The sequence below is a fragment of the Engystomops pustulosus genome, chromosome 10 (assembly GCF_040894005.1).
Source record: "Engystomops pustulosus chromosome 10, aEngPut4.maternal, whole genome shotgun sequence".
NCBI classification, from domain to species: Eukaryota; Metazoa; Chordata; class Amphibia; order Anura; family Leptodactylidae; genus Engystomops; species Engystomops pustulosus.
In genome coordinates, this window is record NC_092420.1 from 48,491,377 (window position 1) to 48,635,555 (window position 144,179).

A 144,179-nucleotide genomic window follows, 5' to 3' on the forward strand; every position below is an offset into this window, starting at 1 on the left:
TCGTCCTCTACCCCTAGCCCTCGGGTTAAACATTTTCAAAATTAAAGTGTAAACTTAAAATTTTTTTTTTTTTTTTTTTTTTTAAACAAAACGATGCTATCCTATTGCTATGGCTAGTTTCTAACCTACACTGACAGCACACAACTGGATTTTGTGCTGTGCCTGATGACTTTGAGTTATAAAAAGAAATAAACGTAAACAAAAATAAATCAGCAGACTGTGCATAATTCAAATCAAACCCCTAATAAATTGTCCCACTTCGGTGTTTGAGGTGGATATGTGTCACTAAGAGCTAAACACAACGGTCGCAAGTCTCCCAGCAAATTACTCACAATATGGTACTAGCTGCACTACTAGTGGCAGCAAGCCCAGCCACAAGCAAACCAAAAAAAAAGTAAAATATAACGCTATTGTAGCCCTATGAAGGGCTGTTGGGTTCTTGTAGAATCACTCCTGCCTAACACTATTCTAATAGTACACCCTAACGCTTTCCCTGACCAGCAGCAGCTCTCTCCCTAGCGGCATCCAGACAGAGAATGATCCGAGCAGCGCGGGCAGGGGCTAGTCTATTCCAGGGTCACCTGATCTGGCCAGCCAACCACTGCTATCGACCGTGTAAGGGTACCACGTCATGCTGGGTGGAGTGCAGAGTCTCCTGGCTTGTGATTGGCTCTGTTTCTGGCCGCCAAAAATCACAACGGCGGGAGATGCCATTTTCTCGAGCTGGCGAAATACTGTTCGCTCATCTCTTATTCTTACCTGTACGCCCTCCAGCAATGGCTCCTGTGGACCACCGTGCATTTCCCAACCCCCGAAGGTGCGTGCGCGCCAGCTCTGTGAATTTAAAGGGCCAGTGCGCTGCTAGTTGGCGGCTGTTCGCTGCTCTGATAGATTGCCTGCCTCTTTCAGTGACCCCTGCTGGATCTTTGTGCCCTGTTGCCCAAGAGAAAGCATTAAATTGAGATTATTGTGATCTATTCCTTGTGAACCTTCCTTCGCTTCTTGACCTCAATTCTCTGCCTCCTGTCTTGAGCTTCTGCCTGACTACGACTCTGATTCTGCCTGCCGTTTCTGTACCTCCCCTTGGCCAATAATGGAGCAAGTCGCACCTGTGGAGCAACCTGGTGGTTTTCTGCTCCAGCAAGTGAATACCAGGTGCCACTTAAACTCCGCTCCCAGGTGTCGGCTTACATCATGACTTGCGGTGGTTCAGTGGGTCCCCCACCTCCAAACCTGACAAAAGTCTTAGGCTCTCCTAACTGTATAGAGACTGCACCATCTGCACAGCATCTCAAACAAAAGCAAAAGTGCTCTGTTGTCCCAAGTGCATAGGGAGCCCTGTGCTGTGGACACCTGCAGACTAAACAATAAGGACATCCCAAAATCCGGACTGTCTGATTGAATTGTGGCCCACCCTCTCTTCCCTACCTCAGCAACACAGGCCCATAGAAGGTTTTATTACAAACCCTAATGCAGGGACATCTGCAAAAATCTGCAATACAAATCCTGGTTGCTTTTGTAATGTGTAGATGTGAAGCACCTTGGGCAAATATATACCCCATGTACCACTTCTCCGTCACAATATCTACTAGCAGTTCATACATATACATATTCAACTCTGTCACAATATCTATTAGCAGTTCATACATATACATATTCAACTCTTTTAAGATACTGTTACATATGACATATATCCCTTTGTGTAGATCAGTGCTGGTTTAGAGGGAGGGGGCGGGTAGTAACAAGTCCCTGGGCCCCCACCAGTGAGCCTTCTGCCTGCCTCGACTCCTGCTTTATGATCAGCATAATTGGTGTCCTATGAACACCAATACTGCTGAGTGCTATGAAGTAGTAAAAAGTATAAACTCAATGCACAATCCTTAACTCTGGTCTCCAGCGCGCACGTGAAGGGGTGAAGCTTTGTAGCTGAGTGGGTGGAGCTTTGGTGTTCAGGTTTTGGGCCCTCCATCATGCATTCCAAGGACTGGACAAGATCTGAAAATAGAAGCAGTCAGTGCCCTCAGATGAGAGAAGCAAGGTTGTGATGGGATAAAGATACATGTCTCGGATGGAAGACACAGGTGTATGTTCTTGGGCAGTGTGATTTAAGAAGGAGGTTCTGCAGAAGCTGAGGTGTATACTATATTTCTGCAGCAGCTGAGATGTGTATTACAAGGTTCTTCAGCTGAAGTCTATATTATAGATAGATTTGAAAGGCATGACCGGTTCCTGGTGAAGGTAAGCGCGAGTCCCGCAACACTTTTTTTTTTAAATGCGGCGGTTTTTCCGAATCCGTCGAGTTTTCGCTCGGCCACGCCCCCCGATTTCTGTTGCGTGCATGCCAGCGCCGATGCGCCACAATCCGATCGCGTGAGCCAAAATCCCGCCGCAATACAGGGAAAATCGGCACAAATCTGAAATATTCGGGTAACACGTCGGGAAAATGCGAATCGGGCCCTTAGTAAATGACCCCAAATGAACTCTGAACGGGGAAGCAACACATTCATGATTTCACAGAATAGCCGCATACTGAATAATAGACGTAATATTTTGTGAACTACAGTGACCGGATAAGTAAATGTGCCCCAATGTGTATATTATAATGTTCTGCAGCAGTTAAGGCGTTCTACATCAGCTGAGATGTGAATATAGAGGTACTGCAGCAGCTGAGGTGTTTATATAAAGGTTCTGCGACGGCTGAGGTGTGTAAGTGAAGCCTTGATGAAGGTGGTTCACACCGAAACGTCGCCACTGTTTCAATAAACCTCACCCTTTGGAATTTTGTACTTTTGGAGCGCTGCCTACACTTATTTAAAGAAATATTTTGGGATACAGGTTTTTGATCATCTCAAAAGATCAGCTCAACGTCTGCAAAGAGTTTGTATGTTCTCTCCATGTCTGCATGGGTTTCCTCCGGGTCCTCCGGTTTCCTCTCACACCCCAAAACATACTGGTTAGATACTGATTAGATTGTGAGCCCCATGAGGACTGATCTGCCAAGCTCTGTGTAGTGCTGCATAATCTGTGTGCGATATATAAATAAAGCAATTATTATTATTATTCCTTTTTATCATATACCTGAGATAAAAATAATAGTAGATCACAAACCGATAATGAATTTTTATGAAGGCCAGTCAGTTTGGCCAATCCTCAAACTGAGTTTACGACGCAAACTCAACTGTTTCAGATGAATATGTTTGGTTATTGAGACACTGACCATGTGGTAGGCTCATTTTTTGCACATAACAATCCTTGGCACCCTGCTGGGTAACTATGCTGTACTTTAATCATGCGTGATTATCCCATTTGGATGGAGAGACTGCTTGCATTACATACAAGTATGATGCTCGGAGTTCCTTCCCTGGGGCAATGTATGGTCTGTGAGATGCAGGGGATGCTTCTTGCTGTTTTTAGCTCTAAAATTCATTATGGGAGGAAGTGGAGGGAGTTTGCACATATGCAACGTATACAGAACACTGTAATACATCAACCTGCCTGTGCCCATATTGGCATTTTAAGAGGCCTTTTCACCACCTCATGCATGTGGCTGCTACATAGATTCAGTTGTACTTTGAATTTCTTTCTAGCCCCCTGAATTGCTGAAATATCAGTGAATGTATGTGACCATTATAACCTTCTCCACTGTCAGAGAGAAGAGCTGGAACTGAGGTAGGGGCAATTGTTATGATAATAACACAGCACCTCCTCTGACAGTAGAGAGGATTATAATGGTCCGATATTGCTACTGATATCTCAGCAACAATGGGGACTCTCCTCCTTAGCTATCTTAGGGACCTAGCTATTTTTAGTTGAGGCTGGCTGTCAACTTATGTCACTTCTAAATCCAGCCATCATGATTCTCTTTTCGTTATCCGTAAGGTAGCTTAGAACTTCCATAGACATAGTACGGAGCTGCAGGTCACACGCTCCACAGGACTCCCTATTGCTTTCCAATCCATTTTTACAGTCATTTGTGTGAGCGTTTCTACAGATATTCTGTGCGTCCTTGTATTCTTTGGAACCTCCTTCTGCTAATGACCCTCAGAAATATCTCACATAATGCACAATGTAAGTGTGACTATGTTTGCACAGTATCTCAGTTCTGATATTATAGTTCTAATAAAGGTCTCTTTTTCTATGGGTCTCTTTTACTATGAGTTTTTATTGATAAGTGTTTTTTTAATACTGGCATTTTATTCTGTAGTTTTTCTATATAATATAACTTGTCAGCTGAATGATGAGTTGAAAATAAGGGTTAAACAGTCACAGGTGTTGTAACTCCACCTCTTCGCTTCCTTATCAGTTACTTCTTTCTGACTTACCTGTTGTCTACCTCATTTTCTCCTTCCTTTATCTATAGAGCAGTGATCCTGGTAAGTAAACTATATCCACACTTTTTTGCAGCAAAATATAGTATAGTTTATCCAAATTATGACCTATGATTGCTAAACAGACACGTAATTCAATAAAACTTAGTATATTGTCAAACAGTTTAAGAGGGTGTTAGGTTTGTCATTCTATTTTATCTATTCTATCATTGTATATTTTGAATTTACTTTTCTCCATTTATGTGTGTAGTGTACATTTGTAGTCAAAGCTAGGAATGATTATGACTTGGAGCAAATTTTTGTAGCATTGCTGCAATTATTGTGAATTATGTGCAGCCTTAAATTTTTGTTTAGAGGGAGAAAAGTCAAGTGGCAATGAGGTAGAGACAGATATATATTAAGTCATACACCACATGCTCATTTTACTGTTGCAGTACTGTTCCCTTGTGTTGTATGTAATGATAGAGATAATATAACCCACGGAATAAGCAATGTTCTAAATTGTGCCGTATTTTGTAGTTTACTTTCTATTCAAACAAATGGATACATACAAATTATATGTAAAACTATCATGCAGACACACAAAATGACTAAAACTCAATCACTAAACTAACAATACCCTTACTCATCCTCGAATTTTCTTCTCTATTTTAATTCTCGAGTGGATATTCATTAAAAAATCAGTCATGCACAAAAAAGAAGAGTAGTTTCTGCCTAAAATGTGTCACTTTTAGAAGCTGGAGGGGGGATATCACTTCAGATGTTTGGGTTATATAATATCTAGAACTATTCTAGGGGTGTCATATTAAAGATGAAAAGCTAACCTTATGTTTCTGCCACAGAACCAGACATGCAGGCAGGTAAATAGTTGGGAATGTGAGCCTTATCTCCAGTTCTTTCATTGAAGCATTTTTTCTAGTGTAGATGAATGGGGGAGTGTTAATATAATAGATGTAATTCTAGAGAGGACATTTCATACTCTACCTGCAGGGGTTAGTAGTTTAGATGGGAAAACCCATTATTTTCTGTCTTGTTCATAGGATTCATTCTCAACTAGATGGTGTGTCTCTGATCTTAACCAGTCTTTACGTTTATAAGCTATTTAAATATCAATTAAATGCAGTTTTGCACTAAGCCACATTTTAGAGGGAGACAAAAAAAGGAACCAGTAAGGTCACCTTGCACCACCAGGCACTGTTTTCTTGTGGAAGTAATGTTAGGTGGCACGTGCAGATTTCACCCAACAGCTTTATCAATCTCAGTGCACAGTTTTCTGGCAAATGACAGCACCTAAGTGACTGGCGGAAGGAAAGCCTACTTCGGGGGAGCACTGGGTTATGTTTAGCATGTTGCACTCTGTGCCAATTACTATTAAGTAAATATATGAGGTGTTGGCATCTGCTCTGTGTGAGACCTTAGCTTACACGGAGATTGCTTTTTAGTCAAAGCACACAGCCCAGCCTTCTTCTATTAATGGAATTCTCTTTGGACTTTGCCATCTTGGTTTTGAACCGAGCACTGCATCAGGCACACCGCTGTATTACCACCTTCTCCTTCATCTGATACCTCTATTTTCTCTGGTCCTGTCTCCTGCCCATTCCGGATAATGCTACTCCCTGATGAATTTCGGACTCTGATCGCCAGCTCAGCCTACTCACCTCAGACAAGCTTTTACAATATTTAATGGATTATATGAAAAATCACCTTCAACTAAAATATTAAAGCTGTGAAGCAACTAAATATAAATTTCAGCATTAAGGGCCAGACAATTTTCTCACAATTTACTCTAGTATACAGATATATGCCCTATGTGATATTTGGACTCTAAAATATATTTTTTAAAGAAATAATTAGTTTTTTGGTACTTTTTAATGTAATGTATATTTTTCTTGTGCATACATTAAAATGATTTTTTTTATCTTTGAATAATAGTTTTTACTGAGATGAAACAAAAACATCAAACATGTGTATGTTGATTTCTTTTTAAAATTATGCAAAATGAAACCATTTGTTATTAAAATGGCTTTATTTTTAATCCCTCTATGGGACATTGTGTTGTGATCTTTGTGACTGTTACTCAGGGAAGAATGGGCTCCTTGTATCTTATAAATGTAAAGAGTCCCATCGTAGGGCAACACGGTGGGTTAATAGTTAGCATTACAGCCTTGCCACGCTGTGGAACAGGGTTCATGTCCCAGGGAAAACATCTGCAAAAAGTTTGTATGTTCTCTCCATGTTTGCGTGGGTTTCTTCCAGGTCCTCAGGTTTCCTCCCACACTCCAAAACATACTGGTAGGTTGACTAGATTGTAAGCCCCCTCGGGACAGGGACTGATCTGGCAAGCTCTGTGTTTCACTGCGGAATCTGTTGGTGCTACATAAATAAAGGAACTATGTTATCTTCTGCACTATGATCAGTTCCTCTAAACAGGGCAAGGTGATTCATGAGTAATCACTGCACAATAAAGAGATTTTATTGGAAATCTGGGTTTGGCTCTAACTTTTAGACTGACTATCAGCTCTAAACTCCCGCTGGACAGATTGTTAGTTTGTAAGAGGAGTCAGACAGGAAGAGTTTACACAGTATAGGCAGAGATGAAGGTGGACACCAAGTAACAAAAACAAAAAATGAGTCTTCAAAGTTTCCAAAACACCCTAAAATATAAAAAAAGAAATGTTTAAAATCTATCCCCTATAGACATTTAAAAAATAGGAAGTAACAATTACAATTTAACTAGTATCTACAATTGTAATTCCCTAGGGAATAAATTATTATTACATGCCATAAAAGAAATCAGGATCTTCAAAATTAAACCGCATGGGTGTAGTAGCATTAGACTGGCCCCTCATTCCACTTAAAAGTTGCTACAACCTCTACCTACCTTATTTATGAAACTGCACATGAAAAATCTGTTTATTAACTTTTCTATTTAACTATAGTATCTCCTAAAGCCAGTGATGGCGAACCTTTTAGAGACCGAGTGCCCAAACTCCAAACCAAAGTCCATGTAATCATTGCAAAGTGCCAACACGTCTATTTAGCCTAAAATCACACCATACCACTCTATAAGGGACATATAATACTGCTACATGATGACCATTACCAGTACAACAAGATAAATACCACCATACTGATAATAAACAGACCACTAAAGAAAGTATAACATCACTAATTATATCACAAAGCAGGAGCAAATACAGTGAGGAACACTACCCCCATCCAGTGAGGATCACTACCCCCATCCAGTGAGGAACACTACCCCCATCCAGTGAGGAACACTACCCCCATCCAGTGAGGAACACTACCCCCATCCAGTGAAGAACACTACCCCCATCCAGTGAGGAACACTACCCCCATCCAGTGAGGAACACTACCCCCATCCAGTGAGGATCACTACCCCCATCCAGTGAGGATCACTACCCCCATCCACTGAGGATCACTACCCCCATCCACTGAGGAACACTACCCCCATCCACTGAGGAACACTACCCCCATCCAGTGAGGAACACTACCCCCATCCAGTGAGGGACACTACCCCCATCCAGTGAGGGACACTACCCCCATCCAGTGAGGGACACTACCCCCATCCAGTGAGGGACACTACCCCCATCCAGTGAGGGACACTACCCCCATCCAGTGAGGGACACTACCCCCATCCAGTGAGGGACACTACCCCCATCCAGTGAGGGACACTACCCCCATCCAGTGAGGGACACTACCCCCATCCAGTGAGGATCACTACCCCCATCCAGTGAGGATCACTACCCCCATCCAGTGAGGATCACTACCCCCATCCACTGAGGATCACTACCCCCATCCACTGAGGATCACTACCCCCATCCACTGAGGATCACTACCCCCATCCACTGAGGATCACTACCCCCATCCACTGAGGATCACTACCCCCATCCAGTGGCAATATGAAGGATTTTTGAATTCGGGAGGGGGTGTGTAGGGTAATGTGTATGTTGTGGGGTGGGTGCACTGAACAGCAAATCTACATGGAATCAGGGAGGTGAATTTACCATCAAATTACCACATGACACATGTCTGTGGCCACACACACATACGTATATACATATATATACTGCCCTTGGTCTGGAGCTCTGGGCACCTGTGCCATGCTGTCAGTGAGGGCAGTATAGCGCACCCCAGGGTCACTGGCAGCATAGCACAGTGACAGGAGAACTGGACCAGGGGCAGTATATCTGTGGCCACAGACATGTGTCATACAAGGCAGTTTGGGACACTAAACAATAAGCACCTACAGTTGTTCAGTGTCCCAAAGCTGCCAGCCTGCTGCCTGTGTAATACACACAGAGCAGCTCCTGCCCTCCTGCTGCACTTCTCTGTACTCACTGTGCGCTGATGCTGTAAGCTCCGGCAGTTCTCTCTCACTCTCCTCCTGTTCGAGCTGAAGGGGGAGGGGGAGGGAGTGGAGGGGCGGGCACTGGCCTGCTGCTGTGTCTCTAGGCAGCACTAATGAGCACAGAGCAGGTCAGATGCAGCCTTCAGTGAAAGAGATCAGCAGCTTTTCCTGCCTGCCGGGAGTTCTAATGATTTATATACAGACAGCAGGGGAGATGGTCGCGTGCCCACAGAGAGGGCTCGGCGTGCCCTCTCTGGCACGCGTGCCATAGGTTCGCCACCACTGTCCTAAAGCAATGAGGGTGACCCTTTTCGAGACCAATAAAAACTGAGACCCAATAGCTACTTATTTATCACTACGTGCCAACACAACTATTTGAGCAGTAACTTAGTGTCCCCTGCTTAGTGTCCTTAGTACCCCATGGTATCGGCATCCTGGGAAAACTGATATTGTTGAAAGACGGAGGGGAAATTCCGATTGTAACTTCTTTGTTATTTCCCAGACTCCTCCAGGGTCCCTCAGACTGGAAGAATTAGAGGGCCTGCAGCAGGAGCTCCATTAGTTTCAATGATAATCCAACCCTGTCTGCACCTCCACTCTCTGGACTGTAGTCCCAAGCAGCCCAAAATGTGCCACTTTCAAAAAGCGCTGAGCATGGCGCACCCTGAGCTGCCTGGGAATGCTGGAGGATCATTCATTTTCTGGCAACTCTGTGTAAGGACGACAGTCTACAAGCTGACAGGGTTCTGAGTGCCACCTTTGCCACACATGCCATAGTTTAGCCACCACAGTGTTAAGGCAATTACATTTTGTAATAAAAAGTTACTTAACTCCAATAAAACAATAAAAAAGATGCTTTATTCATCAGAAAACATTAAAACTTATTACTTAGAATGAATACTTATTTGTATTTAGCATGGTTGGCACATGGCACAGCAATTTTATTATCTACCATAAATAATTGAATTGTAACCTACTTATCATTAAAAATAAACGAAATATTATACAACAATGCATAAATATAAATATGCCCCATGGTTCATCTCTTCTAATCCAAAACATTTACATCTCCTCTCGCAATGATAACAAGTATGTCTGACCAGATCCGCAGCAATTAGTTTCTATGCATAATAATAGGGGTTTTTTGACAGTCTAAAAAGCCTCCGTTAAGCTCCGTTCACATAACTGCAATTGGCCGCCATAGAGGTGCATGGCGTCTGATCCGTGCGGCTATGCTGCCAAAGATAAGGTTGTCATATCCCTGCCTCTGTGTGCAGCGCAACACTCACTCCCTTTCTACTGGCCTTGCAGCTCATAGGTCACATGGACTTGTGAATAGATCCTCAATCTGTCAAGACAACAGGTTTCTGACAAATAAAAAAAATGTCAATTTAACAAAGCAACTTAAAGAAGTTGTCCAGTAAAGTAAAATTGAAGGTAAAGGGGCTCTACAGTCAGTGTCAAAAATATTTTATGGTTGCTATGGAGTAAACACCATCCCAAAAAATAACTATTTCTTGATTATCAGGTCACCTGGTCATGTGAATGTTGGTAAGATTTACTTCCCTGAATAAAGTAAATGAATTTCTCATAGTCCTGATGCTACTAGCACCTCACAGAATGCTCTGGTTACACTGCTCTACAGGGTCAGACCTTCTGATAGACTCCCTTTACAATGCTTTACTAAAGAATTGCTATAGTGGATTTTTATATTGGTAATACTGTATGTTTTGAAGTACTATGAATTAATAATATATCCAGTTTATTGAATTGTTATACACTGCAGGTTGAAAAACAGTGATGTTTTGGGTTGTGAATAGGGGCATAATTTCTGCCTGTGTGTGGGGCATAATTAAATTAAAGATAGGTTTGTCAGTTTTTGCTGAGTTCTTTATGTCCTATCTATTTAAATGTATTTGCATTGCAATTCAGGAACAGCTGTCATATCTAGTACAGATCTGGACTGTAACATTGTTTTTACTGGAACAACCCCATGGAAAATGGGTTTTCACAGTTCAAGGATAATCAATGAAGTGGAGTAGAATTATCTATTATTATAGATTATTTCTTAAACCACTTCCTAGTCATACCATGCAGGAGCTGAGCCCTCTCCATTCATGGTGGGTATTAGATGTATTATGCAGTATATTATTGCCAATATACTGCAATATTGTAGCATTGCAGAATTTTGTATCACAAATCAGACCACCTAGGTAAGTACCTTAAGGGATCATAAATAATAGTAAAAGAAATACTGTAAGAAACACATTGTAAACGCTATTGAATTACGCTTATAGCGTTTAAACAAACGTTATGTGTGAACTTTAGTTGTGGAATTGCTGTGCCAAATTTTTATTAAAAAAACATCAAATTTGGTTTGTTTAATATTCTGTACAAAAAGGGTTAGTAAAAGTTTATCAGTAGGATATATGAAAAACAAAATTGTGCTTCTAAAAAATACTTAGTCTATAAATCGATCCTGTCATTGCGATTTGAGGAACTAAACCACCCACCAGTACTTATGGACTGGTGGTTCAGCGTCTCAAAGCGCTCTGTGTGAATTTTAAAGGAAATTTACCACCAGGATGAAGAATTGTAGACCTAGCACTCTTACATACAGGTGTGTTCCCCCCTCTGGTGGAATCTGTTCTTCTTTTAGCTTTTTATGCCCCTTTTTTTTTTTTTTTTTACAAAAAAGGCTTTTTAAAATTGTGTAAAAGAGCCTGAAGGCCACTGGGTTTCATAGGTGTTAATGAAGCCTGGAGCCTCCTAAGCTAATTTGCTTTTTTTTTACATTTTTCTCCATGTACTGCTGTCATACAGGTTGATTTGGGGCCCCAAACCACAGGTCCCTTGTTATGGAGGGAAACAGCTGCCTTTATTTGTGGTATCTAATATTCAATGTGGTATTATGCAGGGAGTAGGAGCAGTTCTGGGTTGTCTGCTACTGCCTTAGGAGAAAATTGATGGCACTAGGATGCATCCAAGTTCTGTCAGTTTTTTCACGCTCCCATTGGGCATTTTTCTCGAAGGCTTCAGAATAGAGGAGGATATGCTGCGTTTTTCTCGGATCACAGTTAGTGAAAAAAATCTGAAAACGAGAACCGACTGAGTTCAGACCAAGTCAAAGCGATGATGAATTGAACTGCACTTGAATCAGCAAAATACTTGTGGGTAAGGGACTTAAAGGGGTATTCTCATCTGGGCACTCACATCCAGTTTCATTAATCTGCCATATGTAAACATTTCTTCAATTAAATGTTATTAAAAAAAATGTTCCTGTGTGAAGATAATTTCTCATAAATTTAGTAATTCTGTCCCTTAGAAACGAGATAGCTTCCTCGGATACGGCCACCTCTGATGGAGGGATTACACAAAGAAACAAAAGGTTTTTGTATATAAAATATCCGGGAGTTACTGCAGGTCCCGCAGCCGTCCTGTGGTAATGATTGCTGAATCCTGGTGGTCCGGCAGGACTCTATAGCGCATGTCTGGCCACCACTGCCAGAGTGTGACGTGGTTGTATCCGAGGAAGCTATCTGGTTTCTAAGGGACAACATGGCTACATTTATGAGAAATTATCTTCACACAGGAACATTTTTTTAATTAACATCCAATTGAGGAAATGTTTACATAAGGCAAATGAATTTAATTTAGTGGAAATGCCCAGATGGGAATACCCCTTTAAGGTGTACATTGAGCAGTATGGTATATAGACATTTTTATGACAGACCTACTAATACTATTGCCAAATTTTCACAGTTATAAAGTGATAACCTCTCAGTAAGACAATCTGTAAGACGATCAGTAAGACAACTAGGGGTGGACAGGAGAAGAGCCAAGTCAGAACATTGTCCTGGTGGCCTAGATTAGAGATCTCAAGTCCTAGTTAGCACACAAGTACTACCACTGAGACAATAATCAATGCAGTTATATACTGCATTAATATTTTACTGACACATGCTCAAATGATTAACTATCCTGTCTACTTAAGGATGGGCCGACATGCTCACCACTGGTGAATATCCTACAGGTATTAATGCTTCTGGAGAAATCCTGAACAGTAACTTACTGTCCGATATCATCACCTATACAGCTGATGTTAAAAAATGCATGATAAGCACAAAAATGTCAAAATGGCATCACAGTGGATAACAGATTTTGTGAAGCATTGCAACTCCAGTCCATTGACGTGAATATTGCTGAGCTTAAGTAACAGACATAACATAAAAACAGATAAGGGGTTGTTTTTGGAAGAAACGGGAATTCATGTTTTTCTGATCTCATAAATCAGAAATACCATAAGCATCATTAGCCAAGGAGCCTACCTCTTCTGGACTCTGGTAAGACCCACCCAAACTATGTGTTCACCACTGTAAAAACTTATGTTATCAGTAAACAGTCTTACTTGCTGGCGCCGGGTTTAACAATTTTGGCATCTGTAATGCTGACTTTTGGAAAATGAGCCTAGATTGGCTGACCATCAGTGACTCTTTTATGATCTGTGTTTGTGCCAAATGTTAATTGGTTATAATGTTTAACTTTTTTACTTTTGTAGTTTATGTGTTAACGTCGAGGCCCTTTTTTAATTTTTTTGCTTCCATTTTTTACTCCCCACCTTCAAAAATCCATAACTTGGGGGAAAAAAATTCCAAACGCAGTGAAATTGGTAAAAAAAACGCATTTGTGCCGTATTCTTGTGGGCTTGGATTTTACGGATTTCACTGTACTCCCCAAATGACATGTCTACTTTATTCTTTGGGTCGGTAAGATTACATGGGTACCAAATTTGTATAGGTTTTATAATGTTTTCATACATTTAAAAAAAATTAAAACCTCCTGTACAAAAACTTTGGGGGAATTTTGCCATCTTCTGGCGCCAATAACTTTTTTATACTTGGCTGCACGGAGCTGTGGGTGGTGTAGTTTTTGGCGGATTTTGATAACGTTTACAATGTTATCAGTTTTAGGACTGTGCAACCTTTTAATCACTTTTTATAGAATTTTTTATTTTCTTTGGGTGCGATTTTCTGTTACGGGGTTAAACACAGTGAAAAAACGGTTATTATATTTTGATAGATCTGGCACTTTTGGACGCGGAGATACCTAAGGTGTTTATGATTATTACTGTTTATTTATATTTATATCAGTTCTAGGAAAAGGAGGGTGATTTGAGCTTTTAGGTTTTTTTATTATATTTTTTTTAAACTTTTTTTTATTTTTACTACTTATCAGACTCCCTATGGTACTTTAACCCTAGGCTGTCTGTAAGATCCTACCATATACTGCCATACTACAGTATGGCAGTATATGGGGATTTTACTCCTCATACATTACAATGTGCTCATAGCAAATTGTAATGCATGGGTTAAGCCATGTCTTCGGGAGGCTACTATGACGACGGATCACCGTTCCATGATGATGTCACAGGGACGATCCTCAGACAGGGCATAGGTGCCGCCATCTTTTTGAAGCAATCAGCGGGAAAACGCCCACGATCAGTGCTGGCACTGTTACCGGCAAGCCTTTGCTGCAATATGTAGCAAAGACTACCCGGCTATGGAGAGGGCTCAGCCCGTGTATGACACTCTGATGAGGTTTTTTTGGGCTGTTCACCATAACATAAAATATATTTTCTTCTTTTTTTATTTTATGGGTCACCATAATTATGGCAATACCTAATTTATATAGATTTTATTTTACTGAAAAAAAAAATAATTTGGAGAAATCTTTTTTATTTTATCTTTTAAGATGCATTATAATTTTTTTTTTGTTGGCAAATCTGGTTGAGGGTTTATTTTTTGCAAGAAAAGTCTTATTTAGGGGCGCATAACATTGTTGATCAGTTTCTAGAGCATTTTCTGTAAAGGGTATTGATGAAAAATCAACTTTTTCTGAAAGTTTTTTTATGGCGTTCACCATGCGAATCCAATAATGATTATTTTTTATTTTTTAAATAGTTTTTCACTTTTTTAAACATTATTTTACTGTATATAAACTTGGACTTGAACCAGCAATGCTCTGATCGCTGGTTCAAATCTAAGACACTTCACTATAATACTAATGTATTGCAGCAAAGTGTAAACTGTTTGTGAACCCAGACACACACATGCCTGACTGCAGTAGTGTTTGGGAAGCCCTGTGGCAACTGGGATATACAGCTGACACCCACTGCTTCTGGTATCATCTCCACTTTCAATGCCAATGCCAGAAACCTGATTTAATGGTAAGTCTGTTTGTGGGAAGTACCTTCCCGTGCAGATGTACTATTACATCAGGGTTCAGGAAAGAATGAATGCAGAAACTAAGAAATGTTAAGATGTACTAAGGTATGATTCCAAAATAGCGCTGTGTAAATTTGAGTGTCTATTCTTTCTGTTAGAGACTTATTGGTTTGGCTATTACACTAATGTCAGGATCAGTGGTAGTGGATCCTCTGTACCACCGCGGACGATTACGTAAGCCAACATCTGGAGTCTAAGTGGTATTCGGTTTTTACCAGAGCCTGCCACAAAGCAGGTTGGACTTGTTGCTACGTGGTACCACCAGGTCGTTCCACAGTGAGACTTTGTCTGCGGTGGTGGCTAAGACGAAGTACAGAATCATAAGGCAAGGTCGGGGGCAGGCAGGTGGTCGAGACAGGCAGCCCAGGATCAGAGTCAGGGACGTAGCGGAAGGTCAGGACAGTCAGCACAGAAGCGAGGTCAGGAACGGAATCAGGATAATCGCACAGGGCTTTCTCTAAGACTATGAGGCACAAAGATCCGGCAGTGGACACAGAAAGATGCTGGAATATATCAGGACAGGCGGCTGGCCAGCGTCAAGTACCGGCAAACTGTCCCTTTAAATTTCACAGAGCCGGCACGCCCGCACAGGCATCGCGGAGCTTCTGGAGCCAGGAAAGGTAAGTTGCCGTGCAGGCTGGCTGGGGCACACAGCGGTACACAGCTGACAGTAACCCCCCCCTCCCCTCTTCAGCCCCCTGCTCTTTTTGGACTGGAGGAACCTGTGTAGAAGAGCATGATCCAGGATGTTGTCCTCAGGCTCCCAAACTCCTCTCCTATGGCCTGAACCCCTTCCAGTGAACAAAAAAAAAGGACCGCTTCCCTCCGACTGACTTCATACCCAGGACCTCTTTCACTTCATAGACATCGGTGGAATCCGCCTCAGGATCTTAAAGTGGTACTTGCCGGGAGAAGCGGCTCAGGATGACTGGTTTCAGAAGGGAGATGTGAAAGGAATTTGGGATGCACATGGTGGGAGGAAGGCAGAGCTTATAGGCCATGGGATTGATCGCTTCAGCACCTCAAATGGACCCAGATAGCTAGGACCAAGCTTGTAGCTGGGAACCTTCAGACGGACGTATCTACAAGACAGCCACACCTTATCTCTTGGAGAGAAGACTGGAGGAGGCCTGCATCTCTTATCAGCCTGGGTTTTGGTGCGGGCAGATGCCCGAAGTAGTGACTGCCGTATTTGCTCCCAGATGGACTTGAGGTCCTGAACCAATTCCTTCACAGCAGGAACATCAGAAGGCCCATACAGAGGAAGAGGTGGGCATGAATGTCGTCCAAAGACAATAAAGAAGGGAGCGGCACCTGCAGATTCGGAGTCCAGAGAATTATATGAGAATTCTACCCAAGGTAGGAGAGAAAACCAATTGTCCTGATGAGCAGAAATATAGTGCAGTAGATAGCAGACCAGAGTCTGGTTGACTCTTTCCATTAGTCTACGGATGATATGCAGAAGAGAAGTTCAGTTTAACTTGCAATTGACTGCAAAGAGACCACCAGAAATGGGAAACAATGTGCAGGGGAAGACAGGCAGGAAAAACAGGCTGGCAAGGCATGGCGCTTACAGCAGACCTGGCAGAGGAACAAAGTGGGACATCTTGGAGAAGTGATCGATTATCACCCAGATGACTGTGATCCGTAATAAAGGTGATGGGAGATCCGTAATAAAGTCCATGGCTATGTGAGTCCACAGGCTCAGCACCAACTGGAAAGTTGAAAGAGTCCAGCTCACCTCACGCCAGACAGGAGAATCCAATGAAGCACGGACTGCCCCACTGCAAGGGCTGCAACAGGTTAACAGACGTAGGAAAAAAGGATTCCGTGTCCAGCTTCATCCAAGATAATCCACACTTTTATTAGGGCATAATTGTTAAAATTCCAGAGTGTTACATGGCCAACATGTTTCAAGCGGGCAGACCGCTCTTAATCATGGCTTAAACAAACTGAATGATACAAACAAACTAAAAAGCATATGCTTAGACAGACACACCCCCAAACTGATGATGCCGTATGTGTCACTTCCTGGAATCCTCGAACATCGTCATTGGAGGAAGAAACAGACCGGAGTGTCAAGTTCGTAAACAAATGCATGTTAACATTAAAAAGAGAAAAGTGAATATGAAAAGACAACAATGTGGGATAACATGCAAATTCAAAAAGACATGCTGGAAGTAAGTTGACAATAGATAATATACATTTTAAGAGAGACACATGTCAGAATTGTTAGTTTCAAAAATTAGAAGTACATCGCAACATGCTAGAGATAAGTTAACAATAAGTTAACAATAAGTTAACAATAAGTTAACAATACATGAAATACATTTTAAAGAAGACACATGTCAGTATTGTTAGTTTCAAGAGTTAGGGATACATCGCAGGGCAAAAAAAAAAAAAGCATGAAAACCAATGAGTTTACAGTTTGCTGATAAATGCAGCGACAGAAGCAATCAAGTTGGCCCTAACATCTTGAAAGAAAAGAAGAAGGAGGGGGGGAAGTCTGGAAAAAAAAGGGAAAGAAATGCATAAGAACAATCAGTCGTTATTTTAAAATAAATGCTTCATGGACTGTCAGAAGAACAAAAGGGCATGGGGAGAAGAGGAAGATGCTAACGAATTTGGTAAGAGAGTATATGTTTTACACACACTTAAGCTGTATAGTGATAGAGGAGATAATTTTTCATATTGAGACCTAGTGGATGGCGAGAGTCCAACGTGAATATCCAATAGGCTTCGCGATCGTACAGTAGAGCATTGTGGTCACCCCCTCTCAGTGGTTTAGAAATTTTCTCTATTGCATATATCCGGAGACAATCAGTTCTAGCATTATGTACACGTAAAAAATGTTTAGAGGCTCCTGAAAGGTTTCTGTTGGATGGGTTCTTAATATCATTGAGGTGTTCAAGGAACCTGATTTTTAATTTACGTGAAGTTTGACCAACGTATATTAAATTGCACTCCAGACAATGAATAATGTAAATAACATGATTCGAGTTGCAATTAATATGGCCTTTTATGGAAAAATCCCTGGTACCTTCACTATTTTTAAATGTAGTTGTTTTAAGTACATATCCACACGTGATGCAGCGTGCGGCCCCGCATTTATAAAACCCAGAATGGGAGAGCCAGGTGTCTGTTCCACGTGCGGACAAATACATGGAAGGGGAAATGATATTTCCCAAGGTTAAACCTCGTTTGGGAACAATTTTACAACCATCCTTCAAAAGTTCTTCCAGTATGGGATCATTAGACAACACCAACTGGGTATCAGCAATGGCAGCCTCAGACCTGCTGGCTTAAAAGTCCAGAGGACATTACCAGATACTCAAAATGCCCGTCACGAGTATTAAAGGCTGTCTTCCACTCATCACCTTCACAGATGCGGATGAGGTTATATGACCCCCCACAGATCCAGCTTGGCGAAAACCTTGGCACCCCCAAGGCAATGAAAAAGTTCAGTGATGAGAGGCAAACGGTAGTGGTTTTTCACTGTGACTTGATTTAGACCGTGGTTATCGATTCATGGATGGAGGGAACCATCCTTTTTAGCCACAAAGAAGAATCCGGCACCAGCAGGGGAAAACGACTTGCGGATGAATCCCTTCTGCAAATTCTCCTTTCTGTGACATAAGAAGCAGAAAAACCTGCCAGCTGCTTCGTGGAATCCACAGAAGACATTACGGACAACAGATGGAGAGCCATGAGACAATGAGAATGGCACTCTGGTCGAGCACTGAAGTGTGTTGCTTCAACCACGGGAGGCCCAAAAGAACTGAGGATGTAGACCAGGGGAGCACATAAAATGATAGTCTCTCCTTGTGCAACGGCCCAATTTGCAGAGACAGGGGCTCAGTATGATTCTGGACTGATGCTGGCAGCATCAACAAAATTCCGTGCAGAGCCAGAGTCCAGAAAGAGACTTGAACCGGGTTGTCTGTTCCAAAACTGAGGAGAGCAGGGACATTCAGACAAGGAGAAGCTTTGCTCTCACCTAGGGAGGCTTCTCCCTAGTTGCGGGTGTTTCCCGGACGCTGTGGAAAGACTGGATAAGACATAATAAAGTTCTTCTGTCTTTGTCTGGCACGTTCTTGGGTAGACAGACAAGCTCTATCCACCTGCACTGGCTCCTCTGCAACAGGCACAGTAGACGGCTGAGGTGGTCTTTGGAAGACTGGAGCCAGGCGGGACAGAGGTTAGTTGCGGTTTTTCCAGATGTTGCCCCTCATAGCGCTCAGTAAACCGGATGTCCATCTGAGTGGCCAGAAAGATAAGATCACTGAGCTTAGATGGAAGGTCCCGTGCTGACAATCTGTTGAGTTTGTTGAGCCATGATGGTGGCAAGATTAGCCAGGTCAGGTAGAGGAAACCTTGGCAGGATCTAACTGTCAGGATCAGTGGTAGTGGATCCTCTGTACCAACGCTGTCAATGATGTAAGCCGACACCTGGGCCTGGAGTCTAAGTGGTACCCGGTTTTCACCAGAATTAAATAAATGTTTTATCCCCATAACCCGTGATACTTTTTCTCTCCAGAAAGGCATCCAGGCCTATCTTGAACACGTACATAGAGTCCACCATAACAACCACCTGCAGCAGAGAGTTCCATAGTCTCAGTGCTCTTACTGTAAAGAACCTTTGCCTGTGTTGATGGTAGAATCGCCCCTCCTCTAGGCGTAGAGGGGGCCCCCTTGTCCTGGTCTCATGCCTAGGTATAAAAAGATCTTTGGAGAGAAACTTGTACTGCCTGTGAAGGTATTTGTACATTGTAATGAGGTCTCCCCTCAGTCTTCTTTTTTCTAAACTGAATAATCCCAAATTTTGTAATCTGTCATTCTATTCTAGTCCCCCCATTCCCCTTATAATCTTGGCTGCTCTCCTCTGCAGTTCTACTATGTCTTTTTTATACACTTGTGCCCAAAACTGTACACAATATTCCATGTGTGGTCTGACCAGGGATTTATATAAGGGCAAAACTATGTCTTTAGGATGAGAATCTATTCCTTGATACAGCCCAAGATTTTTTTTTCTTTAGCAGCCGCCTGGCTCTGGTCACTAAAATTAAGTTTACCATCCACCAATACCCCCAAATCCTTTTCAGCTCCAGTTTTACCAAGTAATTGACTGTTAAAAACATAATTCTACTTTTTGTTTCCATGGCCCAAGTTCATAACTTTACATTTATCTACATTAAACCTCATCAACGATTTCTCTGCCCACTCCTCAAGCTTCCACAAATCCCTCTGTAATGCTAAACTATCGACCTCAGTATTTATTACTTTACACAGCTTAGTATCCTCTGCAAATATTGAAACTTGACTGTGTAAACCCACTACAAGGTCATTAATAAAAATATTAAAAAGAAGTGGCCCCAATACTGACCCCTGTGGCACTCCACTGGTAACATCAACCCAATCTGAGAATGTGCCATTAATGACGACCCTCTGTTTTCTATCGCTAAGCCAATTACTTACCCAAATACACAGATTTTCCCCTAGTCCCAGCAGTCTCATTTTATGTACCAACCTTTTATGCAGCACGGTGTCAAATGCCTTTGAAAAGTACAGATATACAACATCCACAGTATCCCCCTGATCCAGTCTGGAACTTATTTTTTCGTAGAAACCAGAATAGTCTGACAGGACCGATCTCTCATAAACCCATGCTGACGCTGGGTTATAAGGTTATGTACAGTGAGATACTCCAGGATAGCATCTCTAACAAACCCCTCAAATATTTTCTCCACCAGAGAAGTTAGACTCACAGGTCTGTAGTTTCCAGTATCACTTTTTGATCCTTTTTTGTATATTGGTACCACAACGGTCTGCCTATCACGGTACATAGTTCATGTACATCCCGGGGGTGTATGCCATCTTGCCCCGGTTATTTATCTATCTCAGTGGCTGTGAGACGGCACTGTACATCTTCCTGGGTTAAACTCTTATCAGGGGATTTTCCAGGGTAAAGACAGTCGAAAAGGCAAGATTCAGTAGATTGGCCCATTCCTACCACCAGGTCATTCGACAGGCATGACTAAGATGAAGTACAGAATTGTAAGGCAAGGTCGTGGTCGAGGACACGCAGGAGATCGAGACAGGCAGCACAGGATCAGAGTTGGGGACGCAGCGGAAAGTCAGGAAGGGCAGCACAGGAGCGAGATCAGGAACGGAATCGAGGTCACAAAGGGAAATTAGGATAATCTCACAGGGCATCAGGAACAAGGTTTCTATAAAGCTATGTGGCACAAACATACGACAGGGGACACAAGAAGGGGCTGGAACCTATCAGGGCAGGCAGCTGGCCAGCGCCAATTATCGGCGTGCTGGCCCTTTCAAGTCTACACAGCCGTCGGGTGCGTCAGAGCAAGGGCATTGCGGGGACCACTGCTGGAGACAGGAAAGGTGAGTTGCCATGCAGGCTGGCTGGGACACACGGATGTACACGGGTGTGCCTGTGACCCAGCTTATGGGTCACAGGGGCACCCGTGACAGTTAAGTCATTTCACAGGACTTCCTGAAAGCCAATCATTAACCTATTGGAAGTTGCCTTCTTAAAAGAACATGGTCTGTAGTTTCCAGGATCGTAGTTTCCCATTCTGCAAACTGATTGCAAACTGATTACATATTCCTTACCCAGAATTCTTAGCTTTGATTGCATGGGGTTAAATATGTTATCCCTACGGTATCTGGTACATTATATTTGTTTAAACAAAGGCAATGAAATATCTAGCTGTTAGAATATATAACCACACTTGTAAAATCTTATCTAGAGGACATGGATTCAGTCACCAGTGTGCACTATGTTTTCAGGAAGGTTTAAAGTCCACACTTTACAACATCCATTAACAGATAATAGGATCCCATGTGCTTTTTTGAGATACATCTGATGGTTATAAAACAGCATGTCCTGCACAGATTGTTTGTTCACAATTCAGTCTTCAGATGATGTATAAAGGACACCAAGATGGGACCTATTCTATTGCAGAAAGCCCTGCCCATGCTGACAGCATGTTCTGTAAGTGCAAAAAGGACAGAAAAAGAATTGTGCAATCTTTAATCCAAAAATATATGAATAAAACATACAGGGATAAAAACTCTCAAAAATGGTAAAACCAGTATACCACATAGATGATGGGGTAGGTACAACACAGCCCAAAAACCATATACTCTGTCTATAGAGAAATTCAATAGAGAAATTCAATAGAGAAATAATCCTATTTACAAACAATCCAATAATGCAAAATGCAATATAATACTGTATTGTTTGTTGGTATGTCTGCTTAATTCAGCATCAAAAGTCCCAGTATATCTTGGGTTTCTATGCACCTCTAATGTATATTGGAATGTAAAAATGCAAATCTGTTTACCTTTTCTCCCTGGAGACTTCCTGACTCCTTTCTCTGTCTCTCCGCCCTCTTGATAAACACCTGGTAGTTGTAACTAATTTGTCCTGGTGTATGAATAACAGACTACAGGCCATATCTGACTGCGGTCTTAGCCAATACAACTTTTCTAAGTACACAGAATGATTCCAGAATTGAACCAGAAGGAAACAAAGGGATATTATTTGTAAGAACATGCCTAACTCTTGTCTTTCAAAACGTTATCCAATAAGCAGGATAACCTCTTTCCCTTATCGCCTTCCCACTCAGAATCTTGTGTACTTGTGGTAGCACTTAGAAAAGATGCACGGTCAAGATGATGTCACTGTAGGTGGCTGCCTGAACATTGGCTCTGGCTTTTAAAGCCACCCCACCCTGCGACACCAACTTGTCCTCTCACCCAAACACTCCCCAATAAGTGGATTATCAGGAGCAGGATCGCATTGTATTATAAACAATTGTATGAATTCCCCAGGAGATGGGAAGTTCTCTTATTCCCACCTCCACCCCAACCCCACCTGGGGTTCTCCATACTCCTGGAAAAGCCCTTTAAATCACACAGTTTATAAAAAGTGTCACCATAGTTCAACAAGAACTATGAAACATGTTGCAGGAGAGCCTCAAGTCACATAAAAAAATTTCAAAAGTTGATTGTGAAATTGTATGAAACTTGTGACCTGCCATGTAAATTGAATAACAGGTTTTCCTGTTAATTGAATAATGTCTCGACACATTAACCCATGGGTCATAATTTGAACCTATAAAACTTATTGTTGCAATGGAACACTGTGATTTTTCTGTTGTATGAGGCTAATCCACATGCAAAAGAGTTGTAGATATCACGGCAGAAAATAAAGTTTAAAAACTGCTTAAAAAATAAGAAACAAAGAATGCCCGGTAAACATACCCTTATTTAAACATATCCACTGTAGAGCCCATTGAAGGTTAATCCTAGTATTATCCAAACAATGGTTCATCTTTTATCTGCAGATTTGCAGTATCAAGCATCAGGACTGCATTCTGCGGAGGGCTCCAGGGAAGTCCACCCCATGGCCTCCTCCACTTTGCTTCTAATGGAGCCCCCACCAACCATTGGTAGATTAAAGTGGGTGAATCTCCAACTGACATGTGTCTAGTCTGGCTCCCCAGCTCTTCTGCACCTGCTGTTAAAACAGTAGCTGAGGCAGAGTACTGGGAAGTAGCCCGGAGGCAGACCTGGATGCCCCCCATTATTATGTCAATGGCAGAGTGAGGGAACAGTAGAGGATGTCAGTAGTCAAATGTCTGACTACTGAAAGAGGAGAAGTTTGTGCCAGGGGAGTGGGAGAAGGTAACTAAAGTTTTTTTTTATTTTATGTATATATATTCTCTGTATATTCATTAAGGGGCCGTATACATTCATTATTCGGGCTGTATACATTAATTCTGGGTGGCTGTATATATTCATTATGAGGGGTTTGTATATATTTATTACAGTAGGATGTATACATTTTTTTTTACTGCAGGGCTGTATATATTTATTACTGGGGGCTGTATATATTTATTACAGGGAAAAAAATAGCAGTGAGTAGATTTCTTTTGTGCAGCCGCCAGCATAGTCTCGGCACTATTGAAGACGGCTTCAATAGTGCCGAGAATATGCTGCCGGTTGCACAAAAGAAATGTGTGTGATGTGCAGCTGCGATACTATGTGCACCTCTAGATATTCATATGCCTCTGATGACACAGTGCCCATGTAGTGGGGCTGTAGAAATGCGTCAGATGTAGGGTACATACCTATGTACCCCAAACACCTGACGCTTTTCTATAGCCCCACTACATGGGCACTGTGTCGTCAGAGGCATATGGATATCTAGAGAACATAGGATAACCATTTTCGGGGGGTGCCGATCGTTGCTATGGAAGTGCTGGGGTCCGATTTGGTCCCCAGCACTGCCTGCAAATACTACCGGTAAGATGGCGTCTCTGACATCATCTTACTGGCACAGTGCCAGCCTATGCAAGTGCATAGGCTGACACTGCTAATACCCTGCATTACATGATTATTGCAGGGTATTATCCTGAATAAGCAATCAAATGATTGCTTGTTCATGTCCCATAGTGGAAAAGGTGAAAAAGTAAAAACAAATGTTATTCAATAAAAAAAAAGTAATAAATCAATAAAAATGCTCATAAGCCCCATAACATATAAAGAGACATATAACCCAAAAAAAGCCTAAATAATAAACAAACCCCACATTTATAGCATCACCGCATCCGTAACAACCCGTAAAATTAAAGTAAATCATTATTGAACCCGTACGATGAACGCCGTTAAAAAAAAACTTGAAAACCCACCAAAAATTATGATTTTTACCTATTCAATCTTACAAAAAATGCAATATAAAGTGATCAAAAAAACATATGTACTCCACAATGATACTGGTGCAAAGCACAACATGTCCCGCAAAAAGCAAGCTATCAACCAGCTCCTTAGCCAAAAAAGTAAAAATGTTATGCCACTTGGAAGACGGCAATGCAAAAATGATAGATTTTTCCCCACATTACAGTTTTATTTGACAAATTTAGTAATATGTAAGAAAATATATTCAAGTCTGGTATCCCCGTAATCGTATCGACCCATAGAATAAAGATAACATGATTGTTAGGCAAAACATGAAAAAAAAGTAAAAAATCCAGTACAGAATTGATTCTTTTCTACTCCTGCCCTCAAAAACGAGTTCCTAAATTTTCAACAATAGGTGATACCCACCCCAAAATGGCAACACTGGAAAAAGCATCTCACCCCCCAAAAAAATTGCCGTCACATGGCCCCAATAACGAAAAAGCCCATAAAACAAGTAACGTCCACATGTGGGGGTCTCTGTACTCAGGAGAAATTGCAGAACAAATTGTATGGGGGTTTTCTATTTTTATCTTTTGGAAATGTGTTAATTTTAGGGCTAAATGAACGTATAACCAGCACAATTTGACCTTTCTAAATTTCACCTCCATTTTGATTCAATTACCATGAAGATCTCAAGTTGTTAACAATATTTCCTAAAAGCTGTTTCTGGTAGTTTGAAGGGTGCAGATTTCAAAATGGGGTGATTATATAGGGGGCTTTAATGCTAAATATGTAAAATTTCATTCAAAACAGTATTTATGCACAAAAGAGGAAATTCTGAAAATACGGAAAATCACTATTTGATTTGTAAGCCGCGCGACATCAAAATATATTATCTAGACATTTCAAAAATTATGAAAATGTAAAGTAGACATATGGGAAATGTTATTAAGCAATTTATTTAGGTGATAAATCTATCTAGCTTTCAAATTTCAAAAAAGTGCCATTTTTCAAAAAATTCATCAATTTTTCTTTTTTTGGAAAATAAACGCAAAACTTATCAGCCAACATTCATCACTAAAATGAAGCACAACATGTGGGGAAAAAACATCTCAGAATCGCTTTGATAAGTAAAAGTGTTCAAAAGTTATAACCATATAAAGCGACGCAAGTCAGAATCCAAAAAATGGGGCTGAGCCTTAAACTGTAAAAAGGTTGCGTCATTAAGAGGTTAATATTAGAGATGAGCGAGCACTAAAATGCTCGGGTACTCGTTATTCGAGACAAACTTTTCCCAATGCTCGAGTGCTCGTCTCGAATAACGAGCCCCATTGAAGTCAATGGGAGACTCGAGCATTTTTCAAGGGGACCAAGGGTCTACACAGGGAAGCTTGGCCAAACACCTGGGAACCTCAGAAAAGGATGGAAACACCACGGAAATGGACAGGAAACAGCAGGGGCAGCATGCATGGATGTCTCTGAGGCTGCTTAATCGCACCATTATGCCAAAATTATGGGCAACAACATGGCCATGACAGAGTGACCGAATGAGGCTAGATAGCATCCAAAACATCCAATAATTGACCCTGACACTATAAGGGACAGCATGCAGAGGCAGCGGCAGCAGTGGCAGGCTAGAGAGTGTCATGGCGACATACCCTAAATGGACTCAGGTTTCACCAAAGGAGGTGAAATGATTTCCTATGTGAACAAAAGGTTGACGGTATATTTAGTAGATAACACAGCATGGTGACGACATAGTGACCAAGTTCCATAACGTATCTGGTGAAACACCCAAAAAATGAGCCTGACACAGCTCTTTTGATAAGGAGACGACATGTGGAGGCAGCCATGGAGACGACTTCCATGATTAAGAGCGACAGTAAGGGGCATTCATATTGCGCTGCTATGATTGCAACTTCAGGTCTCCAGCATGACGGCGACAGATGGGCCGAGTTCCACTATGTATCTGGTGAAACACCTGAAAATGGGATGATGTGCTGCATATCCTCTCGTGCTCCAGCGTCTGGGGTATAGAGAGTTGAAATGAGACATTGGTGGACGCTGTGGAGGATCGTGGAGGCAAAATGGACAGGAAACAGCAGGGGCAGCATGCATGGATGCCTCTGAGGCTGCCTAATCTTGGGATGGAGCTGGCGGTCCACTGCCAGGCGAGCTTTCGCCAATCGAAGCCCCTGTCTCTAGGCTACTCCCCAAACAGCACTTCTAAGAACCTTTTGTATAAGATCAAGTGTAGTAGCGTTCTTATAAGTTTAGGATATGGTGGGTGAGGGGAATGTAAACAGATGCGCAAGAAGCGCTGAAATAATATCGGTAAATGATTAAAGTTTGCCAGTATATTTTGTGGATTACACAGCAGGGTGGCGACAAAGTTAACAAGTTTGATGTGGAAGCCATGAAAACAACCCAAAATTCTGCCTGACACAGCTCGTTTGATAAGGGGACCATGTATGGAGGCAGTGAACTAGTGGTAGATTAAAGGTGCTGCAGTTAAAACTATGTTAGTTGGATCTTGAGATGGAGCTGGCGCTCCGCTGCCAGGCGAGCTTTCGCCAATCCAAGCCCCTGTCTCTAGGCTACTCCCCAAACAGCACTTCTAAGAACCTTTTGTATAAGATCAAGAGTAGTAGCGTTCTTATAAGTTTGGGATATGGCGGGTGAGGGGAATGTAAACAGATGCGCAAGAAGCGCTGAAATAATATCGGTAAATGATTAAAGTTTGCCAGTATATTTTGTGGATTACACAGCAGGGTGGCGACAAAGTTAACAAGTTTGATGTGGAAGCCATGAAAACAACCCAAAATTCTGCCTGACACAGCTCGTTTGATAAGGGGACCATGTATGGAGGCAGTGAACTAGTGGTAGATTAAAGGTGCTGCAGTTAAAACTATGTTAGTTGGATCTTGAGATGGAGCTGGCGCTCCGCTGCCAGGCGAGCTTTCGCCAATCCAAGCCCCTGTCTCTAGGCTACTCCCCAAACAGCACTTCTAAGAACCTTTTGTATAAGATCAAGAGTAGTAGCGTTCTTATAAGTTTGGGATATGGCGGGTGAGGGGAATGTAAACAGATGCGCAAGAAGCGCTGAAATAATATCGGTAAATGATAAAAGTTTTCCAGTATATTTTGTGGATTACACAGCAGGGTGGCACCAAAGTTAACAAGTTTGATGTGGAAGCCATGAAAATAACCCAAAATTCTGCCTGACACAGCTCGTTTGATAAGGGGACCATGTATGGAGGCAGTGAACTAGTAGTAGATTAAAGGTGCTGCAGTTAAAACTATGTTAGTTGGATCTTGAGATGGAGCTGGCGCTCCGCTGCCAGGCGAGCTTTCGCCAATCCAAGCCCCTGTCTCTAGGCTACTCCCCAAACAGCACTTCTAAGAACCTTTTGTATAAGATCAAGTGTAGTAGCGTTCTTATAAGTTTGGGATATGGCGGGTGAGGGGAATGTAAACAGATGCGCAAGAAGCGCTGAAATAATATCGGTAAATGATAAAAGTTTGCCAGTATATTTTGTGGATTACACAGCAGGGTGGCGACAAAGTTAACAAGTTTGATGTGGAAGCCATGAAAACAACCCAAAATTCTGCCTGACACAGTTCGTTTGATAAGGAGACCATGTATGGAGGCAGCTATATGGACGACTTTTGGAGGCAGCTATGGCGATGACGTGTGGAGGTAGTAATGGAGACAACGTGTGGAGCCAGCTAAAAAGACGACATGTGGAGGCTGCTATGGAGACAATTTAATTTGGATAGTGCCTGTATGTGGCAGTCCAAAAAAGTTTTCAACCCAGAGGAGCAGGTAGGTGGTCCTCCAGAAAAATTAAATAAATTGAGTGCCTGTATGTGGCAGTCCAAAAAAGTTTTCAAACCAGAGGAGCAGGTAGGTGGTCCTCCAGAAAAATTAAATAGATTGAGTGCCTGTATGTGGCACTCCCAAAAATTGCTTAAAACAGAGGACCGGGTAGGTGGCCCTCCAGAAAAATTAAATACATAGAGTACTATAGCTAGAGCCAGTTGGCCCTGGCAAAAAATAGCCAGTTTCCAATGCTTTAGTGTACAAAGAGGAGGAGGAGGAGGACAATGAGGAGGAGGAGTGCATACATTATTCAGGTTGAGCTTCTTTCACCTGGTGGAGAATGAAAATCCGGAGAAATCCAGGCTTTATTTTTCTTGATAAGCGTCAGCCTGTCAGCGCTGTCAGTCGACAGGCGTGTACGCTTATCGTGATGATGGGAAATACTGGGTCAGCTTGTGCACCAGGGCCTGCTGGTATTCATGCATTCTCACACTCCTTTCCTCTCCAGGGATGAGAGTCGAAAGATTTTGCTTGTACCGTGGGTCCAGGAGAGTGAATACCCAGTAATCGGTGCTGGAATAAATTCTTTGAACGCGAGGGTCACGGGATAGGCAGCCTAGCATGAAATCTGCCATATGCGCCAGAGTCCCAACGCGCAAGAATTCACTCCCCTCACTGGCCTGACTGCCCATTTCCTCCTCCTCCAACTCCTCTTCTTCTGCCCATACACGCTGAACAGTGAAGGACTGAACAATGGTCCCCTCTTCTGTCTCGCCAACATTCTCCTCCTCTTCCTCCTCATCCTCCTCCACCTCCTCCGATATGCGCTGAGAAACAGACCTGAGGGTGTTTTGGCTATCAACAAGGGATTCTTCTTCCCCCGTCTCTTGTGACGAGCGCAAAGCTTCCGACTTCATGCTGACCGGAGAGTTTTTCAACAGGCCAAGCAGCGGGATGGTGAGGCTGATGATGGCGGCATCGCCACTGACTATCTGTGCTGACTCCTCAAAGTTACTCAGCACCTGACAGAAATCAGACATCCACGTCCACTCCTCATTGTAGACTTGAGGAAGCTGACTGACCTGACTACCAGTTATGGTGGAAGTTGACATCTGGCAGTCTACAGTCGCTCTGCACTGCTGGTAAACTCTGGATAACATGGTTAATGTTGAATTCCACCTCGTGGGCACGTCGCACAACAGTCGGTGAGCGGGCAGTTGGAGGCAGCGCTGCGCTGCCCTGAGAGTGGCAGCATCTGTGCTGGACTTCCTGAAATGCGCACAGATGCGGCGCACCTTCGTGAGCAAATCAGACAGATTGGGGTATGTCTTGAGGAAACGCTGAACTATGAGATTTAACACATGGGCCAGGCATGGCACATGTGTCAGTCTGCCGAGTTGCAGAGCCGCCACCAGGTTACGGCCGTTGTCACACACAACCATGCCTGGCTTCAGGTTCAGCGGTGCCAGCCACAGATCAGTCTGCGCCGTGATGCCCTGTAATGGCTCTTGGGCGGTGTGCCTTTTATCGCCTAGGCTCAGCAGTTTGAGCGCTGCCTGCTGTCGCTTAGCGACGGCACTGCTGCTGTGCCTAGAGCTACCGACTGATGGCGCCATGCCCACGGATCGTAATTCGGAGGAGGAGGTGGAGGAGGCATAGTAGGCCTTTGAGACCTGGACCGAGATAGGCCCCGCAATCCTCGGCGTCGGCAGTATATGAGCAGCCCCAGGGTCAGACTCGGTCCCAGCCTCCACCAAGTTAACCCAATGTGCCGTCAGCGATATATAGTGGCCCTGCCCAGCAGCACTCGTCCACGTGTCCGTGGTCAGGTGGACCTTGTCAGAAACGGCGTCGGTCAGGGCACGGATGATGTTCTCTGACACGTGCTTGTGCAGGGCTGGGACGGCACATCGGGAAAAGTAGTGGCGGCTGGGGACCGAATACCGAGGGGCGGCCGCCGCCACGAGGTTTTGAAAGGCCTCGGTCTCTACCACCCTATAGGGCAGCATCTCCAGGCTAAGCAACTTGGAAATGTGGACGTTGAGGGCTTGGGTGTGTGGGTGGGTTGCGCTATACTTCCTTTTGCTCTCCAGCGTCTGGGGTATGGAGAGCTGAACGCTGGTGGATGCTGTGGAGGATCGTGGAGGTGAAGATGGGGTTTTTGCACGGGAGGTGTTTGGGCCGTGGTCCTGGGCAGGGGGCTGACTAGCAGATGACACAGGGGAAGGAGCAGTGGTATGCCCGGCCGGAAGTGAACGGGCTTGGTGCCATTGAGTGGGGTGTTTAGCATTCATATGCCTGCGCATACTGGTGGTAGTTAAGCTAGTAGTGGTGGAACCCCTGCTGATCCTGGTTTGGCAAAGGTTGCACACCACAGTCCGTCGGTCATCCGGTGTTTCTTTAAAGAACCTCCAGACTTCTGAAAATCTAGCCCTCGCCACGGGAGCTTGACTACGGGCAACATTTGGCGCTGATGCACCAGCTCTGGCCCTGCCTCTCCGTCTGGCCCCACCACTGCCTCTTCCAACCTGTTCTGCTATAGGACTCGCCTCCGTCTCAGAAGCACTGTGTTCACCCGGCCTATCAACCCAGCTTGGGTCTGTCACCTCATCATCCTCCGATCCCTCAGTCTGCTCCCCCCTCGGACTTCCTGCCCTGACAACAACTTAACCACTGTCTGACAACCGTGTCTCCTCATCGTCCGACACCTCTTTACACACTTCTTCCACTACGTCAATAATGTCATCATCACCCACAGACTGCGACCGGTGGAAAACCTGGGCATGGGAGAATTGCTCAGCAGCAACCGGACAAGTGGTTTGTGACTGTGGGAAGGGTCCAGAAAACAGTTCCTCAGAGTATGCCGGTTCAAATGCCAAATTTTGCTGGGAGGGGCAGACTGGGGGGAAGGAGGCTGAGGTGGAGGAGCTGGAGGAGTGCTGATTTCGGTGACATGGGTGGACTGCGTGGACTGACTGGAGGACAAATGGCTAGAAGCATTGTCCGCAATCCACGACATCACCTCTTCGCACTGTTCTGGCCTCAACAGTGCTCTACCACGAGTCCCAGTAAATTGAGACATGATGAACCTAGGGAGTGTAGCTCTGCGTCGTTCCCCTGCTCCCTCATCAGCAGGTGTTTTGTGTTTTTTATTTATTTTTTTTAAACAAAACGATGCTATCCTATTGCTATGGCTAGTTTCTAACCTACACTGACAGCACACAACTGGATTTTGTGCTGTGCCTGATGACTTTGAGCTATAAAAAGAAATAAAGGTAAAAAAAAATAAATCAGCAGACTCTGCCTAATTCTAATCAAACCCCTAATAAATTGTCCCACTTCGGTGTTTGAGGTGGATATGCGTGTCACTAAGAGCTAAACACAACGGTCGCAAGTCTCCCAGCAAATTCCTCACAATATGGTACTAGCTGCACTACTAATGCCAGCAAGCCCAGCCACAAGCAAACAAAAGAAAGGAAAATATAACGCTATTGTAGGCCTAAGTAAGCCGTTGGGGTTCTCCTATGGCTATTTTCTAGCATACAGTGAAAGCACACTGCTTTGCAATATGACTTTGAGCTATAAAAAGAAATAAAGGTAAAAGAAAATAAATCAGCAGACTCTGCCTAATTCTAATCAAACCCCTAATAAATTGTCCCACTTCGGTGTTTGAGGTGGATATGCGTGTCACTAAGAGCTAAACACAACGGTCGCAAGTCTCCCAGCAAATTCCTCACAATATGGTACTAGCTGCACTACTAATGCCAGCAAGCCCAGCCACAAGCAAACAAAAGAAAGGAAAATATAACGTTATTGTAGCACTAAGAAGGGCTGTTGGGTTCTTGTAGAATTACTCCTGCCTAACACTATTCTAATAGAACAGCCTAACGCTTTCCCTGACCAGCAGCAGCTCTCTCCCTAGCGGCATCCAGACACAGAATGATCCAAGCAGCGCGGGCAGGGCCTAGTCTATTCCAGGGTCACCTGATCTGGCCAGCCAACCACTGCTATCGACGTGTAAGGGTACCACGTCATGCTGGGTGGAGTGCAGAGTCTCCTGGCTTGTGATTGGCTCTGTTTCTGGCCGCCAAAAAGCAAAACGGCGGGAGATGCCATTTTCTCGAGCTGGCGAAATACTCGTCCGAGCAACGAGCAGTTTCGAGTATGCTAATGCTCGAACGAGCATCAAGCTCGGCCGAGTATGTTCGCTCATCTCTAGTTAATATCTTTCCTCGGAAGAGTTCTATGATCCTCAACAGGACGAGAGCACAGCTTTTATTATATAGCTGCACTTTAGTCCAGTAGTGTATGAGGTGATAAAAGAGAGCGAGATTGTGGAGACATCTATACCCTGATCTTAGTATCCCATACACATACTGAAAGCCTGAATAAAATTGTAATATAGTGGCTGAAGAGAGGCCCTTATTTTATTATTTTATAATTAAATTGAGATTTTAAAGTGTTCTATTTTCAGGCAGATTTATCACATTTTTACCTGAACACAAACCATCTACCCAATTTTAGATTTTTTTAATTTTGATCCCTACACTTTAAAGCCACCGTTCACATTTTCTTACCAGCAATATGCACTGTATTGTGCAGGTCCAGTGCAGTGAATGGTGATTGAAGAATGATGCATTGCACTAGAGGACCAATTGAAAAGGATATAAAGCACAGAAACCCAATAATTAAATGTTATGGCATGTCTCATGTTCTACAGTCAACTTCCCCTTAAGAGCAGATCTGTCACTTGCATGTAATATAATACTATACATCATGGGAGCAGTTAGTATCATATACCGGTATTCCTATATGTAAATAAAGAATAGGTTACAAGAGAAAAGTGTCATATTCTATTCATACCATGTGAACAATAGCCCATTCAGTAAGGGAATACTGTAAGTATATATACAGAATGGTGAATAATTTATGCATGATTCATGCCTCAACTATTTAAAACTAGATACTGTACTGTGGATATGTCTGCCAGTTGTATTCTATTTAGGACAGGTCCATCAAAATTCCCTATGTTTAACATTTACATTGTAGTAATGGACAAATCTAAATTTAACAAAAAAGTGTTAGTACTTTCAGCTGCAATTACTAAGTTCTATCTGTTAAAGCAAGAGTTAACATGTAAAATGTTATTAACCAATGATGTCTTTTTTACCACTGTAAAGCAAGCTGGTTGGAGGGTGCTGCGTCCTGACCAAGGGAAACGTAGTATACTGGGGAGAATAGTATAGACCTCCTACCCCCTTCACCAATCTTGTTCAAACTAGTAAGTACACAATAGGTGAGAAAACAATTTAAAACTTAGCTTTTAATATAATCCAAAATCATAAAAAGTAGAAAATGGTGATAAAATGGTGATTAATGGTGATTACTAGATAGTAATCCTCACGGGGCTGTTCCAGTCAGCATAAAACACCTTGAAGTATTTGTATACTAGAGTACTTAATTCATGTCCAGATGGTTCTCAAACCTGAGTAGTTTGCTGTATGTCTATTCCGTTTTGACAAACAGCTGCTGAGAAGGTACTAGGCGTTCAGATTCTCCAAGTTGGATATTGATCAATAAAGAGAACCGAAATACCGACAGTAGAAGTGGAGAGGGAGACACCAACGGACGGTGAGAGGTAAGTATAATAAAGAGAGGTATTGAGACGTGCAGATGCAGGGGGAGGGGGGGGAAATGAACCTTGAGATGGTCTCAGAGGTCCCCCTATGGTCCTAAATGTCCCTAATGGAGAGACGAGAAGAGGATCTATGTGCACCCTTCATGGTCAGCAAAGTAAGCAGAGGAGTGTGCAGCATCTGCCTGTGCTGCACCAGCCAGTGTCATAATACCTGGAAGCAGAGGTGTCTCAGTCCAGCTGCCTGACACCCTGGGTAAGTTAGGAGACTAAGCCCCAGAGCAGAGGTCCACCAGCCCAGCCTGAAGTTACTACCAGGCTGCAAGCAATCCTTCCTGCAGACCGGCTATCTCCAACCAGATTTCCAGCCTGCTGATTCTGTTGTTGATGTTAAGGCCGTTGTCTTCTGTTTGAACTTGAATAAAGCACTGTAAGTTGATTTGCACAACGTGCCTCTGTGTTATCCCTGGATCAGCCTGCTTCACCATCATGGGCTCCTAATACTCCATCACCCAGGGATTCCCATATACATCCCATGGGTTTCCCCAGGGAGAAACCTCCTTTATCAGCCTCTCCCTCTACTTTTCTTGCACACATCACCTGCTGGAGACCTGCCAGGCTGTAGGCCTATCCTCTGGTCCCAATACCAAGTACCGTCCGTGACCAAAGCGTGCCCAAAACCGCATAAGCCAGCCACTCTTGTGTTCAGGGCCCTGGCTGTCCACAGCCAGAAAAGCTATGCCCCAGTGGGGGTTGTTGCATACGTATTTTACTCAATACCTTTGTTTGGAGTAGTGCAGTCTACTTTATTATTACATAATACCCCTAATAACAAATTATGTCATATTATAAAAAATAAATGCATGTACCCAAAATGTAAAAATATACATTATACATTATCCAAAACAAAATAAGCTCCCACACAGCTACAGTGATAGGGAAAATAAAACAATTATGGAAATCTATATAAAGAATCTAGAATATTACTCTCTTTTCAACATGGATGCCTTAACCCCTTAATGACCTGGCCATTTTTAGTTTTTTTCACTTCCATTTTTCACTCACCACCTTCAAAAATCTATAACTTTTTTATTTTTCCACATAAAAAGCTCTGTGATGGCTTATTTTCTGTGTAACAAATTGCACTTCATAGTGATGGTATTTAATATTCCATGCCATGTACTGGGAAGCAGAAAAAAAATTCCAAATGCAGTGAAAATTGTGAAAAACCGCATTTGTGCCATTTTCTTGTGGGCTTGGATTTTACAGCTTTCACTGTGCGACACAAATGACATGTCTACTTTATTCTTTTGGTTGGTACGATTACAGGGGATACCAAATTTGTATAGGTTTTATAATGTTTTCATACATTTACAAAAATGAAAACCTCCTGTAAAAATTTTTTTTTTTTATTTTGCGATCTTCTGGCACTGATAACTTTTTCATACTTTGGTGTACGGAGCTGTAGGTAGGGTCATTTTTTGTGACATTTGATGGCGTTTTCATTGCTATAATTTTTATGACTGTGTGACCTTTTGATCACTGTTTATTGATTTTTCAAAATGGCAGAAAAGTGCCATTTTCAAAATTTGGGCGCTATTTTCCATTACAGGAATAAACACAGTAAAAAACATTTTTATAGTTTGATAGATGGGGCATTTTCTGACACGGCGATACCTATTGTGTTTATGATTTTTACTGTTTATTAATATTTATATCAGTTCTAGGAAAGGGGGGTGATTTGAATTTTTAGGGTTTTTTATTATAATTTCTTTAAAACTTTTTTTATTTTTACTTTTACTATTTTTCAGACTCCCTAGGGTACTTTAACCCTAGGTTGTCTGATCGATCCTATCATATACTGCCATACTTTAGTATATGGGGATTTTCCTCCTCATGTGCAAATGGCACATTGTAATGAATGGGTTAAAAAAAAAACAGCCTCGTGTCTTCGGAAGACCCAAGGCTGTCATGGTGATGGATCGCCGTTCCCCGATGATGTCACCGTGAGCGACGATCCGGGACAAGACGGCACCGCCATCTTTTTGAAGCCGACGGCAGCATTGGTGGGAAAACACCCACTAGCACCGATCACGGGTGTTACCGGTAAGCCTTTACTGCAATATGCAGCAAAGACTTACTGGCTACGGTGCTCGTCTTGAAGGGGTACTTGAATACACGTTTAAAATTATGCTAATGAGTCTGAAGGGTTTCTCTAGCCCCTTGTGATCTGAGGGGCTCAACCTCCCCCATGTGTGATCAGCACTTATGAAGTGAGTAGTGCTCAATTCATGCTCATTACATAGGTGCTTAGGTAAAAGTTTGTAAAGCCAGATTACATCAGGGGTAGGGTTGTTCCTCAGGCTCATTAGCATATTTGTAAGTTGATTTTAAAAGCAAGGAGGCCATGGATGACAAATTTAAGAAGATTACAGTCACTGCTCCCTGGATCATGAGTAAATGCCCATGGTTTATCATGCTTGATATTTTGGTACACTAAGTGAGGTATTCCCCATGGTAGACACCTTTCTGTCTACTAAGCCCTACACTGACTTTAGCCAGTCTTTCCCCCTTAACTAACTAAAAACATTTGTCTTTAATGCCAATGATCTTCAAAGCCTGGAGTACCCCATCTGAACGTTATTACACGTCCCTGTAGCCTCTGAAGTCTCTTCTCTGTTCATCCTTATACACCACAGCCAGAAGTTACTGTGCATGCTTGGGCATAAGCTAAATACCCAGAAAGCTCTGTGGGGACGTGCCAGGAGGTAAAACTTCAGAGGCTACAGGGACATAGCATAGCCTTAGCCCCTAAACTCGGCTGGGTTAGCCCACAACTCAGTAGCCTATGAAGTTAATTTTGATAAAAGACAGTTTAAGTTTTTAGTTTCATAGTTTCATAGTTTCTACGGTTGAAAAAAGACACTTGTCCATCAAGTTCAACCAAGGAAGGGAAGGGATTGGATGAGGAAGGGATTTAGGGGAAACAATTCTATATAACATAACCATCAATGTTATTTAGGCGTAAAAAGGCATCTAGACCCTTCTTGAAGCTATCCGCTGTCCCTGCTGTGACCAGCGCCTGAGGCAGGCTATTCCACAGATTGACCGTTCTCATAGTAAAAAAGCCCTGTCGCCTCCGGTGATTAAACCTTGATTTCTCCAAACGGAGACAGTGCCCCCTCGTCTTTTGATTTGATCTAATCTGAAACAACTTACCACCATATTTTTTGTATGGACCATTCATATATTTAAATAAATTAATCATGTCCCCCTCGTAGTCGTCTCTTTTCCAGACTAAATAAATCTAGTTGTTTTAATCTTTCCTCATAACTGAGACCCTCCATACCCCTTATCATTTTTGTGGCTCTACGTTGAACCCTCTCCAGCTCCAGGGCATCCTTTTTATGGACCGGTGCCCAGAACTGGACAGCATATTCCAGGTGTGGCCGAACCAGTGCCTTGTATAGTGGTAATATTACATCCCTATCACGAGAGTCCATACCACTTTTGATACATGACAAGATCCTACTGGCTTTAGAGGCATCTGATTGACATTGCATGCTGTTATTCAATTTATGATCTACTAGTACCCCCAGGTCCTTCTCAACAAGGGACTCTCCCAGATTTACTCCCCCAAGGACATATTTTGCCTTTGGATTATTGGCCCCCAGGTGCATAACCTTACATTTATCCACATTAAACCTCATTTGCCAAGTGGATGACCAAACATTCAGTTTGTCCAAGTCACCCTGCAGCCTATGAACATCCTCCATAGACTGTATTACACTAAACAGTTTGGTGTCATCTGCAAAAATAGACACAGTGCTATTAATTCCTACCTCTAGTTAGAAGAAAAAATTTAGGTAAAGGCAGTATAGGGTTTAGTAGACAGAATGGTATCTACCATGAGGAATACCTCAGTGTATTCCGGATTGTAGGTTTCCTTTAAAGAGTTGAATGTTTATGCATTAAAAAAACTAAATATTTTGTGCTCACCAGAAAATGATATGCTCCTATTAAACGTGAAATAGAAAGCTTTTTACAACCTACAACACAAATATGAGATTTTTAATACTATGTAAGTGATACATTGTCACAACAAATGTGGAAGCTTATTGTTTGTTTTCTAATTTTTAGTTATTTATATGGTATTTAAAGATATATGTCAGCTGCCCATATAACCCATGTTGAGGCTATCTCATTTAAAATGGTTGTTATATTCACCGTGGGGTAGATTTATCGAATTTTCATGAAGGAACATTAAGGAATTGTAACTTAAACTAATGTTAAGGGTCTTCAACATAGGCCTATAAAACCAAATCCATGTGACAATAGAATTTAACACACTTCTATGTATTTGTGTGAAAGGAAACATGAGACTCTTGAGAAACTACATCCACACAGGGGATCCACATACAAGCTGTATGTCATGATTGGCCCTTGTAAGGGACAGAAATTCAGTGTGAGAGATACAAAGAGCATAGTAAGCAGAACCAATGGATAGAAAGATAGAGATACCTGGCAATGCAGCAGACAAGAAGCATTGCAGAGTCTAAAAAACTGGGCAGTGGAAAAGCAAAAAATATTGTGAACTCTTGTAAGACTGTTCTGATATTACTCCAATTATAAGCTTATAAAATGCAAAAAAGAAAGATGCATAGTTGCAAAAGTTCTGGCCACGAGACAAGGGGTCACACTACAGAGATCCACAGCGAAGGTGTCAAATCCAAGACTTGTGACTTACATCTGACAACCTTTTCAAAAAAGTCATAATTGTTCAGTATTTTTCTAATTGTACTGTATTGAACTTAATTATTTAACATGATAACTGGAGTCATTAGTATCTTAGATGTTTACTCTCTAAGCGTTGTTACGCTTCGATACGCTAAGATGTTACTCTTTTTGCAGTTAAACAGTCTCATCATCTGAGTCTATTTTCAGCAGTCATCAAAATAGTTCCAGATTGTTTAAAATAAGTACAAGATGCAAGGTGCAGTAGGTTTATGCTGTTCCTACCTTTTTTAACCCCTTAATGACCTGACCCTTTTTTGTTTTTGTGTTTTCAGTTTTATTGCTCCTCACCTTCAAAAATCTATAACATTCCTATTTTTCCATTTACAGAACTGTATGAGGATTTGTAACAATTTGCACTTCCTACTGTCATCATTCTATACTCCATGGCCATTTTATAATATTTTTCCCATATACTGTAATGTCAGCTTTTCTGCTTATCTCTAAGCGACTGCCTCTCTAAAACAGATTCAAGGTAGTCATGGCTGCTTTTTACATGCCCCCAGCAGCTTTGCCACAATCATTTAAATATTGCAATTTAAATGCAATATGCAACAAAAGCCCACTTTGCTTGGAGAGGACTTAACCTGTGAGCCCTCTCCATTCACCTGACCCGAGGCTGAGCTGTAGTACAGCACATGTTGGGAAGGAGTTAGAAGGCTAAAACAAACACCTACCTACTGGTGGTGTGGGAGTAGAGACAAATTCTGTAGACATTTGTGAATTAGTGATTTACACTGGTTTGTGGCAGCTGCTGCAACCTTCTGGATTCCCAAAAATCAATTGTAGAAGTTCTGTTAAAGATCTGTGTTCAGTGGCGTTCCACTTAGATGTAATTTAATGCTTACTCTGATCTTCTTTTATTCAAAGAACAAAATGACAATGGTTTTCAAGATCCGAATGATGTTTTTTTTTAAATGTATTAAACAAGAAAAACTCAAATATCACATGGTCATAAAGATTCAGACCTTTTGCTCAGTATTGAGTAAAAGCACCTTTTGAGCTAGTACAGCCATGAGTCTTCTTGGGAGTGATGCAACAAGTTTTTAAAAACCTGGATTTGGGGGTCCTCTGCTATTCCTCTTTGTGGATCCTCTCCAGTTCGCTCAGGTTGGATGGTGAATGTTGGTGGACAGCAATTTTCAAATCTCACCACAGATACTCAATTTGGATTAGATCGGGGCTCTGTTCGGGCCAATCAGAAATGGTCACAGAGTTGTTCTGAAGCCACTGCTTTGTTATTTTAGCCGTGTGCTTAGAGTCATTGCCTTGTTAACCTTCAGCCCATTCTAAGGTCCAGAGCACTCGGGAAGAGGTTTTCATCCAGGATATCTCTGCACATGGCTGCATTCATCTTTCCTTCAATTACAACCAGTTGTCCTATGCCCGCATCTGAAAAACACCCCATAGCATGAAACTGCCTCCACATCATTTCACTGTTGGGAATGTATTAGGCAGGTGATGAGCAGTGTCTGGTTTTCTCCACACATACTGCTTAGAATTAACACCAAATTTTTCAATCTTTTTCTCCTCAGATCAGAGAATCTTATTTTTCAGTGTATGGAAGTTCTTCATGTGTTTTCTGCAAGCTTCCATCGGCAGACTCCATAAAGCCCCGACTGGTGGAGGGCTGAAGTGATAGTTGAGGTTGTGGAAATTTCTCCCTACTGTATCTCTGGAGCTCAGCCACAGTGATGTTGAGGTTCTTCTTTACTTCTCTCACTGAGGCTCTTGTCCCACAATAGTTTAGTTTGGCTACACTGCCAGTTCCTCCCAAACTTCTTCTGTTTACGGATTATAGAGGCTCTTTGGAACTTTGAGTGCTGCAGAAATTCCTTTGTAATCTTGGCCAGATCTGTGCCTCTGAGCTCCTTGAGCAGTTCCTTAGATCTCATGATTCTGATGTGCTCTGAGCTGTGAGGTCTTAAACAGACATGTGTGTGCCTTTCCTAATGAAGTCCAATCAGTTTAATTAAACACAACAGTAAAGCCATCTCAAGGAGGATCAGAAAAAAATGAACAGCATGCACATTAAACATGAATGTCATAGCAGACGGTTTGAATACTTATGACCATGTGATATTTAAGTTTTTCTTGTTAAATAAATTAGAAAAAATATCTACATTTTTTTTTTTTTTTTCATCAAGATAGCATGCAAAGTATACATTAATGAGCAAAAAAGAGAATTTTTTTTTATCTTACCAACTGGCTGCAAAGAATCAAAGTATGACTATTTTAGATATTCCATGACCATTTAAAGAACTCTACTGTTAAAATGTAGAAGACCACATAAACTCATTGACAAAGTTGAAGACCACATACATAAAAATATATAGAGCAAGGGAAGAAGTCATGTGCTAATGTACACATTACATATGTACATATTTCATTCATATTACAGGTTTCACAGTCAATAACTGAAGAGTTCCAAACATTATGTGATATAACCATCATCATGTTAATGTTGAGTGCCAAACCACTTTTCCTTCAGGATAACTGAACTGTTTAGTTTGTAAATTAATTAGACTGCAGTGCTCTATCCTGTAATCTGATTAATTTACTAACTAACTAAACTATCCGTATTTCAGCCTGGGTAGTTTGCGCCATGTAATCTCCCAGAGTTTGTTTACAAAACTCTGGGCAGTGAGGATTGACACTTTGGGGCAGCTTTACTTACCCGGCCCATTCACGATCCAGCGGCGCATTCTCTGCGGTGGATTCGGGTCTTCCGGCGATTCACTAAGGCAGTTCCTCCAACGTCCACCAGATGTTGCTGCTGCGCTGAAGAGCATCAGAACGCACTGGAGTACACCGAGCCGGGCTGAGTGAAGGTAAGCGCGTGCCGAGCGACACTTTTTTTTTTAAATGCGCCGGTTTTTCTGAATCTGTTGGGTTTTCGTTCGGCCACGCCCCCACGATTTCCGTAGCGTGCATGCCGGCGCCAATGCGCCACAATCCGATCGCGTGCGCCAAAAACCCAGGGCAATATAGGGAAAATCAGCTCAAATATGATTTGACCCCCTTTGACTTTCAGCTTGATGTTTGAAAGTAATAGCATACTACAGTCAGGGTTACAAACAATCAGAGAGGAGAGTCTGCCTGGAATAGGCATCTCCTGTTTCAACGAAGAGATAAAACTGTTACTAAGGGGCACTTTACAACCTATTTCTTTACACACTAAGCAGAATTTCTTAATAAAGTATGTGAGAAAATTGTTCACAAGGCCCCACCAGAATAAAAATCTCAAATGGCAGTTACACTTTAAGGGCCCTGTTTTTGAGTTTCTGTTTTTTCACTTTCCACATTATAAAAGCCATATCCTTTCCACTTGAAGAGTCATATACTGTAATTGTACAAAAACATCAATTGCATCAAAACATTGCTTCCTTGTAAAAATAGACTCATTTATTCATGATTCTTGTCTTTTGGTAATGTGCAGTGTCATTCAAATTATAAAATTGTGCCTGTCATGAATAATTGTAATAGCGATTTACATATATACTACACCAGAACAAAGCTTAGTAAATAAATATAGCACCAGTATGGAGATCAATCACTACTCCAACCAATCATCATACACAAACACAGCACCAGGACCAATGTCCCAAATGAGTTTTTATATGCACAGAGCCTTCTAATTTACATGTTTACAGTACCCCCATAATGAATGAATACATGCAGCCCCCCTTTTAATTCATACTGGGTCCCCTGTAAATATAGATACTGTGCACCTCGCTCCCTCCGTGTGCCTGCGCAACAAGTCATGTGCTGGAAACAAAGGAAGTTGTAATGGGTATCTAGGCATGGATCTCTCCCCAACTTTGCATGCGTAATATGCATGCAAGCCTGCCAAAGCATGGAGCTCACAATATTATGCGCACCAGGACATAGTATAACATCCTGGTGCTGCAGGGGGGTGTTTGGAGAGAACGTACAGGCTGAGCTCTCTCCATACACAGCCGGTGTCAGCTGTATAATACAGCTGACACCTGCCTGTTACTGCCGTGATAGTGCTGGCACTGATCACGGCAGTTAACCTGTTAAGTGGCCCCGTAGAACCCGACCACTGCACCTTACATTGCTGCCCACAGACGCAGCCATCTAGGCCATTAGAGATCATAAGTAAAATTTCTATACACTGCAATACAATGCAATAGAGGGCAAGGCAGCACTCCAATAGAACTAAAGATGTTTTTTATCCACCCAGAGTGAAAGGTGCAACGTATCAGCCCCTCAATGGAGCTATTTTCAAGCATACAGGTGAGGGTTACAAGTGGAGTATATACACTCACCGGCCACTTTATTAGGTACACCTGTCCAACTGCTCGTTAACACTTAATTTCTAATCAGCCAATCACATGGCGGCAACTCGGAGTAAGTATGCGGAGAAGCCATCTTTGTTAAGGGAGAATTGCCCATAAATTAAATCTCGGTTAACCCTTACAATACTAAGGGCAGGATTCCACTAGTATTTGATATACACCCGGATTTCAATTTGTGTGGAATCATCCAAAATTCTCATTATTCTCAGCATTTGGCTATATGGCAGTATGGCATTAGTGGGGACTGTTATGTCATGTATTTTAACTAAAATATCAGAAGTGTCCCTGATGTATGAATGTGTGGTCATTACATGTTTGCATAGAATTTTATCTATCAATATAGCTGATGGAGATAGTTTGGCGTCTGTTCCGGAAACAATTGGACGCCCAGGGGGCGACTCCAGTCTTTTGTGGATTTTTGGTAGACAACATATGACTGGAGTGACAGGATTTTTTGGAACAAGAAAGTCATGTGTAGCTTTATCAATAATTTCATTGGCAAATGCATTATAAACCAAGATTCTGGACGCTTTAGTAACCAAGGTAGTGGCTTTTCAGTTAATTTTTTATGCACATTAGTATCATCAAGTTGACTCTTTACACATATAGCTTGATCGGTCCATGGCGACAACTGCCACGCCTTTATGGGCAGGTTTGATAATCAGGTTGTCGTCATAGATCAATTCATCCAGAGCCACAAGGGCTTCTTGGGATAGGTTATTATGTGTGTTCATCTGGCAAATTGAGTCCCATTTTTTTGGAAAAAGGTCTGTTTGTCTGTTATATGTCACCCAAAGGGACATGCCTACTTCCGAAAAAGGACACACCTCAAAATTCGATACCGACCCATCAAAATTTTATAACGACATTTGATAAAGGCAGTAATGCTATTAGAAGTCTACTACAAAAGAACTGGAAAATCCTTAGAAACGACCCCCATCTGAAAGAAATAATACCAAAAGCTCCATCCATCACCTACAGAAAAGCAAGAACACTAAAAAGCATCATTGCACCAAGCAAATTAAAATGTATAAGAAAACCTCAGAACACCTTAACCAAAACAATATCAAAAGGAGCCTATAAATGTAATCACAAGAAATACCTTTGCTGTCTATCAATAACAGACAAACAGACCTTTTTCCAATCAAATGTTACTAAAGAACAATTCAAAATTAAACACAGAATGACTTGCGATTCCAATTTCGTGATATATTTAATAAATTGTCACTGTGGTCTCCAATACGTGGGACGTACCACACAGTCCCTACGTATGAGACTAAACGGACATAGGTGTAAAATACAGTCCGGATTCCTACTCCAAAGCCTTTCAAGACACCTGACTATTACGCATAACAAGGACTTTAACTGCATCTCGATTATCCCCATTGAACATATCCCGGAGGACATTCCAGATAGGGTGGCCGCACTTAACAAAAAAGAATCATATTGGATCTTCAGACTTCGGACATTAACCCCTGAAGGGCTAAATGAAACTATTGAAACTTTTGAAAATTAAGGTCCATTGGAATCCAGGAACTCACTTTGGCAAGATCAAGACACAGCCTCACAAGATTCAGATACAATCAGATACAACCAGCCATTCATATAAGACCCATATCCACTTCACATTTAATTGCTACAATTATTATCAAAATTAAAATATTCACCGCGTGTCCATGCTGACCCTATAGGCTTTCGGTACGTGAACTCCTTCACCTCCAAACGGATAGATCCGTGCCCTTAGATCAACTGACGGAGGGATCCAGATGTGTGACTTCCTTCCTTTTTGGTCCACCATGGCTTCCGTAGATTAGATCTTTAGCGCAGCCAAACACGGGAACCCCTCGGTTGCCATGGTGACCGGACGCCTTGGAAACCACAACCTCAGGACAATACTGGAATTCCTAACATATTTATTCACACCAAAGTAACAACAAATCATTTCTGGCATACACAATATTCAAAACAGGCAAATACACTCATCTTTAACTAATTCTTATTATTATGTCCCCCGTGAGTAATATAGTTATATTCATTACACTATACTCAGCTTCATCCTATCCCCAATAACATAGACTTATATATATACCTGCATGTGAATAACTTCTTTTTAGCAATGTTTTATTTATTTATTTTTTAATGTAATTATTGGAACTCAGGGAGCAGACTGATAGACCGTGCTGCAGCCTGACAGGCAGCAGTAATGTCCTATCAAGTCGGTATACTGCTCTCACGCACTTCCCCTAGCCGGGAACGAGTCTCCCTAATCCTCTATATAACAGCATAAATGTTCTATACTATGTCATTTTATGTTTTTATTGTTTTGAACCTGACGAAGGCGCTAGTACAGCGCCGAAACGCGTAGTTCCTTTTACCAATAATAACAATAAAGAGCCTTCCAAGTGATGACGCGCCGTTGATGTGGATTCTTCAGCCTTGCCACTCACCTGTTTTAGCCGCGGGATAGAACATCGGACGCCTAATCCTTGTGGACCCACAGGCAGCGCATCACATCAATATACTACATGCTAGGCTACAAGGTAGCCGCAAGGTGAGCACCACATAACAGTCTTTTATACCACTGTTATTCTAATACTACACCTGAGTCGCGCACTTTGGTTCTCTCCCTCTTTTCTCTGATTCAGTGAATTGGTCCACCCACTGTATATGCATAAGTCGTAGCTCCAACCTTTTACCTCTGATCTGTCCTGGTCTTCATCTTGATGGCTCCTCACAGATGATGGTGGTTCTTCTTCATCAGTTACAGAACTTTGATAACTTCTCCAGCCGGGATGTATTTCTACAGAATTCGCCACAAGAATTCTTCAGCTCTGTGCAGCACATCCTGAAACTTTGCCTCTAAAAACACCACAGTCAATAACAGTATAATGTCACACAAATAAAATCTCCTAATTTATATATGGTGCCCACTAATTGTTATACAGCATCAATATCCTCTTAGTAATATGTTAACCCCCATTCATTAATATTTAGCAAAGCAGTACCCCCTTATTACATACCAGCAGCCATTATTTTCCCCTTCCTTATTATATACCTGGAGCCATTATCCCCCACACCCCCTTATTCCATACCAGTAGCCATTACCCCCACCCTCTTATTACATACCAGTAGCCCTAATCCCCAGCACCCCTTATTATATACCAGTAGCCATTATTCCTCCTCTTCCTTATTATATACCTGGAGCCATTATCCCCAACACCCCCTTGTAACATACCCGTTAGCCATTACCCCCCTCCTCTTATTACATGCCAGTAGCCATTACCCCCACCCGTATTACATACCAACCCACCAACCTCTTATTACATACTAGTAGCCACGATCCACCCCCTATGTGTAATAGAGCCAATTCAATATTTCAGCTTACTTTTATCTCTAAAACTCTAAACCCAACTCCTACCACCACATGTTGACCATGTCCCCAATTTCCTTGCAGCCCCGCCAACAGTGGTGATAAATGTCCTCTATAACCTTTTTAGGCATTGAATACCATCTCATTTATACAGAGGGAGCAGTGAACTGTCCAGTCAAATGCTTGGGCCAATTTCAAAATATAGATATTTGTGTTTAAATCCTGCTCCCATCATGTGAGGGCTTACTCTTCTTTTACACTTAAAGGGGTTTTCTCATAAACTGAATTCCGCCAAGGGAGAGCATGACAGATATTTCCTTTTTTCTAAATTCCTCAAGGTATATATAATTTGCCGAAACTGAAAAAATGTGTAATCGGGAAGCTCAAACTGCATCTTTATTTGCTAAAATGATTTGAGCTGCTGCCCTTCATACAGATCTGCTACTGAACGGACTCCCTTGTGCACCCAGTACTTTAATGTAGTACCTTTCATGAAGCCATGAATAAGGTCTTGTACCGAAACACGTAGGCTTGTAGCCTTGATGTCCTTTTTCTGTCCTGTGCTGTGCTGTACTTTTTTTTTTAAATGGATTAAATAAATTTTGCTACTTTTGTCTACTTGCCGACTCCTCGCATCCAGCTGGATAAAATTTTTCCTTCTTGATTAATGTTATATTGGGTATGATACACTCTGAAATGCTAATGACAGTTTTCCCCTGCTTATATTATCGCAGCCACCCATTTCTTAACTGACATAGCAGACCCCTTCAGTGTATCATTTATGCTTTACATTGCCGTTTTTGACACCGTAGCGTACCGTACCGTATACTAGCCGTATAAAAATATAGAGCGTGTCCTATTTTCTGCCGTATGTCAGTTCCGTATGCCCTAGAAGTCTATGGGGACGTATAAAATACAGGTTACATACGTGCTGCATACGGATGAAAAATGTCACGTATATACGGGCTCATACGGTAGTGTGAATGTAGCCTTAGAGTGTCAATCATATCCGCAAGCCTGAATATGGGGCACAGACATTCCCCCTTCCTTTATATAATAATAAAGGATTTTTTTTAGCAACTCCCGTTGCTAAATAGAGCACCCCAGGGAGGCAAATCATCTTACAAAATTGTATTCTCCCCACCAAGAGAGATCTGCATTAGAAGCATTTAAAATGTCTTCCTTCAAGGCCTTTTTATAGATATTTAAAGGAAACCTACCACTTAAAAGTGGTAGGTTTAGACACATATACATGGCACCAGCTCAGGGTGAGCTGGTGCCAGAGCATATTTTTGTTAGGGGAACAAAGCCCCTATCGCCGTTTTATAAGTTATATTAACTTATAACTCGGCGCACCGTACTTGGGCACGGCGCACCATGCGCGTGCCCGTGCGTGCGCCGGATTCTAAAGTGCTGGAGAGCCGGTGACGTCACCGAGCTCTCCGGCACACGCGCGCCTGCGCAACTTAGCACGGCCTGTTTTCCCGTGCTAAGTTGCGCAGGCGCGCGTGTGCCGGGGAGATCGGTGACGTCACCACCTCTCCAGCACGTTAGAATCCGGCGCACGCACGGGCACGCGCATGGTGCGCCCTGCCCAAGTGCGGTGCGCCGAGTTATAAGTTAATATAACTTATAAAACGGCGATAGGGGCTTTGTTCCCCTAACAAAAATATGATCTGGCACCAGCTCACCCTGAGCTGGTGCCATGTATATGTGTCTAAACCTACCACTTGTAAGTGGTAGGTTTACTTTAAACTTGTCTTAATCATTGTATCCAATGAAGGGAAAACCATAATTCCCTGATATATTATCCCTTTCTCTTCCCAGCTTATTCCTGTTGCCTTAGAATTAGCCATTCTTGTCTGTAAGGAAATATTAATCAGCAATGCCACAAACTTCAAGATGTTTAGTTTATAGTATGATTCCTGTGACTATCCCCTTAAAATTTCAATTGCTTTTTCCATTGGACCAAAGATTTCAAACTTATGCAATTCCACTCTCAGGTATCCCCAGTGCACCGTGTCAAATGATTTCTCTGTATCTAATGACAGTAATGCATTGGGGGCACCCCAATGCTGAGCAATATGAATAAGATGGATCTTACACCGTGTAGCATCTCTCGTGTAACGGCCAGCCACAAAACCCGTCAGATCCGCCGATATCAAGTCTGGCAAGATTTGCTCCATTTTTCCTGCCAAAAGTTTCACATATAGTTTCATGTCAGTATTAAGTAAATCAATAGGGTAAACATTCTCTGGGGATGTCAAAGGTGTACCCTTTTTTGATAGCTTCCAGATTTGATATGGAAACTGTGCCATGCAACTACCAGAAGTTGAAGAACTGAACAAAATTTGGATAATCTGTATTAGTTAAGCCACCTGCAAGTATCGTCAGAAAACGGGTTTGCCAAATATTCAGCCTGCTTCAAAGATAATTTAGAGAGAGATAGGGAGGATAAAACTTGATGGATCTCATTAACCTAAGGTTGGTAGGTTTCCTCAATGTCATTCAAGCTATATGCCTCCCCATTTTCCCTGGGGTCCCTAAGCTCTGTACTGTGTCCTTTTAATTTCATTTTTAGCTGAAATTTTTTTAACCTTCTTTGCAAGTATTGATTCTGCTCTACTTCCCATCATGCCGCATGCCAAGAGAGCATGCATGCACAAAGAGCTGCTTCGTTCACCAATAAATAATGTTCTTGAGTAACATATATGCCTAGTGAAAAAAAAATGCGTAGTGTCTCTCAGCAGCCTGCTAGTACCGTCATATGTCATGCTATTTTTCTTCATTCATTGTCTTGCCTTATTCACCTCTAACACCAGGGGAGCAATCTAATGTCCCTTCCGGCGGTGAATTTAAATCTCCACACATTGGGACACATTTACTTACCCGTCTGGAGGTGTTCACAGAAAGTGCATTCTCCGCCGATAATGCACTGTGCGGCGATTCACTAAGATCATGCGACAGAGTTCACTTTCTTCTTCCTGGTGCATTTCCCGGCTTGATCTTGCGACACAATTTGAAAGTTAAATCCTGCGCTCAGTCCGAATCAGTCGAACTGATTTCTGTTGCATGGAAGCCGGAGCAACTGCACCAAAATCCAGTCGCCTGCGACACAATCCCCTACAAAAGACCTGTCAAGTCCCGAAAATGTTGGAAAAAAGTGCGGCCGCGGACCCTTAGTAAATAAGGCCCATAATTGCTCTTCCATATGCTATTGAGAATAGCATTAAACAAATTTCCTGAAAAATATCTGGCCTCTATTTGGAGGATAAATTTCTGAAAATGTATAAGGTATCAAAATGATTTCACAACTTATCAACAAAAATCTTCATTCTGGCTCTTTTTTTACATTTATTTAAACATTATACACACCTCTGCTTTTTTTACTCTTGATGAAGCATGAATAACAGTGCCTTGCAAATGTATTGGGCCCCCTTGAATGTTTCTACCTTTTGCCACATTTCAGGCTTCAAAATATATAAAATTGTACATTTTTGGTGAAGAATCAACAAGTCGGACACAATTGTGAAGTGGAATGAAATTTATTGGATATTTGAACCTTTTGTAAAAAAAAAAAAACAACTAAAAAGTGGGGCATGCAATATTATTCACCCCCCATTAAGTTAATACTTTGTAGTGCCACCTTTTGCTGAGATTACAGCTGCAAGTCGCTTGGGATATGTCTGTCAGTTTTGCACATTGAGAAGCTAAAATTCTTGCCCATTCTTCCTTGGAAAACAGCTGAAGCTCAGTGAGGTTGGATGAAGAGCGTTTGTGAACAGCAGTTTTAAGTTCTTTCCACAGATTCTGGATTGGATTCAGGTCTCTTACACCCGGATATGTTTATTTGTGAACTATTCCATTGTAGATTCTGTTTTATATTTGGATCATTGTCTTATTGGAAGATAAATCTCCGTCACAGTCTAAGGTCTTTTGCACACCCAAACAGGTTTTCTTCGAGAATGGTCCTGTCTTTGTCTCAATCCATCTTTCCATTAATTTTAAACATCTTCCCTGGCCCTGCTGAAGAAAATCATGGCTGACAGTGGGATGGTGTGTTCAGGGTGATGAGCTGTGTTGCTTTTATGCCAAACATATTGTTTGTCATTGTTGCCCAAAAGTTCAATTTTGGTTTCATCTGACCAGAGCACCTTCTTCCACATGTTTGGTGTGCCTCCCAGGTAGCTCGTGGCAAACTTTAAACAAGACTTTTTATGTATGTTTTCTCCCATGCCAGCTGTAGATCTTTGCCGTTCATCAAGAGTGATTATGGGCTTCTTGGCTGCATCTCTGATCAGTCCTCTCCTTGTTTGAGATGAAAGTTTAGAGTAATGGCCGGGTCTTGGTAGATTTGCAGCGGTCTGATACTCCTTCCGTTTCTATATGATCGTGTACAGAGTGCTCCTTGGGATGTTTAAAGTTTGTGAAATCTTTTTGGATCCAAATTAGGCTTTAAACTTCTCCACAACAGTATCATGCACCTATCTGCTGTGTTCTTTGGTCTTCATGATGTTCTCTGTGCTTTAAACAGAACCCTGAGACTATCACAAAGCAGGTGTAGTTATACCGACACTTGAGTACACACAGGTGGATTATATTTATCATCATCAGTCATTTAGGACAACATTGGATCATTCGGAGACCCCTAATGAATTTCTGGAGTGAGTTTTCTGCACTGAAAGTAAAGAGGCCGAATAATATTGCACCTCCCAATTTTCAGTTTATGATTTTTTACAAAAATATCCAATAAATTTCATTCCACTTTACATCCTTATCCCACTTGTTGTTGATTCTTCAGCCAAAAAATTGCAATTTTATATCTTTATGTTTAAAGCCTGAAATGTGGCAAAAGGTCAAAAAGTTCAAGGGGGCTAAAAACTTTTTCCCCTTTCTTTTTACAAATAAAATTCCTCCAAACATCACAAGCATTATCACATCCAACAAGAAAAATAAATACACAAAACAATAATCCATTTGCATCCATCCTCTATTTCAAGATAGGGCACCTTCAAAAGCAGGTGCTCCCACCCCCAACTACCGAGCCAAGGTTTCAAATGTCCAGCGCAGGTCCCATTCGGGGATACTCCTCATGCCCCTGTTCCCCCTACTTATTTCTTAATCGGCATCCAATCCAGCAAACCTTTATTTGTTTTCCCTGTTGGAGATCTGGTTTTAGCTCCTTTAGTTAGCAAGCCCCATTTACAAGACCAGATTTCTCCCTCTGATACTTACCTACATACAAAGGGCATCTCTTCTTTATTAATTAATAGCGTTACAGGAAAACCCCACCTATGTGTTATATCTGTATCTCTAAGAATTTTTTTGGGGGTTGGATGATAGGCCTGCAAATACTTCAATATGGTCATAAGGAGAAGGGAATTTCATGTTTTTAAGTACATTGCATAAACATTTCCTTTGCTTTATAAAAAAATGTAATCTCAACTATGTCTCTCTGGGAGTATCGGATTGCAAATTATCTTGGGTGCAAATTATTATGCCTGAAGCGATCTTCCAGTCAGTCAGTCTCTCTTCCACTATCATTTGTGAGTCAATTAGTTCATTATTAGAATCCACTACTTCCGTAAGCTTACATTCTACCTGGTTTATCCGTACCCCTATTGACATAACGTCACTAAGCAATTTCCCCATCATCATACTATTCTTGATAACATATTAGCTTTAAACACATTCAGCAAGTCCTGCGTCATTTCCCTAGTTGGGAGGATTTGATCCATATCATGAACTCTCTCTGTACATGAATTTGCCAATACCAGAATTGCCTCTGCAGAATTAAGCAAACTTAGTTCTTTAGTTATGTTTGAGGGATGTGGCAAGGTTGCTATAATAAATGCGGTTGAGAGTTATTTTTTAGCTGTATCAACCCTCTAGGGCAGTGGTGGCGAACCCATGGCACGGGTGCCAGAGGCGGCACTCGGAACCCTCTCTGTGGGCACCCATACTATCACCCCAGCATGAAGTTCACCAGACAAGACTAAAAAGAATCTTCCTACAGAATCTACCTACAATGATAGACACATTTGCCCTTCTCCTTTCATCTGCGTTGGTGTCCTAAGGAGGCTGAACGTTTGAAAGTTGTCAAAGAACATGGAGAAATAAATTACTGCTTAAATTACTGTGCTGGCACATAAAAAAGTGGCTTTTGGTTGAAGTTTGGGCACTTAGGCTCTAAAAAGTTTGCCATCACTGCTCTAGGGTTTTCAAAATCCAATCCCTTGGCATCAGCATTCTCTTGCACCCATGCTACTGGATTTTTAATTTTTGTTGGCGATTTCTTCCTCTCAATAAAGACATTAAAAGACAGCAAGTACAATCCCGCATGCATAGCACATAAATAACAATTAAAAGTAATGCAGCCGACATGTTGTGAAGTTCACATCCATTTCTATTGAAATCAGCACAGATGATACAATCAAGGAATTTACTTCCGATGTTAGTAGATCAGCACAGTTAACACATTTGTGGAGTTTATATCCAATGTTAGCAAATCAGCAGAGTTTGCACAGTTGTGGAGTTTACACACCCAATGGTTGTACGCCAGCACAGTTCTAAATACTGGTTTATTCCTTCCTAAGCTGTCTTTATTGATTTCCACTACACCTTTTCTATCCTATTGATTTTGTTTTCAGATTTCAGTCACATTTCTTCTCTGTTTATATGCCCTGTCTGGATGTCAGAGACGTGGTCCAATCATCTTCTGGACTGAGGCTCTGACAAATCTCGTAAAAGGTTTGCATTCCTCCATGCTTGATTTGGAATTCCTTCATGATTGCCTGTTTTCTAACTATATATTTGCCTTTTGATTCCCTACTGCACTTGTCCTCTTTGTTCTGACTTGTATTTTGTCTACTACTCTTCAGTGTTTGTTTGGTCTGGTCCTGCATTTGTCTTTGTGTCTGCACTTTGTTTTCAGAGAACTTTGACCAGTTGTCAGTTTACCGCTTAGAGTAGTCTGAGAAATTAGGTAGGGACAGCTGGGAAGGGGGGTTTATTCTCTTTCTGTCCTTCTAGGGTATTGAGGTCATTTCCTTGCAGTATACAACAGGGGAATGAATTCTTGTAGTTACATCTGTTTTTTGTCTTCACATTCCCTAATAATTGCTGCAACTGTCGATTTAAGACAAATTTGTACACTGTGCAATTGAGATTTGTAAAGTGTAACTTTTCTAAAAGTCATAAACTAGTAAGCTTACCTTTGGTATAAGATTGAGTTAGAAGGTATACTTCTAATTAGCCCGTTTCTGTCACCATATCTAAAGAGTTACTTTAGATCTGTTACCATATCTAGGTCTAAGATTATTATTAAACTATAATTAATTATTATATTGTTGTGGAGCCCCTAATCTTCAAACAAGAACAGTAGCCTTTATCTGCCCTTAGTTATCTACTGTATATACTCAAGTATAAGCCGACTTGAGTATAAACCAACCAAAAACTGGAAAAAAAGCTATTGACTTGAGTATAAGCCGAGGGTGGGAAATGCATTGGTCACAGCCCCCCCCCCCCAGTATATACACTCACCGGCCACTTTATTAGGTACACCTGTCCAACTGCTCATTAACACTTAATTTCTAATCAGCCAATCACATGGCGGCAAATCAGTGCATTTAGGCATGTAGACATGGTCAAGACAATCTCCTGCAGCTCAAACCGAGCATCAGTATAGGGAAGAAAGCAGATTTGAGTGCCTTTGAACATGGCATGGTTGTTGGTGCCAGAAGGGGTGGTCTGAGTATTTTCAGAAACTGCTGATCTACTGGGATTTTCATGCACAACCATCTCTAGGGTTTACAGAGAATGGTCCAAAAAAGAAAAAACATCCAGTGAGCGGCAGTTCTGTGGGCGGAAATGCCTTGTTGATGCCAGAGGTCAGAGGAGAATGGGCAGACTGGTTCGAGCTGATAGAAAGGCAACAGTGACTCAAATCACCACCCGTTACAACCAAGGTAGGCAGAAGAGCATCTCTGAACGCACAGTATGTCCATCCGTTTATGACCACAAGGGCTACTTTCAGCAGGATAATGCGCCATGTCATAAAGCTGGAATCATCTCAGACTGGTTTCTTGAACATGACAATGAGTTCACTGTACTCAAATGGCCTCCACAGTCAACAGATCGCAATCCAATAGAGCATCTTTGGGATGTGGTGGAACGGGAGATTCGCATCATGGATGTGCAGCCGACAAATCTGCGGCAACTGTGTGATGCCATCATGTCAATATGGACCAAAATCTCTGAGGAATGCTTCCAGCACCTTGTTGAATCTATGCCACGAAGAATTGAGACAGTTTTGAAGGCAAAAGGGGGTCCAACCCGTTACTAGCATGGTGTACCTAATAAAGTGGCCGGTGAGTGTAGTTAGCAAGCCCCCAGTAGTTTATAGCCTGCCAGCCTCCTGTAGTTTACAGCCAGCAAGCCCCATATAGTATACAGCCAGCCCAGCCAACCCCCCTGTAGTATACAGCCAGCCCCCTGTAGTATACAGCCAGCCCACCCAGCCCCCTGTAGTATACAGCCAACCCACCCATCCCCCTGTAGTATACAGCCAGCCCACCCAGCCCCCTGTAGTATACAGCTAGGCAACCCCTGTAGTATACAGCCAGCCTGCCTCCTGTAGTATACAGCCCAGCCAACCCCCTGTAGCATACAGCCAGTCCATGCAGCCCCCTGTAGTATACATCCAGCCCAGCCAGCCCCATGTAGTATACATCCAGCCCAGCCAGCCCTCTGTAGTATACAGCCAGCCTGCCCCCTGATGTATACAGCCAGCCAAGCCAGCCCCCTGTAGTATAGAGCCAGCCCATCCAGCCCCCTGTAGTACACAGCCAATACAGCCAGCCCACCCAGCCCCCTGTAGTATACAGCCAGCCAGCACTTGAAAAAAAAAAAGCTTATATACTCCGGTGGCCCCCATGCTCAGTGCTGCTCCCCGATGTTGGCGCGGCTCCTCTTCTGTCTTCTCCGCAGCTCCTCTTCAGTCTTCTGTAACAGTCAGCAGAGACGCAGCCATGTGCTCTGCCGGCAGGTGCATACTATGGTGCGGCAGCTGCTGACTTCATAGTATGCGCCGGCTGATAACATGGCCACGTCTATGCCTGCTGTTACAGAGGACCGAAAACAGAAGAGGAGCTGTGCCAACATTGGGGAGCCGCGCTGAGCATCGGGACCGCCGGAGGGTGAGTATATAAGTTTATTTTTTTATTGACTCGTGTATAAGCCGAGGTGAGGTTTTTCAGCACATTTTTGGTAGAATATAGAAAATTGTATATTATACCAACATTCAATTTTAATTTCTGTTTGACTGATGTGAATTGTCCATCTCCTCCAAAATTTGTGACTTATGTGCAACTTATTTTTTGTGGGAGCTGGAGAACAATTATGATAAATATGATGTGCAAAAGACATCTAAAAATCTTCTGACACAATCTAAAAAAGTGGAGTATTTTAGGTAGGATACTTCATCACAGAATATTAAAATGGTATTTTGTTCATGTTTTTCAGATGGTGTATCTTTTGTAGGACCAGGAGTCAAGGATCTATTCCGTAAAAGTGCACAAAAATGGCTCTCTTTAAGTCACACTGGACCAAATTGACAATTAAACTTCTACTGTTCTTCTTTTTAGTTCTCCTAACACTGGTTGTGCTGCTTTTAAGCAATTCAATATGGGTTCCATTGAGCATAATAAGTCCAGTTACTCATATACAAAATGTAATTCAAAATTTCTCAATTATTGCTAAGGTAAATGACCTCTACAAGGAAAAATTGCAAAGTGAACCTAGAAATTTATTATTTACTACTATAAATGTTACTAAAGGATCTAACAGTATACAAACACCACCACTTCAGTATAGATATTTAATCAATGAACCTGATAAATGCAAAGAACATTCTCCATTTTTGGTTCTGCTTATAACTGTAGAAAGATGGCAACGAGAAGCTCGTCAAGCCATAAGGAATACATGGGGGAAAGAGGAACTTTTACCTGGAGTCAAGATACTTCGGTTATTTTTCCTAGGTAAAGATCCCAATCTAAATAATGATTCTGAACAGGCTATTTTGAGGGAAAGTCAAGAATTCCATGATATTATCCAACAAGATTACATGGACACATACAACAACCTTACTATTAAAGTACTGATGGGCTTGAATTGGATAACCACATACTGCCCCCATGCCTTGTATATAATGAAGACAGATAGTGACATGTTTGTTAACCCTGAATATTTGGTCAATGAGCTTCTGAAACCAAATCAGCCACCAAAGACAAATTATTTCACTGGATATTTAATGTTAAATGGTTCACCTATTCGCAACCTTGACAGTAAGTGGTATGTGTCACCAGAAGTATATCCTGAAGAAAAATATCCTCCATTTTGTTCCGGGACTGGATATGTTCTCTCAGGAGACCTGTCCCACAAAATAGTCAAGGTCTCTACAAGCATCAGATGGATACACCTTGAGGATGTGTTTATTGGATTATGTCTTTATAAAGTAGGAGTCCAACCCGTGGCTCCGCCAAAAAACTCTGATTTTAATAGCTGGAGAGTCATGTATTCAGATTGTGGTTACCACAGACTTGTTACATCACACGGAGTGAGTCCTGGGGAGATACTTCATTATTGGAATAGACTACAAAGCAATAAACATCGGTGCAGATGAATTCCCTCGTATAAACCATTTAAAAAACTACTAGAGGCTCATCTCAAACATGAGCATCATTCTACCATGATTCAATAAATATTCTTTTCTCTCATTATGACCATGATGCAACAGCAACATGCATTGGGATTCTCAGGGTTGTATGTTTCATTCAGCTTAATAACCAAGAATAATGTTTCATTTTACAACATGTTTTACCCCTTCCCCACAAAGCCCTTTCCTGTTTTTTTTTTTTTTTTTAACCCTAACTTTTTAAAAATGATTACCTTTTTAATTTTGAAAATTACAAAACTATATAAAAGCTTGCTTTTTATGTTGAACAAATTATACTTCTTACGGCATTTTTAAAGAAAATCTACCATTTGTTTTTGTGCATTATGAACCAAACATACCTTGATAATAAATAATAATAATAATAATTCTTTATTTATAAAGCGCCTACAAATTACGCAGCACTGCACAGAGCTTTCCAAATTGGCCCCTATTCCCATGGGGCTCACAATCTAAACAACCAAACACTATGTTTTGGAGTGTGGGAGGAAACTGGAGGAAACCCACATAAACATGGAGAGAACATACATACTCTTTGCAGATGTTGACCCTGGGACTTGAACCCAGGTCCCCAGCTCTGCAGGGCAGAAGTGCTACTCATTCAGCATTATATTGATAATGCTGTAGCTACACTGATGCGGGCAAATATCTTGTTTAATCTCCGAGCTAAGTGGTTTTGCTGAAAAAACAATTATAAAATTATGTTAATGAAGCTATTTTGCTCCTTTCCCTGGCTCGGCACTTTTCCTCTCACATTAGTTATATGCACTGCACCAGAGAATTATGTAATCACAGTATTTTCCCTGAGAGGCAGAAGTAATAAATCGCTGCACCATCGCCAAGCTGCTTTGTATGAGTGATCCAGCTCAGGTTGATTAGGCCTTTCTAGACTGTTCAAAAAACTCTGTGTAATGTGCTTATCATTGGCAGTATGAAGCAACTCAGCTTTCCCAAGGTCCTGAATGTTATAATTATTTTTTCAGCAAAAACAACCAGCACAGGGATTAAACAAGATATGTGTAGGCATCAGTGTAGCTACAACATTCTCAAGGTATGTTTGGTTCATAATGCATGAAATGAAATGGTAGATTTTCTTTAAATATTATTTGTTTTGGAAAGCTGAAAAAAATGGGGTGGAACTGTAAGTTTTTTTTTCCAGCATTCATCATATGGTAAAATAATATGAAACCTTTATTCTGCTGGTCAGGATAATTGAACAGGTTTTCTGACTTTTGGAAACACCTTGAGGGGAATATACTTTTTTAAATTTGTATACAAATGCAATCACCCCTCTTGAATACACCCATAAGTTTGGTGTAGCTCACCCCCTACACCAGTAACAAATGCGCTTTAAATGCTGGTGGCACACCACAACTTACTCTAAAATGCTCGATGACGTCATAGAGAGCAACAAACAGGAAAATCTGTGGTACAAGCGTGGGCTGTGTATATGGCATTTGAAGAGTAACACATGGGATAGATACTAGCACCGATCACGGGTGTTACAGGTGGGGGTGAGCATTTGGGGTTGATACCGGTTGATACCGCAACTTTCAGGCTAGGGTTTGGCCAAACTCAGCTGAACCCGAACTTGAACGGGTCCACTCATCCCTAGCCAATCAGTGGTTTCAGTGGTCACCGCTGATTTGATGGAGACAGGAGAGCTGTTTCTAGAACTGTAGAGGGGGTATTCATGTTTTAATTTATTTTGTTGTAAAGGAAGTCCCATCAGAGGTTTTTCCAAAAATCAAAACACCCCTAGAAAGCACCAAATGTTTATACTTTAAAAGTCTATATCCTTTTAAAAAATTGAAAAAAATATTCTTTGCATCACCATATTTTAGTGTAAATGTTATATTTTCATCTACAAAAGCTCTATAATGGTTCTTATTATGGGGCTAGTTCTAGTTTTTATTTATACAATTTTATGGAATGCATGACATTTTGATTACTTATTTATACTTTTTTTAGACAAAGTGACAAAACTTTTGATTTTTTTTCCTGTTTTGGTAAACACAGTGTGGTATAAATGTATTTATTATAATAGTATAGTCATTTTTGGCTGTAGCAATCCTTCATAGAGGCAGGGCTTAATAATCCATATCATTAAGGGGCTGACAAAGGCTTTTTACTTGTATTTTGGGGTTTATATTTATGATTGCCTAATTCCTTTTGGAACCTAACTTTTAGTGTACTGTGATGTATTGTTATATTAAAATATTTCAATATGTGCGTCTAGTTCCATGGAAGATAAAAAGATGCTTAAATGGGAGCATTGATGTTACACCTCTGGCCTGGACAACCTGTCCAGAAACAAGAATGTTAAAACAGGGGTAAACAAACCTCAAGCACTGTAATGCTGAGAATAATGGGAATGTGGCATACAGTACACTGTAGCCAGCACTGTAACCCCTGGTTTTGTAGCAACGAGGCATTAGATTGATGCAGCACTGGATGCATTCATATTCACATATAGGAGTCAAGGTATAGACAGAAGAGAGAGAATCACATAGAAAAAGTATGAAACACATGACACCTCATAATCCAATTCAAATGGGTGTAATTTTATCTCCCATTTTCTGTCTTTTTCTATAAAGACAGCTAGTATGTCTCTAACACTATACAGAGATTCATTTAATCCAAATACAACTCAGAAAAAAGTGATGGGTCTAACCAGAGATCATGGCCTCCTCTCTATGTGTCATATAGTTTATAAAGCATTTCTTTTCATATGTACGTTCCGACCATAATATGTACATCTGGAATGTGTGCCACTAGGACCTAGATGCTCCTACACCAGTGATTATGGAATTCTTGTGCACCCGGTGCCTCTATCATCCTGCTAAAATTTTTGCTGTACAATCACTGGTGGTCTGATCAGAAGAACCCTTTATATCTGGCACTTTCTCCTTATCCTATAAAAACAAACATGTCATTTGTGGGAAGCCCCCTTTATGTTGAAACTATTTGTTACATGATAAGAAGGCATTAATAATCAATATTGAATTAAAAGTATTCAGACTCACAGTTGACTTTCCTTTGGCTTACTTTAATTTTTTTTTAAAGTTAGAAGATAAGTAATATTACTCCATGCTCCCAACAACCTAAAGTCCTTTGAACTTGACATTTATTTATATTATTGACAAGTATGTATTGGGATGACTTAAGAATTTGTGCAATATTATTCAATTCTAATCCTCCAGATATAGTTATTTGTGTAATCCACTCAGTCACTTTTTGTAATCCAACAAGAATATAATTACATTTTAAAATATATGACTGCTTCTAACAATGTCCACGACTTACTATTTGATTTGAGTCACATCGGCTTCCACTTACATGGCGCCACTCGCCTGAGTTACACCATTGTTTGTCATAGACCAAGCAAAATATAATAGTGCACATTATAGGAATTTTAAAATTCATATAAATGAGGTCGATATACTGAAAGACCTTTTACAGTTTTTTCATTATTAAAGTAAATCTAACCACCAGAATGAAGGATTGTAAACCAAGCACATTGACATACTGGTGTGTGCCCCCTCTTGCAGGATCCACTCTTCTTTTAGCTTCTTAAGCCCTTGTGAAGCCCTTCTTAAGCCCGAATTATAAAAAAAAGGTTTTAATAATTATGCAAATGAGCATAAAAGCATATGTAGCCCAGAGCACCTCAGGCTTATTTGCATAGTTTTTAAAACCTTTTTTTCATAAAAAAATGGCTTATGAAGCTGTAGACATTCAACAAGTAACTTCAAGTATGAATATATTTATATTTTTGTAATTGACTTAAATTAGAGGAATGGGATATTGACATATTGGGGGATATTTACTTACAAGGTCAATCAAGTTCACTAAAAGTGTATTGTCCGTCTATAATGCTGCGTGCGGCAATTCACTAAGATCAAGCGCCAGAAAACATGTCGCTTCCCCGCACTGATCCCAGAGAGTTCATCATCGTATTTGTGGTGCACCTTTAACATAGTGCATACGACACAATTTGAAAGTTAAATACGGTGCTTGGTCACGCCCCCTAATTTGTGTTGCATGTGCAACATCCCTTAACAGGGCCTAGCCTTTTCTTGTGGACTTGGAAGCAGCCAGGGGCCAGAATACTGGAGTGCTTGACACCAGAGGGCTCACCAACAGCCTAGCAGGTCTCCAGCAGGTGGTGTGTGCAAGAAATAGGGAGGAAGAGGCTGATGCAATGGTTTCTCCCTGGGGCAACCCCTGAGTGTCTGTAGGATGAGTCCCTGTGTGATGGTTGGGGAAGCCGGTGGTGGTAAACAGGCTGGGCTGGTGCAGGTGGAACTGAGTCCAAGTGGTAGAAGCTGCAGTTCTGGGCTTGAGTCTCCAGACTCGCCCTATGTGCCTGGCAGTAGGCCTGAGGCACTAGTAGTTCCTGGGATTGATGGCTGTGGCAGCACTGAAGGTGTGCTGCACACTCTCACTGAAGAACAGACCAGACAGACCGTCTGCTAAGACTGAACCTTGTGCTCTCACAGAGGAGGGGTTTCTATACTCCTTCTGGTCAGGTGGTAGCATCTCTCTACATTCCAGCTGACATAACAGACAGGTCATTAGATGATTACATACACCAGTTCCCTGTTGCCTTTCCATGCAGTATCTACAGCTGCAATTACACAATACCCAGGTTCTAGAACCTTCCTAGTGGGTTCCTAACTCCCCCTACCAGCTCCTGAGCTGGAGAGGATGCTATTTGCATTTACTCCCATGCCTATGCTTTAGCAGGGGTGTTGCACATGAAAGCCAGAGCAGCTGTGCCACAAAAGGGTCGCATGTTCCACAATCACAGCGCAGACACTTCTTAAATACCTGTGCAAGCCGTTTTAGCCATGAATAACGTGCACAGTCGAAAAAAGTGCAGCAAGCTACCCTTATCATATGAGTAACAAAAGCTTTTATTGACAGAATGAGTTAATGCAGCAAGTCAATATTTCGAGTGTTGACCCTTCTTCTTCAGGACCTCTGCAATTTTCCAGGGAATGCTCTCAATCAACATCTGGACCAAATCCTGACTGATAGCAGTCCATTCTTGCACAATCAATGCTTGCATTTTGTGACAATTTGTTGGTTTTTGTTTGTCCACCTGTCTCTTGATGATTGACCACAAGTTCTCAATGGGATTAAGATCTGGGGAGTTTCCAGGCCATGGACCAAAATCTCTATGTTTTTTTCCCTGAGTCATTTAGTTATCATCTTTGCTTTATGGCAATGTCCTCCATCTTTCTGGAAAAGGCATTGTTATCACCAAACTGCTCTTGGGCGGTTGGGAGAAGAGAAAACATTGACTCTGCAGTAAATTCACAAAACTTTTCACCACTTTTTTTAATTTCCAAGATGTCATCTAGAATAAATGTGCTCAGATTGTGGCCATTTATGCAATTTGTCACATTTTGAAGAATGACAACATAAAATAACTAATGTGTACTAGCAGGCAGGTAAATAATTTGATATCCAACACATTAGTCACAATATCCTTTAGTACTCCATTGCAGGCTAAATAAACATAGAAGCAGTGTAGTGCCTATAGATCATAAACCTTCTCAAAATTATTCACAATTGTTTGGATGCAAGTAATTATTGAGCATAATGGCTTCTGATATAAAGAAATACTGACATCTTGTGGCCATAGCCTAAACTGAAATGACACATGCGAGGACACTTCCCATCACTCACGCAGACAGGCAGTGATGTCACAATCGGGCAGGACCAGGCTACAGAGTACAGATTGGGGACATGAACAAATGATCTAATGGCAGAGGCGCTCTGGTAATGTAGCGTCTGTGGCTGATTACCATATTTTTTGCTTAAATGTCCAGATTAATTTTAAAAAAGAGGTTTCCATACCCTAGTGAGGTTACAGCACTCTATAATCAGCTTCCAGCTTGCTTTACAATAAGGACACAGCATATCATTGGTTATAGACAATGGATATGTTAACTGTTGCCCTCCCAGGCAGTGATTCCAGCTGCAGTTACTAAGTTCCCAACTTTTGGAGACCTCATAGCAAAGTGATCAGTCTCGATAGGCAGCTCCTAACATGGAGAGAGCAGTATTCGCAATAGCTACCAACCCTATGTTTTGGCAGGGTTGTTGCACAAGTATGGTCAAGAGCTGCTTATCGTCCTCTAATGTCCAAGGCTTCTGCAGAAGGACATAGATACTCTCATTGCTCGGCCTGCATTCTCTGCCTCATGGAGGGAAAGGCAGAAGGAAGCCCTTCTATCATTGCTCTAACAATCAAAATTCACACAATACAACTGATTACCACTTTTGTGACCAAGGGTACCGCTTCCAACTATAATTTTAACAGGGAATATTTGGTGCTCTATTAAAGGGGAGATTTTCCTCTTTGACATGAAACCAAGTGTCACAGGCTATACACATGCTATCTAAACATGTTATGGGCAATGAGGACATAGATTGCAGCCATGAAGGGGTTGATTTGGGTATAAGAAGAATTTTGGCCATTTGCTAAGTGGCAAGGGGAAGCAGTACAGTATCTCAATTGCTACCTCTGAAACCCCTGTAGTATGATGTAGCTATACATCTTTATAGGTTGACAGTGATAATTCCCTGCAATATATCTTATGATTGCTTGCTCATGTCCCAAAGTTGCCAGAAGAACCCCGTTTCATTTACATAGCGTTTACATAGAGGTAACACATTAAATCATCACATTAATGTTCATATTTATGTAAATGAAATTTGAACATGTTGACATTTACCTAATAGCAATGTAAATGGGATGTTAACCCTCATTCACACGTTCCATCTGCATAGTATTGACATCACATTGATTTAACCCCTTCCTGCACCTTGACATAACTCTACATCATAGGACAGAGGTAGTTCCCGCATCTTGATTTAAAGTTACATCACGATGATCGGCCGGGCTTAGAAGCTGAGTCTTTGCGATCACTGCGGGATCTGGCAGTAGCTATAGCCGGGATCCCGAAGAACAGCAAGGATCACGACTATCGTGATCCTGCGTGTTTAACCCCATGTATAGTGACCGCGGCGTCTATAGTGCACTGCAGCAACGATCGCCACCATCCATGCAGGGCACGGAGGTTCCAATCGTTGCCATGACACAGGTCAGATGGAAGACCCCAGGGCTGCCAGCAGTAGAAGCCTGCCAGATCGTACATTCTGCTGCCTATGCAGAATGTATAGGCTGACTATGTAATATGCTGCAATATATTAGTATTGTAGAATATTACAATGAATTAAAAAATTAAATTAAAAAAAATTATTAATAAAAGAATAAAAGTCCCCTGAAGTCCCATCCGATATAATAATCAAATACAACATAAAAAAATTAAAATAACCAAAAAAAACCATATTGGGGCTAATTTACTAAGGGTCAGTGGATCGCACTTTCGTCGGATTTTGGACATTTTCGGGAAATATGCACCGCTGTGACAGCTGTCAAACACGCCAGCTTTCATGTGACATAAATTGGAGGGCGGGCCATGGACGATCCGACGGATTCGGACTGAGCGCGGGATTTAACTTTAAAATTGTGTCACAAGACATGCACTTACATACACTGGGAAGAAGAAGGTGAACTCCGGCGGACCTGATCGGGGAAGCGACACATGCAGGATCTCGGGCGCATGATCTTAGTGAATCGGGCACAATGCATTCCAGTCAGACATTCCGGTTTGGGGAACGCACCAGGGACTGGTAAGTAAATGTGCCTCATTGGGTATCATAACATCCCGTACAATAAAATAAAATTGTCACTGAACCCGTACGTCAAATACCTTAAAAATCGCTTCCTGAGTAAGCCACTGCAGGTGGCGGTATGCGTGGGGTTTCTGCCCCAGCTCCCCAACTTGGACAGACTACTTGGTGGATTAAAATGTTGTGCTTTCTTGAGCACCTGCACACTGTGAATGGTTTACTATTCCATGAATGCTGTGACAAAATATCCATAATTGTTTATCTACTGTTTCTATGGTCATTGTCCAGGTGGGGGAGCCGGGCTGCTGGTTCTGCACACACTATCACATGCTGTGCTTTCCCTAGAGATGTCATTTGGTGAGTTTTCTCCTTTTTAATTGATTTTATTTATCTTGTGAGTAGTCTTTTGGTATTGACATTGAATAAAGAGAGTAAAAGATATGTTTCTTTGTTTTTTGTTGAAAGTTGATTTTTTACACAATGAGGGGTGTAGTTTCATAAATGGCATAAATTACCTGGTTTTACTTCTATTTAGGCCTTTCAAAGCCACTTAAAGTCGAGCAGGTGCCTCTAAATAAGTGGCGATTTTCATTAAAATGATAAAATTGCACCCAAAATGCTGAACCTCCTAACAACCTAGAAAAGAGAGAGGATGCATAAAATCCATGTCAATATAAAGCAGATCTTGGGAATAGTTACTTGGGTGCTATGACTATCCGCCTAAATAGCAGAAAAATTAAGAACTTTTTTTAGACATTTTTGCCAAATTTCCATTTTTTTCATAACTAAACACAAAAGATATCATCAAAATGTTTCTATTAATTTGAAGTAGAATGTGTGCAGAGACAACAATCTCAAAATCCCCTCGATATGTTAAAGCGTTACAGATGTATAACCACCTATAACGACAGGGGTTAAAACACATTTACATAAACACAGTGGGGCAGATTTACTTACCTGGTCCATTCGCGATCCAGCGGCGCGTTCTCTGTGCTGGATTCGGGTCCGGCCGGGATTCATTAAGGTAGTTCCTCCGCCGTCCACCAGGTGGCGCTGCTGCGCTGAAAAGCAACGGAAAGCACTGGAGTTCACCGAGCCGGGCTGAGTGAAGGTAAGTGCAAGCTAAGCGTCAGATTTTTTTTTTAAAAATGCGGCAGTTTTTCCGAATCCATCGGGTTTTCATTCGGCCACGCTCCCCCGATTTCCATCGCGTGCATGCCAGCGCCGATGCGCCACAATCCGATCGCGTGCGCCAAAATCCTGGGGCAATTCAGGGGAAATCGGCGCAAATCGGAAATATTCGGGTAACACGTTGGGAAAACGCGAATCGGGCCCTTAGTAAATTACCCCCAATGTGAACTCAATGTTAAAGGGGTATTACCATTTAAGTAAATTTATCAATGTTTTCACCATAAAAAGTTATACAATTTTACCATGTACTTTCTGTATCAATTCCTTACGGTTTTCTAGATCTCTGTGTCCCACACAGGGGTGTGGGAGAGTTTCTTAGGGAAGAGGACCCTCAGGACCACCGCGGGGGTTGGTTTTAGAGCCGCAGTGGCAGCCAAGGTAATAGATACAGGAAACAGTCCAAGCCTGTGATGACAGCAGGAACCTCAGGATGGCAGGATGGCAGGATCTCAGGATGACCACCGGGATACAGGACCACCACAGCTATACAGGATCACCACAGGGATACAGGACCACCACAGGTATACAGGATCGCCACAGGAATACAGGACCGCCACAGGAATACAGGACCGCCACAGGGATACAGGACCGCCACAGGAATATACAGCAACAGGAAACACAGGTAATCCAGGAACACAGAGGGACACTGGAGTACAGACACATGGAGGGATCCTGGGAACGCTTTAACACAGTGGAATACTTGGAACCACAGGAGGGATTTCACTTCAGGGGAAATGGCTTTAAGATCCGGCAGGGAGTGAAGGGAGCCACCGGGTTATATGGGAATTGGGAAGTGACCAGCGCCAATCAGGGGAAGTAGGCATGCGGCCTAATCGGATCCACAGCAGAGCCAGGAGAGGTAAGACCGGGTCCGGGGATGGGGCAGACACTCCGACACAGGGAGGGCATGGGTGTGCTCGCGATTCGTGACATAGATTGTGGAGGCACCGATGACCGTACCCCCCCTTAGGGGCCTCCCTCCTCCTCTTCTTTGGTCCTCTACCAGAGCATCTGTGGAGATGAGCAGGTGCGACAAATGTCTTGCCGGAGGGTAACTACAAAGGAACTGGCACATTACCAGTGAAGTCCGAAAAGGTCAGGAGGTTGGCGGTGAAGAAGTGCAGCTTGGGTGGCATTCTGTTCCCCAACTCAGGATTTCACCAGTTTTCCAGTTGAGGAACGGAGCATGGAGTTGCAGCCATGGATGACCCAGAAGAAGAGATGAGGTGGAGCGTGGCAGGACGTAGAAAGAGAGTCTTTCTTTGTGATGCGCTCCAACCAGGAGAAGAACTGGCTTAGTGCCGTACTGGACCAGATCAGGCAAGATCTGTCCAGCGATGGAGGATATGGATAAAGGATCTTTCGAGAGGAACCACCGGAATGTGATGCCGAGAGACCAGAGCTGTATTCTCACCTAGGGATGTTTGTCCTAGAACTCCAAGGTGTTGGTGTCCCCTTGACGTGGAAGGACAGATAGGACACATTCCCACATGGATCGCGGGGGCCCCCATGACACTCTGCCTCTAAGCATTCTATAGAAAGATTCTATGTTTACTTTCAGGGACAGAAATCTGACCATGGTTACACTAGTGCACGGCTCATTATAACACACAACTCTGATTACTCTCTATGATAAGAGCTGTGCACCTGTGTGACCATGGTCAGATTTCTGTCCACTGGAAGTAAACATAGAAGCTTGCTATAGAATGACAGGAAGCAGAGATCTAGAAAACCCTGAGGAATTGATACAGGAGGTATATTGGTAAATCTCATAACTTTTTATTTATGGGAAACTATCTTCACTCAAGGAATTTGTTTTAATAAAATGTAATTGGAGAAGTACACTCACCGGCCACTTTATTAGGTACACCTGTCCAACTGCTCGTTAACACTTAATTTCTAATCAGCCAATCACATGGCGGCAACTCAGTGCATTTAGGCATGTTGACATGGTCAAGACAATCTCCTGCAGTATGGGGAAGAAAGGTGATTTGAGTGCCTTTGAACGTGGCATGGTTGTTGGTGCCACAAGGGCTGGTCTGAGTATTTCAGAAACTGCTGATCTACTGGGATTTTCACGCACAACCATCTCTAGGGTTTACAGAGAATGATCCGAAAAAGAAAAAACATCCAGTGAGCGTCAGTTCTGTGGGCGGAAATGCCTTGTTGATGCCAGAGGTCAGAGGAGAATGGGCAGACTGGTTCGAGCTGATAGAAAGGCAACAGTGACTCAAATCGCCACCCGTTACAACCAAGGTAGGCAGAAGAGCATCTCTGAACGCACAGTACGTCGAACTTTGAGGCAGATGGGCTACAGCAGCAGAAGACCACACCGGGTGCCACTCCTTTCAGCTAAGAACAGGAAACTGAGGCTACAATTTGCACAAGCTCATCGAAATTGGACAGTAGAAGATTGGAAAAACGTTGCCTGGTCTGATGAGTCTCGATTTCTGCTGCGACATTCGGATGGTAGGGTCAGAATTTGGCGTCAACAACATGAAAGCATGGATCCATCCTGCCTTGTATCAACGGTTCAGGCTGGTGGTAGTGGTGTCATAGTGTGGGGAAGATTTTCTTGGCACTCTTTGGGCCCCTTGGTACCAATTGAGCATCGTTGCAACGCCACAGCCTACCTGAGTATTGTTGCTGACCATGTCCATCCCTTTATGACCACAATGTTCCCAACATCTGATGGCTACTTTCAGCAGGATAATGCGCCATGTCATAAAGCTGGAATCATCTCAGACTGGTTTCTTGAACATGACAATGAGTTCACTGTACTCAAATGGCCTCCACAGTCACCAGATCTCAATCCAATAGAGCATCTTTGGGATGTGGTGGAACGGGAGATTCGCATCATGGATGTGCAGCCGACAAATCTGCGGCAACTGTGTGATGCCATCATGTCAATATGGACCAAAATCTCTGAGGAATGCTTCCAGCGCTTTGTTGAATCTATGCCACGAAGAATTGAGGCAGTTCTGAAGGCAAAAGGGGGTCCAACCCATTACTAGCATGGTGTACCTAATAAAGTGGCCGGTGAGTGTATATAGCAGATACATTAAATGTGAATGCTGAGAGAAGAATGGGGTTTTAAAAGAAGGTAGTTTTTGATGTCTAAACCAGAAGTGGAGTAAAAATAAGAGGAGAAGTACCATTTCTAAAAAAAATGTATGTACTCATGTATGGTACTAACATAAAATACAATGTCCTCAGCTGCCCTCAACCAGCTTCATACATAAAATATAAAGATGTTACATCTCTTGAAGACAACAAAGCAAAAATGAAACTATTTTCTCCACATTAGAATGTATTCTGTAAGTTTTGTAAAACGTAAGAAAAAAACCTAAATATGGTATCTTCGTAATCCTACTGACCCATAGAATAAAGAGAATGTGTTACTTAGGGTACAAAGTGAACACCAAGTTCACTTTGTACCCTGCTCAGGGTACACCTGCTCAGTTTTCAAGTGACATTAAAGTTACCTCATTATAGAAACTACCCCCTTAATGTATGAAGAACCAAATTTAATAAGTTTGTTGTCCCTTTAGGTGTTTTACATGGGTTAAAAGAAAATGGAGATGGGATTTACAATTTGTAATTTTTTGGACAATACATTCATTTTAAAAATTCACAATGGATTAAATGACAAAAAGCTCCACAAAATTAAATATCCTATGTCTCCCAAGTATGCTGATACCCCATATGTGGTAAACTGCTGTATGGGCACACGGCCGGGCATAGAAGGGAAGGAGAGCCATTCAGAGCAGATTTGCATTGTCATATTTTTCAGGCTATCAAAGGCTTATTTTTTTCTGCTATAAGAGACCATTTTCAGGTACATCATTTAGGGGGTATTAATAGCTTATTGATGAGATTTTATTAACTCTTTCTTTGTGGGCATAAAAAACCATTAATTCTGGTTTAGGGATTTTAGCTATTTTTTTGTTTGGCCATACCATAAAAATAATATGTATCTTTATTCTTTGGTTCACCACAATTACGGCGATACCCCATTTATATAGCTTTTCTATGGTTGACTTGTTTTGCAGAATACAAAACTCATTTATTGAGAAATCTGTTTGTTTTTGCAATGCCATGTTCTAAGAGGCATAACATTTTTTGTATACAGATCTTTATTTTTTTTTGTGCATTTTTTCATTTGGTATCATATTGGGGTAAATGTTCATTTTCGATCACTTTTTTATTCTTTTTGTTATGAGGTTGGATGTGAAAATATCATAATTCTTTTGTTTTTTAAAACTTTTTTCACCATGTTCACCATACAGATTCAATAACAATTTTATGTTATTGTACGATTTGTTTCGGACGTGGTAATACCTATAATTTAAAGTTTTGTGGTGAGTTTCACTTGTTGATCATGAAATTTGATTTGGGACATTAGTGGGTCTTTATTCATGTTTTTAATTTAGTTTTCTATTTGGACTTTTTAAAAACCTTTTTTTTTACAGTTTTATTCTGTACTTTGTGAGGGTGGGACATGAACAAGTGATCATTTGTTCACTTGTTTAGTGTAATATACTGCACTACTAATACTAATGTATTGCAGCATTCTGCATAGGCTGACAGGAGCACTGTTACATTTTGCTGACAGCACGTTCTAACAGGTATTTACTGTTGGCAGCCTTGGGGTCCTTCATGGGACCTCAGGGCTGCCATGGAAACTGTCGGCGCCTCCTTGCCCTGCCGACCTGCCGGGTGAGTAACTGCTATGATACATGGGCCGCCGCGGACATAGGGTTAAACTGCCAGGATAACAAGTATCGTGATCCCAACTATTAGTGCGGGAGCCAGGCTGTCACACAAAACTGAGCACTTGCAGCGATCGCACGTGTACGTTGGGCAATGGACCACATTTCCCAAAATACATGTACGACTTATTGGTTTAAGGGGTTCATACTGAAATTTCTTTGAAAATCTTAAAACAATAGCTTTTTGATTTGTAAGCTGTGTGATGTAAGAAAATATAAAAAAGTTTTAAAAATTATAAAAACATAAAGCAGATATATGGGAAATGCTAGTTTGTAACTATTCAGTAAAAACCCAATGAATGAATAAATGATCATACGTGTGCACTTTCTGTGGTTAAGGAAAGACCTTAAAGAGAACCCGTCATGCAAAATAACCCCCCTAAACTAAATATATTTTCATAAACTGCCATTAGAGAGCATTGCCTCTATCCCTTCATTGTCCCTCTATATGCCTGTAAACCTAAGCAATGAGGTCCTAAAGCTGTATGCAAATGACCTGTGAAATGTCCAATGAAGCATTAGCATATTCAAGCTGTCCACTCCATTCATGAGTGGGAGGCACAGCCACACCCCCAGTGCTTGACTGACAGCCTGTATAATGGTGTGAGGCTGTATAATGATGTGCTTCCTGGTGCTGGTGGCCACGCCCCCTGCAGCCTGTGTGTGCATGTGTGTGTGTTTAGGAGAGATACAGCAGCTTCAGGCAGCCATGTTATAGCAGAACATGTCAGATTCATGTGTAGCTGCTGTCTGTGTCTCTCACCTGTATATTAGGAGGATGCAGCACACACTAGCCATGCTTTACTATACATTACACACAGACATGAGCAGGGGGAGGAGAGGGGAGGGGTAACAGGGGTGACATCACTGCCTCTGACCATGTGACCAGCCTCATTTATATGATAAAGAATAGATGACTTTATAATGATTAATGTATGAAATAACTAGATAAAGGCTGGGATGGGATCCTTGTGAGCTGCTCCAACAGGAAGAGGTGACAGGACTAGTGACAGAGACCTGATGACAGGTGTCCTTTAAAAGGATTTTGTAAATTAAAGCTTCATGCTATATGCAAATCTACCTTTAACAGTCACAGGAGCAGGAAGCTGCTTCATCTAGTTGTGTACAAGATGGGGCTGCTATGATATTATTATTTCTTTAATTTCTTGGCATATAAGACATCAAAAAGCTGCAATTTCCAACACTTGCCATGTAAATTGCAACTCTTTGGCTCTTTTGTGCAACCACAAAAAACCACCAATGCCAGAAAAAGGTGAAATCTATGCCAGAACAGGACTCATCTTTATATATTTCAAATATTTAAAAAAAATTATTTTTATAATATTTGCATACAATGATGAGATAACAATTAAGATTAAAGGAATTTAAACCTTAAAAATTAAGAATGATAAACCAGGGACCCTTACTACTGTCATAGCCCCTGGAACTATAATTTCCCTATATTTGTTACCCAGTGCCTCCATCCTCTTAAACTTATGCTCATAAACTCTGGGGGGGGGGGGGGGAGTGGGGGGGGGACATTGCAAAAGTCACTTTATGCTGCAGTTTCACAGACTGTTAGACTGTCTCACTCCACCTCCACCCATTCTCCAGGACATATGGTTTGGTGCACTGAATAAAAGCTCCACAGGACGTACTTCTATGTTCTGGCGGTTTAATCATAGATCCTGGTAAAATTGCGTAACATGATACAAGCCTGGCCAAAAGTGAATCAAAGGGAGAATCAAAAACTTTCCATTTTCTACAAAGAATTCCAAAACTGCTGTCAACATATCAGAGGCTCTGGTAGGCCTGTAATTGAAGACGCCATTCTGGTTGTCTAAGCCTTGTAATGCATGCAGAGTGCAAACCTCATAATCTACCTGTACCAAAGGGGCAGGTAGTTCCTGACACATACTGCGTTTATGGATACATCTTTCTTGCATTTCAAAACACAACTAAATAGCTAAAAAGCAGCATAGACATTGCAGTTTTATGGTAATAAACATAGAGGCATCTTTCACAATACAAAAAATGATCCAAAAAACAATTTGCGAACGTGTTTAAGTCTTCTGTTACACCTGCATTTGTCAGGTTCTGCATCAACCTTTTCCCAACATTATAAAAACAGTATAACACAAATATAGCTCAAGAAAATAGGAACAAAAAGGTAAATCCGGCTCACCAGTCAGACGAGGACATCCAGCGCACGGTTGTGAAGAGATCCCCCATGGACGCGGGGCAGCAGCACAGAAATAGGAAGGAAACCAGCGCTTCAGACGTATGTAAGCATAAAAACTTCTCTTGATCCTTTATTGTTACCTCTTTAAAAGCATAGATAATGGCAGACCGCACAAACACAATGGCAACACAGGGCAAGTTCCTACGCGTTTCGCTCAGCAGAGCTTAATCATGGATGCAAACACAAGGAAAGTTACCCTCTATTTAAACTCCGCGCTCCCATCGAGGCCGGTGACGTCACGAGCACGTGACCACCATCACGTGACCAAAATTACGATCACGTGATCGGACACATGATCGGGACAGCCCCGAAACCGAAACGAAGAGGAGCGTGTAAGTTAAAAGCATATCAATGATAACTAAAAACAATCTGAAAAAATGGATTAGGGAGAGAACACCGGAATTACAGGTAAGTCTAAATTGGAGTTATATACACACAAATTGCGAAAGACATTATGTGGAAAATAATCGTCTTATGCAGAAAAAATGCCTATCTGTCACACTCAAGGGGGGGGGCACGGGAGAGCATACAGAGGGCTCCCCAAACTGGAATACATATCTGGTAAGGTAAATTGTACAAGGATGGTAGCGGTAAAGAAAGCTCCCCACAGTAATCAAACAGTAACGAAATCTCTCTGTGGAATACTAATACAAATGTGTTTATATGTATAGGGAATTCTAATAACATAAAATTAGATCCTGTCTAAGATTTAATCCTAAAGGTTGTGTGGTCTTTAACACAAACATCCAATAGGTTTCCCTATTCATCAATTTCTTTTTGTAGTCACCTCCCCTGGGTGGTTTAGTCACTTTTTCTATACCAACCCATTTAAACGAACAAGTGTCTCCCGAATGGATGTTCCGAAAGTGTCTGGATGCTGCGGAGATATTGGTGAGATTAGTGTTCTTGATGTCTGACAAATGTTTTCTAATTCTGACTTTGAGTGGATTGGTAGTGCATCCTACATACTGTTTGTTGCAGGAGACACATGTGATGAGATAAACCACGTAGGAGGTGTTGCAGTTGACAAAAGATCGAATATCATACGTTAGATTAGTGACACACGATGAGAACGTATCTGTTCACTGGATGAAACCACATGTTAGACAGCGTGTATGTCCACATTTGTGGTTCCCCATATGGTGTAACCAGGAATAATTATTCATGTTCCTATCCGTATCAGTAAACAGACTTGGTGACACCATGGACCCTATTGTTGGGGCCTTCTTGGAGATAAACCTAACTCCCTGTCTGAGGCACATCTTTAGGTCATCATCCTGTTCGAGGATAGGTAAGTATTTGTTAACTATTTTTTTAACTTGATGAAATTGGTTACTGTAGGTCGTAACAAAAGAAATAGGATTATCGTTTCTCCCCTGTGTATCATGTCGCTGTTTATCTTTCAGAAGGAATGATCTTTGTGTTTGGTCAATTTTACCTTTAGCCGAAGATAAAATCTTTGGCTTATATCCCCTCTTTCTGAGCCTCTGTTCCCAAACTGGAAGATGTAATTTAAAAATGTCATCTGTGGAGCTGTTTCTGCGAATGCGTGTTAATTCTCCAAAGGGAATATTATCCACCACATGCCTGGGATGGCATGACGTGGACAATAAAATTGTGTTTCCTGACACTTGTTTACGGAAAGGGGACACTACAACTATATTACCCTGTCCTCTAACAGTGACATCAAGAAAGTCTATGCTGTCACCCCCAAAATGGTGTGTGAATTTCAGATTCATATCATTTGAGTTTAAAAAGGACACAAAGTTATCAAACTCTAGGGGTGAACCTCTCCACGCCCACAACAGGTCGTCTATATAGCGGCCGTACCACCATATAGACGCCCTGTGTGGGTTGTCATCACCAAAAATGTAATTCTTCTCCCATTGGATCATGTAAATATTCGCAAGGGAGGGGGAAAATTTAGCTCCCATAGGAGCCCCCTCCACTTGCAAATAATATTTCAAATTGAACATAAAAAAGTTATTTTCTAGGAGAAATTTGGTTGTCATCAAAATATATTCCCGTAATTCTAATGAATAGGTACTAAATTCTTCCAGATGTTTAGCCAGGAATACTAGTGCTTTATGATGGGGAATAGATGAGTATAGCGCACACACATCGCAGGACGTCCAGCTGAGAGTGTCATCCCATTTCAGGGTCTCAATTTTTTGCAATAAGTGTTTCGTATCACGGAGGTAACTAGGTGTAACCCCAACCAAAGGTTGCAGATAGTGGTCAAGCCAGTCTCCCAGTCTCTCCCCAAGGCTCCCAATGCCCGCGACAATAGGTCGACAGGGCGGGGGAAAACCCCCTTTGTGAACCTTGGGGAGAGAGTGGAAAATCGGCATGACAGGGAATTGAACATTCAAAAAATCCTTCTGTTTCTCATTTAGAACCCCCAGGGCAACCCCTTTCTCCAAAAGCCTGGACAGACTGAGTTGGCAACTTTTTGTCGGATCTGAGGGGAGCTTACGGTAAGTAGTGGGGTCGTTCAACATTTCCTCATTTATTTTCTTGTAAAGAGACGCATTCATAAGGACAATCGAACCCCCCTTGTCCGCATTCTTTATAATCAGGTCTTTATTGTTTGGAAAAAAAAAAATTGCTGCATAACTTTTAATGTTGGAGATAAGGTAAACACAGAATTGCTGTTCTTCTCAAGTATGAATGGTGCCTTTAACAATTTAGAAAATAAAAACTGATTAAAACCAAAAAACAATTAGTCCAGTTACTAATGCTACATTTACTTTATTTTTTTTGTTGATATGTTTGACATTTAAATGTCTTTGACAAAACCAGATAATGGTACCGAACAAAGACCGCGGACAATCAAATAAGTGAAATTTGTGTATTAATAAATTTACAGACATTTAAGTTCATTTTAAGCCTATAGGAATGTTGGAGATGTCATGGGTGCCCCTGCGATCCGTGACATCTGTGCCCCTCTCTGTGGCGCTGCCCCGGCCCCTCTCCGGCCTTGCTCCCATCCGGCCTAGTCCCCGGGTGCGTCCCTGCTCCATAGGGCCAGCCAGATTTAAAGGGCCAGAGCACAGGTAATTGGTGCTGGCCACTTCCGGGTCTGCTATTTAATCCGGTGGCTCTCATCATTCCCCGGAACAGGAATGCAGGAACAGACTGGAACACGGGCATCTGTTGTGGATATTATATTAAAGAGGGCATATTAAAGAGGGAATATTTACGATTTGCAGCGAATTGCCCAAGGATTTTGGCGCACGCGATCGGATTCTGGCGCATCGGTGCCAGCTTTCACGCGACAGAAATGGGGGGGCGAAGCCGTCGGACAACCCAGCGGATTCGGAAAAACCGCGGAATTTTAAAAAAGAATTGTGTCGCAAGATCAGCACCTACATGCACCGGGAAGAAGAAGGTGAACTCCGGCAGACTTTGGGCGCACGACCTTAGTGAATCCGGGAGACCTGAATCTGAGTTCTGTGGGCAGAAATGCCTTGTTGATGCCAGAGGTCAGAGGAGAATGGGCAGACTGGTTCGAGCTGATAGAAAGGCAACAGTGACTCAAATCGCCACCCGTTACAACCGAGGTAGGCAGAACGCACAGTACGTCGAACTTTGAGGCAGATAGGCTACAGCAGCAGAAGACCACACCGGGTGCCACTCCTTTCAGCTAAGAACAGGAAACTGAGGCTACAATTTGCACAAGCTCATCGAAATTGGACAGTAGAAGATTGGAAAAACGTTGCCTGGTCTGATGAGTCTCGATTTCTGCTGCGTCATTCGGATGGTAGGGTCAGAATTTGGCGTCAACAATATGAAAGCATGGATCCATCCTGCCTTGTATCAACGGTTCAGGCTGGTGGTGGTGGTGTCATGGTGTGGGGAATATTTTCTTGGCACTCGTTGGGCCCCTTGGTACCAATTGAGCATCGTTGCAACGCCACGGCCTACCTGAGTATTGTTGCTGACCATGTCCATCCCTTTATGACCACAATGTACCCAACATCTGATGGCTACTTTCAGCAGGATAATGCGCCATGCCATAAAGCTGGAATAATCTCAGACTGGTTTCTTGAACATGACAATGAGTTCACTGTACTCAAATGGCCTCCACAGTCACCAGATCTCAATTCAATAGAGCATCTTTGGGATGTGGTGGAACGGGAGATTCGCATCATGGATGTGTATACGGGGGGCAGTGGCTGTATACGGGGGGCAGTGGCTGTATACGGGGGGCAGTGGCTGTATACTGGGGGATGTGGCTGTATACTGGGGGATGTGGCTGTATACTGGGGGATGTGGCTGTATACTGGGGGATGTGGCTGTATACGGGGGATGTGGCTGTATACGGGGGGCAGTGGCTGTATACGGGGGGCAGTGGCTGTATACGGGGGGCAGTGGCTGTATACGGGGGGCAGTGGCTGTATACTGGGGGCAGTGGCTGTATACTGGGGGCAGTGGCTGTATACTGGGGGCAAGGGCTGTATACTGGGGGCAAGGGCTGTATACTGGGGGCAGGGGCTGGCAAGCTTTATACTGGGGCTATGGGTTGGCAGGCTGTATACTGGAGCAGGGGCCGTATACTGGGGCTATGGGCTGGCATGCCGTATACTGGGGCTATGGGCTGGCAGGCCGTATACTGGGGGCATGGGCTGTATACTGGGGGCAGGGGCTGGCAAGCTGTATACTGGGGCTATGGGTTGGCAGGCCGTATACTGGGGCTATGGGCTGGCAGGCCGTATACTGGGGCTATGGGCTGGCAGGCCGTATACTGGGGCTATGGGCTGGCAGGCCGTATACTGGGGCTATGGGCTGGCAGGCCGTATACTGGGGCTATGGGCTGGCAGGCCGTATACTGGGGCTATGGGCTGGCAGGCCGTATACTGGGGCTATGGGCTGGCAGGCCGTATACTGGGGCTATGGGCTGGCAGGCCGTATACTGGGGCTATGGGCTATATTCTTGTACATAGGGAGCAGTATTCCAATATATTTTACTTAGGGGCAGTAGTATTATAGTAGTTACATTCTTGTTTATTGGAGAAGGTATTGTAGTATGTTTTTAGTGTACATATATGGCAGTATTAAGTTGTGTGCTCTTAAAATAGAAGTGTTATTCCTTTACAAGGAGGCAGTATGAGTCTCTTTCTCTGGGCTGTACATGTTGATTTAGACCATCTATAAACAGTTTGTATGGAGTTTAGTAACTCACATCACAAGGCCACACCTACTTGTTTTGACTCCGCCCACAGAATGGGGCCACTTTTACAGTTTTTTCCAGGGCCACTTTAAATTCCCAGTCCGCCCCTGGCAGGATGTGATGCCAGTGATACCAGTACAGTGGCTGTACGACTTTTTGCTGACTTTATATTTCCATTTTTATGAGTAGCAAAACACTACAATCCCTTTCTGAGAATTTGGATCTGAAGGTCTGGATTCGGGCTGGCATCCATAATTTGGAATGTATGAGGATGGATGGTAGGTTCCTATCTTTTAAGGAATTGAGGCAGAAATACAATCTGACGACCTCAGAATGGTTTACCTATCATAGGCTGAGCTCTATAACGCATTTGCTAAAGGAATTTTTAGTGGAGCGGGCATGTTCTAGGCCTAGTTTGCTGTCATTTTTAGATTCGGTCAGAGGTATGGGGGGGACCTCAGCAGCATATAGAGATATAATAACCTGTTATAGTAGGGGTAAACAGCCATATATGCTGAAATGGGAGGAAGAGTTAAGTCTGACCTTATCATCTGAGCAATGGCTTAAGGCAATCTCGGACTCAAATAGAAATCTGCTCTGTACAAATTATATAACTAATCTGTTTAAATTGCGCACCCGATGGTACTTGACTCCCCAAAAATTAGCCAGAATTATCTGCAATAGGACCACCCCCCCATCTCCGGCTCTTGCCCTTTTAGATATTTATACCAGTACCTTCCCCGAAAAAGAAAAATGGTTAATTAGTAGGCTATGCGCAGTAGGGAGATTGGTAATTGCGCAACAGTGGAAATCTTTAAATTCTATCAAACTAGATATAATAAGGGAAAATATGAATGAGTGCTATAACTATGAGAGTTCTATGTGGGAGCAAGGTCTAATTAACAATAAGAATTTTAAACAAAACTGGAATGGCTGGCTGAAGCTGATATCTGAACAGTAGTAGCATAAGGCCTACTCAGGGCATCTTTTGTTTGACTGATAAATACCCCACCGAGGGACGCATGGGAGAGTATGATGTAGTTACGCTATGTTTATTCTGTTCCCTTCTCCCGGTCTATATATTTCCCTCTACAATTTCCTCTCTCTTCGCTCCCTATAAGCTGGTTTTACTGGTGCCCCCCTCTCACACACCTTAAGATAGTTTTAAGTCTTACTGTTCCCCCCCCCCTACTTAGGTATTTAGATAGTTGGAGAAGTACATGATTGAAAGATTTTTCTTTCTTGTTTAACTATGTTTATGTTATATGACTAATAATAATGGATATTTGACCAACATTTTTATGAGTAGCAAGTGTTTTGGACATTTGGGTGCTATTTTCTATTATGGCGGTTAACCGCCGTGAATAACCAATTATAAATAATGATAGATTGGGACTTTTGGTACACAGCTATACCTAACATGTGTATGATTTTTGTTGTTTATTTTTATATCAGTTGTGGGGAAAGGGGTGATTTGAACTATTAAGTTATTATATTTTTTTTTTAACTTTTGTGTACTATTTTTCATTCCCCCTAGGGTACTTTAACTTTAGGTTGGCTGATCAATTCTACCAAATACTGTCATACTACAGTATAGCAGTATATGGGGATATAAATCTGAGACCCGAGGCTCTCATGGTGATGGGTTGTCGCTTTGCCTGGCGGTATATAAAGGGTTATTGGTGCCAGCATAAAATGCATGGTGCAAAGCTCCTGTCACTGATCCTGGAAAACATCCTGATTTTATGCAATACCTTAGTTCTCTGAAGAATGGAACATATTGCCTACACATCAGCACCTTCTACAGCTTGGACAGGTGGCTGCCCTGAACTCAATTGACTGACACCCAGGTGGATGCTCCCTGAAATGACGGCTTAGACACGTGGCTGCACGGTAATCCATGCAAATATTTACCTACATTGGAGAAAGTTCTACAAAGTGGTGAATACAGCTAGTTACCATCCCTAACATTTTATATAAATGATAAGCTGTTAACCTTGCACTGAGATTCAGACACTCATGAGGTGCCAATAAAAGCCAATAAAGGTTTCATTGTAATATGGCAATTAGTTTTGTGATGGAGCAGTGTTTTTTTTAACCCTTTAACGACTTGGCCATTTTGCACCATCCTCACACGGCCCTTTTTTTTTTTTAAATCTGACATGTGTCACTATAAGTGCTCATAACTTTACCATATCCAGGTTTAAACGCTTTAACATATCCAGGTGATTTTGAGATTGTACTTCATGTTAGTTTAGAAATTTAGGCAATACATTTAGTATTTATTTAGCAATTTCCTGTACAGGCACAGGGTGGCACTTGGAAGGATAAGAGTGCAGTTCAGTTGTTGGAGAAAACCCCAACAAGTAACAAGATTTTGGAAAGTACATCCCTTGGAAAATTAGCAAGGTGTAATATGTGTATTTGCCCCTACAGGTGTATGATTCATTTTTCCCAAAAAGTCACTTTTACCCTTAATTTTTCTAAGCCACAAGGGAAAAAAGTTGAAACAACCCCCAAAAATGTGTAAAACTATTTCTCCCGAGTGAAGAAGTAACACACATGTGCACATAAAATGAGGAAAACATACAGGTGGTTTCCAAATACGATTTGCAATGGATGTCCACAACGGAAATTGCAATTAAGTTCAGTGCCCATTATGTGATGCCCAATTTGTGTCCAACATGTAATCCCAAACGCTAGCCAGAAAATACAGCAGGGGTCTGGAATGATAAAGCACCATGTGTATTTGAGGCAGAATTTGGTGAATTACAAAGGAAATATAAATTAAAAAGGAATTACAAATCCAAAGGCTTGGAGAGGAAATAGAAAACCTAAAAAAGTTTGCAAACTACACCTCTCAAGGAATTAATCAAGGCATGTAGTAAACAATTTGACCTAACAGTTGTTACAATAATTCCTTTTACCAAAATGAATTCCCAACAGTTCAGACGAAAATTGTATAAATTGTGAATGTGTTGTGTATAAGGTTTTGGAATATATCAGGGGACCAACTAAAACTTTGTTACTCTAGAGTTGTATGGTATATCCTGAGGCACTCTTTCATGAAAAGGTCAGGGCAGATCTTGTAGTGGTATATACTGTACTTCCTAACCCCCCTTTTTGGAACAGATTGCATATTTTTGGAGTCCTTCCTTTAGAAGCAGAATGGAGGAATTCACAGGGAAAATGTTGGCCTGATACAACACACAGGGTATCTAATCCAGAGGTACTGAGGCCCTGTACTTCTTGTCCAAATATTAGTTCCCTAATATTCACCTCTTGAAGATGTAGAAATGATACTGCATGACCTGCACATTGGAACAGCACGTAAGAGTTCTACAGTGCCATCTGTATAATGTACTCAGACAGCTTTTTGTACCATATCTTTGTTTTCCATAGACCTCAGCACCTGATCTGACAGATCACCAGGATGTAGCCTTGCTTGGGGTGATGGTGGAGGTACCTCGTACAGGGGTGAGGGTGCTGTGCTGGAGTCCCCATGAATTGTGGTCAGAACAAGGAAATCCCTCTTGTCCTTATACTTGATCAAAACCATGTTCTGATTGCAGAGCTCCTAGATGTCCCCCTACTGCCTAGCAAGGGATCCAGGGGACCTATCTGGTTTTGTGTACAGTGCCACACACTACAGTACCTCTGGAACTGAGGGATTGGAAAATGGAACGCTGGTATAAAAATTATCCACATACAGGTGGTAACCACTATCCAGCAGTGGGTGCACAGTAATTAAACAGATCAGCCAATCGGGGTTCTCTGTAGGTGGCATCATGCCACCAGACATGGCTGCTTCTACTGTCCTAGAGATCACGGTGGGCCCATTGATTTAACTGCACTGGCCTGGGGCCGGAGTACCGGTCGCAGCAACACTACAGTCCAGTGGTCGTTATCCCGCCCAGAATTTTGAAGACACAGCTGGACCAAGCTGGACAGTGAGTAACATTCCCACACCAGCATGTCCCTATATCCAAGGACATTTTGCAGCTGAGCACTTCAGACAAATATAGTCAACTCTATTGAAGTCTACCAGAGACCACTTGCCATATTGTTTATAGGGTGTACATTAGAGTGGCCATATTAAGATATGTAACTGCTGTGGAAAATTGCACTCTTTGCACACAACACTGTCACTCTCTTAGTGTGTACGCTGGCTGGAACAAACTCTTACTACAACCACTAAATGAGTGTGCTCCATTATAATAGCAACTACTAGAGTGACTTACATTCCATTATATCAGAGGATGAAATCTTTGCCTTTATAGCCAAAGAACTCCAGGGCACCACTGCAGTCTAAAACTGCTGTGGATTTGGCCGCTACACTTAGGCCTCTTTCACACTTGTGTTGCAGATCATGTCAGATGCAGAGTCTGATCAGGGTGCGATCAGGGTTTGGTCAGTGAAAAACTGACATTTTCAGTCACAGTTCAATCAGTTTTTAGTCAGAGATTGTTAGGTGTCTCAGTTTTTCACGCGCGTTTTCAAAGTATTTTCAATGTGCCTGAAAAATGCAAGTATGAAAGGGGCCTTAAAGTAAGTGACAAGCCTACTATTAAAAAAGTCAGTTTCCCACTGCAGTTCAGTTCAAAAAACACTTATATTGGAAGTCTCACAGTGGATTTAAACATGATCTGCTATGATCTCAGGAAAGTTAATGAACAGGTGCACGCAGTGGAAGAGAGGGTAGACAACATAAAGAGCAGAAAATGTCCTAGTTAGATCAGTTTTTCACATCACTCATAAGAAACCGTGCAAAATGGATGCCAGTCTGATTTTTAAAACATTACTGTTTAAGGGTGACTCCAACAAGCACTAAACAAAGGTTTAGTAAATATGTCTTCTGAGCTAAAGTAGCTCTTGGATTTCTTCTTGGAGTTTTTCTGCATCAGGAAAACAGGGCACTCGGAAAACATCAGTCAATGTAGGTGGCCTCTGGACCAAGGCGCCAGAGGGGGGTTAAGTACAACTGCCTCCTTGTTTTAACAGCCCCCCTTTAATTATAGATGGCTCTGCGTATGGAATTGGGTTAGTAGCTCAGGGTTAGTCGGGCTAGGTTTAGCTGGCTTAGAGTTAATGGGCACAGTTACGTCGACATGCTGCGCTTGAAATACATTTGCAATCATGGCCAAAAGTTTTGAGAATGACACAAATATTATATTTCCACATGATCTGTTGTCAGATGTTTTTATCACATACAGAAATACAAGTGCAATCATATTATGGGTAACAAAAGCTTTTATTGACAGTTAGAATGAGTTAATGCAGCAAGTCAATATTTGCAGTGTTGACCCTTCTTCTTCAGGACCTCTGCAATTCTCCCTGGCAGCTCTCAATCAACTTCTTGACCAAATCCTGACTGATAGCCGTCCATTCTTGCACAATCAATGCTTGCATTTTGTCACAATTTGTTGGTTTTTGTTTGTCCACCCGTCTCTTGATGATTGATTAAGTTCTCAATGGGATTAAGATCTGGGGAGTTTCCAGGCCATGGACCCAAAATCTCTATGTTTTGTTCCCTGTGCCATTTAGTTGCTTTATGGCAAGGTGCTCCATTATGCTGGAAAAGGAATTGTTGATCACCAAACTGCTCTTGGACGGTTGGGAGAAGTTGCTCTTGGGGGACATTCTGGTACCATTCTTTATTCATGGATGTATTTTTAGGCAACACTGTAAGAGAGCCAATTCCCTTGGCTGAGAAGCAACTCCACACATGAATGGTTGCAGGATGCTTTACAGTTGGCATGAGACAAGACTGGTGGTATCGCTCACCTTGTCTTCTCCAATCAAGCTGTTTTTCAGATGTTCCAAACAATCTGAAAGGAGATTCATCAGAGAAAATGATTCTTTACCCTCAGCAGTCCACTCCCTGTACCTTTTGCAGAATATCAGTCTGTCCCTGATGTTTTTTTCTGGAGAGAAGTGGCTTTCTTGCTGTCCTCCTTGAGACCAGGCCTTGCTCCAAGACTCTCCGCCTCACAGTGCATGCAGATGCACTCACACCTGCCTGCTGCCATTCCTGAGCAAGCTCTGCACTGCTGGTAGCCCGATCCTGAAGCTGAAACACTTTTCCTGACACTTGCTGGTCCTTCTTGGGTGCCTTGGAGCCTTTTTGGCAACAATAGAACCTCTCTCCTTGAATTCCTTGCTGATACAATAGATTGTTGACTGACGCATGCGTTTTTGTCCGGTTTTCCGAATTTGCGCAATTAAAAACGGACAAAAATGCATGTTTTTTTTTCTCGTGACACATCGTACTTCAGGTTATTTGAAAAATTTTGGTGGTATGTTTTGCATTTATTTATGAGAAAATCAGATATTTGGTGAAAATTTTGAAAAATTTTTGATTTTTGAACTTCAAAATGTTCTACTTTTTCCATACATAGTCATAACCGCAAAAAAACTTAATAACTAACATTCACTAAATGTCTAATTTATGTGGACATGGTTTTTTATGCATACTCTTATTTTTGTAGGATGTTATGGACCTTTGAACGTTAGGTGCGATTTTTCACATTTTCATAAAAAACGCAAAATCCTGCTATTGAGGGACCTGCTCAGGTTTCAAATCACTTTGAAAGACCTAAATAAAAGTAAACCCCATAAATTACCCCATTATAGAAACTACGCCCCTCAACGTATGTGAAACAACTTTTATGAAGTTTGTTAACCCTTTAATTGTTTTACAGGGGTTAAAACAAAATCGGATGCAATTTTGAAAGTAAAATTTTTTTTGGCTAAATTAATATGTTTTTCAAAAAATGTACAAATTCTCAGTGGATAAAATACCAAAACGCTCCACAAAATTTGATCCCCAATCTCTTCCGTGTATAATAATACCCCATATGTGGTGGTAACCTGCTGTATGGGCACACGCCAGGGCATCGAAGGGAGCTGCGCCATTCAGAGCAGATTATGCATTGTCAATTTTTATTGGCTATACAATCTTTATTTTTTTGGCAATTTGGACATACAAGGGCTTATTTTCTGCGACATGAGATGCACTTTACAAATACTTCATTTTAGTGGGTCATTAGCTTATTGATGAGATTTTATTAACTCTTGAATGTATGGGTGAAAAGAAAATTGTCAATTTTGGTTTACTTTCTTTTCGTATTTTTTTGGGGTCGTACACCGTACACTAAAAATATTATATTATCTTCATTCTATAGGTCACTACGATTACGGTGATACCTCATTTATATAGTTTTTCATTTATTTTTACAATTTTACTGGATAAAAACTAATATAGAGGAAATCTCATTTGTTTTTGCATTGCCTTATTTTCGGAGACGTAACTTTAATATTTTTTGGTTGACAGAGCTAGTTTAGGGCTTATTTTTTACGTGTTGAGTTGTTCTTTTCAGTGGTACCATTTTTGCGCACATAACTTTTTTGGATCACTTTTTAGAACATTTTTGTGTAGAGATTTTATGAAAAATGTACATTTTTGGCGTGTTTTTCGGGTTTTGTTTTTACGGCGTTCACCGAGTGGGTCCAATAATGTTTCTGAGTTATTGTACGGATTGTTACGGACGCGGCGATACCAAATATGTGGGGGTTTTTGGCGATTTTGTGTTTTTTTCACTTTATTGCATGTGTATAGGGAATATTTGTGTTTAGGGGACTCTAACTTTATTTAATTAATTATTTTTATTAAAAAATTATTTTATGTAATGTTTTTAACATTTTTATTAACTTTTACAGGTTAGCTTGAACAAGTGATCCACTGATCACTTGTTCAAGCTCTTCTTCACATTACACAGTGTAATACAGATGTATTACACTGTGTAATGTAACACACTGAGCATGCTGCACATGCTCAGTGTGTTACAGCCGGGTCCTGTCAGAAGGCAGGACCCGGCTACAGGAAGGTGGATCGCGCAGCCCCGGGCACCGGCAGTCCCGGGGCTGCGATCGGAGCAGCGGACCCCCCCGGTAAGCGCCGCGGGGGGGTCCGATTCTTCTGAAATGCCCCTTGCACGCCGCGGTCAGCGGTTAACACCTGTTAGAGGCAGGTGTCGGCTATAATATATAGCTGACACCTGCAGCTTCTGGACCCGGCTCCGTTCAGGAGCCGGTGCCAGAAGCATGACGTAATAGTACTGCATTTTGCGGGAACGCACCTCCCGCGATGCAGTACTATTACGTCAAATGTCGGGAAGGGGTTAAAATGGATGCGTTTTTTAATGCATGCATTTTTTACGATCTGAAAATGCACTTAGTAAAAACGGCCCAAAAACGGCCTAAAAACGCCAAGTGTGTCTTCACCCTTAGAGAAACTCCTCCCCAGAGTGTGAAAACAGTCGGAGGCCACATTCTGATGTGTTAGCTATTCAAATGCCTTGGGCAAATCTCATCAAACGCATATACATTTTATGAGTAGCAACATGTGTTTTGTCTTTTAGAATATTAATATTAATATTAAGAATATTAATACTGATGACTAACAATGTCACACACCACACGCATGCTGGTACTAATAAAATGTATTTTCATGTGATGAAGCATTTTGCAGAGACTCCTCCCGGTTCCAGCACAGCTTCTTTTTAGTAACGTGCTGTGGGTTATGGACAGATGCGTTAGCTTAACGGCACCGATAGGGGGCGCAAGTACTGAGAGTGCCTAAGGCAGCATCAACACTAAATACAGTCCTACATGTTCACCCTTCCACTCATTTCATTCAAGAATGGGACTGCATCTTTGCTTATGCAAACATGTTTAAGTAAAGTGGATTGAGTAAAAAGTCCAGAAATGGTACAGATAAATCTGGAGAGTTAACCTGTTCCATTGACAGTTGCAGCCATCCTTACTTGACATTTTCCATTGCGTTTTCCATGGTTTTTTTGGTGTGGTATCACAGAACAGTGACCCACATTTACTAAAAACAGTGCAAACTGCACTAGGGTGCAGGATGGGCCAGATGAAGGATTTCTGGCTGCGCTCCATGTACTACCCCGACAGAGTGCACCAACTTTTTTTGGTGCACCTTTAACAATTCTGTAGGACTTTGCATGATAAATGTGACGGTCCAACTAAGAACCGGAACATCCATTTCTGTGCAGAAATTTGTGTCGCATGAACAATAGAGCAGCAAAGCCACAAAACGATCACATGTGACCCAAATGTGAGACTTCTTAAGTACCTGTGCAAGCAGTTTGCACTGAAAAAAAGCCTGCGAATTCCTCTAGAAAACTGGTGCAAGCACCTTAGTTGATTACACTGTATTACACACCTTACATAGTGGACCAGTGTATATTCAGATTCAAGTGAAGGATGGCTACACCAATTTTTGTCAGTAGCATACCACAAAAGAAAAATAAACTGTTATTGCAACTGGTGGAAAGAGTTGTCCCAGTACCCTGCAGTAGCCTGCCTGTACATCTTATACCTATACCACCAGAAATAGGTTTCATTTATTTATTTCCACCAAAACAAAACTGTTTCATTGAATAGTGCACTTGATTTTCCGATTGGAAACAAGTTAAACCTGTTGAAACACCTCCGGTCTCTTTAATAAAGACTTATTGTCCGATTTATAAGAAGACTTAAGAAACTATATTTGTGACATTTGCGCTGGCATCGTATCTATGCTCCATTCATTCAAAAAGTTGAACACTGCTTGAAGAATGTGAAGTGATTACAATTAACCAAAAAAAAAAACCCACTGAAGACATTCTCTTACTGGAATAACATTCCAGGAGGACCCCGACTTATGGACACCCAACACCCAACAGCCCTTATTTACAGATGGGCTTCTCTGCCCACAGTGACCTCTGGTGATGCTCTCTAGATGCTTTACTTTAGTCCCAGGCTGCAATGATCAGCTATTAGGTGTTTCTAATGAAGCTTTATTGATAACCCTCGTTTAGAGATGGGCGAATTTTTCAAACATTCGATTCGCCAAGATACCCAAATTTTCCAATAAAATTAGTTTAGATCCGAATTGAATCATGGCGAATAACGTTAAAACAGGTATTTCCTGGCTGCAGAGAGCCTATAGGGTGTTGTATAACATTGTGCCATAATTAAATATGCATAGGGAGCGTGGTTTGGTCTTCAAACAATGCTGTGTTTTAGTATGACTCGCACATGGCAGTCACCGCTCTTAGAATCACTTCACTCTTCAATTCCATGGGCACTTACAGGGGCCAACTTGACTAACAAAGCGGGAATGCAGCCTGACAAGGTAACGTCTGTGCCAGCTTTTAAGGACAGAGCTGAGGGCCAAGATCCTACTATAACATCAAAGAGTGCACTCTTTTTACACTGACATCGGATTATTCCATAGATTACTTGTTCTGTTAAACACTGATACATGAAGAAAACCCCCAATAGAGTGGAGAGGGTGTCAGCAGTAATTTTGCATTGACATCACTGATCATTTTGCCCTTCTTTTCATCCGTCAGTGTCCACTTTCAATCGGTAAATAATCCATCAGTATTGCTAAAGCCAAAAACAAACAGGAGTTGATCCAAAACAGAGATGACCAGTAAATGAGATATTTGCATTTCCTCTTTGTTCTGTATCTACTCCTATCAATCCTGAAGCTTTTCATTCCTTCTGACAGATGAAATGAAGACGAAAACCAAACATAGTGGCAACGTCACAGGGTGATGGAGGGTGAAAACAGCGTTATGGAAATCACAGGGTGGTCCAGGGAGACAGTGGTCAGTTGGCAGCAGCATGAGTAGGCCGCAGAGTGGCACCATGACAAATTCTGGTGGTGGCAGCAACACAATGACAGAGTGAGGAGGTGGTGGCAGCAGCATGAGGCCAGAGAGTAGCACAATGACAAATTCTGGAGGTGGCAGTAACATGGTAGACCACAGTGTGGCACAATGACAAAGTGTGGAGGTGGTGGCAGCAGCAGCAGGAAATTAGAGAGTAGCACAATCACAGTGTGTGTAGGTGGGCGGCAGCAGTAGCAGCAGCATGAGGCCAGAGAGTAGCACAATGACAAATTCTGGTGGTGGCAGCAATATGGTAGGCCACAGTGTGGCACAACGACAGAGTGTGGAGGTGCTGGCCGCAGCAGCAGCAGGAGGTCAGAGAGTGGCACAATGACAGTGTGGAGGTGGGTGACAATTAAAGTCCCTGGTAAAGATGGTTGGAGGCAGTTAAAGCAACTGGCAGCAGATGTGTGGCATCAAGCGGGTGGTAGCATCAGAATAGTGGCTGAGGGAGGTAGTTAGAATCCAGACTCATTTCTCAACGTTTTTGGGAGGCGTCATGGCTGATCTAATCTGATGCATAAGGCACTGGTGTGTTCAAATCCTGGTTGTTCCACGCCTGATTCATCTTGACAATGGTCAGTCTCTCCACATTATGGGTGGACAACCGGGTTCTCCTTGGGGTAATGATGGCCCCCGCCGCACTGAACACCTGCTCTGATGCCACAATACTGGCTGGGCAGGACAGCTTCTCTACTGCAAACTCCGCAAGTTGCTGACACACATCAAGTTGGGCTGCCCAATAGTCCAGGGGATCCTCTACCTAGGGTGGTAGAGTGCTGTCCAAGTAGGCCACCCCTTTCTGGTGCATGGTCTGCTGCATGTTCTGCTGCTGCTGGTGGCGGCTACCCTCCTCACCAGGCGGGTGAAGGAATCTGCTCATTAAGGACTCCAGACTTAAGCTGCTGCTGATGGAGCTGCTACTGCTCCTACCCCCATCTCCCCACAGCAGCCGTGGCAGTAGTACGTGAGTGATGACTGACAGGAATGCCCTGGTCAACTATTTGCACAGTATTTCTCTATAGTACGCCAGTTGTTCCTCCCTCTCGGCAGCTGGAAAAAATGGCACCCATTTTGGACAGGTAGCGAGGGTCCAAGAGGGTGGAGAACCAAAAGTCATCCCTCTGTCGGATGTTGACTATTTGGCTGTCACTAGTTAGGCAAAGCAGCATGCATGAAGCAGTGGAATGACGTTATTCATCCCGTAGTCCTGGCGGCTGACAAAAAACGTGGCCTCTTCAAAGGGCCTGAGCAAACAGCAGGTGTGACTCATGAGATACCAGTGGCTGACATCAAGGTTATACAGTGGAGTAGTCCTGTCCGCTTGCATCATCAAAAAATCATTAATGGCTTTTCTCTGTTCATACAGGTGGTCTAACATATGGAGGCTGGAATTCCAACGGGTGGAAACATCGCATATCAACCTATGTTGGGGGAAGCCGTTCTGCTGCTGCAACTCGTGGAGGATGGATGATGTGCATGCTCGGTTTCCTGGCCATTTTTAGAATGTCTTGCAGATGGGTGGAAAACTTCAGGAACCTTTTGACAACCAGATTGAACATGTGCACCATGCAGGGTGCATGGACCATCCCTCCCCGGTGCAGGATGGACACCATTTTCCTCCCATTGTCTGTCACGATGGTTCTGATTTGCAGTTTTCATGAAAAAAGCCACACATTGATTTCTTCTTGCATAACGCAGAGCAGTTCCTCCCCTGTGTGATTTCGTTAGCCCAGGCAAATCAGGTGTAGACTATATATTCAAACAAGATATAGACTATATATAGACTATATATTCACAGCGCAGGCAGTGATTAAACATCAAAGATGTACTACAAGAATAAGCTAATCTGTTTGGTAAATCCAGTTAGGAAGGGTAAACGTTGACCATAGGCTGCTGCAGACGACCTGGTATCCAGAACTGGTATAGAACGGATGACTGTGTCAGAAAGAAATGCTGAGGAAAAACACAGGTCTGTGTCGTGCTGCTTTTTGGGTACAACAATTTTATTCAGGGTACAAAAGGTGACTGGACAACGCGTTTCTGGAACGAACCGTTCCCTTCATCAGGTCCAAAGTGAATTTCTAAAAAAGTTTTTACAAACAGTAAAAGTAATAAATAAATAATAAATACTAAATCCATGGGTGATAACTGCTTATAAGATACATCTAATTGATAGAGCTTAATAATGAACCCAACATGTTTCTTCATTATTTCCAATAAATAAATAAGTACAGGAACAAGAGTGTAACATAGCATAAAATTTCATAATGATTAAAAGACGGTGGGCATCTGGACATAAAATAATGGAGAATAGCACAAGTAAAATATATATAATATAAATATTATGAGTATTGTTAAATATAAGGAAAACATGACAATATATATATTATATTATATATATTATATTATATATATATAAAGAGCAAGGTAAATATAATCAGATGATACTGACCCTGAATGTTATGCGTCCCAGGGTCTTCACATAATAATAAGTGAATTAGTATGAAGGAGACCTGTAAGCTACAGGAGAAAGTGATTGAGTCAATAGGGTCAGTTTCTGTACGATCAAAGTGTAAGTATGACTAATTACTAGAGATGAGCGAACATGCTCGTCCGAGCTTGATGCTCGGTCGAGCATTAGGGTACTCGAAACTGCTCGTTACTCGGACGAATACTTCGCCCGCTCGAGAAAATGGCAGCTCCCGCCGTTTTGCTTTTTGGCGGCCAGAAACAGAGCCAATCACAAGCCAGGAGACTCTGCACTCCACCCAGCATGACGTGGTACCCTTACACGTCGATAGCAGTGGTTGGCTGGCCAGATCAGGTGACCCTGGGATAGACTAGCCGCTGGCCGCGCTGCTCGGATCATTCTGTCTCTGGATGCCGCTAGGGAGAGAGCTGCTGCTGCTCAGGGAAAGCGTTAGGGTGTTCTATTAGCTTACTGTTAGGCAGGAGTGATTCTCAAAGAACCCAACAGCCCTTCTTAGGGCTACAATAACGTTCTACTTTTTTTATTTTAATTTGCATCTTTTACCATTTTGTGAGGAATTAGCAGGGGGACTTGCTACCGTTGTGTTTAGCTCTTAGTGGCACACATATCCATAGCAAAGACCGAAGTGGGAAAATTCAGTAGGGGTTGGATTTCTATTAGGCAATAACTCAGTGTCATCTCATCTGGCATAGTACTGTGCTTCCTTTGATACTTGGCTAGAAAATAGCCATAGGAGAATACAAACAGCTTCTTGAAGCCTACAGTAGCGTTCTATATATTTGATTTCTGGTTGATCTGCTGGTGACTGTAGTTTCTGCAGTGCATGTACTTGCCAATTCTGAGCAATTTGTAGTGGGACTTGCGACCGCTGTGTTCTGCGCTTAGTGGCGCACATATCCATAGCAAAGGCTGAAGTGGCAAAATTCAGTAGGGGTTGGATTTCTATTAGGCAATAACTCAGTGTCATCTCATCTGGCATAGTACTGTGCTTCCTTTGATACTTGGCTAGAAAATAGCCATAGGAGAATACAAACAGCTTCTTGAAGCCTACAGTAGCGTTCTATATATTTGATTTCTGGTTGATCTGCTGGTGACTGTAGTTTCTGCAGTGCATGTACTTGCCAATTCTGAGCAATTTGTAGTGGGACTTGCGACCGCTGTGTTCTGCGCTTAGTGGCGCACATATCCATAGCAAAGGCTGAAGTGGCAAAATTCAGTAGGGGTTGGATTTCTATTAGGCAATAACTCAGTGTCATCTCATCTGGCATAGTACTGTGCTTCCTTTGATACTTGGCTAGAAAATAGCCATAGGAGAATACAAACAGCTTCTTGAAGCCTACAGTAGCGTTCTATATATTTGATTTCTGGTTGATCTGCTGGTGACTGTAGTTTCTGCAGTGCATGTACTTGCCAATTCTGAGCAATTTGTAGTGAGACTTGCGACCGCTGTGTTCTGCGCTTAGTGGCGCACATATCCATAGCAAAGGCTGAAGTGGCAAAATTCAGTAGGGGTTGGATTTCTATTAGGCAATAACTCAGTGTCATCTCATCTGGCATAGTACTGTGCTTCCTTTGATACTTGGCTAGAAAATAGCCATAGGAGAATACAAACAGCTTCTTGAAGCCTACAGTAGCGTTCTATATATTTGATTTCTGGTTGATCTGCTGGTGACTGTAGTTTCTGCAGTGCATGTACTTGCCAATTCTGAGCAATTTGTAGTGGGACTTGCGACCGCTGTGTTCTGCGCTTAGTGGCGCACATATCCATAGCAAAGGCTGAAGTGGCAAAATTCAGTAGGGGTTGGATTTCTATTAGGCAATAACTCAGTGTCATCTCATCTGGCATAGTACTGTGCTTCCTTTGATACTTGGCTAGAAAATAGCCATAGCAATAGGATAGCATTGTTTGGTTTTAAAAACTCAAAAAAAACAAAAAACACAAAAAAAAAAAAAAAAACACAAAAAAAAACAAAAAAAAGTAAAAAAAAAAATAAAGTTATAACTCTCATTTTAAAAATGTTTAACCCGAGGGCTAGGGGTAGAGGACGAGGGCGGGGACGTGGGCGTCCAACTACTGCAGGGGTCAGAGGCCGTGGTCCTGGGCGGGGTGAGACACCACCTGCTGATGAGGGAGCAGGGGAACGCCGCAGAGCTACACTCCCTAGGTTCATGTCTGAAGTTACTGGGACTCGTGGTAGAGCACTGTTGAGGCCAGAACAGTGCGAACAGGTGATGTCGTGGATTGCTGACAATGCTTCGAGCAATTTGTCCACCACCAGTCAGTCTTCCACGCAGTCCACCCATGTCACCGAAATCGCCACTCCTCAAGCTCCTGCACCTCAGCCTCCTCCCCCCCAGTCTGCCCCCTCCCAGGAAAATTTGGCATTTGAACCGGCATACTCTGAGGAACTGTTTTCTGGACCCTTCCCACAGTCACAAACCACTTGTCCGGTTGCTGCTGAGCAATTTTCCGATGCCCAGGTTTTCCACCAGTCACAGTCTGTGGGTGATGATGACCTTCTTGACGTAGTGGAAGTGTGTAAAGAGGTGTCCGACGATGAGGAGACACGGTTGTCAGACAGTGGGGAAGTTGTTGTCAGGGCAGGAAGTCCGAGGGGGGAGCAGACTGAGGGATCGGAGGATGATGAGGTGACAGACCCAAGCTGGGTTGAGAGGCCGGGTGAACACAGTGCTTCTGAGACGGAGGAGAGTCCTCGACCTGAACAGGTTGGAAGAGGCAGTGGTGGGGCCAGACGGAGAGGCAGGGCCAGAGCTGGTGCATCAGCGCCACTGTCAACTAGTGAAGCTCCCGTGGTGAGGGCTCTTGCGGCGAGGGCTAGATCTTCAGAAGTGTGGAGGTTCTTTAAGGAAACACCGGATGACCGACGGACTGTGGTGTGCAACATTTGCCAAACCAGGCTCAGCAGGGGTTCCACCACTACTAGCTTAACTACCACCAGTATGCGCAGGCATATGAATGCTAAGCACCCCACTCAGTGGCAACAAGCCCGTTCACCTCCGGCCGTGCACACCACTGCTCCTTCCCCTGTGTCAGCTGCTAGTCAGCCCCCTGCCCAGGACCCTGCCACAAAAACCCCATCGTCGCCTCCACGATCCTCCACAGCATCCACCAGCGTTCAGCTCTCCATACCCCAGACGCTGGAGCGGAAACGCAAATATAGTGCAACCCACCCGCACGCCCAAGCCCTTAATGTGCACATCTCCAGATTGCTTAGCCTGGAGATGCTGCCCTATAGGCTAGTAGAGACCGAGGCCTTTCGCAACCTCATGGCGGCGGCCGCCCCTCGGTATTCGGTCCCCAGCCGCCACTACTTTTCCCGATGTGCCGTCCCAGCCCTGCACCAGCACGTGTCAGACAACATCATCCGTGCCCTGACCAACGCCGTTTCTGACAAGGTCCACCTGACCACGGACACGTGGACGAGTGCTGCCGGGCAGGGCCACTATATATCGCTGACGGCACATTGGGTTAACTTGGTGGAGGCTGGGACCGAGTCTGACCCTGGGGCTGCTCATATACTGCCGACGCCGAGGATTGCGGGGCCTACCTCGGTCCAGGTGTTTCAGGCCTACTATGCCTCCTCCTCCTCCCACCCCTCCTCCACCTCCTCCTCCGAACTACCATCCGTGGGCACGGCGCCATCAGTCGGTAGCTCTAGGCACAGCAGCAGTGCCGTCGCTAAGCGACAGCAGGCGGTGCTCAAACTGCTGAGCCTAGGCGACAAAAGGCACACCGCCCAAGAGCTATTACAGGGCATCACGGCGCAGACTGATCTGTGGCTGGCACCGCTGAACCTCAAGCCGGGAATGGTTGTGTGTGACAACGGCCGTAACCTGGTGGCGGCTCTGCAACTCGGCAGACTGACACATGTGCCATGCCTGGCCCATGTGTTAAATCTGATAGTGCAGCGTTTCCTCAAGACATACCCCAATCTGTCTGATTTGCTCACGAAGGTGCGCCGCATCTGTGCGCATTTCAGGAAGTCCAGCCCAGATGCTGCCACTCTCAGGGCAGCGCAGCGCCGCCTCCAACTGCCCGCTCACCGACTGTTGTGCGACGTGCCCACGAGGTGGAATTCAACACTGACCATGTTATCCAGAGTTTACCAGCAGCGCAGAGCGATTGTAGACTGCCAGATGTCAACTTCCACCAGAACTGGTAGTCAGGTCAGTCAGCTTCCTCAAGTCTACAATGAGGAGTGGACGTGGATGTCTGATATCTGTCAGGTGCTGAGTAACTTTGAGGAGTCAACACAGATGGTCAGTGGCGATGCCGCCATCATCAGCCTCACCATCCCGCTGCTTGGCCTGTTGAAAAACTCTCTGGTCAGCATGAAGTCGGAAGCTTTGCGCTCGTCACAAGAGACGGGGGAAGAATATTCCCTTGTTGATAGCCAAAGCACCCTGAGGTCTGTTTCTCAGCGCATATCGGAGGAGGTGGAGGTGGAGGAGGATGAGGAGGAAGAGGAGGAGAATGTTGGCGAGACACAAGAGGGGACCATTGTTGAGTCCTTCACTGTTCAGCGTGTATGGGCAGAAGAAGAGGAGTTGGAGGAGTTGGAGGAGGAGGAAATGGACAGTCAGGCCAGTGAGGGGAGTGAATTCTTACGCGTTGGTACTCTGGCGCATATGGCAGATTTCATGCTAGGCTGCCTATCCCGTGACCCTCGCGTTCAAAGAATTTATTCCAGCACCGATTACTGGGTGTTCACTCTCCTGGACCCACGGTACAAGCAAAATCTTCCCACTCTCATCCCTGGAGAGGAAAGGAGTGTGAGAATGCATGAATACCAGCAGGCCCTGGTGCACAAGCTGAAACAGTATTTCCCTTCTGACAGCGCTAGCGGCAGAGTGCGTAGTTCTGCGGGACAAGTAGCGAGGGAGAGTAGGCGAGCAGGCAGCTTGTCCAGCACTGGCAAGGGTACGCTTTACAAGGCTTTTGCCAGCTTTATGTCACCCCAGCAAGACACTGTCACCTGTCCCCAGTCTCGGCAGAGTAGGGCTGATCTTTACAGAAAGATGGTGAGGGAGTACGTAGCTGACCATACCATCGTCCTAAATGATCACACAGCTCCCTACAACTACTGGGTTTCAAAGCTGGACATGTGGCACGAACTGGCGCTGTACGCCTTGGAGGTTCTTGCCTGCCCTGCCGCTAGCGTCTTGTCCGAGCGGGTTTTCAGTGCAGCTGGTGGCATCATCACCGATAAGCGTACACGCCTGTCGACTGACAGCGCTGACAGGCTGACGCTTATTAAAATGAATAAAGGCTGGATTTCTCAGAATTTCCAATCTCCACCAGGTGAAGGAAGCTCAACCTGAATAATTGATCCACTCCTCCTCCTCCTCCTCATTTTCCTCCTTCTCCTCCTCTTTGTACAGTAAAGCAGAGGAAAATGGCTATTTTTTGACAGGGCCCACTGGCTCTTGCTATAGTACTTCATGCATTTAATTTTTCTGGAGGGCCACCTACCCGGTCCTCTGTTTGAAACAATTTTTGTGAGTGCCACATACAGGCACTCAATCTATTCCATTTTTCTGGAGGGCCACCTACCCGGTCCTCTGTTTTAAAAAATTTTTGGGACTGCCACATACAGGCACTTAATCTATTCCATTTTACTGGAGGGCCACCTACCTGCTCCTCTGGTTTGAAACATTTTTGGGACTGCCACATACAGGCACTCAATCTATTCCATTTTACTGCAGGGCCACCTACCTGCTCCTCTGGTTTGAAACATTTTTGGGACTGCCACATACAGGCACTCAATCTATTCCATTTTACTGGAGGGCCACCTACCTGCTCCTCTGGTTTGAAACATTTTTGGGACTGCCACATACAGGCACTCAATCTATTCCATTTTACTGCAGGGCCACCTACCTGCTCCTCTGGTTTGAACAATTTTTGGGACTGCCACATACAGGCACTCAATCTATTCCATTTTACTGCAGGGCCACCTACCTGCTCCTCTGGTTTGAACAATTTTTGGGACTGCCACATACAGGCACTCAATCTATTCCATTTTACTGCAGGGCCACCTACCTGCTCCTCTGGTTTGAAAAATGTTTGGGACTGCCACATACAGGCACTATCCAAATTAAATTGTCTCCATAGCAGCCTCCACACGTTGTCTCCATTGCTACCTCCAAAAGTCGTCCATATAGCTGCCTCCATACATCGTCCCTTTATCAAACGAGGTGTGTCAGGCAGAAATTTGGGTTGTTTTCATGGATTCCACATCAAAGTTGTTAACTTTGTCGCCACCCTGCTGTGTAATCCCCAAAATATACTGGCAAACTTTTACCATTTAGGGATATTATTTCAGCGCTTCTTGCGCATCTGTTTACATTCCCCTCACCCGGCATATCCTAAACTTATAAGAACGCTACTACACTTGATCTTATACAAAAGGTTCTTAGAAGTGCTGTTTGGGGAGTAGCCTAGAGACAGGGGCTTGGATTGGCGAAAGCTCGCCTGGCAGCGGAACGCCAGCTCCATGCGCATCATGCGCTTCTTGCGCATCTGTTTACATTCCCCTCACCCGCCATATCCCAAACTTATGAGAACGCTACTACACTTAACTTGGTGCAGGCTGGGACCGAGTCTGACCCTGGGGCTGGTCATATACTGCCGACGCAGAGAATTGCGGGGCCTACCTCGGTCCAGGTCTCAAAGGCCTACTATACCTCCTCCCACCCCTCCTCCACCTCCTCCTCCTCCGAATTACCATCCGTGGGCATGGCGCCATCAGTCGGTAGCTCTAGGCACAGCAGCAGTGCCGTCGCTAAGCGACAGCAGGCGGTGCTGAAACTGCTGAGCCTAGGCGATAAAAGGCACACCGCCCAAGAGCTATTACAGGGCATTCCACATCAAAGTTGTTAACTTTGTCGCCACCCTGCTGTGTAATCCCCAAAATATACTTGCAAACTTTTACCATTTAGGGATATTATTTCAGCGCTTCTTGCGCATCTGTTTACATTCCCCTCACCCGGCATATCCTAAACTTATAAGAACGCTACTACACTTGATCTTATACAAAAGGTTCTTAGAAGTGCTGTTTGGGGAGTAGCCTAGAGACAGGGGCTTGGATTGGCGAAAGCTCGCCTGGCAGCGGAGCGCCAGCTCCATGCCAAGATCCAACTAACATAGTTTTAACTGCAGCACCTTTAATCTACTACTAGTTCACTGCCTCCATACATGGTCCCCTTATCAAACGAGCTGTGTCAGGCAGAATTTTGGGTTGTTTTCATGGCTTCCATGTTAACTTTGTCGCCACCCTGCTGTGTAATCCACAAAATATACTGGCAAACTTTTATCATGTACCGATATTATTTGAGCGCTTCTTGCTCACCTCCTTTGGTTCCTCTCTGCTACCCATTGGTTTGAAGCCTGAGTCCATTTAGGGTATGTTGCCATGCCTGCCGCTGCTGCCGCTGCCTCTGCATGCCGTCCCCTATAGTGTCAGGGTCAATTATTGGATGTTTTAGATGCTATCTAGCTTCATTCTGTCACTCTGTCATGGCCATGCTGTTGCCCATAATTTTGGCATAATGGTGCGATTATGCAGCCTCAGAGGCATCCATGCATGCTGCCCCTGCTGTTTCCTGTCCATTTCCGTGGTGTTTCCATCCTTTTCTGAGGTTCCCAGGTGTTTGGCCAAGCTTCCCTGTGCAGAGCCTTGGTCCCCTTGAAAAATGCTCGAGTCTCCCATTGACTTCAATGGGGTTCGTTATTCGAGACGAGCACTCGAGCATCGGGAAAAGTTCGTCTCGAATAACGAGTACCCGAGCATTTTAGTGTTCGCTCATCTCTACTAATTACCTTTTCAAGTGCCCCATTACTTCCTTCTCTGACAACCATAACAGGACATGGATGTTCATCATGATGGTCCTTTGCCACAGCAAAGCCATTTGCTGGTCCACTTGTGGTTTATCTTTTCAATCAGGGTAAAAACTAGTCATAGTGCACTATAAAGTGGGCCACTGCCAAAGCACGGTATACCTGGAAAAAGGCTTTGCCTTCATCAGACACAGGTGTTTTTCTCTGTGCTGGACAATCACTGGTAACATCTTTTATGTACTAATCTTTATAGCAAAGTTTTATTGTCTATGTGTTGTTTCCATCCATAAGTGTGTTACTGAAATTGCGTGGGGTCACCTCTAATGTACTGTTTGGCATTTATCCCTATATAATACTTACCATTTATACACTCACAAGGTCTTTCCCCTCACACAATTTCAATTTTTATACCTATTACCTTGCTTTTGTACATGTACACTCGTCCATGCACAGTCGGTATTTTTACCACGATTTGTGTTTTTAATTGTTTTTAATATTCTATTTTTTGTTGCTCAATAAAATTACTTGATTACTTGTACGCATCCTCTCTTTCTTTGTTCTTTATGTACTTATTTGCTTGAGATGCAGTTTTCAGTTATCTCTTCACCCATTTTTTGTATACTATCAGGGTAAACACTAGTCATAGTGCACTATAAAGTGGGCCACTGTGTATAGTTTACGCATGCATCAAAAAATCATTGCACTAAAGCTGCACATGCAGAGTGCTCACCAAGATTCAGTCTCCAAGATCCCCCACTGCCAAAGCACGGTATACCTGGAAAAAGGCTTTGCCTTCATCAGACACAGAAACTAGTTTTCAACCTAATAATAGATACCACTATTCAGTTAGACCTCTATCTAGAATTCTAAATTATTTCAGCCCTTTACATTTCATCTATCTTTCTCTTATACCGACTATAACCCTTTGACAGTTCTTAAAGGTTGCAGCCAGTTACCGTTTTAACATACCCCAGGTAGCTACTTCCTTCAACAGAGCCCAATCGAGCTGTGGTACAGTAAATAGGAGTATTGAATAAGAGAATGGGGGGTATGAGCTACAGAAGGGGGGCTGTGCTACAGAACAGGGTACCTAAGTTACTTCACTAAAGGGGTGAGGTGCTGGGCTTCTTTACTAAATGGGTTGTTGAGCTACAGAAGTAGGGGTTCTGAGCTACAGAAAAGGGAGGTGCTGAGCTACAGAAAATGTTGATGCTGAGCTTCAGAATAGGGGGCTGAGATACAGAAGAGATGGCTGACCTACAGAAAGGGGGATGCTGAGCTACAGGATGGGGGGAATCTGTGGTATCAAATATGTGGCAACATTTATTATGGATTTTAAAGGGGAGGGCATTTTAAAGGGGAGTTCAGGTCACCTTTGAAGGGTGTCTGTGCTAACTAAATTCATGAGGAGGTGCTGCTAAAAAAAAATTATTAATGAGGGGAAACTATACGGTAGTATTAAGTATAACAGTGATCACAGTATATTATCTTAATATGTGTGGGCATATTTCAGTAATTTTTGAGAGGCAAATATTAGGAGCTCTGTGGGATGCAGAATGGAGATGTATTCCACAGGCCAAAATCACCAAATTCTGCAGTGATGTCATGGGAAGCAAAAGTCACCTTTACGTTCTGTACCTGATGGAGAAAGATTGTCATTTGTGAGAAGTCCTTTACGAAGAAGATCAGGACAGACAAGGCGGCAACCAAATTTAAACACGAAGTGATGTCTGTGTCAATCTGATCGCATCCCTGGTGTGCAATACCAGTATATATTCATGTGTGGTTATTCATTGTCGGTATATATTCATGTGTTATATATGCTGAAATATTAATTTCTGTGTTCAGTATATAATATTATTTGTATACATTTATGTAGTTATGTGTGCTGCATATTCATTGGTGGTATATATTTATGTGTTTGCTACAATTAGTGCAGGAGATACATATTGGGGCAGATTTACTCAGATTCACTAAGGTAGTTCCTCCGACGTCCACCAGGTGGCGCTGCTGCGCTGAAGTCTGCTGAAATGCACTCAATTACACCGATCTATTCCTGGTGAAGGTAAGTGCAAGCTCCGCGACACTTTTTGTTTTTTAAATACGCCGTTTTTTCCGAATCCATTGGGTTTTCGTTCGGCCACGCCCTCCCCCCCCATTTCCGTCGCGTGCATGCTAGCGCCGATGCGCCAAAATCCGATCGCGTGCGCCAAAACCACGGGGCAACACAGGGAAAATTGGCACAAATCGGAAATATTCGGGTAACACGTCAGGAAAACGCGAATCGGGCCCTTAGTAAATGACCCCCAATATCCCAGAGCAGTGGGGTTAGGGCACAATTTCATTAGTTTTCTCTTTAGGACCAGACTTTATTCTGCTGCTTTTTTCTGCAATTCTTTTTTTTTTTGGATGAGGAGGAGGAGGAAAAATTTGGCTTGTCTATCTAGAGTACCAACATGCCTCATCCCAGCTATGGTTGCAGGGACCCTTCTTAGGGATGGGGGCCCCTGGGAAATAATCTGGTGTGATCTCCCTGATCTCAGCCCTGTTGCAGTCATGAGCCAAGGTCGGTGGGCTGAACTTCTTTCTGGCTCTGAAACAGATACAGGAGAGGGGATCCTCTGACACTGCAATCTTTAGAGGAGAAAAGTCACACTCAGACAACCCCTGAATATACACCCAGCATTCTATTCCTGATGGTGGCCCTGGTACCAATCCTAGGATTGGTACCAGGGCCACCATCAGGAATAGAATTCACTAAGGTATTTCAACATTTAAAACTAAACTGTATGTGTCAGTATACACTGCTAGAATTGCATAGCATTTAATTCATTCTATTCTATTCATTACTACTGTAGAATTTTCATTTTACATGTTGTGCTAGCTTGAAGGTCAGAAGCTGTGCATAGTAGCATTCATGTCTTTTTGAACCAATGAAAATAGGATAGGTGGGGATTTCTCATGAAGAATGAGACACTGTCCTTTTGTTTTTTTTTGTTTTTAATTAACTAGAATCTTGAGAGCACTATTGTTCTCAGCATAGTTTGATTCTCACAGCATGTGCTTAACCTTTTGTATACTTTGGAACTATTTGGAAATGGTAGGTATAGTGGATTTCTGCAAAAGAAATTGACACCCAAACAGGGACTGGCAGCTGTACTAAATGATTCTGTGTATTTCCAAACACTTGTATAGCAACTTTTAGATCTGGCAACAGGTTTTAGCTGTTAAATGGACACAGCTAAGTCGCCCAGGAAAGTAACCTATTAGTGGCCGATTTAAGGTGTCTGTAGAAAGAATTCTTTGAATGGAAAGTGTCCATTTTGCTTATAATATGGTTTCAGTAGTTGTAAAATTATAGTTGACTATGATGTTTTTGTTGTTCCCTGTATTATTTAGATGTACTGGGATTTATAGTTCTACAACTTCATGAGAAATGAAAAGAGAAATGGGGGAGGGAGCAACCTGATAGTGTTGTACTGTCTGCTCATTAATAGAATATGAACTACAGTAGTAGTAACATGTTTGGTCCCACTCCATACAAAAGAACAGTAAAGGAGAGGTCCCCAGAGAGATGGTATTTGTGATAGGTTTTGATATTTATCCAGGAATTCTAATGCTCCTTGGAGATTTTAGAAAGATAAGCAATAGGCTCATTTCACCTTCTCCCTTTTCCCCGTAACAAGAGTACCGTAGTTCAGACAGTTCTTGATAAAGTTTCTGATATTGTTTTTAGTTATCCAGATATTGTTTATATTCTTCATGATATGTTTGTTGTATTCTTACAGGTGCGGCCCAAGTATTTATCAACAGTCAGATTTTATTGTGTACTCTTCTGTTTGAGCACTTTACTATTTGGAGATGTATTATTTTGAGCTCAGCTACCTTTCTGCTTTTGGAGCAAGGGGGAAAGATTCAGGTATTTGAATCAAATTTCTTCCTTCCACAGGCCACTGTGATTGTGTGGCCCATGGTCCAAGAGACATTTGGATTTTCTCACATCAAAGATTCAGAACCCTTATGAAGGTTAACTTTATATAAGAGATGCAACCAATGATGAAAACCAAGTTGCTCAGTGTCAAAACAGAAGCACTTCCACCACACACACGATAGCACAAGAAACAGAACAGAACTGAAAGTATTGGTAGTAAAATGTCACTTAGGTGGGAGTGTATGAGTATGTTTTGGAGTATATTGACCTATTTCCAAAATAGCTGGAAGCCTTCCTGGTATCCAATGAGAATACCAGCTCTACAACAAAGAGTTGAAAGAAAATGAGCTACAAAATCATAGAGATGTCCCTTTCACAGGAGACGCTATGTCCCTGATTAAGTTTAGGGACAGATTAGGTAAATCATACCATCCACAAAGTACAATTAGCCCTCTTTTCTGTAAGATTCTTGCCCAGTAAAAAGACAGGACTGAGATTTTATTTGGTTCCTATATTAGGTTGTTATTATTCACAGTTGTTCTAGATGCAGTATGGTAGACTTACAGACTACATGATAGCCTTAAAACCACAGTATACAGTATATTTTCAAGTTTTCTCTACTATTGCAGATTCAACTAATTTTAAGTATCTCACCTGTTCAAAACCTGAGATTTCATAACATGTGATATAATGATTTGACCCCAAGTTTGATGGTCCCTTTCAGGTTTTGCTGACAACAAGTACTTTAGTAATGTTGGGGGAAAACCCCTATTGTATTTATAAAACCACTGTAAAAAGATACCAAAATGAACTTTTATGAGACTTACATACCTGTTTAAAGGGGTTGTCCAAGAGTTCTGGGAAAAAAAACTAAAGTCCTACTTACCTTCCGGTGCCCTCCGGTATCCAGCGCTGCTGTCACTCCGGTCTGGGCGCCATGTAAACAAACATGGCCGCCGGACCAGCGCAGGACTCAGCTTCCAGCCGGCTGTGGCCGGGCACGCCTATCCGTCCATATATACAGCATTATGTATGCGCGCCGGAAGGTTGTCGGGTCCCCCCGGAAGCTAAGTCCAGATACCGGAGGGCACCGGAAGGTAACTTGGACTTTATTTTTTTAAGAACTCGGACAACCCCTTTAAACAGGTATGTAAGTTTCATAAAAGTTCATTTTGGTATCTTTGGAATCAGAACACATTGAAACCACTGAAAATTGAAAATGTTGAGCCTCTATTTAGGATGTATAAAGAATTTTTTTTCATATTCAGTGCAAGAAATAAAGCCACTGGGGGTTATTTATAATACATCGGAGCTCACGCGCCAGATTATGAAAATGTTGCAGCCCCTTCTGTGCAGCCTGATATATCAAGAGGCTCTGGCCTCCGGCTTCTTAGTGTTTATTACTATACCATGTCCTACTTGACGTAGAATATTCAGCAGCATGTGAGCTTTCAGTATTGTGCCACTCCCTTTGGCGGGAAGCTGGCATAAAGGGGGAAATAATTGCAAGTGCTGGCGTTTAGCAAGGAATTCTGATTATTTTCAGGGCTTGTACGCCAGTTTTCCAGTGTAGAACCCTGATAAATAACCCAATTTTCAGGTAATCCAATTACATACCAGGAGTGCTATGTAGCAGAACGGTTTGTATTTGAAAGTTTCAATATAGTAGAAATGTGAGGCGCTCAGGCTCTCCATCAGATCAGATCCTGCACACACAGCACAGTGGATATACAGTGCAACCTCTTTCAGCAGATCTCTTTGTACAGAAAAGTGTTGTTCTGAAGATAAGAGGCAGCTTCCATAGAGTATAATGGCAAAAAAAAAAAATCTGTGATAAAATAAACTGTCTTTAAGGGAGGGGGATCTCTCAGAGAGGTGGTCTCTTGGAGAGGTTTCAGGGTGCATTCACATGTGGCAGTAATGCATATGTTTTCAAACGCTTTAGAACAGCTGAGAAGAGATTTGCCTGATTAAATAACTGTAAACACTTCACAAAAGTGGAATTTGCAAGGGAATTATTTCAAAATGTAAAATTAAATTGTTTGTGTCAATATACTGTACACTGCTGGAATTGCAAGACATTCCTTTATACTGCAGAATTTCATTATATCAATTAGAACTGTAGAATCATTTTCATTTTACAAACTGTACTAGTTTGAAGGTCAGAAGCTGTGACCAACAGAAGCCATAGAAAATAGGGTACCAACTGCCCTAGTGTGTACTTTCTTTACTGGCTGTGAGAAGGCCATATACAGGATTGTAAGGAAGCAGGACCAACAGGATAACAGCTGTCTATAAACAGCCCTGTCACCACTTGCCTCATCCAGTACCACTGCCACTTTTAGACCCCTGCCCATTGCTCCCACACAGAGCTGCTATCACTTTCTATTTGCCACATAAACCCTACAGAGCCACGCATCTATGCTCGCTCCTTGAAAAAAAGACCATGCACTGGCCAGATTTGACACACTGCGTAAGGAAGGGGGGTATTTATCACAGATTGTATGCCTGAAAACAGGTTCATTCTATTACAAAAGCAGAACATGTCTTAGCAAGAACAGTTTTTCACAGATCACTCATAGAATATAGTTTCTGAGAATCCATGAAAAACAGAAGCCAGACTGAAGCAAATTTGCAGTTTACAGATGATTTTTGGCACAGTCTTCTGCAGGTAGCTTTAGGGTGTTGTCACGGGTGCCCCTGCGACCCTTTTCCCGGGTTGCAGGTGCACCCGTGTGCCTTGGTGTGCCCCACTGCGCCCTGCACCTAGCAAGATTCCAGTGGCGTCTCCCGCAGCTCTTTGCTCGCATCCCCGCTGCCTAGGGCCAGCAAACCGATAATTGGTGCTGGCCTCCCTGCCGGATCTATGTTCCGACGCCTTAGAGAAAGCTCCCCAACAATATTCCTGAGTTCCTGTGTGTTCCTGTTCCTGAGTCCTGTGTTCCTGTGTGTTCCTGGTCCTGAGTCCTGTGTTCCTGCGTGTTCCCACTCCTGTGTGTTCCTGCTCTTGTGTTCACGTGTTCCTGCGTTCTTGTGTTCTATTTCCCATTCCCATCCGCCTGGACCTCCTGTTGCTGTCCCCGGATTGGACTTCACCTTGCCACCTGTCCTTACCCTGTGCCTGAACCTGACCACGAGTCTCCTGCTTAGGTACCTCGACCTCGGCTGCCACTGTGGCTAGTCGCACCTGTGGAATGACCTGGTGGTACCCTGCCACAGCAAGTCTATCCCACTTTGCCGCGGGCTCTGGTGAAGACCAGGTGCCACTTAGACTCCGGTCCCAGGTGTTGGCTAGTACCACCTCCCGCGGTGGTCCAGAGGATCCACTGATCCCGAACCCTCACAGGTGTGTTTACATGTTGCATTTTTGGCATGCTTTTAGACGCACATGTCAGGATGCATGCATCAAAACACATGAGTTTGGCTGCTTTGAAAGCTTTTTAATTCCTATGCTGGAAGTGTAAGCTGCTGTGTTAACACTTTCACAGATGCATTCATCCCCCTTATGGGCCCATGAGCCCTCTTCATTTTACTTTTTGTACTCCTACTCCCTCCTCTTTATATTGTGACCTTCATTCCTCCTTTCTTCTCATTTTGTGGCCTCTCTCCTCCATCCCCCTCATGTTGTAGCCTCCTGTCCTCCATCCCCCTCACATTGTGGCTCGTTGTCCTCCAAGCCTTTTATATTGGGATCTTCTTTCCTCTATGCCCCTCATATTCTTACCCCTGATATTCCATCACTTTTATATTGTGATCCGCAGGGCCAGCATAGGGGATGAGCTACCTCTGCACATTTCTGTTAAAGAGAAGCAGACAGGAATTGAGGCTGCAGAAAGCTTATTCTGCCTCCTAATGGTCCCAATGCCTCACCTGCACTGCAGCTATAGTGAATGGGACCAGGAGAAGACGGGACAAAGAAGGCAGTACAGAACAATCTCCCAACCAACCGGGGTGGCGGCACAGCAGTGAAAATCTGTGACTGTCCCACCAAATCCAGGGCTGTTGGGAGCTATGGGCATAGGGGATGGAGAAAAGTTTCAAATTCCTGGCCATGCACCAAGAATTGCTACTTTTTTATTCATTCATTCTCATCAGAAACCCGGAATACAAAGCATTATAAATCCCCCCATAGAAACCCAAGTAATCTGCAAAATGATCATAATATCATTGATTTTGTATTACGCTTTACTAAGCACGTTAGTGAAGGGGCAACCAACACTCTAAACTTCAGGAGGGCAAATTTTCATCAACTAAGGGAAGACCTTAAAGGCATAGACTGGGATAATGCTCTCAAAGACAAAAGCCCCCCCAAAAAATGGGACTTTTTCTCATATATTCTGAAAAAGTCCTGTGAGAAACACATATCTTATGGGGAAAAAGCATAAAAGGAACAAGAAAAACCCTATGTGGCTAACTAGTCTTGTAAGGAAAGCAATAAGCGAGAAAGATAAAGCGTTTAAGGTGCTAAAACGTGAAGGTAGCGATGAGGCATTACAGGATTATAGAGAGAAAAATAAATCCTGTAAAAAGCAGATAAAGGCCGCAAAAATAGAGACTGAGAGAAATATTGCCAGGGAGAGCAAAAATAATCCCAAATTATTTTTCAAGTATATAAATGATAAGAAACTAAAAACAGAGAGTGTGGGTCCCCTTAGAAATAACATGGGGGTCATGGTGGAAGGAGATGAGGAAAGGGCCAATCTACTGAATGTCGCCTTCTCAACTGTCTTTACCCAGGAAAATCCCCTGGTGGAAGACACAATGAGGAATAATGTAAATTCTTTTTATAATGTTAACAGTTTATCCCAGGAAGAGGTACGGCGCCGCCTTGCAACCACTAAGATAGATAAATCACCTGGGCCAGATGGCATACACCCCCGGGTTCTGCATGAATTATGTACGGTGATAGACAGACCGTTATTTTTAATATTTGAAGATTCACTGAGGACTGGTTATGTTCCACAGGAATGGCGCATAGCAAATGTGGTACCAATACACAAAAAAGGATCAAATAGCGATCCTGGAAACTACAGACCCGTAAGTCTAACTGCTGTGGTGGGGAAAATATTTGAGGGGTTTATTAGAGATGCTATCCTGGAGTATCTCACTGTGCACAACCTTATAACCCAGCGTCAGCATGGGTTTATGAGAGATCGGTCCTGTCAGACTAATCTGATTGGTTTCTACGAGGAGGTAAGTTCAAGACTGGATCTGGGGGACGCTGTGGATGTTGTATATCTGGACTTTTCAAAAGCATTTGACACCGTGCCACATAAAAGGTTGGTATATAAAATGAGACTGCTGGGAATAGGAGAAAATCTGTGTATCTGGGTAAGTAATTGGCTTAGTGATAGAAAACAGAGGGTGGTCATTAATGGCACATTCTCAGATTGGGTTGATGTTACCAGTGGAGTGCCACAGGGGTCAGTATTGGGGCCACTTCTTTTTAATATTTTTATTAATGACCTTGTAGTGGGTTTACACAGTCAAGTTTCAATATTTGCTGATGATACTAAGCTGTGTAAAGTAATAAATACTGAGGTCGATAGTTTAGCATTACAGAGGGATTTGTGGAAGCTTGAGGGATGGGCAGAGAAATGGTTGATGAGGTTTAATGTAGATAAATGTAAAGTTATGCACTTGGGCCATGGAAACAAAAAGTATAATTATGTTCTAAACGGTCAATTACTTAGTAAAACTGAAGCTGAAAAGGACTTGGGCGTATTGGTGGATGGTAAACTTAATTTTAGTGACCAGAGCCAGGCGGCTGCTGCTAAAGCAAATAAAATAATGGGATGTATCAAGAGAGGAATAGATTCTCATGATAAAGACATAGTTCTGCCCTTATACAAATCCCTGGTCAGACCACACATGGAATATAGTGTACAGTTTTGGGCACCAGTGTATAAAAAGGATATAGTAGAGCTGGAACGGGTGCAGAGGAGAGCAACCAGGATTATTAGGGGAATGGGGGGGACTAGAATACAATGACAGATTACAAAATTTGGGATTATTCAGTTTAGAAAAAAGACGACTGAGGGGAGACCTCATTACAATGTACAAATACCTGAACGGACAGTACAAGGATCTCTCCAAAGATCTTTTTATACCTAGGCCTGTGACCAGGACAAGGGGGCATCCTCTACGCCTAGTGGAGAGGCGATTCTACCATCACCATAGACAAAGGTTCTTTACTGTAAGAGCAGTGAGACTATGGAACTCTCTGCCGCAGGAGGTTGTTATGGCCGACTCTATGTACATGTTCAAGAGAGGCCTGGATGACTTTCTGGAGAGAAAAAAATATCACGGGTTATGGGGATAAAACATTTATTTAATTCTTGAAGGTTGGACTTGATGGACTTGAGTCTCCTTCCAGCCTTATATACTATGATACTATGATACTAAAACCATGACCTGAATGGGTGGTTCACTTGGATTGAAGCTATGATATAGTAAACCACCTAGCACAGAAAGGTGACATTGGGGGTCATTTACTAGAATCACTTTTTTCCGTCGGGTTTCCCGAATATTACCGATTTGCGCCGTTTTTCCCTGAATTGCCCCGGGACTTTGGCGCACACGATCGGATTGTGGCGCATCGGCGCCGGCATGCATGCAACAGAAATCGAGGACGTGGCCTTCGGAAAACCCGACAGATTTGGAAAAAACGCTGAAAGTGTCGCTTGACTCGTGCTTACCTGCACCCAGGATAGGATCGTGAACTCCGGAGAACTTCAGCGGACTTCAGCGCAGCAGCAACACCCAGAGGACATCTGGTGCACTACCTTAGTGAATCGCCAGAAGACCCGAATCCTCCTCTGAGAACGCACCGCTGGATCGTGACAGGACCGGGTAAGTAAATGTGCCCCTTTGTCTCTAGATAAGTTGTTAGCAAGGAGGTGCTGGGGATAGGGTTTTGGTGGACCCAAATTTGTTCAACATACCTAGGGCTCTTGTTATATACCTGTTTTCGATGATGTACAGTAACGGGTAACCTTGGGCTACAGGTTTAAGTTGCACCATGTGAATGAGAGGGGTTTTTTAATTTCATCCACTACTCTGCTACTTTAGTTCACAAATATTTTTAAAAAATTTTATTTTGATGCATTTTTGTTGGGGATTTCATTTTTCTCCATTTGCTTCTCTTTGAGGAGGAATGCTGTTAGTAGTAAAACACTAAGGCCCCTTCTGCACTTGCGAGTGTGTTGTGATGAACTTGCATCTCACAAGCAATGCATGCTGCCCCGCACGGCCTGGCACTGCAAACCGGACCTGAACTGACATGCTGAGTTCTGTTTCGGTTTGCAATGTTCGGGCCATGCGATCTAGGCAGCACGCGTTGCGAGTGTGATGCGAGTTCATCGCAGCACACTTGCGAGTGTAGAAGGGGCCTAAGAGTATTGTTTTCTTTATTTTCTTTTATTCCACTTAGGCTATAAAACAAAAGAAAACGGGCATGCAGAAACATCAAGAGTACAAAAAGGTCACAAAAATGTTTGTTAACGAATATCTAAAAGACATGCCATTATCTGCACACAGAAAAGTGTTTTTGGCAATACATTGTAGTACAGATATAGGCCCACATTCATTAAGCTGGTTGCCCATTTATTTATTAAGTGTCTGCACTAGTATTGTGTGCATGTCACAACACAATACTGTCCACAGAAAAGGTCGTTACAGCACGTATTTGCACCGCCTGCCACATTCCTATCTGAAGTCCGAGAGAAATGTGGCGGTAGCACTTTAACCTGTGTGCTCCAGAAATAATCTGGTGCCCACGATTAATGTTCTTCGGTTGCCTGCAGCGCACACTGCATTTCCCTGACTAATAATAAATGTGGGCCATAGTGACATCTGCTGATGAATCTTTAGAATAGACACCTTGACACAACCCTGTGAGTGTATAATGTGAGTGTACATGTACTGCCATTTATCCAGTTATTTCAGTTTTAATATTTTTATACTCTGTTTTATATCCTGTTCTGTGGGCTGTAATATTTTCTCACTAACTGGCAAACTGTATGATGAATGAATAAGTGTTTAACAGCTCTAGGTGTTGTAGCTCCACCTTTCTCTTTCTTCATTAAATATACATTCTGACTTACTTGTTCTCTTACTCAATATTGTACAAAGCATTATAAATCCCCCCTCCATAGACACCAGATTAATCCGCAAAATTGTGACCTGAATGGGTGGTTCGTTTGTATTGAAGCATTATCAGTAACATTATCAGTAACATTGTCTATAGAAAAGCTGTGTGGAAGGATAGTGCTGGGGAGAAACCAAATTTTTATATCCTGTTCTGTGGGCTGTTAGCTGTAATATTTTCTTACTTTAACAGGCAAACTGTATGATGAAGGAATAAGGGTTAAACAGCTCTAGGTGATGTAGCTCCACCTTTCTCTTTCCTCATTAAATATTACATTCTGACTTACTTGTTCTCTTACTCAATTTCTCTTCACTCTACCTATAGAACTGTGACGGCAGTAAGTAGACTTTGTTAAACTACCTTTTGTAGGCTGATTTACAATTTATTATATAATTGTTGAACAAATGCATAATGTGTTGTAAATAAGATTATATGGCTGTATACCAGTGTACCTTTTTCTTTATTGTAGAGAAACTACTTAAGAAATATTTTTTCACAAAAATACAGTAAATTACATTTTGTAGAATCCGCAGGAATAATTGACCTGCTACAGATTCAGACCAACAACATATATCATTTTATGCAGCATGTGTATTTATATAAACTCCATTCACTGTTGTCACTGTAAGGGCATGCATGCATGGTCTGGTATCACTGTAGATGTCCCGGTTTATGGAAGTCATTTGTTCATATTCTTATTCTTAGTAGTATTATATGAAGGAGTTATATAAACAGCATCTTCTGCAGTACACCATACCAACACTTTATGAAGCAATACAAGTATACATAACTTTTCCAGAAGTACCTTATTTTTAATATAAAGATACTTAATAAAAAGTAATTCTATTTCATTCCTTGGGGGATTTTCTATTTACAGATTTTATGTTTTGTTCGTTGTACATGGAAGCTGGAAAAAAATTCCAAATGTGGTAAAATTTACAAAAAACCTAGTTGCACCATATTCCTATGGGCTTTGTTTTTATATCTTTTCCTGTGCTGTCCAGATAGCACCTCCATTTAATTGTATAATTTTATTTTTTAAATTTTTTTTTAACTTTTACCTTTTTTTCTATTTCATGCCCCCTAGGGTACATTAAACCTAGGGGATCTGTTCACTTATACATTTTACTGCAATACAACTGTCTGAATGCCCAATGATAACCTTGCAGCTTTTATGGCAACCGATCAGGGTTGGGGATATGTATATGACCTACTTTAAAATCTATTTTTGAAGCCCAAATTTTCGGACATCACAGTTTCAGAGACTGGATCCTGGGGCAGAATGATACTGGTTGAGGTTTACTGTTTATTATGCTAAATATCTGTACAAAAAGTAAAAGTATGCTGCCATGGACCACTCATAGAGGGTTTGGGGTTCCATCTAGTTTTTTATCCCAACAGATATTATCACTATCCAGCGAGGAACCACCAGCCTTTACCCTTGTCAGAGACGTAACTACAGTAGTAGCAGCCATAGAAGCCGCTATGGGGCCCACAGTGTGAGGAGGCCACGGCATCTGGGGTATTGGATGTACGCTGTTTAAGTATGTGTGTGTTGTGTATATAATGTATGTGTGTGTGTGTGTGTGTGTATGCTGTATAAGAAATTGTATGTATGTGTGTATTTGCTGCATGTCTGCATATGTATGCAGTGTATATGTGTATATGTGATATGTGTATATGGTATGTATATGGTGATATGCTGTATGTATGTATGTATGTGGTGTGTGTATACTGTTTTTATGTTTATGCTGTATATGTATATATGGTGTGCATATGCCACGTATATACAAACTATATATCTAGGTATATTAATGTGTGTTTATATGAGCGTATAATAGGAATATTTTTTTAAGTAGGGAGGGGAGAATAATTCAGAAATCTGCTCTGGGGCCCAGTCTCTCCAACTTACACCCCTGTTCTTTGTGTTCCATAATTTACTAATGTGGCTGTTACGGCTGCCTCTATTGGTCCAATTTCACAGCCACACTAATCCTGCCTTGCTAATTATGTTTCATAGTGTTCTGCTACCATTATTACCACTACTGCCAGGCAGCTGCATAGCTATTATTTATCTTATGTTACTGTTACTGGAATTGGGAACTTTCAAAGGGAAAATATAATTTTCACCACAATAAGGCACACTGTCACCAACTCATGTAGTTGTAGGTGGATTTTTTTTTTTAAATAACTCAAGTTAGTTGTTAATCCCAAAAATGGGGCCATTATTGGACTACCTGTAAAACCCAATTCTTCTTTTGATGCCTCTGCTATATTCATTTAAGTTAGTAAAAATGCCACATTGCATTTTGTTATGTCACAGCCATACTGTATATTTACTCATATCCATAAACAAAATGTGTATAGCAAGAGGTAGGAGTTTACAGAAAGTGCCTTGTCCGTGTATAATGTACTCTGCTGCGATTCACTAAGATCATGCACCCGATATCCTGCATGTGTCGCTTCCCCGCTCAGGTCTGCCAGAGTTCACCTTCTTCTTCCTGCTGAATGTAAGTGCTTGATCTTGTGACATAATTTGAAAGTTAAATCCCTCGCTCAGTCCAAATTAGTCTGATCATCCGACAGCCCCCCCCCCCCATTTCTGTTGCATGAAAGTCAAAATCTGATCGCATGTGACACAATCCCCTGTTAAACACCTGTCACAGCCATGCAAAACCCAAAAATTTAGGAATGTCCAATGAAAGTGCGGCCGCTGCCCCTTAGTACACAAGCCCCAATGTCTTGAGGTTAAAGCTGCTCTAGGTGTCCAGTTACTCATTCTCATAGTAGTAAAAGAAGAAATGGTAAAACTGCATACCTTTCCTCTTAATACGGTTAAAATCCAGCAATTTTACAATTCACAATTTAAATTCAGCTACTGTGCAAATTGACAATTTCCACCTTAAATTTAGTGAATGTTTCATTATCAAATTTCAATTTTAAATACCCCCCGAATGCACAATTTGAAAATTGAGCATTCAAGTTTAAATGTGGCAAATGTTGAATTTGACTATTTTAAATTTAAACTCAGTGAATGTGTAAGTGCCAAATTTTAATTACAGCGAACATACATTTTAATTACTAAGTTTTAATTATGTAAATGTTGAATGATTTTCAATTTGATTTCAGCAACAATGTAAACACAATTTAAAAGTTAAATTCACTCTTTGAGAGATCACTCAAGCACTGACACAGCCAAGTCATGTGGGATCAGTTTTATTGATGATAGAGTAGTCCTACCAACCAGTTCCTGAGGAACTCCCCTCATGTTTAGTAAGGGGGTGAGGTTCAGGGCTCAGCACTTTTAACAAAGGTTGAGTGTGGAGAAGATAAACTCACGGAATGGTCTGCCAAGTAATTGGCCAATGCTTCAACTTCCTGTGGCCTACAGAATTTAACCTACAGGAGGTTCCCTACCTAAGTACGCTCAACTCACAAACGACCCCTAGTTAAAGGGGTATTCTCGCCTGGGCATTCACATTCAGTTTCACTAATCTTCCATTTATAAACATTTCTTCAATTAGATGTTATTAAAAAAAATGTTCCTGTGTGAAGATAATTTCTCATAAATGTAGTCATTCTGTCCCTTAGAAACGAGATGGCTTCCTCGGTTACGACCACGTCACACTCTGGCAGCGGTGGCCAGACATGAGCTATTGAGTCCTGTCTGACCTCCTGGATTCAGCAATCATTACCACAGGATGGCTGTGGGTCATGTAGTAACTCCCAGACATTTCATATACAAAAACCTTTTGTTTCTTTGTGCAATCCCTCCAGCAGACGTGGCCGTATCCGAGGAAGCTATCTCGTTTCTAAGGGACAAAATGACTACATTTATGAGAAATTATCTTCACACATGAACATATTTTTTAATAACATCTAATTGAAGAAATGTTTATGTATGGCAGATTCATCAAACTTAATGTGAGTGCCCAGATGAGAATACCCCTTTAATGACGGACCCCTCTGCCCACTGTGACCTCTGGTGAAGCTCTCTAGATGCTTTACTACAGTCCCAGACTGCAATGATAAGCTGTAAGGTGTCTGTAATGACGTTTTATTGATAATCCTTGGTCCAGTTACAACAAAAAATGTAAAAGCCCAATTGTCACTGGGGCAAAAAAATTTTTTGTCTGGATCTACAATTATAAAATATACAGTTTCATCTTACATACAAATTCAGCTTCAGAACAAACCTAAGAAACCTATCTTGTACGTAACCTGGGGACTACATGTATTCTACCAGCAGCATCAGCACCACCAGCAGTAGCACCACGGCCACTTCTTCTCCCTGTACATAGTAGCAGCAGCAGTACCACCACCTTAATTCCCGCTTTCCTCATTTGAATACACCTGCAGTATACAGATTGAGTGAACACGGTCATAGTTATTTAAAAAATTACATATGTAATCAACACCATTTTTGCAATTTTGTGATACATAAAAAAAATTACACATATAGATATATGACACTGTTGTATAACAAAAATCAATTGCAGTGAGCATTTACTATATGTGCAGGTTTGTGATACTTTTGCAGAAAACTGCAATATGCAATACTGCAAAATGACCATGCTTGCAGCGAAAATGTACATGGATGTTTGCAATATAGAAGCAGAAAACTGACACTGCTACTTTGCAAAAAACATGGTTGCAGATAAAGATACTGCAGCAGGAGTGCTGCTGTTTCTGTACATAATGATGAAGGGACAGTTATAAGGTTCTCTCAAGAGATGGGCAAATTTGTCAAAATTCGATTCGACCAGGTTCGCCAAATTTTTTGAAAAAATTTGATTCGACCCAAATCGAAACATGTCAAATTAAGTTAAAAACCAGGTATTTTCTGGCTGCAGAGAGCCTGTAGGGTGTTGTAGAACATTGTGCCATGCTTAAATATGCATAGGGAGCGTGATTTAGTCTTCAAGTAATTATGTGTTTTAGTATGACACGCACATGACAGAAGCCGCTCTTAGAATCGCTTCACTCTTCAATTTCATGGGCACTTACAGGGGCCCATGAAACGCATCCTGACATGGTAACGTCTGTGCCAGCTCGAAAGGACTGAGCTGAGGGCCAAAAAAACTATAACATCAAAGAGTGCACTCTTTTAACACTGACATCAGATAATTCCATAGATTACTACAGAACCTGTTCTATTAAATGCGGATACATGTAGAACCCCCGCAAAAGAGTGGAGAGGGTGTCGACAGTAATTTTGCACTGACGTCACTGATCATTTTGCCATTCTTTTCCTCTGCCAGTGTCCGCTTTCAATTGTTCAATAATCCATCATCAGTATTGCTAAAGCCAAAAACAAACAAGAGTTGATCCAGAACATGACCAGTAAATGGGATATTTGCATGTCCTCTGTGTTCTGTATCCACTCCTGCTTTTGGCTACCAATCCTGAAGCTTTTCATATCTGTGACAGATGAAATGAAGGGGAAAACCAAACATAGTGGCAACATCATGGAGTGGTGAAGGGTGAAAACAGCATTATGAAAATCACAGAGTGTTCCAGGGAGACAGTGATCGGTGGGCAGCAGCATGAGTAGGTTGCAGTGTGGCACAATGACAAAGTGTGGAGGTGGCAGCAGCAGCAGGAGGTCGCAGAGTGGCACAATGACAAATTCTGGAGCTGGCAGCCACATGGTAGGCCACATAGTGGCACAATGACAAATTATGGAGGTGGCAGCAACGTGGCAGGCCGCAGAGTGGCACAATGACAAAGTGTGGAGGTGGCAGCAGCAGCAGCATGAGATCAGAGAGTAGCACAATGACAAATTCTGGAGGTGGCAGCAGCAGCATGAGGTCAGAGAGTGGCACAATGACAAATTCTGGAGCTGGCAGCAACATGGTAGGCCACATAATGGCACAATGACAAAGTATGGAGGTGGCAGCAGCAGCAGCATGAGGTCAGAGAGTGGCACGATGACAAATTCTTTAGGTGGCAGCAACATGGGAGGCCACAGTGTGGCAAAATGGGAAAGTTTGAAATGAATTTTAAGTTTGAAATGAATTTGAAGTCGAAATTTTTAATTTAAATTTGAAGTCGAAATTTTTAATTTAAATTTGAATTTGAAGATTAGAGACGCCACATGCATTGTTCATTACAATTTCCCTGAAAATATTATGTCTTTGCCAAAAAAAAAATTGCAATTTGGGGTATACAGATCCCCCAAAACAGACACCATGGGATTGGAGCAAAAATCACTCCAGAAACTATGTGGATTTTGCACAGAGTTCTTGCTATTAACTTCAGCAACAAAAAAGAACTGCAATTTGGGGTATACAGATCCCCCAAAACGTACAGCCTGTAAGTGGAGCAAAAATCACTCCAGAAACTACCATATATACTCGAGTATAAGCCGACCCAAATATAAGCCGAGACCTTCTAATTTTACCACCAAAAACTGGGAAAACCTATTGACTTGAGTATAAGCCGAGGGTGGGAAATGGATTGGTCACAGACCACTGCCCAGCCTGCCCCCAGTGGTGTACAGCACTGCCCAGCCTGCCCCCAGTAGTATACAGCACTGCCCAGCCTGCCCCCAGTAGTATACAGCACTGCCCAGCCTGCCCCCAGTAGTATACAGCACTGCCCAGCCTGCCCCCAGTAGTATGCAGCACTGCCCAGCCTGCCCCCAGTAGTATGCAGCACAGCCCAGCCTGCCCCCAGTAGTATACAGCACTGCCCAGCCTGCCCCCAGTAGTATACAGCACTGCCCAGCCTGCCCCCAGTAGTATACAGCACAGCCCAGCCTGCCCACAGTAGTATACAGCCCAGCATTAAAAAAAAAAACTTATATACTCACCCTCCGGTGGCCCCGATCTGCAGCGCTGCTCCCCTGATGTCCGCGCGGGTCCTCTTCTGGCTTCCGCGCCTGCCTTCCGTACATCACGCTGGGCGCCGCCATTGCTCTCTCCCGATGTACAGAAGACGGGCGCGGAAGCCAGAAGAGGACCCGCGCGGACATCGGGGGAGCAGCGCTGCAGATCGGGGCCACCGGAGGGTGAGTATATAAGTTTAGTATTTTTTAAGTATTTTTTAAGTGACTTGTGACTCGTATATAAGCCGAGGGGACGTTTTTCAGCACATTTTTTTATTTTTTGAGTCTTCTTCGATTCGCCCATCTCTAATTCTCTCCTTTTCACATTGCCCTGAAACTGGAAAGTATTTTCTCTGTCCCTCACAGCTATATATCTCTATCCATCTGCCCTGAAAAGGGCAATTCTGAAATTTAGGACACCCTATTTTTTCCCTCACTGTCCCTCCAGTGCACCCAATCCCTCTTTATCTTCTCTTTGTAATGGAGCTGGGACATATGACCCTGATTGTTATACAGCAGGATCACATGTCACCAATCCTCTATGGGCATGGCTGTTGTTGTCACAGGGTTATACTCTGCTTCATTGGCTGCTCAGCTGTCAATCAAGCAACATTCTGTGCAGTTTTATGGCCAAATAATAAAGTAGGACCCGTAGTTTTGAATAAACTTCAGTACCGGGTTCGTGACCATGAACTCCCCAAATATGGAATAGACCCAAATTTAGAGGTTCAGACCCACTCATCACTACTCATGCTTCAGAAAAAAAACATCAGATCAGTTGAAATGCGATCTGTATATTCTTTCATTTCATGTTAACAAGTTATTTTTCACAAATTAGCATTTGAAGTGATGGATTATCTGGGCACATTGCAAAAGCAAATACTGAGAAAACAATAGTAACAATAGGAATAGGAGCATGCCGATTATATTGAAACCCATGATCCATAAAAATACATAATACATTTACTTCTTACAATCTATGAAAATTTCACAGCTTTCAGCCTCCTGTATACTCCTAACACTTAACACACGTTATGAGTTCTGAGGTGATAGATGTACCCTTCCAGTAGAGCTTAGTTCACACTTATTTACTAGGTCAAACATTCTAGATCATAGGAGATGCAAATAAATGTAGCCACAGAAGCTTTATTTGCCAAGTACCAGGCCTTTCGGGCTCAGAAATATTGGCCAACTAGAATAATTAATGACCCCCCCACACACACACATACAAAAAGCCCTACCTGCTTACTTGATCCACCCTAAACTGTGGCTAGCAACTAGGAGTCAGTCCCTCTCTACTCCAAAGTCCAAAACACAGACAAACAGATGAAAAGAGTCGACAGAGCCAGGTCACAGCAAATAAGGCAACAATTCCCTAGACAGCAGAGAGGTCAGGAAATAAGAAATCAAATATACAAATATCAAAGCAAGAACAGAGCTGATAAGAAACTTCTTAAATCAGCACTGAATTAAAAGTGAAAAGGACACCTGAGTGAAGTTGGCCCCCCACCTTGTTCAAATCAAACAAAATTGGTGTCAAACGTTTGTGCTACGTTTGTGCAGCAGAAATTTTCGTTTGTGCCGCTATCGTTTTTAAGATTTTAATGAAAGTTTCCAGAGGTCATCAGAGGTCAACCAGCCCCCCCATGTTGCCCAAATCAAACAAAACTGGGACTGAACAATTCTGCTACATTTGTGCTAGTTCGTGCTGCTCAAATTTTTGTTTGTGCTGCTTTTGTTTTGAATATATGAACAAAAAATGAAAGCTCAAAAGTTCAAGCAGCCCCCCCACATTAACCGAATCAAACATTAGTGCTACGTTTGTGCTGGTTTGTGCAGCAAAAATTTTCGTTTGTGCCGCTATCATTTTTAATATATTCATACTTTTTTGCAGAGGTCATCAGAGTTCATTTATTCCAAAGTACAATGTGTTTGCTAGCTCCCCCTGGTGATCAAACCAGGGAAGTGTCACTAGGTTTGTTTTTTACCAGTTCATCCTAAACACCTCAAACACCTGAACATACCTTAAAAATTATAGCAGCACAAACAAAAAATTTTGCTGCACAAACCAGCACAAACGTAGCACTAACGTTTGACACCAGTTTTGTTTGATTTGGTTAATGTGGGGGGGCTGCTTGAACTTTTGAACTTTCATTTTTTGTTCATATATTCAAAACAAAAGCAGCACAAACAAAAATTTGCGCAGCACAAACCAGCACAAACGTAGCAGAATTGTTCGGCACCAGTTTTGTTTGATTTGGGCAATGTGGGGGGGGGCTGGTTGACCTCTGATGACCTCTGGAAACTTTCATTAAAATTTCTAAAACGATAGTGGCACAAACAAAAATTTCTGCTGCACAAACCAGCACAAATGTAGCACAAATGTTTGACACCAATTTTGTTTGATTTGAACAAGGTGGGGGGGCCAACTTCACTCAGGTGAAAAGGACTGATAAGTGATCTCAAAGCACCATTCTCCAAGAAGTTTTGGCCAGAGTTCAGAGATCCAGAAAGACTGAAACAGGTGTGATGCTATATCAATCAAAGCAGCACAACAAGTGTTCACACTACAGAAAATAAGCGAGACAAAATCAGCATCTCTTCAGTCACATATTATGGAACAAGCATGGCACTGGCACAAATGTTACAGTGTCTTTTTATTTCATTATGTTTGTAACTCTTTTAACCATTTCCTCACCAGGCATTTCTGTAAATTTTGTCACATTATTTGCCAGAGCAATTTTTTACAATTTTGACATATACAAATTAAACTGAACTTACAGTATAAAGAAGAATTACAGCATAATAATTATACTAAACATGAACACACCTTATATTTTCAGAAAGCAGATACTTGCACCATTTACAAAATTGCATTAAAGAGTTTATGGACATTGGCACCTTCATGCAATGTAAAATTTTATTAAAGTGCCTGATAGTAAAAAATGTGCCCAAAGTGGAAATTAATTAGATTTACTTAAGATACTAAAACAAAACCATATTACAATCTAAAAATATGCTTAAATATAAATAATGCATAAAGTAAGACTCCTATTCTTTCAAATAAACACCTCCACACAACTTTTTGTCAGAAAATAGAACATTTGAAAGCTAGAAAATTGTAATGTTTTTTAAAATTTTACCCCAATAAAAATGACCAATCAGCAAAATTACACTACTGATATAAACTACAATGTGTCACGAGAAAACAATCTCAAAATCATTTAGATACGTTAAAGTGTTAAAAAGTTATTTAAGAAGCGAAGAGACACTGGTCAGATTTCCAAAAACAGGCTGAGCCTTAACGTGCATCCTTGGGGTTTTTAAAAGAAAGTATACTTTCCTAAAAACAATAAGATGTGAGGAGTTCATACATACCCTGCAGGTATATAATCACCAAAATGCAGCAAAGGGAATGTTAAATACATAGGGGGTGCAAGCAACTTTTGCAGAATATTGCACAGAGCATCAGATATATTATTGCACACTCCCTTATACAACAGTAACCCAAATATAAAACTATATATCCACTGTTTATTCACTGTACACCCCAAATGACGTCTTAATATGTTAATAATGCTTTTATTCCTGCATTTTAAAAAAAATCTTCATTTTGCCATCTTCTAGTGCTAATAACTTTTTTATACTTTGGTGTACAGAGCTATGGGTGGTGTTATTTTTTCCAACTTTTGATTACATTTTCACTGCTACCATTTTGAGGACGGTACGGCCATTTGATGACTTTTTATTGAATTTTTATATTTTAAAAATGGCAAAAAAGTGGTATTTTTGACTTTGGATGCTATTTTCAGGGTTAAACTCCGGGAAAAACATTATTATATTTTGATTGGACATTATGGGAAGAAGCAATACCTTCATGTTAATTTTTTTTTAACTTTTTTTTTTTTTTTTTTAGTATTTTTCAAACTCCCTAGGGTACTTTAACATATTGCACTATGGCAAAACATAGGAATTTTCCACACCATCTTTTACAATGTGCAAATCACACACTATAATTGACGGTTAAAACAATACAGCTTCGGGTTCTTGTATGACCTAAGGCTGCCATGGATTTAAATGCCTCAGACAGCTTTGCCAGAGGCATTTACAGGGTTAACAACTGCGGTCAGTGCTTAGCCCATGGGCCCTCTCCATACACCTGCAGCCAGCATGTGATATATAGTCATTAATTTCTCCAGTTCTCTGGCACCTAGAAACAAAAAGTTATATTCATATCCGAAGTTATAGCCCCCTGAAGAGAGGACACATGCCATAACTGTGCCTTTGCATATTTAACCTTCAATCAAAAGATTTGTTGCTCTCTATGCGGTCCCATACCACCATGTGGAAAACTTTAAGTTAACATTTGCCTCTTTTACGCTTGTAGGTAGTGCGTGTCTAGATTCACTTGTGCTGCATCTGAAGTGATGTGTGTCTCGGCATACTGGTAGAGTGCCAGGAGTAGTCAACCGTAGGCCATAACAACAGGTGGTGGCAGTGATATTAGTTTGGATGTTTGATGTTTGCATGTGTAAGTGGGAAGGCTCTTTACAGTAACCTTTATAGCAACACGTGCAGTAGGTCACATTACAAGTGGTGTGCCTCTGATGGGATCCTTTTCATGAGCACACATTTTTGAGCCAAATGCAATACTGAATTGAAGATTGGAGATCGCAAGGGAGAAGTCATTACTGTACTTCTGTAATAGAAACACAGCAGCATATTTTGCATGAATGCCACTGCTGCATAAAAACACTTAAAACTGGATAATCTGTGTGGTAGGAATTGAAACTATTTTTTTAATATTTACAACTTTTTCCTTAAAATTCAATGGGGAAGATGTTGTGTATGCCAGAAAACTGGAATAATTTGCACCTGAATTGTGCGGTACATTTACTGAAGATGTTAGACCCTGTTCAGGCTGTTTTCTTCCTCCTCTGAAAAGGACTTGTCCTTGGTAACTGTGGGGCATGAATGGACAGAAAACCGTCTGAGCACTAAAAAATTCAATATTGGTATGCAGCAAACAAGACCAACTAACAGAAGGTGCATAGTACGACTTGTAAGATATATCAGTGTGTGTTTCACACGTATGGCAAACTTTATGTCAGGGTACAACAGCGAGTCACCTCCTGATCTCACAGATCCACAATCAATACAAGCAATTAGTACCACATTTTCTCTGCTTTCCGCAGGTAAATACTTTAATTTTGTGCAAAAACTTTTTCCACAAAACATTTTCATCTTGCGATCAGCAAATACATGGAGAAAAACTTTAGGGTGCTCATCTTAGTCCATGCATCCATAAACTTTCTGCTTTTCAGGCAGATAGTTATAAAGTTACTTGAGTGCTACGACTTACATTTGCCAAATGTCTGCTTTATATTGGCATGGCTTTTTATGCATCTTCTCTTTTCTAGTGTGTTAGGAGGTTCAGAATTTTGGGTGCAATTTTTCTCATTTTTTTTTAATCGCCAAAACCCTTATTTAGAGGCACCTGCTCAGCTTTAAGTGACTTTGTGAGGCATAAATAGCAGTAAAACCCCATAAATTATGCTATTTTAGAAACTACACCTCTCAATGTGTGAAAAAAATCAATTTAAAGAAGTATGTTAACCATTAAGATGTTTCACAGGGGTTAAAACAAAATGGAGGTGTAATTTACAAGTTGTAATTTTATTTTAGACAATACATTAATTTTGGACAAAAAAATAAACGTTCAGAAAGTATTTAATGACAACAAAACTCCACAAAGTTTAATAAATATTTTCTCCCAAGTATGAGGATGCCCCATGTGTTCTGGTAAACTGTTGTATGGGCACACGGCTGGGCATAGAAGGGAAGGAGGCGCCATTCAGAGCAGATCTGCATTGTCACATTTTAAAGGCTATAAAATGTTTATTTTTTTGTAATTTGGAGATATGGGGTATTATTTTTTTTGTGGCTGAGATCCATTTTTCAGGTACATCATTTAAGTGGGGGTTCAATAGCTAATAAACAGATTTTTATTAACTCTTTCTTGGTGCTGGTTAAAAAAAATAATTAATTATTGTTTATGGTTTTTAAAAAAAATTTCCCGGACGTTCACCTTAACATAAAAATAATGTGTTATCTTTATTCTATGGGTCATCATAATTACGGCGATACCCCATTTATTTAGCTTTTTTATGGTTAATTTATTTTGCAGAATATAGAACTCATTTTGCTTGTATTTGCATAACCATGTATTAATGGGCATAACATTTATATTTTTTTGTTTACAGAGCTACAGAGTTTTAGAGCTTATTTTTTGCAGGACAGGCTATACATTTTCTTGGTCGAGGTACATGGTCGGGGTACATACCCTGACATGTACCCCGACCAAGACCCCGACCCCGACTTTTTGATCTCTTTTTATGCTGTTTGTATTAGGTCAGATGTGAAAATGTCATAATTGTTGTGTGTTTTTTACAGCGTTTACTGTACAGGTTTAATACTGAAACTGACAGTTTCATAATATATTAAATGATGAAATGCTCTGCAGCTTTTGATGCCCAATTTCTCCCGAGTGTACTGATACCCCATATTTGGTGGTATACTGCTGTATGGGTGCACGGGCGGGCATAGAACTAAAGCAGCGCCATTCACAGCAGATTTGTATTGTTACATTGTACTAGCTATAAATTTTAAATTTTTGGTAACGCGAACATATGAGGGCTTATTATTTGCAGGATGAGATACAATGTATAGATAATTAATTTTGAGGGTCTATAGATTATTCATGAGATTTTATTACCTATTTCACGGAGACCCGAAGAGGAGCTGAAGATGAGTGGAAGAATCCGAAGAGGACCGAAGGACCAGAGGCGGCACCGGAGCATCGGAGACAGAAGAGGACTTACGGGGGACGTCGGAAAGGTGAGTACAGTGTTATTTTTTTTTCCTACTACAGGGGCTGGGCAGGCTGTATACTACATGGGCTGGGCAGGCTGTATACTACAGGGGCTGGGCAGGATGTATACTACAGGGGCTGGGCAGGCTGTATACTACAGGGGCTGGGCAGGCTGTATATTACTGGGGCTGAGCAGGCTGTATACTACAGGGGCTGGATATATGCTACAGGGGCTAGCAGACTATATAGTACAGGGGGCTGGCAGACTATGTACTGGGAGGCTGTGACCAATGCATTTCCCACTCTCGGCTTATACTTGAGTCAATAGGTTTTCCCAGTTTATTGTGTTGAAATTAGGGGTGTCGGCTTATACTCGAGTATATACGGTATTTGAGGAAATCACATTTTTTTTACTATCAACAACTTTTCAGGGCCATAACTTCAGTATTTTTCTGTTGTCAGATCTGGTTGAGGGCTTATTTTTTGTAAAAAGAGTTGTTCTTTGCAGTTTTATCACATTAGGGAACGTAACTTTTTTTGATCACTTTTTAGAACATTTTTTGCGATGGTGTTTGATAAAAATTGTATATTTCGGGAAGTTTTTCGTGTTTTTTTTTACGCTGTTCACCGAGCGCATTCAATATTGATTTTGATTTATTGTGCAGATGAATACGGACACAGTGATACCAAATATGTACATGTTTTATATGCTTTATTTGCTTTTTATGTGTAACTGGGGATATTATGGGACTTATAATTATGGGAATTATTTATTTAATTATTATTATAAAATGACTTAATCTTTTTTTTTTACTTTTTTACATTTTCCACCTTTTGCTGCGCATGCTCAGTTACATACAGCCAGGTCAGGAGGGATCAGATCCCCCAGTAAGCTTACCAGGGGAGGGGGGGTCCAATCCACAGCGGACATACTTACATGTCTTAAGATTATGCATGTGTGAAATTTCGTTTTAAATAGTAAAAGACGGAGTATAACATCAGTGGGAAAACAATGGAAGATGATGGGGCAGATTTACTTACCCGGTCCAATCGCGATTCGGGTCCGGCCGGGATTCACTAAGGCAGTTCCTTCGCCGTCCACCAGGTGGCGCTGCTGTGCTGAAGAGCATCGGAACACACTGGAGTTCACCGGCTCGGGCTGAGTGAAGGTAAGTGCAAGCTCCGCGACACATTTTCCATTTTAAATGCGGCGTTTTTTCTGAATACGTCGGGTTTTCGTTCGGCCTCGCCCACCGATTTCCGTCGCGCGCATGCCGGCGCCGATGCGCCACAATCCAATCGCGTGCGCCAAAATCCCGGGGCAATACAGGGAAAATATTCGGGTAACACGTGGGGAAAACATGAATCGGGCCCTTAGTAAATGACCCCCGATAAATTGACTGCCAAGGCAAATAAAATTATGGCATGTGTCAAGAGAGGTTTTGGAATGCCAGTGGTTCTTAGTCACAGGGTGACATTATGAACCGGCACTCAGATGTTTCATGTGATAGCGAATTCCTTTCTTTAGTATTCTTGTTTTAATATGAGCTAAAATTTGATTGTAAAATTAACCCCTGGCCACCAAAGCCTCTTTTCAACGTCCTGACTCATTCTACTTTTTCATATCTGACAAGTGTCAAGATAAGTGGTTTTACCCTTGAAACGCTTTCTAGTTTATTTTGAGAATGTTTTCTCGTAACACATTATATTTCATGTCAGTTGAAACGTTTTAATGATGTTTTGCATTTTGGTGATGTTTTGCATTTATTTATAGATAAAGGGCTATCTGGCGAAAATTTGGAAACATTCTTAATTTTCAAAACACCAAAATAACCTGATAAATAACATTTACTAAATGTCTGCTTTATGTTGACATGGTTTTTTATGTGTCCTCTCATTTTTGTAGATGCATTAGTTGCAATTTTACACATTTTCATAAAAAACGCAAAACCATACCTAGAGACTTAATAGTAAAACCCCATAAATTACACCATTAAAGAAACTGCTCCCCTTAAGGTATGTAAAACAATGTAACCTTTTAATTGTTTTACAGGGCTTAAAATAAAATTGGATGTAATTTTGAAATTGTAATTTTTTGGCTAAATGAATGTACCAAAACGCTCCACATATGTATGAGCACATGCCGTGACATTGAAGGGAAGGCATGCCATTCAGAGCAGATTTGAATTGTCATTATTTGAAGGCTACACAATCATTATTTTTTGACAATTGGACACATAAGGGTTAATTCTCTGTGCGATAAGATGCAATTTACAAATACTTCATTCTAGTGGGTCTTTAGCTTGTTGATGAAATTTTATTAAAGCAAACTTGTCAGCAGGAGACCCATTCGCCCCCTGGTAGTGGCTAAAGCAAAGCAGTTTCCCCCCCACCCTTGGGAAACCGCTCCTATGTGTGTCCTTTTCAAATTTATAAAACTGGGCCTCACCGATCATATCGCCTCACCTGGGTCTCACCCAGCATATTGTCCCCCTGCGGAACTCATCAATTTTTGATTCGGCCGCTGTCATCAACTCTCGCTGACTGCGTCAGGCATTCTCGCACCTGCACGGTCAGTATCCTGCAGAATGTGCGGCCGGATATGCACAGATAAATCGAAGCCAGCCCCACGGTCTCCGCATTCTACTCAGCCACTTCACTTCTCTACTGTACTCAGCCACTTCACTAGGCATAGAGTAGCACATGTGCAGATGAATTCTGAGACCGTGCAGCCGGCTGCACTTCATCTGCGCATGTCCGACCTGCACATTCTGCATGATGCTGACCGCGGAGGTGCGAGAATGCCTGACACAAGTCCAATAATATTTCCGATTTATTGTACAGATTGTTACCAAATATGTGGGGTTTTTTTGTGATTTTGTACTTAATTACAGGAATATAGGGAATAGTAGTGTTTAGGGTACTTAAACACTACTATTATTGGATTCATTATTTTTATTAAAACAACTGCAACATTCCCCACCGGGGCCTAGCCTTTTCTGGGGACCCCAGCCAGGGCCCAGAATACCGGAGTGGCTGGCAGTTGCGGCCTAGGGCATGCTAATGTCTCCGTTTCTGATCTATTATCAAAGTTTTCATTTACCAATCAAATTTTAACCTAGGAGAATACTAAAGAAAAGAATTTGTTTCCTATAACTACCACATGAGACTTCTGGGCACCAGTTCCTCATGTGAGCCTGTGTCTTGGAACCACTGGTTATCCGAATGACGTTGGCAACACAAGTCTCACTAAGTGTGTATGTCTTCAACAGTGTTGTGCCTGTTTGCACAACCTGTTAAGGTGAGCCCCACCATATTGTTTTAAACAATGTAGATATATAAAGTGTTAATTGCACTATTGAGCGCTTTTCTCCTGTTTATATACCTGTTTAAATATTTTCAATGTATCAAGAGATCCATACGGTATCATTTTGTCCTTATATAGTTCACTAGTCAGAGCACACATCAAATTTTGTGTATAATAATGGGCAGCAGCAGTATTTATAAAGGATATGGTTAAACTAATATGGGTACAAAGCATTAAAATTTCTAAAGGAATGGGTTATGAAACTTTACTCAGTATGGATAAAATAAAGCTAAGGGTTATGTATATATACTTTCTATTTAACACTGTACACCGAGGCCTGTTAAAAGGACATCCTCTACACCTAGTGGAAAGTTTATTTCACCAAAGTCATGTAAGAGCAGTGAGACTGTGGAACTTGCCGCCACTGGATGTTTACTGACAGGTAGAAGAGGGGGCAGAAAAAGTTTTTCGTTATCCAGGGATTAATTCTGAAATGAACATTGAAGTCAGAAAGGAATACCACCACCACAGGTAGATTGGCATCAATCAAGTGCATTTTTTTCTTCCTTTGGAACAACATAGTAGGATTATACAGTTTGCTTTTCAACCTAATCTTCTGTAATGCACTAATGGTACTCTACATCCAGTAATATTAATATGGTATAACATTTATATTTTTCAGATGGTGGCATAGACCATAATGATCAATGGTCTGAAGTAAATGGTCGGAAATTTTCTAACATGATTCTCTGTAAAAAGTCAAAGTGCACCAAATTTGCATTTCAACTGCTTTTGTTCTTTTTAGCTCTTTTGACTTTGTTTTGGTTGATTTTAAGTGATACAGTTTGGAGTCCATTGAGTATAGTAGTTCCAGTTAATAGTTTACGACGTAAGATTCAAAATTTCTCATGGAACTTTCAGGAAAATAATACAATTAAAAATCATTTCAGGTATACAACAAAAGTGAAAGACTTCTACATAGAAAAATCATATAATGAATCAAGAAATCCTTCATTTACTACAACAGCTATCACTAATATATCTAATGGTAAAAAAAATACACAACCGCAATATGAATATATTATCAATGAACCTGATAAATGCAAAGAACATTCTCCATTTTTGGTTCTGCTTATAACTGTAGAAAGATGGCAACGAGAAGCTCGTCAAGCCATAAGGAATACATGGGGGAAAGAGGAGCTTTTGCCTGGAGTCAAGATACTTCGGTTATTTTTCCTAGGTAAAGACCCCAATCTAAATAATGATTCTAAACAGGCTATTTTAAAGGAAAGTCAAGAATTCCATGATATTATCCAACAAGATTACATGGACACATACAACAACCTTACTATTAAAGTACTCATGGGCTTGAATTGGATAACCACATACTGCCCCCATGCCTTGTATATAATGAAGACAGATAGTGACATGTTTGTTAACCCTGAATATTTGGTCAATGAGCTTCTGAAACCAAATCAGCCACCAAAGACAAATTATTTCACTGGATATTTAATGATAAATGCTTCACCTATTCGCAACCTTGACAGTAAGTGGTATGTGTCACCAGAAGTATATCCTGAAGAAAAATATCCTCCATTTTGTTCTGGGACTGGATATGTTCTCTCAGGAGACCTGTCCCACAAAATAGTCAAAATCTATCCACACATCAGATGGATACACCTTGAGGATGTGTTTATTGGATTATGTCTTGATAAAATAGGAGTTCAACCTGTGGCTCCTCCAAAAAACTCTGATTTTAATGCCTGGAGAGTCACATATTCAGACTGTGTATACCACAGACTTGTTACATCACACGGAGTGAGTCCTGGGGAGATACTTCATTATTGGAATAATTTACAAAAAAATAAAAATATATGTGTGTAAATAGCCATTTATAAGCTCAAACACCAACATCTTTCTAATGTGAACATTTTATCATATACATTCTTATCTTTACACTTTTCCTATCATTGTTAAAGGGTAACTGTAAACTATAAAAACTTTTGCCCAACTCTGTACTACGCCAAAATAAGCAATTCTCTAATTATGCTCATTAGGTATATGCAGCCCTTTGTCAGCTAGCAGGCTAGAAGCTAGTAGTACCTTATCTCTCTGGCTGTCTGGCTTGGTTAGATTGCCATGTGATCCTGCAGCTAGAGAGGAGAGGTGTGGAGAGCGGTAGGCTGGGGGGAGACTGGGGGGAGGGGGTACTAGAAAATACCATGAACTTTTTGTGATTCTCCATAAAACAAGTATATACAGAATTATCTATGGCCATTTGCTTTACGTGTATAATGTTTCATTTATATTTAAATGCATATTTTTTTCAGAAGTTTTTCAAACATTACTTACACCATTATACGGCTTCTGCTGCCTTTTTTTCCAAATTGCAACATGGCACCAAGGGAATTGCTTTAGATTTAATCGCTACTGGGAATGAATCTGTCCAATAGTGTAGAATTTATAATGACAATACAATGCTGCTTCCATAGGAAAAGGGATGCTGACAATCAGTAGGTGTGACCACTATGACTCTACATTATTCATAAGTGGAAAACATTCTAGAGTTTTTAGTTGACAAGCTTCCTAGGATTAAACAGTTTAGTAATATTTATCTTAAGGTCAGAGAAATTGCAAAAAAAACAGTTTTTACATTTTGATAGATCAGGACTTATGGGACACGGAAATACCGAACATGTTTATGATTTCTACTGTTTATTTTTATATCAGTTCTAGGGAAAGGAGAGTGATTTAAACTTTTGCTTGAACTCACAGGTAGGGGATTCCAGCACAATCACGGAGGAAGCAAGTAAAATCCAAAATCTCTTTATTCCATGATTAACCCCTTAGTGTCTAAGCCATTTTAGACCTTTAGGACCAGGCCTGATTTTTAAAATTTGCCCTGTGTCATTATAGGAGGTTATAACTTTTTGACGCTTTAACACAGGGGTCCCCAAACTTTTTACATAGGGGGCCGTTCATTGTCTCTCTCAGACCATTGGAGGGCCGGATAAAAAGCGGTACATGTGACCACATCTGTAATACACTGCCCCCCCCCCAATTAATTATTTAATATACTGCACCACCTTGTGAACTATTTTATATATTGGCCCAATGAATTAATTAATTGGGTCAATTAATTATTAAATATGCTGCCCCCCCCTATTAATTACTAGACTGGCCCTTAAAATTAATTATTTCCTATGCTGCCCCTTCACCATTAGTTATTTTATGTGCCCCCCCACCCACCATTAGTTCTTTTATGTGCCCCCCACCCACCATTAGTTATTTTATATGCCCTCCACCCACCATTAGTTCTTTTATGTGCCCCCCACCCACCATTAGTTATTTTATGTGCCCCCCACCCACCATTAGTTATTTTATGTGCCCCCCACCCACCATTAGTTATTTTATATGCCCCCCACCCACCATTAGTTATTTTATGTGCCCCCCACCCACCATTAGTTATTTTATATGCCCCCCCTCCCACCATTAGTTATTTTATGTGCCCCCACCCACCATTAGTTATTTTATATGCCCCCCACCCACCATTAGTTATTTTATGTGCCCCCCACCCACCCACCATTAGTTATTTTATATGCCCCCCCTCCCACCATTAGTTATTTTATGTGCCCCCACCCACCATTAGTTATTTTATATGCCCCCCCACGCACCATTAGTTATTTTATGTGCCCCCACCCACCATTAGTTATTTTATATGCCCCCCCACCCACCATTAGTTATTTTATGTGCCCCCCACCCACCATTAGTTATTTTATATGCCCCCCCACCCACCATTAGTTATTTTATATGCCCCCCCACCATTAGTTATTTTATGTGCCCCCCACCCACCATTAGTTATTTTATGTGCCCCCACCACCCACCATTAGTTATTTTATATGCCCCCCCCCACCATTAGTTATTTTATGTGCCCCCACCACCCACCATTAGTTATTTTATATGCCCCCCCCACCATTAGTTATTTTATATGCCCCCCCCACCATTAGTTATTTTATGTGCCCCCCCCCCACCATTAGTTATTTTATATGCTCCCACCACCCACCGACCATGAATTGTTTCATTATTAGGGCCCCCCAGCCGGCACAATGTTTTAACTGCTGTTTAAAAAAATTTAAAAATCCTATACTTACCTCTGGCTCCTGCGTCTTCTTTCTTCTTGTGCCTGCCGGACAGGAAAAGGTGCGCGGCCGCGTGATGACGTCATCACGCGGCCGCGCATGCAGGTTCAAAGAGCGATGTGCGCCGGGGTTGTCTTCCGGCCACATCGCTCCACCTGCAGTAATAGTGCTCGAGCGGCCGATTCCGACCGCATCGAGCACTATGTTGTGACTGGCAGGAGCTTCCTGTCCGGACGGACGGAGGCTCCTGCCCGACTGCCGAAGTTTGCGGTCCGATGCGACGGGGGCCGCATAGAAACGGTCCGCGGGCCGCATGTGGCCCGCGGGCCGTAGTTTGGGGACCCCTGCTTTAACATATCCAGGGGATTTTGAGATTGTTTTACCGTCACACATTGTACTTCAAAATTTTGATAATATCTTTTATGTTTAGTTATAAAAAAAATTAAAATTTGGCAAAAATTTCTAAAAATTATTCATTTTCATAGTTCAAAATTTTCTGCTTTTCAGGCAAATAGTCATAGCACCCAAGTAGCTTTATAACTTACATTTCCGGAATGTCTGCTTTATATCGGCATAGGGTTTTATGCATCCTCTCTCTTTTCTAGGTTGTTAGGAGGTTCAGAATTTTGGGTGCAATTTTTCTCATTTTTATGAAAAACGCCAAAACCCTTATTTAGAGGCACCTGCTCAGCTTTAACAGACTTTGAGAGGCCTAAACAGCAGTAAAACCCCATGTATCACACCATTTTAGAAACGACCCCCTTCAATGTGTAAAAAAATCAACTTTAAGAAGTATGTTAACCCTTTAGATGCTTCACAGTGGTTAAAACAATATGGAGGTGTAATTTACAAGCTGTAATTTTTTTAGACAATATATTAATTTTGGCCAAAAATTAAACCGTCACAAAGTATTAAATGACAAAAAACTCCACAAAGTTTGATACCCAATGTCTCCGGAGAATGAGGATGCCCCATATGTGGGGGTGACTGCTCTATGGGCGCACGGCCGGGCATAGAACGGAAGGAGGCGCTATTCAGAGCAGATCTGCAATGTCACATCTTACAGGCTATAAAATGTTTATTTTTTTGTAATTTGGACAAATGGGGGATTATTTTTTTGTGGATGAGATCCACTTTTCAGGTACATAATACAGGGGGGCTCAATAGCTAATAATCAGATTTTATTAACTCTTTCTTGGTGGTGGTTAAAAAAATCATTAATTCTTGCTTATGGTTTTTAGCATTTTTTTCCTCGGATGTTCACCGTACCATAAAAATAATGTGTTATTTTTATTCTATGGGTTATCATGATTACGGCGATACCCCATTTATATGGCTTTTTTATGGTTAACTTGTTTTGCAGAATATAGAACTCATTTTGTGAGAAATGTACTTGTTTTTGTATCGCCATGTAACAATGGGCAGAACATTAATATTTTTTTGTTTACAGAGCTGGTTTAGAACTTATTTTTTGCGGGACAAGCTGTACTTTTTCTTGGTATCAAGTACATTTTACTTTTTGATCACTTTTTATACACTTTTTATGCGGTCAGATGTGAAAATGAAATAATTTTTGTGATGTTTTTTTGTGTTTTTTTTACGGCGTTCACCGTACGGGTTCAGTGACCATTTTATTTTATTGGACGGGTTGTTACGGACATTATGATACCCAATATGTTGTGTTTTTTTGGTGATTTTCACTTTTTTATGTTTTATATGATTACTGCATGGGATGGGACTTAAGGGGACTTTTATCCGTTTTAAATAATTTTTTTTTAGTTGCACCTTTTTTTTTTTTAACTTTTTTTTACTGTTTATTTTGTCCCAGGGTGGGACATGAACAAGTGATCATTTGATCGTGCACAGTGCATGATCCTAACAGGCAGCTACTATAGGCAACACTGGGGTCCTGATCAGAACTCAGGGTTGCCATGGTAATGATCGGCACCTCCGTGCCCCCGCCGATACACCATAGACGCCGTGGTCACTATGACCGCAGCGTCTATAGGGTTAAACAGTCGGGATCGCGATAGTCGCAATCCCGGCTGTTACTGTGAGATCCCAGCTACCGCGTACCGCTGGGATCCCGCGACGTTTGCAAGGCCTTAGCTTCTGAGCCCGGGCGATCGCCATGACATGATACTACGTCAAGGTGCGGGAGCGACCCGCATCCTATAACGTAGAATCACGTCAAGGTGCAGAAAGGGGTTAAAAACTTAGTCACAAAACATGCAGCGAGCGGACAGTGGTAGACATACCTACGCGTTTCATCTATTCAGACTTAATCATGGTCCCACCAAACACGATCTTAGTATTTAAGCCCAGTATGATACACGTGTGGGATGACGTGTGGATCACATGATACCATTCAGGGGGTATACGATATGTTAAAAAGGGCCTTCTCAGCGTGGAATCAAAGATGTGATCCACAATCATTCCAATACAAGATTGTTTCTCATTTCCACACACCTTGTGAGAACTATACCGTATTCAGAAAACTTTTGCTGCAACAGGAGGAATAGATTGACATAGGACATCAATGGTTAAGTACAAAATCTGATACTATGAATACACTCCGTAGTGTCATAAACCTAAGGGACTCACTACCCTTATATTTAGTACTTATACCTAATCTGTACAGATATGTTACTAAAATACAGTATCAATTCTAAAGTGTTATAAAATTCACAATCAATAAATCTTAAATATTTTACATTAGAACATATTACAGTGTTACAGTATAGAGTTTAATATGTAATAATGTCAATAAAATTTTGTATAGCCCACAAGTGCAAGTCACAGGATTCGTTAGTGCCTGGTTTAGACTCCAGGCCAGAAGCAATAGGAGAGGCACTACCTGCGAAATTTGGGGCCATAAGGTGGGCGATTCGGGTGGCGATTTGCCGACCGAATCGCCCACATGAAAAATCAATCACGCCTGTTTCTTTAAGGGACAGACGTGAATGATGTACAGAGCGGCGCCGCACAGATCCTTCTGTCCGTGCCGCTCTGTTGCTTTGGAGGACTCAGGAAGTGTGCGATAATGTCACGCTGCCTGCGTCCCTTCACAGAGCACAAGGGAGCCGTAGACCCGGGAAGAGGACACGAGTTCCGCCAGGATCGTGACAGGAATCAAGTCGAGGTGAGTTGGTTGCTTTATTATTTTTATAAATGGGGGGCTGTATACAATGGAAAACAGGGGGTGGGCGTATATAGTAGAAACCGGGGGGCTGTATATATTAGAAAATGGGGGTTTGTATATATAAGAAAAGGGGGACTGTATATAATAGAAAAGTGGGGTCTGTATATATAATAAAAGGGGGACTGTATATAAGAAAAGGGGGCTGTATAAGAAAAGGGGATCTGTATATATAAGAAAAGGGGGGGCTGTATATAATAGAATAGGGGGCCTGTATATATTAGAATAGGGGGGCTGTGTATAATAAAAAAGGGGGGCTGTATATAATAGAAAATGGGGGCTGTATATAATAGAATAGGGGGGCTCTATATATAAGAATAGTGGGGCTGTATATATTAGAATAGGGGGGCTGTATATAACAGTAAAGGGGGACTGTATATATAATAAAAGTCGGGCTGTATATATAAGAAAAGGTGGGCTACATATATAAGAAAAGGGGGACTATATTTAAGAAAAGGGGGATTGTATATATAAGGGGGCTGTATATAATAGAAAAGGGGGACTGTATATATAAGAAAAGGGGGACTGTATATATAAGAAAAGGGGGGCTGTATTTAATAGAATAGTGGGGCTGTATATAATAGTGGGGCTGTATATAATAGAATAGTCGGGCTGTATATATTAGAATAGCGGGGCTGTATATATTAGAAAAGTGGGGCTGTATATAATATAAAGGGGGCTGTATATCATAATAAGTGGGCTACATATTATTTAAGTGGGTTGTATATTATAGAATACGGGAGCTGCTTATTTTATAATAAGGGGGCTGTATATAACAGAGGCTGTATATTATATATAATATGGGAGGTGAGCTGGACATTATGTAACCTGGGGGTGGCTTTTAACCATAATTTAACTACATATTATATAATCAAGGTGGGTTGTATATAATATAACTTGTGGGTGAAGCATTCTATGGGAGGGGGCTGTATCTTATATAAATATAGGAGGGGGCTGTATTTCAAAGGGAGGGTGGTTTATATGGGGTACTGTATGTAATTTAAGTGAGTAAGGGCATGATTGAAATAAAATTTGGGGGCGGTAAATCTGTATATAGTTAAACGTGGGAGAATCTGGATATAGGGATCAGATTTTATGGGACACATTACAGGGGGATCTGCACGGGGAACATTACAGGGGGATCTGCACGGGGCACATAACAGGGGGATCTGTATGGGCACATTACAGGGGGATCTGTACGGGGCACATTACAGGGGGATCTGTACGGGGCACATTACAGGGAGATCTGTACGGGGCACATTACAGGGGGATCTGTACGGGGCACATTACAGGGGGATCTGTATGAGACACATTACAGGGGGATCTGTATGGGCACATTACAGGGGGATCTGTATGGGCACATTACAGGGGGATCTGTATGGGCACATTACAGGGGGATCTGTATGGGCACATTACAGGGGGATCTGTATGGCATATTACAGGGGGATCTGTATGGCACATTACAGGGGGATCTGTATGGCACAATGCAGGGGGATCTATATGGGACACATTACAGGGGGATCTGTATGGGCACATTACAGGGGGATGTGTGTGGGGCACATTACAGGGGGATCTATATGGGGCACATTACAAGGGATCTGTGTGGGGCACATTAAAGGGGGATCTCTATGGGGCACATTACAGGTGGATCTGTATGGGGCACATTCCAGGGGGGCTGTGTGTGGGGCACATTACTGGGGGACATTCCAGGGGGATATGTGTGGGGCACATAACTAGGGAACATTCCAGTGGGATATGTGTGGGGGACTTTACTGGGGGACATTCTAGGGGATGTGTGTGGGGGACATTACTGGGGGACATTACAGGAGGGGATGTGTGTGGGGGACATTACAGGGGAGCTGCGTGGGGCTCATTACTAGGAGACATTACTGGATGGACATTACTGGGGGCAGTGTGAGGGACATTACTTGGGGACTGCGTGGGGGACATTACTGAGGGAATGTGTGGGTTACATTACTAGGGGGGGCTGTGTGGAAGACATTACTGGGGGCACTGTGGAAGACATTACTGGGGGCTTTGTGGAAGACATTACTGGGGGGCTGTGTAGGACACATTACTAGGGGCTGTGTGAGGACATTACTGGGGGGCTGTGGGGTTATTTCTTGGAGCGTGTTCACACGTGGCAGTAGGAAGGGCCTAGGTTTGATCTCACATGAGTTTCCAGTGATCGTTATGTGATGGATAACGAGTTTATGGTGTAATTAAATGTGAACGCAGCCCTACAGTATTTTGGGAGAGTGTTAGGGGAAGTAGCAGGATAACACTGTCAGGGTACGGTCACACGTTGCAGTTACAACTGCATCACAATCAGTTTTGAGAAGGTTTAAGGTGCAATTTTGTTAATCTAACAAGACTTGAACTGAACGGGTAAATTTGAGTTTGAAGAGGAAACATTTTAACCAGTGAAAGACATTTGTCGAAAAGAAAAAAACTGCACCTAAAACCTTCTCAAAACTGATTGCGATGCATTTGCAACTGCAACATGTGAACACAACTTCGGAGAACTAAGATTTCGGGACAATGAAGGACATAAGATGTCTGTGTGGTGAACTCCACAGGAAGGAGACGTGGTGATGCCGGGCCTAAGGGTGCTGGCAAGTGTGGAATTTTGAACCCGTTTTTAGTCAGTTTTTTGAAAACGCATCCGTTTTTAATTAAGATAATTAGGAAAACCGGACAAAACGGACACATTTTCAAAAACGCATGCATTTTTTAACGGATTGAAAACGCATGACTAAAAACGGCCTAAAAAGGGGTTCAAAACATCACGTGTGCCACCACCCTAATAGTGAAGTGGACATGTCACCAGTCACTGGATGTAAGCCAGGATTTCTCCGGTGTTTCTGTAGCTGTATAGCCCCTTGTTATTAGCACAACCACATGTAAGAGGGTTATGTACAGGAGGGGACATTACTGAAAGTCTGATACAAATGCATTGGGGCCCGTGCCCCGGATCTTTTCCCACCCTAGCAACGCCCCTCGGAGCTGTATATAATTTAATTGGGGGAGAGGAGCTTTTATCATAAATTTTTAAATAAGTGAAGACGGGATTCTATATCCACTCTATGTGTATGGTGGTAGGGGGGTAGAGTGGTTTGTTGTGTCATGAGAGGTGTACAGTATATGATTTAGGAGCAGTTTTATTTCGGTGACTTTATACTGTAAGTGACTGTGGTATTTTATGGGTGCAGAGCGGAGATGTGCTGAAAACATCTGCCAGCAAATTCAACAGTCCTGGGTGGGAGAAAATGTAATGATGTTGTCTTCCTGACAAATCATCACCTGTGAGGTACTAGATGGCACTATTGTCTGTGTCACTGACCGGCTAGTGGCTGTTAGCATGAGTTGTGTCACAGAGGGCCAGTTATTAATTTTAAGTAATGTTGGCAGCATTTTCTTTTAACAGGTTGTAAATTCTTTTTAAAAATGTGAAAATGTGGAAATTCAGGGGGACAAACATATCCCGGAAACAGGGGAGGTCTGGTGTTGGGGCGGGGCGGGGGGAATGCAGCATTTAAATTTTCGCCTCAGGCAGCAAAAACCCTAGAATTGGCCCTGCATATAGAGAGGGATGTGCTATTGTATTAGACAGTACTCAGAGGATTAGGATTTGTTTTTGTTTATGCCTATGCTGAGGCTGAATTTAAGTTGTTTGACTGCAGAGTGTGAATAAAGCACTTGATTTGGACTATATCCTGCATGTGTCCCTGCTTCCTGCACTAATACTTAGAATCTGCCAGAGCAATTCCCCACATCGGACAAAGTGCAGGCGCGACACAATACTGGCGCAGACACTTTATAAGTACATGTGCAAGCAGTTTGCACATTCTTTTCAGTGCAGTGAGTTTTTCCAAAACTGATTCCTACATAATTCCTATGCTAGAAGGGGACTGAAGTTTTTGTGCACCAAAATTTGAGAATATTTAAATTGTTGCATGTCATAAAGCAGGATCTGGATCATAGTTATAAATGAGGTGCATTGAAAAGTTGCAATTGTGTGGAAAACATGGGAAGTTTACATGGGAGTACAGGCAGTACAGGGTTATGTACAAGAAACTGTATATTTTATAATTGTAGATCCAGACAAAAAAAATTTACATATTTCTTTGGAGGAAATACTGTTACTTTCCTGCATGTGCAGTTGACGGGAGTGGGTGGAATAATAAGGTTATAATAAATTCATATAAGAAAGATGTCTGTGGGAATACAACTCTTTTAGCCACATTGTGTCATCCTAAACATATGGTCAAGAATGTACCATATGGTAAGTTAGTATGTCTATGACACAATTGTACTCTTTACACAGATTTTGAATGGGAAAAGAAGAATTTGATCATAGATTGAGACGAAGACGCTACAGCAGAAAAGACATCTCGAGACAATTAAGACAATTAAGCAACCTACACTATTTAGTTGTAACATGATAGATAAGAAAATGGGAGCAAAAGACAAATGCAATGGATTTGTATTAACAACAACATTGTGTAGCTAATATAATCAAATAGTGAATATTGTGAAAAATGACATCCACACTAACAAGAAAGAGATATAACGGTAATATTAAATCATATCTCTATCTCAATACCTCTAATACCATATATGTAGCATATGTAGCGTACATGCGTACATCCCCGGGGCCTAGCCTTTATTTGGTGGTTGTAGACAGAATACTGAAGTGACTTGCTCATGCGTCTTTGGGCACGCTATGGTCATGGTGCTTGGTATTGGGACAAGAGGATGGGCCTACAGCTTGGCAGGTCTCCAGCGGGTGGTATGTGCAATAAAAATAGAGAGAGAGGCTGATGAAAGATGTTTATCCCTGGGGCAACCCCTGAGGTGTATATAGGAAACCTCGGATGATGTAGGATGGAGAGCCCGTCATGGTGAAGCTTACAAAGGAGATCCCGGCACTCGCCAGAAATATGCAAACAATATTTTATTGTAAGATCAACTTACAGAATGCTGTGCAGGGACACAAAACGGGAATGCGTTTTCGGCTCAGTACACGAGCCTTTATCAACCGTACCACATCGCTACACATAACACACTTAAATACAAAGTAGCGGCCTAAGCCCGCCCACTCACGTCACATCCTACCGGAATCCTGACCTCCATGGTGTGACTTAGTGGCTTTAGGTATTTTCCTCATTTTGGTTGCGTCTCTGAAAGAGAGATTTAGACAGAGTCAAAACACTGGTGCATCAACATTTGGACAAGACGAAGAGTAGTTAAAACAGAAAATAGAAAATAAAGAAGTTACAAAAAGGATAAACTCATCTCAGATGAACTATCACTACAGTTATGAAAAAATCACACAGAGACATGTTGTGCAAATCAACTCATGGTTCTTTATTTGAACTGGAACAGCAGGCAACGGCCTAACATCAACAGCAGGTTCAGCAGGCTGGAAAGCTGGTAGGAGCCTAGTCCGGATGGTGGACCTTTGATCTGGGGCTTAGTCTCCTCCCTTGCCTAAGGTATCAGGCAGTGACCTGAGACACCTTTGCTTCCTGGTAGTGTGTCTGGATGGCAGCTCTGAAGGAGCTGCACACTGGACCTGCTTCTCACCCTGCTCCCAGAATGTATTAGAACTTCAGACCATGAGATCTGACTCTCTGCTCTGACCATGTGCTTCCACCCACCAGGGGTTTTCTTGCTGTGTGGAAGCACTCTCCAAACAGTTTCCAGTTCGCTTTACAATGGTACAAAGGATATAATTGTTAATAACATTTCACATGTTAATTCTAGCCTTACCAGCCGCAATGACAAAGTTTACCAGGGCAGTAGCTTCTTAGTGAGTTGCGCACGCTCACCACATAGCTCCTGACAAGGAGTGGGCACTATTCACAACAACCACCTATCTTATGCATTGGCAGGGCTGTTGCATATGCTATATCTGTAAGAAGCAGTCTCTTGGAAATATGGTGGGGCCTTTGAAAATCAGGATTCACTGCCATTTATCGAATACTGGTAATAATTCAATGAATGTATCATCAATATCTAAGCATTTCAGGAAAGTAAACAAAAAACAGACTGGTGGGTTTTCATGGACAAGTTTCAAAAGAGTTTATCAATAAGAGGTGGAGACATAAAGCGAAAGTTGTTGCATTGTTAGACATTTTGAATGTAGAGTTGGCAATCAAAAGAATCGAATAAAAGGTCTGGCTTACTGTAATTCTAACATATTAATAATAAGATATAGTAATATGATATGGGTATTTAGGAATACAATTATTTCATTTATAATTAGATGCTTCATTAAGTTTGGTCTTTCTATTTCTAGTATTGTGCAATTGTCTTGTCTTGTATTTTTTTATGAACATGCCATTTGTATCTTACTCTCATTTGTTAAGTATAGTTACGTCTTGTGCAATATCTTTGCAGTAGATGCATGACGTGGTGACCATATTTGCATAAATACTTTTTCTACTTATATGTAGGTTTAATGATTGGTACGGACCTGTGTAAAACCTGTGTGTATGTTGCTTTCTATGTATAAAATCCACATAAAAACAATGTAATATAAGTATGTTTCCCACTTCTATATGTATTTGTGCTGCCAAATGTTTTTACTAGCTGTTCCGCTAGTGTCATGTGACTTTTGAAGTGTTCTCCTGTAGTCACGTGAATATTGATGCAATCAGATGAACATCTGTTGTGGGACTGCCTATTTTGTGACGTAATAGTGTGGGTATTTTAAATTGGGGTTTAGCTACACAGGAGGTAGATCATGAGTAGATCATGAGTAAGACGCCACTTTTCGAAACGCATTGATTTGATAGCACCTGCACTGTAGCCATATTATCATTTGCAGGGCAATGTTTAGATTTTAATGGCACCATTTTAGGCTATATGAAAATTATTCAAAACATTTTATTGGAAATAAGATTGGCTTTTACACAATACATTTTGCAGTGTTCACTGTACGGATTAAATAAAACTATATATTTATTCTCTGGATTGTTAAATGATGACAATACCAGATAAAATCACTTTGTGTTTTTTTGTGTTTCATTCATTTCCAATAAAACTGCTGTGTGAGGGATTCTGAATATGAAGCTGTTGTTTCAAATTTTTTCCATTTATTTTTATATATCTTTCTAATCCATTTTAATTTATCTATTTTAGAGGTGGATGCATAAAAATGTTTTAAAGATTTTTATATTGCCGCTTGTGTATTTATTTGTTATTTTACAAAAAATGTATACTATTGAAGTAAGAAGGTAAAACAGCAGGTGCAATGGGAACTAAATGAAACAAAGGCTTTGATACAAGACAAGTTTTCAAGCAGCAATATATTAAGGAAAGATGTCTTGTGGGAAACATTCTTGTTCATCTGGTGCTATAGAATATATTTTTTTTTACACTAAAAATTCATTTTGTAAAGGCAAAATGAGATATTTATTAAACACTTCACTGATATTTTTTTTACAACATTTTTAGTCCCACTATGGAACTTTAAGATGTGATAATCAGATTGCTTGTATAATACACTGCAAAACTTCTACTGTACATTGAAGTATATTATACACTGAAAGACACCTCATCATAATAAGAATGAGGGGGCTTACCTACATGCAAGACACGGATGCCACAGCAATGACTCCAGTTGCCATTGAAACTTTGGCACCCTGTAATCGTTTCGCAGAGGTTGGATAGAATGAGAGAGGGAGCCCACTCCCTTACAAAGCATTAACCACGGATTAAAGTGCCCCGATTGGATTCCCCTCTGATCTGGACTGTTTAAAAAAGTCCAAGTCCCAAGGCAGCAAAGCAACTGGTGTTCCCTGCACAAACCCTTATGCTAGGTAGTTGTAAAAACACAGCAGCTTAGCCTAAGGCCCCTTAGAAACCAATGTAAATACAAGTATTGGCTGTCACTAAGTTCCAGGTATACTTATTTACAAATTTCCAACTGTATGCGATGAGGTATAACGTGGTCACTGTTCAAACAATGGTCTTAATACCCAGCTGAGAACAGGATCTCTGCAGTTATATACTCCATCAATGATGCCAGGAACACCGAAGCGTTTGTTATAATTCAGCAGCTCTGGATGTTCTACAGCTCTAGGCTGTCACTCTGCTCTTCACTCTGTGAAGGACATGTATCTTAGTTTTTTTTGGATGTCCTGGCAGGTTGCTACTTTTGGTTAGAGTTGTTGCAAATCTACATGGATACAAGC

At 41.9% G+C, this 144,179-nt stretch overlaps 2 protein-coding genes across 3 annotated transcripts; both read left to right on the forward strand.

The window, feature by feature from the left end:
• The first annotated feature begins 4,324 nt into the window (after positions 1-4,324).
• On the forward strand, positions 4,325-60,569 carry LOC140104421 (beta-1,3-galactosyltransferase 2-like). Of its 2 annotated transcripts, none has more exons than XM_072127956.1 (2): positions 4,325-4,373; positions 56,156-60,569. In XM_072127956.1, exon 2 carries the CDS (start codon positions 56,214-56,216, stop codon positions 57,312-57,314), a length of 1,101 nt encoding a protein of 366 aa, XP_071984057.1. In that variant the 5' UTR covers positions 4,325-4,373; positions 56,156-56,213; the 3' UTR covers positions 57,315-60,569. The 2 variants fall into 2 exon arrangements, with proteins under 2 accessions (XP_071984057.1, XP_071984058.1); XM_072127957.1 differs by lacking the exon at positions 4,325-4,373 and adding an exon at positions 45,146-45,814.
• Positions 60,570-111,936: 51,367 nt separating this feature from the next.
• Positions 111,937-130,542, forward strand: LOC140104052 (beta-1,3-galactosyltransferase 2-like). Its single transcript, XM_072127392.1, has 2 exons — positions 111,937-111,967; positions 129,320-130,542. Exon 2 carries the CDS (start codon positions 129,379-129,381, stop codon positions 130,519-130,521), a length of 1,143 nt encoding a protein of 380 aa, XP_071983493.1. The 5' UTR covers positions 111,937-111,967; positions 129,320-129,378; the 3' UTR covers positions 130,522-130,542.
• The last annotated feature ends 13,637 nt before the right edge of the window (positions 130,543-144,179 follow it).

Excerpts from the sequence above, each read along its gene's own strand:
- LOC140104421 (XM_072127956.1), top strand. The coding sequence starts at position 56,214 with ATGGCTCTCTTTAAGTCACACTGGACCAAATTGACAATTAAACTTCTA.
- LOC140104052 (XM_072127392.1), top strand. The coding sequence starts at position 129,379 with ATGATTCTCTGTAAAAAGTCAAAGTGCACCAAATTTGCATTTCAACTG.